This window comes from Neoarius graeffei, chromosome 2 (genome assembly GCF_027579695.1).
Source record: "Neoarius graeffei isolate fNeoGra1 chromosome 2, fNeoGra1.pri, whole genome shotgun sequence".
Taxonomy (NCBI): Eukaryota; Metazoa; Chordata; class Actinopteri; order Siluriformes; family Ariidae; genus Neoarius; species Neoarius graeffei.
The window spans coordinates 64,410,160-64,536,318 of NC_083570.1; the positions used below are offsets into that span (position 1 = coordinate 64,410,160).

General features: G+C 43.5%; 6 protein-coding genes across 21 annotated transcripts in view; 3 read left to right on the forward strand and 3 right to left on the reverse strand.

The window, feature by feature from the left end:
- The window catches only part of srpk2 (SRSF protein kinase 2), a 139,224-nt gene extending 107,903 nt beyond the window's left edge, over nucleotides 1-31,321 (reverse strand). For all 5 annotated transcript variants that reach the window (XR_009654076.1, XR_009654075.1, XM_060914656.1 and 2 more), the window contains exons 1-2: nucleotides 31,252-31,321; nucleotides 31,004-31,070 (exon numbers count right to left, since the gene is read on the reverse strand). Coding sequence is in view for 3 of the 5 variants with exons in the window: in XM_060914656.1 (XP_060770639.1) it covers nucleotides 31,004-31,070; nucleotides 31,252-31,267 (83 nt within the window). In the remaining 2 variants the exon portion in view is untranslated. The remainder of the gene's footprint in view (nucleotides 1-31,003; nucleotides 31,071-31,251) is intronic.
- Nucleotides 31,322-36,445: 5,124 nt separating this feature from the next.
- pus7 (pseudouridine synthase 7) lies at nucleotides 36,446-72,534 on the forward strand. 6 transcript variants are annotated; one of them, XM_060914661.1, is made up of 18 exons: nucleotides 36,446-36,525; nucleotides 38,361-38,680; nucleotides 40,566-40,688; nucleotides 41,852-42,181; nucleotides 42,501-42,585; nucleotides 43,978-44,091; nucleotides 50,399-50,543; nucleotides 53,515-53,626; nucleotides 55,897-55,974; nucleotides 56,197-56,325; nucleotides 58,457-58,582; nucleotides 58,746-58,807; nucleotides 58,999-59,159; nucleotides 62,387-62,513; nucleotides 70,412-70,513; nucleotides 70,706-70,835; nucleotides 71,004-71,095; nucleotides 72,073-72,534. In XM_060914661.1, the coding sequence occupies exons 4-18, from the start codon at nucleotides 41,865-41,867 to the stop codon at nucleotides 72,207-72,209; spliced, it is 1,917 nt and encodes a 638-aa protein (XP_060770644.1). In that variant the 5' UTR covers nucleotides 36,446-36,525; nucleotides 38,361-38,680; nucleotides 40,566-40,688; nucleotides 41,852-41,864; the 3' UTR covers nucleotides 72,210-72,534. The 6 variants fall into 6 exon arrangements, with proteins under 6 accessions (XP_060770644.1, XP_060770645.1, XP_060770640.1 ...); XM_060914662.1 differs by lacking the exon at nucleotides 40,566-40,688; XM_060914657.1 differs by lacking the exon at nucleotides 38,361-38,680 and having other exon boundaries at nucleotides 36,451-36,525.
- A 9,163-nt stretch (nucleotides 72,535-81,697) lies between these two features.
- Nucleotides 81,698-94,382, forward strand: cd151 (CD151 molecule). Of its 3 annotated transcripts, XM_060908838.1 has the most exons (10): nucleotides 81,698-81,800; nucleotides 84,762-84,846; nucleotides 85,135-85,326; nucleotides 86,365-86,439; nucleotides 86,608-86,646; nucleotides 87,593-87,613; nucleotides 87,763-87,867; nucleotides 90,678-90,833; nucleotides 93,245-93,331; nucleotides 93,423-94,382. In XM_060908838.1, the coding sequence occupies exons 2-10, from the start codon at nucleotides 84,763-84,765 to the stop codon at nucleotides 93,480-93,482; spliced, it is 819 nt and encodes a 272-aa protein (XP_060764821.1). In that variant the 5' UTR covers nucleotides 81,698-81,800; nucleotide 84,762; the 3' UTR covers nucleotides 93,483-94,382. The 3 variants fall into 3 exon arrangements, with proteins under 3 accessions (XP_060764821.1, XP_060764831.1, XP_060764837.1); XM_060908848.1 differs by lacking the exon at nucleotides 86,608-86,646; XM_060908854.1 differs by lacking the exons at nucleotides 86,608-86,646; nucleotides 87,593-87,613.
- Nucleotides 94,383-97,408: 3,026 nt separating this feature from the next.
- On the forward strand, nucleotides 97,409-99,776 carry gatd1 (glutamine amidotransferase class 1 domain containing 1). Its single transcript, XM_060914668.1, has 7 exons — nucleotides 97,409-97,671; nucleotides 97,752-97,828; nucleotides 97,929-98,034; nucleotides 98,308-98,415; nucleotides 98,552-98,643; nucleotides 98,743-98,836; nucleotides 98,944-99,776. Exons 1-7 carry the CDS (start codon nucleotides 97,623-97,625, stop codon nucleotides 99,057-99,059), a joined length of 642 nt encoding a protein of 213 aa, XP_060770651.1. The 5' UTR covers nucleotides 97,409-97,622; the 3' UTR covers nucleotides 99,060-99,776.
- A 66-nt stretch (nucleotides 99,777-99,842) lies between these two features.
- Nucleotides 99,843-121,575, reverse strand: chid1 (chitinase domain containing 1). Of its 4 annotated transcripts, none has more exons than XM_060914664.1 (13): nucleotides 121,468-121,575; nucleotides 120,767-120,890; nucleotides 105,962-106,111; nucleotides 105,489-105,621; nucleotides 104,860-104,904; nucleotides 104,604-104,710; nucleotides 102,270-102,331; nucleotides 102,005-102,097; nucleotides 101,720-101,821; nucleotides 101,208-101,360; nucleotides 101,037-101,117; nucleotides 100,134-100,173; nucleotides 99,843-100,047 (listed from the first exon to the last, which is right to left on the reverse strand). In XM_060914664.1, the coding sequence occupies exons 2-13, from the start codon at nucleotides 120,872-120,874 to the stop codon at nucleotides 99,949-99,951; spliced, it is 1,173 nt and encodes a 390-aa protein (XP_060770647.1). In that variant the 5' UTR covers nucleotides 120,875-120,890; nucleotides 121,468-121,575; the 3' UTR covers nucleotides 99,843-99,948. The 4 variants fall into 4 exon arrangements, with proteins under 4 accessions (XP_060770647.1, XP_060770648.1, XP_060770649.1 ...); XM_060914665.1 differs by having other exon boundaries at nucleotides 120,767-120,893; nucleotides 121,468-121,574; XM_060914666.1 differs by lacking the exon at nucleotides 121,468-121,575 and adding an exon at nucleotides 121,167-121,259 and having other exon boundaries at nucleotides 120,767-120,893.
- Nucleotides 121,576-124,839: 3,264 nt separating this feature from the next.
- Nucleotides 124,840-126,159, reverse strand: part of LOC132881784 (NACHT, LRR and PYD domains-containing protein 12-like) — a 19,124-nt gene continuing 17,804 nt past the window's right edge. For both annotated transcript variants that reach the window (XM_060914670.1, XM_060914669.1), the window contains exon 21: nucleotides 124,840-126,159. This exon is cut by the window's right edge and continues 136 nt beyond it. The gene's annotated coding sequence lies outside the window, so the exon portion shown is untranslated.

Sequence of the window (126,159 nt, forward strand, 5' to 3'; positions counted from 1 at the left end):
TCATCACCTTTTCTTTATTTATTGTTTGTAGTTTTACCCTTGTATTCAAGTCATGAAACAAGTCAGTCACTTGTTGCTTGCAGCCTACATATACAGGAAGGGACAGAGCAGGCTATACTTCCTTAGGAGGCTGCGGTCCTTTAACATCTGCAGGAAACTCCTGTGGATGTTCTATCAGTCTGTGGTCGCCAGTGTCCTGTTTTACACCGTGGTGTGCTGGGGGGGGCAGCGCATCCAAGAAGGACACATCCAGGCTGGACAAACTGATCAGGCGGGCCGGCTCTGTCGTCGGCATGAAGCTGGACTCTCTGGTGACGGTGGCAGAGAAGAGGTCTATGGGCAAACTATTGAACATCATGGACAATGCCAGTCACCCTCTGCACACCGTCATCAGCAACCAGAGGAGCCTGTTCAGTGACAGAATGCTCCTTCCCAAGTGCAGGACGAACAGACTCAAAAACTCCTTTGTCCCTCACGCCATCAGACTGTACAACTCCTCTCTGGGGGGGAGGAGGGGGTAACAGGAGGACAGAGGATGGGAAGGAGCAGTAGCCTAGCCTAACAATAAGCAATACCGGACAATGTGCAATATAAAGTGCAATATCTCTCCTGCCGCCGCCCCCCCTTTTTTTCCCCTCCCCCTTCCTCTCTTCCCCATATCTTATTCTTTTTATATTTGTATATGTAAATACTTAATTTATTTTAATTTATCTAGAAGTTTTCTCTCTTTTATCTGTTTATTTGTAATGATGCTGCTGGAATCTTAATTTCCCTGAGGGAACCCGCCCAAAGGGATCAATAAAGTTTTCTCTAATCTAATCTAATCTAATCTAATCTAATCTAATCTAATCTAATCTAATCACGTAAATATAATCTTTGCTAGCTAGGCGCCTGATGTGCATATCAGATTCTGACACTGCTCACACTACACAACGTTCAATTATATTTCCAAAAAAATCTAACATTCTGAATCATTTGCCCTTTTCACACTGTGCAATTAACACACAATTTACCATCCAATTCACGTATGATTTACCATCCAATTTAAAAAATACTAACACTGACAAAATTATATCTAAAAAATCAAATCATATCTAAATTGTGCCAAAACTGTACTGTACAGGCCAGAACAAAACCCCTCAATATGTCATTAAAACATGTCTTGAAGCCTGTCAAGCTGTTGGCAACCCTGAAAGGCATTACCAGACATTCACTGTGCCCTGTAAGTCTTCTATTTATCACATTCACTGGGGCTTGCAGGTGGAACTGCTCCCAAAAGGCTCCCAAGATTGCAGTCATCCAACTCTTTTAAATGCAGCTCTGAGCAGATCCTTCCATAATTATTTTTTCCCCACACAATCCAAACACAACTGGTGACGTATCCTTCCTGTATTCTCCTTCCAAATGCTAAAGTTCCTCTAAAGATAAGGGTCATGAAGATTGGGTCAGTGGTTTATGGGCTAGTGGGGTGTTTATGGGATCTGCTTGTTGTGCTTCTCTGTGCTGCTATAGGTGAACAATTCTAGAATTATTCTTCATGTAAAACCCCTTAATCCAGATTAGAGAGGATATCTTTTAATCTTCTAATAAACTGTAACCTACCTCCTCATTCCATTAGTTCTCTACAGTGAGACCCCTGCTGCTTACTTGATGATCTAAGGGCCTAGAATCAGCGAAGGCCAAGTATGTCAGGTCTATATAAAAATGGATTTTTTGTGGACTAGCCAGTGTTTCCCCTAAGTTTACTGCCCGGGCGGTTACTGGCTGAGGGGTTGTGCTAGATGAGGATGGTCACCTGCAGGACCCCTCTCCACGGCTCCTATTACAGAGCATTTGGACGTGAACAAACAGTTAAAAGTAGACGGCCTTTCGATTTCATAAAATCGGTGAAATTTAGTTCCCTCTGCAATTCGGTCACTGTGATATATGTTTATTTCTGTAATATCTAAAAATATCAGGCCATTCTGTGGCTGGGAAGTTATTTAATTTGAGGGGATTTCCTAGCAAATAATGTGCATGAAATCGCTTGCTTCGCGCAGTCAAGCAGACAGAGGAAGTCCGTGTGCGCATGCGCAGGTTTACCTTAGTAGTCGTCTTCTTCTTCTTCATCTTTTGGGTTTTACGGCAGCCGGCATCCACAGTGTTGCATTACTGCCATCTACGGGTTTACCTTGACCGTGCACTGACAGTTACATCATTCTGTCGCTAAACGAGCAGTTGATCACACCGAGGTGCTCCCTGACCGCCGATATTTATTAGTTTGGTCCTGCAAGTACTTTCATGAATGAAAGTGTTATACTGTAGTGATTTAGAGATTAAAATGGCATATGAGCCATTTATTGTTCTAACTGATTTATAATTCTAGTTAGAAAGTCAGACAGCTTATTTCTTCTTTCTATAATTTGTTTTCACTCACCTCTCCACTGCCTGTCACTACTCTGATTTATGTGTTGAGTGAAGAACTACAGGAGTAGACTGACTGTGCTCGTTTGAAAGAATATATAAAAAATAAGCCATTTTCTAAGGCTAGCTAATTTGAAGATGTTTACAAAGCAATATCATATTCCAACATGATCTCACTATGAATATTCGTAACATAACGTTAGCTAACTTAATATAGAGTGTGTCTGAAGACATCACTCACTCTATAAAAAAAAGTCGTATGTCCTCCATCTTTTGCCGCTTGGGGGGTTCTAACATTGCTAACTATTGCTTGAATCGAATTGCTTGAATCGTTTTTGAGTGCACAAGAGGAGAGCAAAGTGGATGGGAAACCAGCAGCTTGAGCAGTGGATGTTTCTGCATGGTCCTAGGACCTACACCCTCTCCTTTTTTTGAGCAGGCGCTCTTACCACATGGTCCTAGTGTCTGCACTCCTGGGGTTTTTTTTGGTTTTTTTGGGGGGGGACCTTAAAATAAGTGTGTGTGTGGGGAGGGCCCCCCTAATATAATGGTAGGGGAAACACTGCTATCTCATAACACTGGAAGATAGAGAGATGCTTTAAACCAAGGCTTTTCAAAGTGTGGGGCGCGCCTCCCCTAGGGGGCGCCAGAGTTCTTCAGGGGGGGCGCAACGTGAGGAAAAATAAACCAGAATAAGTTACTATTGCGGACATTCAGCGAACTTCAGCTAGCCTTTGCCAGAGACAAAATGGATCGATTTTTAGTACCTAAAGCTACAGTGAGTGAGGAGACAGAGTCTGGGCCAAGTAAAAAAAGAAGGAAGTATGACCACGATTATTTAAAGTTTGGATTTTCATGGACTGGATCTGAAGATGCTCCACTGCCACAGTGTGTTGTCTGCCAAGAGGTGCTAGCTAACGATGCTATGAGATGTTTAAAATGTGTAAAAAAGATGTTTTAAAAAAAGCACAGATGTTTAAAATGTGTAAAAAAAAAAAAGATGTTTTAAAAAAAGCACAGATGTTTAAAATGTGTAAAAAAGATGTTTTAAAAAAAGCACAGATGTTTAAAATGTGTAAAACAAGATGTTTTAAAAAAAGCACAGATGTTTAAAGTGTGTAAAAAAGATGTTTTAAAAAGCACAGATGTTTAAAATGTGTAAACAAAAGATGTTTTTAAAAAAAGCACAGATGTTTAAAATGTGTAAAAAAAAGATGTTTTAAAAAAAGCACAGATGTTTAAAATGTGTAAAAAAGATGTTTTAAAAAAGCACAGATGTTTAAAATGTGTAAAACAAGATGTTTTAAAAAAAGCACAGATGTTTAAAATGTGTAAAAAAGATGTTTTAAAAAGCACAGATGTTTAAAATGTGTAAAAAAAGATGTTTTAAAAAGCACAGATGTTTAAAATGTGTAAACAAAAGATGTTTTTTAAAAAAGCACAGATGTTTAAAATGTGTAAAACAAGATGTTTTAAAAAAAGCACAGATGTTTAAAATGTGTAAAAAAGATGTTTTAAAAAGCACAGATGTTTAAAATGTGTAAACAAAAGATGTTTTTTAAAAAAGCACAGATGTTTAAAATGTGTAAAACAAGATGTTTTAAAAAAAGCACAGATGTTTAAAATGTGTAAAAAAGATGTTTTAAAAAGCACAGATGTTTAAAATGTGTAAACAAAAGATGTTTTTTAAAAAAGCACAGATGTTTAAAATGTGTAAAAAAAGATGTTTTAAAAAAAGCACAGATGTTTAAAATGTGTAAAAAAAGATGTTTTAAAAAGCACAAATGTTTAAAATGTGTAAAAAAGAGGTTTTAAAAAAAGGACAGATGTTTAAAATGTGTAAAAAAAAAGATGTTTTAAAAAAAGCACAGATGTTTAAAATGTGTAAAAGAAAAAAATAATGTGTACAACAACCATTTTTTTTAAATACGAATGGAACATTAAGTATAGCAACAACAAAAATTGTGTGTGTGTGTGTGTGTGGGGGGGGCGCTGTTGTTTATTTGCTCTCTGAGGGGGGGCTCACTCTCCCACACTTTGAAAACCCCTGCTTTAAACAATTTTGCTGCGCCTTGAGGAGAGTACCTTGTTGGCTCAGCGTGACTAAAAAAATCAGAACATAGGGTTAATGTGTTACATCACCATACTGAAATCACTGGATTATCATACTGAAAAAAATAACAGCTGTCGCTTCTGGTCCTCTCATCTGCAACCCAGTTCTTAACCCAGCGCGCGCGCGCGCACACACACACACACACACACACACACACACACCAGACACAACATAAAAGTAAACTGAACATCAAAACCCTTCCGTGCAGCCAGAGCAGAGCTTCACAGTGGCACTCACACAATACTCTTTATACAGAAATGATGACTGCATGAACAAAAAAGTAGAGAATACAGACATACCGTGCTGTCACACACTTTCAGTGCTGTCAAATGTGAATTCTTACATACTGTAATTCTCATATATCATGGAGGAATCAGCATCCAATGAGAGATGCATTCATTTGTTTTACTAAGTCAACCTCTGGACACCATCGCATATAGTGCATTAGCAAGCATTTAGCATTAGAAAGTCTCAGGTGACTTCAGTATGTGTCTTGTGTCTTTCCCTCAGCTAAAAAAAAAAAAATACACAATCTCTCCCTCTCTCTCTCTCTCTCTCTCCATAATTGCACCACACCCACTACAGATGTCTTTCATGCATGAATGTGTTTTTGTGTGTTTTAGGGAACTAAAAGGTTTCTCTGTTCTTCCTCTGATGTTTTGTTGTGGTTGTAGGATTTGAGGAACCACAATGTCTAGTAGGGAGTGGTGAATCTGTGTCATATTTATGTCATTTATAGACAGCACTGCACCACAACGGACACATGCACACATACGCACAATAGATGGAAGGATAAATGGTTAAGATCAAACAGTCACTGTCTGCCTGCAGAGAGACAAGCTATTTGCTTGTTAAGTCAAAGGTACACATGCTCTTCACAATGTACCCGAGAGCCCTGACATGGCTGAAGTATTTTCAAACCCATAATTCACTCCAAAGACCTCGGCACTGTTGAGACTTCTGAAGCCTGTGACCCTGTGACTCATCTGAATAAATATCAAGAAATTCAAGTGTGTGTGTTGTGATGTTTTTTATTTTTAATTTAATTTACATTCTCAAAAGATTCATACGTTTAAAGCCTTTTTTAATTCTTAAAACCATTCATCATATTCAGAAGGATTCCAAAGCAAAGACAACAAGTCAAGATTCCGATTTAGATGGAAGCACAAGCGATAATTTAATACTATTGCTTGATAGCATTACTTAGTCATCCCTAGACACCCTTACATCTTTCATAGCCTTGCCTGAAATAAAAAAAAAATTCCTCTACCTGCCAATGTGACAATAATATAGTGCAGGGGTTTTTAAATTGTGAGAAAGTGAGCCTCCCCTCAGAGAAAACCAGCTGAACACGATTACGGAAGAGAGTGTTTGATTCTCATGACCTAACAGTGTCAACTACAATCAGTGTGTATAATCAGTGCCTGATGCCTGTTCCAATGTATGGTAGCGAGATGCGGACTTTATATCAACGTGAGGTTAAGTAGCTTCGTACAATACAGCAGCGCCATCTACGTCTTATCTTAAAGATTAAATGGGATAATTTCGTCAGCAAAAGATGTGCTGAAGAGGGTGGGGGTCGACGACATCGAATTGCAGTTAGTGAAAAGTCACGTACGATGGTTTGGTCATGTCTGTCGAATGAAGGATGGCAGACCAGCAAAGGAACTCTTACATGGCGAACAGGCTCATGGTTCTCAACCGATAGGACGTCCTAAACTTCACTTTAAAGACACTTGTAAGAATGCTTTAAAGAGCAGCCGCTTCTTAGACGTATGGCAAACTTGGGTGGAAAACAGACAAAAATGGAAGATGCTAATAAGTTTAGTGTGCAACTCCTACAACTTGAAGAAAATCGCAGAGTACGAGAAACACAAGGAAAGGAGAAGAGAGAAGAAGAATACTGTATATTCTTATTCTAACGGGTATACTGTGTCTTACCCGTTTTCGGGCTCAGGCATCAATATTTTTGAAGGCAATTTCATTCTGAAGGCCTTAGCATAGGTTAAAAAACCCAAACATCTTACATTTAGCCAAACTTATGCTTAAATTGTAGGTCACCCTTACCTAAAAATATTTCATCCAGTTGCAATACAATCAGCCTAGAGTTCAGTAACTAAATTGAAAGCAGACTGCATTAATACATCGCTCTTGCACCATCAATACAAATTCCACAACAGCGGCCCCAATCAATATGATTCTCCTGAACGAAATCATTCAGACTTGAAGATTTCTTCTGCTGTAGTGCGAGCTGGCAGAGAATGACAAAACAAAAACTCCTTGTGGACACTGAGCGCTTTAACATAGCACACGTACACCATCAGCTGAGCACAGTTAGCGACGTCTGTCAATTCGTCCAGCTGAATAGAGAAGAAAGGGCTGTCACAAATACCATCCAGCACCTGTTCCTTCACATCAGACACCATGTCTGAGATGCAGCGCTGGACAGTATTGTCAGACATTGGGATCGCATTTAGCTTGGCAGCAGCAGCTTCTCCTATCATTGCCAAACACATATCTTTAGCAGCAGGAAGGAGGAACGTTTCACCAATGTTGTGGGGTTTACTTGCCTTAGCTATGTGTATCGCCACACGATATGATGCTTTGGCTGCTTTAACATTTACAGTGCTTAATGTCTCGGTTACTTTGTTCTGTGAACGGAGTTCCTTTAGCTTTCTATCAAAAAACTCCCGTGGCTTGGCTACCAAACTTGGGTGTTTGGTCTCAACATGATGCCGGAGTTTACATGGTCTCATACTGTCATTAGCTAGAACATCTTTGCAAATAACACACTGAGGCAGTGGAGTATCATCTGGGCCAGTACGTGAAAATCCAAACTTTAAAGGAGAACTGAAGGCAAATTTTTTATTATCAAAATTCTATTTCTTATTTTATTAAATATAGGAATGCATTTTTGATAGCTATTTTGTCACTGCTATAGCAAGTTATGAGTGTTTGAAATATGCTATGTCAAAGCAGTGGCCGTAAATGAGATTCGTTGAGACCTGTGTGAGACATCGTAGGACGGAAGTAAAACGTACAGCGGAAATCAAAGTGACCAACATCTGCTAACGTTATCAAAAGACGCGCGCGCCCTCTTTCGAATGCTGATGTAATCAAGCTGGAAGTTTTGTTTGTTCTGATAGCAATCAGGAAAGTTTGAAAAAAGTAGGCAGTAATAGTCATTTAAACTCGTTTTTGTGCAATATTTCGTTTGAAAAACAGTTTTTAAAATGGCAGCACTGGCACCTGGCTGACACGTCACGTTTCAAAGTCTCCCACAAGTCTCGTGAAGATTGCGCGGATAAGCGACGCCTGCCATAGACCAAACAAACTAAATTCAACATGGCTCAAAACCGAATAGGCCAATAAGTATAATATTTAATTGCAATTAGTTGCCAATACAAGTCAAGATATAAGGTTACTAAAACCGAAAACGTAATTGAATAACACGTTAATTAAAAAATAAAGCAAGTTTAAAAATGACTCCAGTCCTCCTTTAAATAATAATTGTCATACTTCCTCCGTTTCCTGCTTGCACCAGACTCTTTTTGCTCTCTCAGTTTAGGTATTACACAGTTATCCACATCTCTATCCATGCATAGCTTGAGTTAGCTAACCAGATGTTTATTTTTTTTTTTCCCCTCATACTGCACCTCCCCTGAAGTTCTTTGGCACCCCCCAGGGTTGGCGCGCCTCACTTTTTGGAAACTGCCGATATACAGTGGCAGGGCTCGAAATTCGTGGTGGTCCGGTCGCCCGAGGAGACTTAATTTTTCATTTGGCGGGTAATTCCTGTCACTAGCCAGCCCGGCTGGCTAGTTGAAAATAAAAAATATATATGAAGCGAAGATTCAAACACACCGTCAACTAAAGCCGTCACATATTAAGCGCGTGCTGTGTCTGTGTTAATCGATGTGTTTATCCGCAGGACAGAAAATACCGAAGAATTCCGAATCATATCGTGTACGAGTCAGGCTGTCAGTTTTTTCACTACTGCGCATGCATGTAACGCATCTCGTTGAATATCGCGGTAATCACGTGTAGTATTGGACCAGGTGGGTGGAGCACAGAAGCACGGCAGGCCAGAACTGAGTTCTCAATGAACTATTTATTGCTAGCTTTTTAGCCTTTTATCACTTCCCAGCCGCGCGTGTGCACACGCACATGTGTTCTGGTTGGGAGAGACAGCTCCCTTTCTCTGATCTCCTCTCCTTTTAAAGGGCGCGGTGACTAGGGAAGATACGCAAACACAGGTTAATCCCCATCAGGTGCAATGATTCCACCACTTATCTTCCCTGACTCCGCCCTCCATTCACAGACCGACGCTTGGCCATGCCCCCGCTGCCACATCACGTTATCAAATTCAATAGATGTGGCCACATTATCGCCCATTTAAACACGTGTTTTTGTTGTTGTTTGCATCTACATCTGCCAAAGCTACGTTGCGATGTGGAATTTTCTGAAAGGTGTACAGAAACCGCCAGAGACGGGGACAAAGCGACCTCGGTCTGAAGAGGAGAAACGACAAAGGACTTATTAGCAAACGTGGGAGCAGGGTAGGCCTTGGCTGCGATATAATTTTTATGGAAAAATAAATTTTTTTCAAGTTGATTTATCTGTGAAGATACTCAGTCATCCAGGTACATAGTAATCTGTGGTTGGTAGAAGAGAGCAACTGGACTTGCTTGAAACGTCTTCAAGACTTTTCAAGCAAGTCCAGTTGCTCTCTTCTACCAACCACAGATTACTATGTACCTGGATGACTGAGTATCTTCACAGATATGTTTCTACTAGGGGTGTGCAAAAATATCGATACGGCGATATATCGCGATACTTTGTCTTCCGATTCAATATCGATACTCAAAATTTGAATATCGATATTTTTTCAAATAATAAAATCATGTTTCAGACGGGTTGTAAATCCAGTATGACTTCCGCACCTCCGCTCTGCGAGGTGTCGCTGTGCCGCTACCTCACTGCAAGGCACTCTTCGTCTTCTCTTTTTTCCCCGGCAGTTGCAGTGAGGTAAAAAAAACAGGCAAGCATGGCTGTTAACATAAACCTAGAGACGCCGCCGAACTTTAAGGCACATGTTTGGAGGCACTTTGGATTCCAAAGGAAAGGAGAAAAAAAAAACAGTGAGCTGGACAAAGAGAATGCACTTTGCAAAACCTGTTTCGCTCCAATTAAATTAAGATGCTCCAATTAAGATGCCCACTACACTTTTCAATGTGTTTCAGACAGTGTGTTGTTCCTGCAAAATAAGCACAAGTTAAATGTTCTCAGGTATATGTTCTCAAGTTTACAAAGAACAAATTGATATTAGTGTTAGCACTGAAATGTATGTGCAGTCTGCAGTGCAAGTTTTAAGTTTTCATAAAACCAATTTGATTCTGCTTGTTAAGCAGCACTGATGTGTCCATGCTTACAGAAAAGTTGATAATACTAGCACAGAAATGGGAATTTTCTGTATGTTGTAGTGAAGCAACTCTTGGTTTTGCCAGCAGTAGAATAGAGACAAATATATGTCTGGCAAGAGTGTGTAGTTATGTATGTGAAATGTAATTTTACAGTGGTCAATAAATTCTGATTTTCTTCAGTGACACAGATATCGTGATGTGGTTGAAATTTCTTGCAATATATCGATTATCGCAGAATCGCTGTACCGTGATATTATCGTTATCGTGGGCAAAATATCGCCATAGTTTCGTATCGTGAGGTATCTGGTGATACCCAGCCCTAGTTTCTACGCACTTTGGGATGAGATCCCTTCGACTGGTGCGGGAGTATGAGAGGACTTCCAGAAAACTGGCAGACATCTTAGCCAGAGAGGATGGTTCATTTTTGTCAACCTGGAACGACCATCACTGAACAGAGACAGACAGAACTGAGGATGCCTTTCGGATGAGAGGCAAAACGTCTTCAAGACTTTTCAAGCAAGTCCAGTTGCTCTCTTCTACCAACCACAGATTTCAAGTTGATTCCTAGTTGGGCGGCACGGTGGTGTAGTGGTTAGCGCTGTCACCTCACAGCAAGAAGGTCTGGGTTCGAGCCCCGTGGCCAGCGAAGGCCTTTCTGTGCGGAGTTTGCATGTTCTCCCCGTGTCCGCATGGGTTTCCTCCGGGTGCTCTGGTTTCCCCCACAGTCCAAAGACATGCAGGTTAGGTTAACTGGTGACTCTAAATTGACCGTAGGTGTGAATGGTTGTCTGTGTCTATGTGTCAGCCCTGTGATGTACTGGCGACTTGTCCAGGGTGTACCCCACCTTTCACCCGTAGTCAGCTGGGATAGGCTCCAGCTTGCCTGCGACCCTGTAGAACAGGATAAAGCGGCTAGAGATAATGAGATGAGATGATCCCTAGTCAATATGAAACTCCTAATGCTTTCTTTCTCATAAATGGTTAAATACAGAAAGCATGTTGGACATATTTTGGGTGCAGTGGCGGCTGGTAGTCTTTCAAACAGGGGAGGCTGGTTGGTTACGATATTTCCAGATTTTAAAAGAAAAAACACATCAATTTTACCCATACTCTTGCCTCTGATCTGGCTGATTGTTGGCAGGGTCACAAACTGTGAAATAACAGGTTATTTTGGCCCATTAGCCTACTGTACAATATACATGATGGTGGTGTTGGGGGGGAGGGGTATATTTTAACATTTTATATTTTAAAATTGTGGCATGTTGTTTAAAAATTGATCATTATTGAAAGCAGCTCTTTGTCAGGAACCTCAGCAGTAGAGCTGGGTGCCACACATTTCATTCAATGACACTTTCCCTATATTTTACTTATTTTGACTGAGAAATGTTTTATTGACAATTTTTGATAACCCTTCACTTTTAATCCAGGTCTGTAGTGTGAAATGTTCTCGGCTGTGTTTTTGTTTAAAAATGTTTTCCAAATTGTAGCTGTGTTTAATTCATATCCAGAAAAATATATATTCCAATATAATATACTCAGCATAAACATTTTAAATAGATTCTATATTTTTGGTCCATCCATGACATATTACTAAAGTAGCCTATTTACTGTTGTTGATGTGGGTCACTTGCTGTTAGCCAATTCACTTTCTCGTACCAGGAGAGCTGAAAGGAACGAGTATTATTCCCTACCTTTTTCACCAAGTCAATTTGAGGCATTGGTCTACCCTGCTCTTTAATTTTAATTTTTTCCTCGAAAGGAAGACTGGCAAATGGCTTCGCCAAAATTAAATCAGCAATGCTTGGCATCCGTGCGCAGCCTTCTTGCTAGCTGACTAGCCCCCTCAAGTTTAAGTTCAGTCACTCAAATAAACGACACTTCTGGAACTAAGATAGCAAACTTGACAACACTATATTTACACTTTATTTACAATGAAAATATATACAAACTAAAAAAGCTGGTAGAAACCGTATGTAATGAATGAAATCGAAATGTAAGCTGATCTCTTACAATACACCACAGCACTTGCGAATCCGCATGGGACTGAACTGAAATTCACCGCTGCCTGTCTATATTTGAAACGAGCTGTCAATCAAAGAAAATATCCGGCCGCTTTCACCAATCACCAGTCTCCTCGCGGAAACTGCCATGTCCCTCCCATGTGAGGCTCGGAGTCCGTGGGCGGGTGTTTTCGTAATATTCCCAATAACCGTCTTGCATTTTGAGATTGAAAAGCGTATAGCTCCCAAATGCCATTGAAGTCCACTGAGGCTGGGAGTCCGTGGGCGGGCGTTTTCGCAGTATTTGTCCAATAACCGTCTTGCATTTTGATATTGAAAAGCGCATAGCTCCCAAATGCCATTGAAGTGCACTGAGGCTGCGCTGCATCGCGCTGTCACGAGGGGGAAAAACTCACGCACACATTAAAGTTATAAGGGAATGATTTCGCACTGTAGTTGGGTTGAGCACATATATTTCTATGATTCTGGATCTGAAATAGCAATGTTATAAGGTCGGCTATAACATAAGCCTAGCGCAATTCATCCTACACGATGTTTGTCATTTTTAGAGGAGGCTGAGCCTCCCTCGTTGTCTTAGAGCAATCGCCCGTGATTGGGTGCTATGATGGTAAGTATATTTGTTTCCAGTACTCATACACCAAGTTGCCAAGTTTTCCAATATATTATTATTTGTTGATATTATATTATGGTGCTCTGTGTTGTTCTCATTTATGTATTTAATAACAGTATCAAAATACTCGGGTCTTGAAATAAATGCACATTAGTCATGAACAATGGTAACTACTCTCTTTTGCGTTACTTTTGACAGAAGTAAAATTCATACATGAACAAATTTTGGCTAGTTGATTTTCTGTTTGGCTAGTTACTTTGGAAGGTAACTAGTCTGGCTGGCTGGCGGAAAAAAAAAAGAATTTCGAGCCCTACAGTGGTGCTTGAAAGTTTGTGAACCCTTTAGAATTTTCTATATTTCTGCATAAATATGACATAAAACATCATCAGATTTTCACACAAGTCTTAAAGTAGAAAAAGAGAACCCAGTTAAACAAATGAGACAAAAATATTATACTTGGTCATTTATTTATTGAGGAAAATTATCCAATATTACACATCTGTGAGTGGCAAAAGTATGTGAACCTCTAGGATTAGCAGTTCATTTGAAGGTGAAATTAGAGTCAGGTGTTTTCAATCAATGGGATGGCAATCAGGTGTGAGTGGGCACCCTGTTTTATTTAAAGAACAGGGATCTATCAAAGTCTGAGCTTCAAAACACGTTTGTGGAAGTGTATCATGGCACGATCAAAGGAGATTCCTGAGGACCTCAGAAAAAGCGTTGTTGATGCTCATCAGGCTGGAAAAGGTTACAAAACCATCTCTAAAGAGTTTGGACTCCACCAATCCACAGTCAGACAGATTGTGTACAAATGGAGGAAATTCAAGACCATTGTTACCCTCCCCAGGAGTGGTCGACCAACAAAGATCATTCCAAGAGCAAGGCGTGTAATAGTCAGTGAGGTCACAAAGGACCCCAGGGTAACTTCTAAGCAACTGAAGGCCTCTCTCACATTGGCTAATGTTAATGTTCATTAGTCCACCATCCAGAGAACAGTGAACAACAATGGTCTGCATGGCAGGGTTGCAAGGAGAGACTGCTCTCCAAAAAGAACATTGCTGCTCGTCTGCAGTTTGCTAAAGATCACAAAGACAAGCCAGAAGGCTATTGGAAAAATGTTTTGTGGACTGATGAGACGAAAATAGAATATTTTGGTTTAAATGAGAAGTGTTATGTTTGGAGAAAGGAAAACACTGCATTCCAGCATAAGAACCTTATCCCATCTGTGAAACATGGTGGTGGTAGGATCATGGTTTGGGCCTGTTTTGCTGCATCCGGGCCAGGACGGCTTGCCATCATTGGTGGAACAATGAATTCTGAATGATACCAGCGAATTCTAAAGGAAAATGTCAGGACATCTGTCCATGAACTGAATCTTAAGAGAAGGTGGGTCATGCAGCAAGACAACGACCCTAAGCACACAAGTCGTTCTACCAAAGAATGGTTAAAGAAGAATAAAGTTAATGTTTTGAAATGGCCAAGTCAAAGTCCTGACCTTAATCCAATCGAAATGTTGTGGAAGGACCTGAAGCGAGCAGCTCATGTGAGGAAACCCACCAACATCCCAGAGTTGAAGCTGTTCTGTACAGAGTAATGGGCTAAAATTCCTCCAAGCCGGTCTGCAGGACTGATTAACAGTTACCGCAAATGTTTAGTTGCAGTTATTGCTGCACAAGGGGGTCACACCAGATACTGAAAGCAAAGGTTCACATACTTTTGCCACTTACAGATATGTAATATTGGATCATTTTCCTCAATAAATAAATGACCAAGTATAATATTTTTGTCTCATTTGTTTAACTGGGTTCTGTTTATCTGCTTTTAGGACTTGTGTGAAAATCTGATGATTTTAGGTCATATTTATGCAGAAATATAGAAAATTCTAAAGGGTTCACAAACTTTCAAGCACCACTGTAGTGTATGTGTAAGAAAAAAAACATGACAAGCAGAACATTATATTACAGGACAATAATCAACAAAGAAGCTGAATATTTTCCAAAACCAGCACATCCTGAAGTGTTTTATTCCTCCAATGATTACAATTTTTAATGCTGTGGAATGTCCACAAGACAAATTAGTTCCTGTTAAATAATCAAATGTTGTCTTCTTTTTGATTTCTGTTGAAATTAATAAGACAAAAATACAAAGCTTGTCGTGTTACCCAGAAACCAAAAGGAACAAAGCACGCTGTCCTGAAGACTCTCCTGTGAAGGAATACTCACTGTCTGTTACAAAACGCTAACACCGGAGACTTCTTCAATAAATGCTAAATAAAAATCTGCTCACATACCAACAATCACCGTTTTAAAATCTGTTTATATGGAACATCTGCCATACAAGTCCCTCTGTTGGCTGTTACTATAGAAATGATAATCTATAAGAATACGTGCTTTAATAAAAACCTCTGGTTCGACTCACAGCAGGACTACTGATAAAATATCTAAAAGATAAAAATAGACATTGGGAAAACACTCTCCATGTTGGGTTTATTTAACAGGTAGCTGTTGGATTCAATTCTCTTATGTTGACGAAAAGTTTGTTTTGTCAACAAAAGACAAAACGATGCAAGTCAATAAAAAGCTTATTTGATTCGATACGTGTCGATTCATAAACTTGACAGGTAACCTACATGCTCAATTAAAGTTACGCTTAAACATGTTACACAAATACGTGAGTTGACTTTGTCCAAAGTGATGGCTTTCTCAATGCCTGATTATGATTTTGCAGAAAAGTGAATTGTCATCAAGGAAAAATCTGTACTGAACAGGCCTTGGTGATACCACAGGAAATGGATCATTTGCGTCTCGTCATACAGACAGATGACATTAGGCCTCTGTTTCAGTCTCTGCTGACATCCATCACTGTCTGTGTGCATTTGAGTGAACACCATGAAGAAAGCCTTATTAATAACAAAATGTACAACTTTGAGTCATATGTCCTAGAAAGTAGAACTAAGTGATTAATGGAAATCACGAAGCAAAAAGAATCTAAAACATCAAGCAAAAAGGACAGAAATCTAGCCACTTTTAACTTTAACCAAATCATACTCAAATTTTTTGTTAAAAATAAAAGCCAGAGAACATTCTCTAAAACAGACTGTAGTGTTCCTGAGCTGAATCTTTGGAGTAGGAGTCAAAGCTGTCAGTTCATTCCATTCCATCCCATCATCTCCAGCCGCTTTATCCTGTTCTACAGGGTCGCAGGCAAGCTGGAGCCTATCCCAGCTGACTACGGGCGAAAGGCGGGGTACACCCTGGACAAGTCGCCAGGTCATCACAGGGCTGACACATAGACACAGACAACCATTCACACTCACATTCACACCTACGGTCAATTTAGAGTCACCAGTTAGCCTAACCTGCATGTCTTTGGACTGTGGGGGAAACCGGAGCACCCGGAGGAAACCCATGCGGACACGGGGAGAACATGCAAACTCCGCACAGAAAGGCCCTCGCCGGCCACAGGGCTCGAACCCAGACCTTCTTGCTGTGAGGCAACAGTGCTAACCACTACACCACTGTCAGTTCATATTTTAAATTTTTGGATGCATGCTCGGATACCTTACATGTCAGAGGTCATAAATTAGTCAAAAAAGTACCGTAGCAGAGGTGTTTTCATAAACATAAGTGAAGAAAAATGTGTCTGACTTCAGCGACTCCGGGTTTCTAAACATGAACTTGAGTGGCTTCTATAGTGGACCCTCAGTTACAGTTCTTCTATAATTGTCATATTTTTATATAAATGATTGAACTAAATACAGCTCAGGCCAAGTTTACATTAGACTGTATCTGTCTCGTTTTCTTCGCGGATGCGCTGTCCGTTTACATTAAACCGCCTGGAAACGGGAATCTGCCAGGGTCCACGTATTCAATCCAGATCGTGTCAACTCCGGTGCTGTGTAAACATTCAGAATACGCGGATACGCTGTGCTGAGCTCTAGCTGGCGTCGTCATTGGACAACGTCACTGTGACCATCCACCTTCCTGATTTGCTGGCGTTGGTCATGTGATGTGACTGCTGAAAAACGGCGCGGACTTCTGCCTTGTATCACCTTTCATTAAAGAGTATAAAAGTATGAAAATACTGCAAATACTGATGCAAATACTGCCCATTGTGTAGTTATGATTGTCTTTAGGCTTGCCATCCTTCCACTTGCAAGTGGTAAGTGATATGCGCTGGGATCACACACACAGCGGCTCAGTCCCGAATCACAGCTTGTGCACTTCACTCGCGTGCTCTGTGAGCTGCGCAGGGCCGGAGTGCGCACCCTCCAGAGGGCACTCGCTGTTCAGGGCGGAGTGATTTGGAGCGCAGGATGCCTGCGGAGCCGAGCGTATCCGTGTATTGGTGTTGCTGTGTGCACGCGAATCGTGTATTGGTGTTGCTGTGTGCACGCTAATCGTTTTAAAAACGTTAATCTGATGATCCGCTGATACGGTCTAATGTAAACATGGGCTCAGAGACTAGCTACAGGGTTGATGTTAGATCAGGTGGCGACAGGTTTTACATTCTTCCATAGATTTTTCATTTGATTTACCCTCTGTGATCAGATTAGTGAATTGGCAACATGGCTGGTTTTAAAGAAAAAAGTCAACAAGGAAGTATGCATATGTTCTCCCCACTTTATCTTCAAAACAATCACATTCTGCCAGAGTCCATGTGGTAGTCAAAAGTGATAACATGTAACACTATGAATCAAAACACAAACACCAGCATCTCTGTTAGCCAGAACGTAAGTAGATCTAGAAGTCAATCAAAAGTTAGGACCAATAGGTCTAGACTCTAGAAATAGATCTATAAAGAATCTAGTCACTAACATTAACATGTTAGACTAAATCTAATCTAACATTAATATCCCGGACTAATATTAATTAGTATAAATACGCAGGTGATTATAGAAAATCGCACGTGCTGATTGGTCAAGCAATTCGGACTATCTCTCAATAATCACCTCGAGCAACTTGGAAAAATGACAGTCAATCGCTTCGTCACCATAAGTGAGGACGAATTACAAATGAAAGAAAATGCTGTTTCTAAAAGCACTAAAGATGCTACGAAGTTTGGTCTAAAACTATTCAAAGGTAAGGTGGAATTGTGATTTATTTTATCTATTTCATGTTAGTTGGCAAAGATAAGTAACACAACCCTGTGCCACGCCGTTATTACATTTGCATGCCGCTTTTAAAGTTTGAAATAAATGAGTTTTTAACACAATTTTTAAAAATAATTACCTGTGTATTTATTTTTTTAACTTTGTTTATTGGGTTTTGCAGACGTATACAATTGTATTGAAACATTTACAAAGAGTTAAGTATACATTCTTTCTTTTTAGACAACAAAAAAAGGGGGAAAGAAAAAAAAAGCAAAAAAAAAAAAAGGGACAGGCACATCAGTCAATCACCTGTGTATTTATACTAAAACAATTATCCACCTCAGGCTCAATAAATATCGGGGAATAATAACCTCGACTTCGTCTTGGTTATTATTCCCCGTTATTCGTTTCACCTTTGGCAAATAATTGTTAATTATCGATTAATGCTATTAGTATTACTATTATTAGTAGCATTAACTAAGGCGGCATGGTGGTGTAGTGGTTAGCACTGTCGCCTCACAGCAAGAAGGTTCTGGGTTCGAGCCCAGTGGCCGACGAGGGTCTTTCTGTGTGGAGTTTGCATGTTCTCCCTGTGTCTGCGTGGGTTTCCTCCCACAGCCCAAAGACATGCGGATTAGGTTAATTGGCTACTCTAAATTGCCCATAGGTGTGTATGTGTACCTGCCACCAGATGAGGGTTTGGGTCCCTCTGGTGTGCTAAAATCACCCAAGAGAATTCAGTTAAGCTAGTTGATGGCATCCTGAATTGCCAACCCTCAACTATGAGGATGGTGGCAGACAGACAGTAGTATTAATTAATGGTAGACCGTCATGCAAATGTGCATGGATGAGAGTGACAGTACGAGGTGTACCAAGTGCGAACGTGTGCAGATGTAACATTATGAAGCATTGTATTAAATGGGTTAACAGAAGTTTCAGGTTTGCTTACTTCATTTTACAAAAGTTATCTGCCTTGCATAGTTGCCCAGTATGATAGGTGTCTTTGTCTATAGTGATGCATGCAAAACTGCCTGCAAGAATCATTGGTGCCCTGCCCTCTTGGAAAGCTAGCTGGAACGCTGATAACCATAAACTAATCATTAATGGTTACGATTATGATAAGGCAGCTGGGCCATAGAAGGTTCACGCTGCACGCTGCATGCTGCACGCTACACGCGTGTAAAGAAAAGTGGACAAACGTAGCATGACTTGCTCTGGGCCATAGAACGGCGTTCACGTTGCACGCTGCACACTTCACGCGTGAAGCGAGAAATGAACATGCACACTTTTTTCTAGGCGTGAAGATGGAAATTCCAGTCAATGCATGCGGTCACCGCCGCGCCAGCCAATCAGAACGGGTCTAGGAAGATAACTCTATGCTTTCAGGGGAAAACTTCAGAAAAAATATAATTGAATGGTATAATTGAAAAATAGTTCTTCATCGGGATTGTCAAGCAGATTATAGAATGTTCGGTGAAATTCACCACGGGTTTCTCTCAGAAGGAAGTGTTCTCGGCTCCAAATTCTGTTCCTTTTTCTCTTCCTCTGTCTCAGTAAAAGCAGAATGAGGCAATCGTCGTCATCCGAAGAGTCCATATTGTTGGTTACTCGGTCAAAGTAGAACAGACGCAACACGTGAACATCCAAGCATGAAGTTTAATGGCCCAGGGTCCGGTTCTTCACGTGAACGTGTAGCGTGTAGCGTGCAGCATGCAGCGTGAACCTTCTATGGCCCAGCTGCCTAAGGTAACGATTCTCGCCATTCAGTCATGTTAGTTGTTTATCTAAGCAAGAAATGTAATGAAACTGGTCTTTTATAAATTTTAGTTGAATACTTGTCATACACCATCAGCAGTCTCAGTCTCACAACAATGGCTCGTTCTGCGAGCTTAAAGGAACAGTCCACCGTACTTCCATAATGAAATATGCTCTTATCTGAATTGAGACGAGCTGCTCCGTACCTCTCCAAGCTTTGCGCGACCTCCCAGTCAGTCAGACGCAGTCAGACGCGCTGTCACTCCTGTTAGCAATGTAGCTAGGCTCAGCATGGCCAATGGTATTTTTTGGGGCTATAGTTAGATGTGACCAAACTCTTCCGCGTTTTTCCTGTTTACATAGGTTTATATGACCAGTGATATGAAACAAGTTCAGTTACACAAATTGAAACGTAGCGATTTTCTATGCTATGGAAAGTCCGCACTATAATGACAGGCGTACTAACACCTTCTGTGCGCTTCGGCAGCGCGTTGATACGGAGCTCAGATATCAATGCGCTGTCGAAGCGCGCAGAAGGTGTTAGTACGCCTGTCATTATAGTGCGGACTTCCCATAGCATAGAAAATCGCTATGTTTCAATTTGTGTAACTGAACTTGTTTCATATCACTGGTCATATAAACCTATGTAAACAGGAAAAACGCGGAAGAGTTTGGTCGCATCTAACTACAGCCCCAAAAAATACCATTGGCCATGCTGAGCCTAGCTACATTGCTAACAGGAGTGACAGCGCGTCTGACTGCGTCTGACTGACTGGGAGGTCGCACAAAGCTCGGACAGGTACGGAGCAGCTTGTCTCAATTCAGATAAGAGCATATTTCATTATGGAAGTACGGTGGACTGTTCCTTTAAAGTGCATATCCTGGACCAATTTAGTGTTTTTTTATATGAAAGTATGTCCCTGTACACACTCATCCAGAAGGGTAATTTTGCACAAGGCCATCTGTCTACAGCAGAAAAAAATAAAATAACAAAACACATCTGGAAAAATCCCAAGGGAGTCTGGAGCCAGATTCATGACGTCACGTGCGGATCCGCCAGCAGGCTGAGAGAGCTTGCATGGATTCAGTGCACAGCCTGTCGAGACCAAGTTTAGCAGCTAGCGATTTTGCATTGAAATATGGAATTGTCGCCTGAGCTTCTCAACCCATGGATTCATGTATCAATGCTCATCTATCTATTGTTACATAAATCATGTTTTTTCTAATTACTATTATGTATTTATATATTTCTTCATTTAGAAGAGTACTGGCTACTGTAGGAGAAAGATTTCATAAGCTACACACATGGAATCGGCTAAGCAGAGCTGTATATACATTTAATGTGTTTGACAGGTCCCAAGATCTCAAGCCCTGACACGCATATCCCTTGATAAATGTGAAGTAAGTGTATTATCGCCTAGCGCTTTCGTGTGTGTGTGTCAATAAATAACATTATCCGTGTACCACACAAACACAGGAACACCTAATTTAGAGTATAGTCTCTCTTATTTCTTACCCTGGCAACAGTCAACTTGTGAATCGCCGATTTTCTTGGTCTTTTTCTCGGTTCTGCTTGGTCCTCGGCTTTTTCCGGGTGCCTCGCATAAAGCGCTCCCATTTCTCTCTCATTGTCCGGTCTTTTGGAAAACGATAAGTACTAATCCCATCATGATTGGTGTTGCTACACCCTCCTACGATACATCTGTTAACCATTTTAATAATTATGTGATAACGTTGAAGAAATTTGCAGAAAACCACCAGGTCGTATTCTCATAAACAAACCAATGCTGACATGGGATTCAGAAGGATGCGTCCCGTGCGTGACGTCACGAAAATCAATGTTTGCCGGGAAATCCAAATGCCAAGTTTTTTCAGAGGCAGATGAATTCGCCTCAAATGGCTTGATTTCAACTGAATTTTTCTGGTATTGCACAAGGTAAAAAAATTGCACATAATGCAAAATGTGACAGATATTTGACTAAAGTTTAATATAAAATAAGAGAATTACATTGATCTTGCTCCTAAATATACCCAAGATGTGCACTTTAAGACTGCATGGGTAGATTTCTTTTCCCGCTCTGTCTGTGGAATAAGATGTGATGTAGTAATGTAGTAATTTGGGAAGTTAGAGCTCAGCACAACATCATTTTTTAGCTTTCCAATGAGGACTTCCAAGTTGAAAAGATGTTGTCTTTGTTTTTTCCTAGTCATAAGTCAGAAATTCTGAGTTATGAGCTGTAGCTGAATGCAACATAAATCTTTGCTGCTCCTACAACATTAAAAAGGCCAAAACAACAATCACTTTATCTCAATCACATAAAGTAGAAAAGTATTGAGATCATAAAAATATGCTATAATAACTACAACAATAATTATAATTATCACTGTATCACCAAGGCCTCTGCTATAGTATGTTCAGTTTTTTTTTTTTCAAAACAGAATAACATTAATTCATTTAGTTTGCTTAAATGATACAAGACGACACATTATGAGACAGCAGATAGTGTTCCTCTGAGTGTGTTATGCTGCCCTGTGTCGCAGCATGAGCAGCAGTTCTATAAGCTGTGGTTGGCTGGCTTCACGTGTCTCAAAGGAAGCACGTGTTTTCCCCAACCTCCCTGGCTGGCAGTTGCCACGTGATAAGGGAGAGGTAGGTAATGACTGGGAATTGGCAAGACCAAATTAGGGAGTAAACATGGGAAATAAATAAATAAATAAATAATATTATATAAAAGAGCCCACATGCAGTGACGATGCATGATCTGGTCAAAAGTATGTGGACACCTGACCACTCACATCCATACTGTATGTGCTTGTCAAATACCACTTTCCAGATTTAGGGCATATTCACCCTAAGACCAATTGCCTTGTATCACTCCCAAGAGCGACTGTACCCCTTCCCTACTCCCCTGCTAGACTGCACTCGCTCACACTGTGTTTTATGTTGTGGTCCCGAGTGTGTTTACTTCATCACAGTGCTGCTTTACTCACAGACTACAATTCGCATTCATCAATAAGGTTAGAAACAGACCCATTATTAACCCAACTATACTCCAATGAATAGAAAAGTGCACGCTTTATGCATTCAAGTTCCGTACAGTTAGCAATCACACTGTGCATGAGCCCAACTGAACCACACCGAAGCCCACCTGTTCCAAGCAATCTAACTGAACCATGCCCAAGTGGTTCAAACTGGACTTTGGGGATCAAACACACTTGGGTGCAGTACAGATCACCTGGCACGAATATACCCTATCTCCTCTCTTTGCTGTTATAATAACCAGAATTCTTCTGGGAAGGCTTTCGATTGATTGATTGATTGATTGATTGATTGATTGATTGATTGATTGATTGATTGATTGATTGATTGATTGATTCCGAACAGTAAATTAGATTTCCATTAGATTTTGAAGGCTGTGTGGATTTGCTCATTCAACCAGAATAGCATTAGTGAGGTCAGGCACTGATGTTGGGCGAGGAGGCCTGGGGTGAAGTTGGCATTCCAGTTCATCCCAAAGGTGTTCAGTGGGGTTGAGGTCAGGGCTTTGTGCAGGACACTCGAGTTCTTCTACACCAGACTTGGCAAACAATGCATTTATAGACGTTGTTTTGTCCATGCCATGCTGAAACAGGTTTGGACCCCTTAGTCCATTCATTCATTCTCTTTCCTGCTTATCTATTGTGGGTTGAGGTTATATTCCCAGCAAACATTGGGCGAGAGGCATGGTACATCCTTTCACCAGTCTACTGCAGGGCAAACACAAAAAGACAGACAGCCACTCACGGGTAATTTAGAGTAGCCAGTTAACTTAATCTGCATGTCTTTGAACTGTGGGAAGAAACCAGTGCACCACGCAGGCACAGGAAGAACATGCAAACTCCGCCCAGAAAGGTGCCGGTCAACTGGCAGGTTTGAACCCAGATCCTTATTGCTGTGATAATTTTGACCACTACACCACAATGCCACCCCAGCCAACAATTCACATGACCAATTTCTTGTCTCTCAGTGAAAACATTTCTCTTTTTTTTAATAACTCCAAACACTGTTTAATGAGACTAAACACTTGTGGGACTAGGTGATTGGAAGGACACTGGACAACCCAAAGGCATACAACTAATCCAAGAAATTTACTGGAGCCAATAATTAGATTATTTTGCAGCTTTCAACTGCATCATAACTATCCATCCATCCATTATCCATAACCACTTATCCTGTGCAGGGTCGCAGGCAAGCTGGAGCCTATCCCAGCTGACTATGGGCGAGAGGCAGGGTACACCCTGAACATGTCGCCATTTCATTGCAGGGCTGACACATAGAGACAAACAACCATTCACACTCACGGTCAATTCAGTGTCACCAATTAGCCTAACCTGCATGTTTTTGGACTGTGGGGGAAACTGGAGCACCCGGAGGAAACCCACGCAGACACGGGGAGAACATGCAAACTCCACACAGAAAGGCTGCCTTCGGCCACTGTGCTCGAACCCAAAACCTTCTTGCTGTAAGGCGACAATGCTAACCACTATGCCACCCCAGCCAACAATTCACATGACTAATTTCTTGTCTCTCAGTGAAAAAATGTCTCTATTTTTTATAACTCAAAACACTGTTTAATGAGAATAAACACTTGTGGGACTAGGCGATTGGAAGGACACTGGACAACCCAAAAGGCATACAATTAGTCCAAGAAATTTACTGGAGTCAATAATTACCTCACCTGGGATGGAGTCCACCAGGGGCTGAGGTATTGTTTTTGGTCATGTTTCTTTGTTTGTTTCTTTCTTTCTTTATTTGTAAACAGGATTATGGGAAAACGGCTTGATCAATCTTCATGAAACGTTCAGGACAGATGGGCATTGATCTCAAATAGAACCTTCAACCTTTTGAAGGTCATCTGGTCAAGGTCACGGTGACCAAAAAGGTTAAAAAAAAAAAAGCTCTGAGCTCAGACTGCAGGAGCGCTGCCTCGGAAAGACCACAAACACGCTGATTGGATCACTACCTGCCTCAATTGCATACGCTGCAAATGTCATTGGATGGTTTCTTGGTTCATTTACATACGCAAACGAAGGGGGTTTTGGCCACGCCCATTTTAAACCCCATTGATAAAAACTTCCCCGCAGTGTTGGTTTATTATTATAAATATAAATTATAAATTAATGGACTAGACTAAAGAAATCACTTTCAGACATGTTTATGCTTATTACAGAAGGAAAGTGCGTTCCAGGTGGCACGGTGGCGTAGTGGTTAGCGCTGTCGCCTCACAGCAAGAAGGTCCTGGGTTCCAGCCCCGGGGCCGGCGAGGGCCTTTCTGTGTGGAGTTTGCATGTTCTCCCCGTGTCCGCGTGGGTTTCCTCCGGGTGCTCCGGTTTCCCCCACAGTCCAAAGACATGCAGGTTAGGTTAACTGGTGACTCTAAATTGACCGTAGGTGTGAACGTGAGTGTGAATGGTTGTCTGCGTCTATGTGTCAGCCCTGTGATGACCTGGCGACCTGTCCAGGGTGTACCCCGCCTTTCGCCCGTAGTCAGCTGGGATAGGCTCCAGCTTGCCTGCGACCCTGTAGAAGGATAAAGCGGCTAGAGATGATGAGATGAGATGAAGTGCGTTCCACTGAGCTCTAGCGCCGGGCCATTTCTGGGAAATAAGAGTTTCGGTCATGGCGACAGTGTGTGTATGTCAGCCTCAGTTCAGAGGTTTCAGTTTCGAAAACTGTAAGAGGTAAGAGTAGAATTATATAAAGTATATAATTGGTATATTTTACACTTGGTATATTTTACTTCTATGATTTTTAAATTGTTTATTTTTGGATTACGCTTCATTTTTGTGGCTACTGCCTCATAGAGTAAATATATATGCTATTTTACTGTATGGACATGGTATCAGAAAACAATTTTATTTATAAGCAGTAGCCACATGTACCCATAGGTTACCTATTTTTTTCATGATATCTTCCTTCATATTCATCATAAGTGCTACCGGGTGAGGTTTGTTTTGCCTGGCAACACTTGTTACATTATTTTGCAGCTTTCAATTACATCATAACTAATTAGCATAAAATTGAGAAAATCTCAGCTCAAACATTGTGCTGTTGTCATGTTGCTGTCCCACACACCCTGCCTCAGTGTTGAAATATTACATAGGAAATGAACATCTGTCACTTAGCGATACTGAACCATGCATTCATACAGCGTTATGGAGATTATAATACATAGGGCCAAATTACTCAATTCTGATTGGTCAATCAAGGAGGGCTTTTTTCCTTAACACGGGGCCGTATTTCTGAAATGCTATTGGCTAGTTCGTTGCTTGGTTACGGTTAGCAATCAGCTTTTGTAAAGAAGTTCCAATAAAATTTTGTAAACCACTTTCAAAATCCTCATGCCGTGTCGCCGTGTCATGATGAAAGACGCTTTAGAAACTGATTCAAACGTGCAAGATAGTCTTGCGCCCTGATTGGTTCAGAAAACGTGAATGACAAATGTTGTGAACTTGAATGGCTTCCAAAGTATGAATTTGGCCCTATATATTATAAACAAGTAATTGTATGATTCCTCATAAAATTAAGGATCAATTTCACTCGTGACTTCAAAGTTTTGAATTTTCAAAACTTCGAAATCACTCGTGAAATTAATCCTTAATTTTACTCGGCCCCATACGATTACCTACAACCCCGATTCCAAAAAAGTTGGGACAAAGTACAAATTGTAAATAAAAACGGAATGCAATGATGTGGAAGTTTCAAAATTCCATATTTTATTCAGAATAGAACATAGATGACATATCAAATGTTTAAACTGAGAAAATGCATCATTTAAAGAGAAAAATTAGGTGATTTTAAATTTCATGACAACAACACATCTCAAAAAAGTTGGGACAAGGCCATGTTTACCACTATGAGACATCCCCTTTTCTCTTTACAACAGTCTGTAAACGTCTGGGGACTGAGGAGACAAGCTGCTCAAGTTTAGGGATAGGAATGTTAACCCATTCTTGTCTAATGTAGGATTCTAGTTGCTCAACTGTCTTAGGTCTTTTTTGTCGTATCTTCCGTTTTATGATGCGCCAAATGTTTTCTATGGGTGAAAGATCTGGACTGCAGGCTGGCCAGTTCAGTACCCGGACCCTTCTTCTATGCAGCCATGATGCTGTAATTGATGCAGTATGTGGTTTGGCATTGTCATGTTGGAAAATGCAAGGTCTTCCCTGAAAGAGACGTCGTCTGGTTGGGAGCATATGTTGCTCTAGAACCTGGATATACCTTTCAGCATTAATGGTGTCTTTCCAGATGTGTAAGCTGCCCATGCCACAAGCACTAATGCAACCCCATACCATCAGAGATGCAGGCTTCTGAACTGAGCGCTGATAACAACTTGGGTCGTCCTTCTCCTCTTTAGTCCGAATGACACGGCGTCCATGATTTCCATAAAGAACTTCAAATTTTGATTCGTCTGACCACAGAACAGTTTTCCACTTTGCCACAGTCTATTTTAAATGAGCCTTGGCCCAGAGAAGACGTCTGCGCTTCTGGATCATGTTTAGATACGGCTTCTTCTTTGAACTATAGAGTTTTAGCTGGCAACGGCGGATGGCACAGTGAATTGTGTTCACAGATAATGTTCTCTGGAAATATTCCTGAGCCCATTTTGTGATTTCCAGTACAGAAGCATGCCTGTATGTGATGCAGTGCCGTCTAAGGGCCTGAAGATCACGGGCACCTAATATGGTTTTCCGGCCTTGACCCTTACGCACAGAGATTCTTCCAGATTCTCTGAATCTTTTGATGATATTATGCACTGTAGATGATGATATGTTCAAACTCTTTGCAATTTTACATTGTCGAACTCCTTTCTGATATTGCTCCACTATTTGTCGGCGCAGAATTAGGACCAGCCTCTTATTGCCCCTGTCCCAACTTTTTTGAGATGTGTTGCTGTCATGAAATTTCAAATGAGCCAATATTTGGCATGAAATTTCAAAATGTCTCACTTTCGACATTTGATATGTTGTCTATGTTCTATTGTGAATACAATATCAGTTTTTGAGATTTGTAAATTACTGCATTCCATTTTTATTTACAATTTGTACTTTGTCCCAACTTTTTTGGAATCGGGGTTGTATACTAATCCCAGCAAAATACTGTAGATGCTAAGTGCTAACCACAGATGGAAAACTCTGTGCAGCATAGGTTGTATTTGCCTGCTATCTAAACTGCATCCACCTTATTCCTAGCTCCCATGACACTTTGCGTGAATCATGGGCATGACTTCTACTCTGTTAGACCACTAAACCAGAACCGGTGTTTGTGAACATGAGCAAAATAACAAACAGATATGTAAGAACAAAGCCTGTCAGCCATGAAACGTAACAGTGTTGTAATATCTCCGCCTTCTACAGTTGATGGATGAGAGGATGACATGAAAACATGGCTTCAGATAACATACAGTAACATGTAGCTACTTTATCCAGTCTATTGTGATGGACTGTGAGGTGATAAAAATATTAAAAGCTCCAAAGCGTATCAATATCTTCAAAGCAAAAAGGTTGGACGTGTTTTGTTAAAGGAGGTGGGAAACTATCTTGTTTACTTGAAAGCTGATATTGAACCAAGTCAGAGTCATAAAATTTCACATCCACCTTGCCTGGGTTTTAGGTTCCATGTTCGGAGAAATACAAACATCCAGGACCTCCTGTGTAGCAGGACCAGGCTGGCCTTGCAGCCATGCAGCTGCAGTAGTATGGAAGGTAACTAGCTTACGTAGTTCTTTTTGAAACCATTGCCGTTTGTCAGTGCTATTTGTAATCACAGTTACAGTTGCTGAGTGCAGCTTATAACTGACATTTTTTAAATGTACGTTGCTGTGCAAAAGTCTTAGGCACATGTAAAGAAATGCTGTAGAAAAAAATGGCTTAAAAATAATGAAATGGGGGCGTTGTGGCTCAGGTGAATAAGGCGTCATACCATAAATCTGGGGACCCGGGTTCGAGTCTGACCTGAGGTCATTTCCTGATCCCTCCCCGTTTCTCTCTCTCTCCTGCTCATTTCCTGTCTCTACACTGTCCTATCCAATAAAGGTGAAAAAAGCCCCAAAAAATTATTTAAATAAATAATGAAATGAAAAGTTTCAACATTAAAAAAAATATATATAAACAGCAGTAAGCTATAATAAATGAAAAAAAAAATTATTTGGTGTGAGACGACCCTTTGCTTTAAAAAAAATAGTAGCCTCAGGTACAATGAGTGCAGTTTTATAAGGAAATGAGCTGGAGGTTTTATTGAGCATCTTACAAAACCAGCCACAGTTCTTCTGGACACTCTGACTGACACACTCGCTTCTTAATTTTGCAGTAAAACCCAGTAGCCTTCATTGTTTTCTTTTTTAATCTGAAAAGTGGTCTCTTATGTAATATGCTGCTCAGATACAAACTTTTTTTTTCCTGTAACATTTAATTTTGTGCTGGAAAACAAACGTTTGGACTCTAAAATGTTTTTGTACTGACTCGATAACGTACAAGTCCATCCATCCATTATCTGTAGCCGCTTATCCTGTTCTACAGGGTCACAGGCAAGCTGGAGCCTATCCCAGCTGACTATGGGCAAGAGGCAGGGTACACCCTGGACAAGTCACCCAGTCATCGCAGGGCTGACACATTGAGACAAACAACCATTCACGGTCAATTTAGAGCCACCAATTAACTTAATCTGCATGTCTTTGGACTGTGGGGGAAACCTAAGCACCCAGAGGAAACTCACACAGACATGGGGAGAACATGCAAACTCTGCACAGAAAGGCCCTCGCCGGCCACAGGGCTCGAACCCAGACTTTCTTGCTGCGAGTCGACAGTGCTAACCACTACACCACCGTGCCGCCCCCTAACATAGAAGTCATGAAACAGAAATCTGTAACAAAGTTTGTATGAAAAAAAAATAGGGTACCTAAGTTTTTGCACAGTACAGTCGTCTGAGAATGCAGTCAGACAGGGTAAGTAAGAGGAATGGAGGTACAAGGAAGAATATAGAGCAGAAAAAGGTGAAACATATTAATTTCAAGCGTCATAAATCCGACCACATTTAATCAGGCAGATCATGTAAATAAATTGTTCATAAGGTGGATATGCACCTCAGGATTGAGGAAAAAAAAACAGGTTGACTAATGGACAGGTCATGGCTGGCACAGTGGTGTAATGGTTAGCGCGGTCGCCTCACAACAAGAAGGTCCTGGGTTCAAGCCCGGCAGCCGGCGAGGGCCTTTCTGTGTGGAGTTTGCATGTTCTCCCTGTGTTTGCGTGGGTTTCCTCCCGTTTCCCCCACAGTTCAAAAGACATGCAGGTTAGGTTAATTGGTGGCTCTAAATTGACCGCAGGTGTGAATTTAGGTTGTTTCTGTCAGCCCTGTGATGACCTGGTGACTTGTCCAGGGTGTACCCCGCCTCTTGCCCATAGTCAGCTGGGATAGGCTCCAGCTTGCCTTCGACCCTGTAGAACAGGATAAGCGGCTACAGATAATGGAAGGATGGATGGACAGGTCATGGGGCGGCACGGTGGTGTAGTGGTTAGCACTGTCGCCTCACAGCAAGAAGGTTCGAGCCCAGCGGCCAGCGAGGGAGCTTCCTCCGTGTCCGCGTGGGTTTCCTCTGGGTGCTCCGGTTTCCCCTACAGTCCAAAGATGTGCAGGTTAGGCTAATTGGTGGCTCTAAATTGACCGTAGGTGTGAGTGTGAATGGTTGTCTGTGTCTATGTGTCAGCCCTGCGATGATCTGGTGACTTGTCCAGGGTGTACCCCGCCTTTCGCCCGTAGTCAACTGGGATAGGCTCCAGCTTGCCTGCGACCCTGTAGAACAGGATAAGCGGCTACAGACGATGGATGGATGGACAGGTCTGATCTTGGTTTCAGGAAAGCTGTATTCCAGCACATTCTGGAGCGAGAGTGGCAGGAAACAGGGAATCACCTAACGGCTGCACACTGACGTCACTCTCCTCCACAACGACCAATCTGAAGCAACAGGGAGCCGTTTATTCAGTGCACAACACGGACAGCACGCACCGTTTTTACACACGCGTTCTCCCTCTCTCTCACACACACACACACACACACAGAGCCGCTACGTCCTGAACCGCACACTGTCGTTCTGAACTGTTGTGCAGCACCGCACGCGGACACCCTGCCGGTTCGGGTAACGTGCACAGGTCTCGTGCACAGCTCACGTCCTGTCACGTCCTGTCACCCCTCCATGATGATCCCCAACCCCGTAGATCATCATACTCTATTATTCCAACGTAGCTGCACACACCTCCTGGCACAGTGACACGCTGGAGCTAATATATGAATGTAACAGTGATGTAAACACGGAGGAGATAAACAGACCCACAAACTGCCTCGGTTGCCATGAGCAACTTCCGACTCGCCGATTACTGCAGGCTGGAATAGTGAGAGCTGGAGAGAGAGTGTGTGTGTGTGTGTGTGTGTGTAGAGCCAGGGCTCCAACACTATCCATATTAACACCCCTGTGGTGTTTAGGGCGCGTGCATCACCAGCTACCGGACACACAAACACACCCGAACCGACCGCCGCCCCTCATTACTGACCTCCGGTGGTGAATCGTTTTGTCTTTCTTCCCTTTCGGTCTCCTTTTTCGAGCCTGGATAGCCATGACTGGAGCACAGGGTTCGGAGAGCAGAGGTTGGAGACAGGACCGGGGGTGGAGCGGGTCAGAACACAGAGGGAAACAACGCGATCAGCTCGCTGTCCGGTGGAAGCATCTTCCAACCGAAAGCTCATACACACACTCTCAATCAACATGAAGCTTCCATAAAAGCAATAAGGGTTTCTCTACCTTTCCTGGAGCTCATGATGCCCTCAGTGCGCGCCTTCCGGGCAGCGATGGCCCGCGTCTCTCTCCGGAGGAGGATGCGCGCTCCCGCAGTCGACCACACTCAGGGAGGCGCGCGCAGTGAGTCGTGATGTGTCGCTCAAGAACGAATCGACTCTTTGAACTGGAACGAGGCAAAACAAAACCGATAATACCGCGATAGACATTTTCCCACACCCTTCATCTGGGTCCGATAAAACTAATCCTGTTCATCACATGTAATGTGCATAGCCTGTTGATAAGCTCGTCAATAAACAGAAATTATCTTCAAATTCTTCTTATGAATACAGGAATGTATCAGTGCAGATACGTAGCGTCTCGCTGTTTTTGCAAGTCACACATCACATTATCTCTAGCCGCTTTATCCTTCTACAGGGTCGCAGGCAAGCTGGAGCCTATCCCAGCTGACTACGGGCGAAAGGCGGGGTACACCCTGGACAAGTCGCCAGGTCATCACAGGGCTGACACATAGACACAGACAACCATTCACACTCACATTCACACCTACGCTCAATTTAGAGTCACCAGTTAACCTAACCTGCATGTCTTTGGACTGTGGGGGAAACCGGAGCACCCGGAGGAAACCCACGCGGACACGGGGAGAACATGCAAACTCCACACAGAAGGGCCCTCGCCGGCCCCGGGGCTCGAACCCAGGACCTTCTTGCTGTGAGGCGACAGCGCTAACCACTACACCACCGTGCCGCCCCTGTTTTTGCAAGTATTTTACTAAATTGTATAAGAAGTACAGTTATTGTGTTAACCAGATGCTAGTTTAAGATTTGTTTTAATAACAGACAGACAAAAAAGAACGCACAATTTCTCTAACTTTGCCAGATATTTTTTAAAATATTGTGAATGAATCGTTTAGGAGCCGAAAGAGTCGGCTCTTATAATTCACTCAAAGGAGCCGGATTTCCCAACATTAGCGCGCGCAGGGAGCTTGATGGGCACGCGCGTTATCTGTATCCTGCTCCCGATAATGTAACGCTACAGACGGAAGCTCTCGCCGCACGTGAGCCTCATATAAACATGTAACATTTCATTATGTAGCTGTAGGCTGCATTTGAACCCTGTCGCTCATTCGTACACCTGCAGCTATATCCTATATCTTAATCTATATCCTATATCTTCATCCATCCGACCATATCATTAATAAACCACTGACTGGGGTGTTTGATATGTTGTATTGAACGGGCAGTAAAAGAGTCATTATCTAACTTATCTTACATGGAGAACACAACCAGTAAAAATGCTCAGTAACCTCAAAACAATTTGACTTTATCTAAATGAGATCTTTTTTTTTTTTTTGCTTGTTAATTTTTTCCATTAAATTCCCCAGAGTTGAGATTTAAAGTGTAGTTTGAATGTTTAGGGTGCATAGTGCCACAGCTCCACCTTCTGGAGAAAATATGTCATTGTACTTAAAAAAATACTTCATTAATTTTGAACATTATGGAAGGCCGTTTCCGTTACTATAATAATGAGAAGGTTTTTCAGAATTATGATTTAAGTTCTTCTAATAATCACTTAATATAATAATAATAATAATAATAATAATAATAATAATTTTCTCATTGTTATTAGTTTCTATCTCATATTTATGAGAGTTTACCTCATAATAATATCCTATCTAATAATTATGGTTTTCAGTTTCATAATGATGAGATCCTATCTCATAATAATGACTTCTGACTTACTATTTCATAATTAAGATTTAAGTTCTCATAATAATTATAAAAGTTCTCATTCTAAAATACTAAGTCATTATTATGACACAATAAGACATAATTTAGGCGGCACGGTGGTGTAGTGGTTAGCGCTGTCGCCTCACAGCAAGAAGGTCCGGGTTCAAGCCCCGTGGCCGGCGAGGGCCTTTCTGTGCGGAGTTTGTATGTTGTCCGCGTGGGTTTCCTCCGGGTGCTCCCACAGTCCAGCAGGTTAGGTTAACTGGTGACTCTAAATTGACCGTAGGTGTGAATGGTTGTCTGTGTCTATGTGTCAGCCCTGTGATGACCTGGCGACTTGTCCAGGGTGTACCCCGCCTCTCGCCCGTAGTCAGCTGGGATAGGCTCCAGCTTGCCTGCGACCCTGTAGAACAGGATAAAGCGGCTAGAGATGATGAGAAGATATAATTATGAGATACAAAGTCATAATTATGACATGCCTTATTACTGTGAAATACTATGTGATTTTTTTCTAAGAGGTGAAAAGGGGCTTTCATAGGACATCGTCTGTATGGTTTGGTGTTATGGGTCCAAAAGTTGTATTTCATTCATTCATTCATTCAAAATTACTTGCTAGAGATGACAATTAAAAAAAAAAAACTATCAAGACTATAATATTTCATATACTTGTTATAAGCTTAACTGACTGGTGATGTTTGAATGGGTTTAAATCGATGTTAGTGGAAAGTTCAAGAATAAAAGTCCTAGGGTTAGGGTTAGGAGAACCCTGATCCGCACCCTTGTAGGTACTGGGTTAGGAGGGCTGGGAGAACTCCAACATGATGGCGTTCAAATGTTTGCTTTTTTTTCTGTGTAAGTTTAGGGCCATTGTCTAGCTACATTACAGTAATAAAGACCTAAACATAATGAAATGGCGCAAATAAGCAAGTTAAAAGTGCACCATTTTTATACAGCTACAGTAGGCTTACTGTGCAAAAATCTTAGGCACCCTATTTTTTTCCCTTACAAAAATCTATACATTTGTTTTAGATGTCTATTTTATGACTTCTACATTATCGAGTCAGTACAAAAACATTTAGAATTCCCAACTTTTTTTCCAGCACAAAATTAAATGTTAAAGAAGAAAAAGTTTGTATCTCAGCAGCATATTAGCGGAGCTCCCGCGCGGGCCGGAGCACCATACCTAAGAAAAAATGGTAAACCCATCGAGTCGATTTTTTGTGGTTTGTCCGTGTAAGTGTACCACCACTCATACACACCGCCTAGTGGCCAGTGTTAGTAATTACAGTCATACACACCGCCTCGTGGCCAGTGTTAGTAATTACCATTGTGTAATTACGTGTACCAGTCATACACACCGCCTCGTGGCCAGTGTTAGTAATTACCATTGTGTAATTACGTGTACCAGTCATACACATCGCCTAGTGGCCAGTGTTAGTAATTACAGTCATACACACCGCCTCGTGGCCAGTGTTAGTAATTACAGTCATACACACCGCCTCGTGGCCAGTGTTAGTAATTACAGTCATACACACCGCCTAGTGGCCAGTATTAGTAATTACAGCCATACACACCGCCTCGTGGCCAGTGTTAGTAATTATCAGTCATACACACCGCGTATGGTGTAGTGGTTAGCACTGTCGCCTCACAGCAAGAAGGTCCAGGTTCGAGCCCCGTGGCCGGCGAGGGCCTTTCTGTGTGGAGTTTGCATGTTCTCCCCGTGTCCGCGTGGGTTTCCTCCGGGTGCTCCGGTTTCCCCCACAGTCCAAAGACATGTTGTCTGTGTCTATGTGTCAGCCCTGTGATGACCTGGCGACTTGTCCAGGGTGTACCCCGCTCCAGCTTGCCTGCGACCCTGTAGAAGGATAAAGTGGCTAGAGATGATGAGATGAGATGAGATGAATGAGATGAGACACACCGCCTAGTGGCCAGTGTTAGTAATTACCAGTCATACACACCGCCTAGTGGCCAGTGTTAGTAATTACCAGTCATACACACCGCCTAGTGGCCAGTGTTAGTAATTACCAGTCATACACACCGCCTAGTGGCCAGTGCTAGTAATTACCAGTCATACACACCGCCTAGTGGCCAGTGTTAGTAATTACCAGTCATACACACCACCTAGTGGCCAGTGTTAGTAATTACCAGTCATACACACCGCCTAGTGGCCAGTGCTAGTAATTACCAGTCATACACACCGCCTAGTGGCCAGTGTTAATAATTACCAGTCATACACACCGCCTAGTGGCCAGTGCTAGTAATTACCAGTCATACACACCGCCTAGTGGCCAGTGTTAGTAATTACCAGTCATACATACCGCCTAGTGGCCGGTGTTAGTAATTACCAGTCATACACACCGCCTAGTGGCCAGTGTTAGTAATTACCAGTCATACATACCGCCTAGTGGCCGGTGTTAGTAATTACCAGTCATACACACCGCCTAGTGGCCAGTGTTAGTAATTACCAGTCATACACACCGCCTAGTGGCCAGTGTTAGTAATTACCAGTCATACATACCGCCTAGTGGCCGGTGTTAGTAATTACCAGTCATACACACCGCCTAGTGGCCAGTGTTAGTAATTACCAGTCATACATACCGCCTAGTGGCCGGTGTTAGTAATTACCAGTCATACACACCGCCTAGTGGCCAGTGTTAGTAATTACCAGTCATACACACCGCCTAGTGGCCAGTGTTAGTAATTACCAGTCATACACACCGCCTAGTGGCCAGTGTTAGTAATTACCAGTCATACACACCGCCTAGTGGCCAGTGCTAGTAATTACCAGTCATACACACCGCCTAGTGGCCAGTGTTAGTAATTACCAGTCATACACATCACCTAGTGGCCAGTGTTAGTAATTACCAGTCATACACACCGCCTAGTGGCCAGTGTTAGTAATTACCAGTCATACACACCGCCTCGTGGCCAGTGCTAGCCAGTAAAGAAATACAATAAAAGAGACTGGCTACGATATGAGAAAATTCTACAACCCAGAAACAGATGGGAGCTCCGCTTTTAGGCAGTGCCTAAATCTATACATTACATAAGAGAGCACTTTTCAGATTAAAAAAGAAAACATAATGAAGGCTGTTGGGTTTTGGCGCAAAATCAAGAAGCGAGTGTGACAAAGTGTCCAGAAGAACTCAAGATGCTCAGTAAAACCTACAGCTCATTTCATTATAAAACAGCACTCATTGTACCTGAGACTCCTATTTATTTTTTCAAAGCAAAAGGTCGTCACACCAAATATTGACTGAAACATTTAATTTCATTATTTTTAAACCATTATTGGGCTACAGTATTTCTTTACATGTGCCTAAGACTTCTGCACAGTGCTGTATGTCTTCTATATAATAATAATAATAATAATAAAATACGAAGTGCATTTATATGGCTTGGAGACGCACGTTTGGGATTCAAACCAATGAAAGCCGAGAGGCGGGGCTTATCCGAGTAAACACTTCCGGGGTAGAGCGGACTGTAACACATGCTGCTTGCTTATGCTGAGGAAGGCGCTGCTGCGGTCAGTGAGACTTGTCTGGATCAGGTGAGCACGTTAGTATGAGCCAGCTTCTCTATAATACAGTTAGACATTTTGGATGTTAAATGCATAAAGGGCCAAAATGTAAAGGGCCAAGCTGTCATGCCTGAGGCACGGTGAGCTTGTTTCAGTTATGTTTGGCTTCTAAACACCAGACTAGCTGCTGGTGCACACATGCTAGCTGCAGACATCACTGTTCCTGCAATATCTACAAGGGTGCGGGTCAGGAGCAGTTTCACTGTGAAGTCATGTGTAATGAGAGAGAGATGGATAGATACTTTATTCATCCTGAAGGAAATTAAGGCATCCGGTATCTTATATGCACACAAATGAAAAACAAAAAACCCACCCCTCACAGAAGACAATTGTGAGATGATCACAGATTTTAAGCAGTACACATCGTGGAAGTGGTTCACTAGGATGCTGTGGTAGAATAGAATGTAAACAGCAATTGAAATTAACTATACAAATCCTGTAAACAAATACTAGAATTATAATTTTTTTAAAGGTGTACATAGGGGCTACTATAACCAGTAAAAGAAAAAAGACAGAGTGGTGGGAGCAGAGTGAGGCAGACTCGTGCCCAAAAGTCCATTTCGCCCTTCTCCTTCTGTGCTGAACTGAACAGCTGGATGGTCCTGGGGACAAAGGATCTCCTCAGCCTGTCTGTTGAGCAGAAGTTTTGCCACTAAACATGCTCCTCTGTCTGGTGAATGTACTCTACAGGGGTGGTGGTCGTTGTCCATTATTGACAGCAGCTTGTTCAGGGTCGTCTTCTCCTCTGCTGATGTCAGGGGCTCCAGTTCAGTGCCAACAACAGAGCCAGTCTTCCTCACCAGCCTGTCCAGTCGCCCAGTGTGTCTCTTTCTGTCTCCCCAGCACACCACAGCATAAAACAGGATACTGTCCATGACATGATTATGGAGTGGTTGACCTTTTTGTTTATACAAGACATGCATCACTAAAAGTTCTCCTCTATTTACCATTTAAATAACTTTCTGGTTGCTAGAGTTAGAAGAATGCATTCGAGTTAACTATGAAAAATGTATGGATGTAGGAATCCATAAGGACAGCACGGTGGTGTAGTGGTTAGCACTGTCACCTGACAGCAAGAAGGTTCTGGGTTCGAGCCCAGCGGACAGCGGGGGCCTTTCTTTGTGGAGTTTGCACGTTCTCCCCGTGTCTGCATGGGTTTCCTCCGGGTGCTCCGGTTTCCCCCACAGTCCAAAGACATGCGGTTAGGTTAATATGGGGCAGCCATGGCCTGAGGTTGGGCTGAAGTGCCCTTGAGCAAGGCACCTAACCCCTAACTGCTCCCCGGGCGCTGTAGTGCAGCAGCCCACTGCTCTGGGTATGTGTGTGTGCCCATTGCTCACTTGTGTGTGTTCGCTGCTTCAGATGAGTTAAATTTCACTGTGTACATGTGACAAATGAAGGCTTTGTCGCTTAAAAAGTGAAATGGAAGCTGGATATGTGCTAGTGATGCATTTGCAGATTGAGACTGCGTCCGGTTTTATCTGTGATTTTGTCTGTATTAAAGCTCATAGGCAACGGTTTTAATTTTATGCACATTTGAAACGTTATATGTTAAAAAACCCTCTGTAATTTTCTTCTGGTCCCAATAAGTATTGTTAATAAGTAATAATTAAAATAAGTTAGCGCGGATTGCGGCGAATTTCTGTTTAACTATTTTTGTCACCATTCGGCGCGTGACGTCATTTAAGCCAAACAAACCGCTTGAGTTGAGTCCACTTCTGTTTACTTACATTGCCGTTTGACTTGAGTGCAGACGTGCTTTCAGGAATTTCCAAAGAAAAACCCCATGCCTTATTGTTGTGCAGTGAACTGTAACAACGGGACCGGTTCAAAAAGAAGTTTTTACCTTTTTCCGAGAGAGGAGAAGAGGCAGAGAGAGTGGATTGGCTTTTTCTGGAAGAGGAGACAAGGCGGAGCGAGTGGGTTGGCTTTTTCCGAAAAAGGAGAAGAGGCAGAGCGAGTGGGTTGGCTTTTTCCGAAAAAGGAGAAGAGGCGGAGCGAGAGGGCTGGCTTTTTCCGAAAGAGGAGAAGAGGCGGAGAGAGTGGATTGTGTGCTTGAAACAAAATCAAGCAGTCAAAGAAGAAACTGACCAGCAACTCTCAAGCAAAAAGGAGAAGATTGGAGGTAAACATTTTTACTTTTGCTTGCAATTGACAAGTCAAAAATCCTGAGGGATCCTGTACAATCATTGTGGAAATGAGACAAATAATAATACATTTTATGTAAGGCGCCTTTCAGGGCACTCAAGGTCACCTCACAATACACATAAACGACAATTAAAAAAAGCAAAAAAGACACAACAATATAAATGCAATAAAATCAGAAATCAGCAGTAGTGGATGACAAGTTATAGTGAGTAGGCAAGTTTGAAAAGGTGGGTTTTTAAACGGGTTCCTGATGTCAGGGGGGAGGGAGTTCCAGAGGCGAGGGGCAGAGTGGCTGAAGGCTCTGGACCCCATGGTGGACAGACGGGCAGAGGGCACAGTGAGGCTGATGGAGGAGGCTGACCTGAGTGTCCAGGAGGGAGTGTTGATGTGAAGAAGGTCGGAGGGGCGAGGTTGTGGATGGCCTTGAAAGTGTGGAGCAGGATTTTAAAGTCTATGTGAAATTTGACAGGAAGCCAGTGGAGTTGTTGGAGAACAGGAGTGATATGATTGATGGATGGAGTTCTGGAGACAATATGAGCAGCTGAGTTCTGGACCAGTTGGAGCTTATGGATGGACTTGTGGGGGAGACCGAAGAGGAGGGAGTTACAGTAGTCTAGGCAGGATGTGACTAAAGTGTGGCCCAAGATGGCAGCACTATTGGAAGTAAGGGACGGAGAGAGGTGGTTAATATTGCGAAGATGGAAGTAGGCAGACCGGGTAACATTATTAATGTGGGTTTGGAATGACAAAGAGCTTTCAAGGACGACACCCAGGCTCCTAACCTGAGGGGAGGGGGAAACAGAGGCATTGTCGATGGGTATGGTGAATCTGGGAGTGTTAGTGAGAATGGATTTAGAACCAATGAGGAGGACCTCAGTTTTATCACTTTTGAGTTTGAGAAAGTTGGAGGAGAGCCAGGATTTGATTTCCTGTAAACAGACACAGAGAGAGAGGGGCGGGAAGGTGGAGATGGGTTTAGAAGAGAGTTAGAGCTGGGTGTCGTCCACGTAACAATGGAAATGGATGTTGTATTTACAGAAAATATGGCCAAGAGGAAGGAGATAGATGATAAATAGGATGGGACCAAGGACAGGGGTCAGTAGCGGTGCTTCCTTGGCATGTCACAAAGGGATATTTCCTCACTTAGAGTATAATATAGTATAAATGCCGCGGATGGCAGGCTAATGTGGCCTACCGGCGCACTGTCAAGTAATCGTTACCTATATCCGCTAGGGAGGGCGGTTTAATTATTCTTCAAAAGGGCTCTTGTTTAGTATTACGATGAAAGTAGGAATTTATCATAACTACCAGGATAAATCGTTTGGGCGCGAGTCTTGTTGAGGTCCGGGGTCACCGCGATCAGAGTCGGCCGAGTTGCTGTCCGATTCCGAGGCTGCACGGTCAAACCAGTGAGCCACGTTCACCGATTGCTTCACAACGGCCATAGGTTCATACATATATATGGTTTCACCTCTCGATATTCAATTTGGAGAGCTCCTACTTCAAAATCGCCATCGCTTTCAGACATTTTACACAACCTCTCACGACCAAAGCCCGTACATGTGTGCTCGGTTCGCAATAAACACAGAACTGTTCCCAGTCTGTTTGGCTTAAATGACGTCACGATGACGGTCCCCTGGCGGTGAAAGTGTGCATAAGTGAGATGTAAACAAACCTTCGGAAATTGGGCAAAACAGTATATTTTAACCGTTTTATTACATTTTAGGGTGCAAATTAAACACTAGGAAAATTGAATTCGCTTTTTGGGTCGTTCTTCTCGACAATAAAGTTGATATTCTATGTTTCACCTTGGACCATTGCCTATGACCTTTAAATGTCTACATTTCCTGCCCCCCCAACAGAACTGTCACTCTGTGTCCTCGTCCTTCAAGAGTGTGTTTTTTCTCTAACCTGTCAAAGAGTCATCAAAAATCTCATCATACACATAAGATTTTTCCTGCCCTCCAACAGTTTTCCTTCTGGGGGTGAGTAACCTGAATGAGTTTACTGTAGAAGCGTATTTTTTATATATGCGTGTGTGTATATAGACCCCTTTCACATGACGTCACCGCGCCGCGAGATTTTGTTAGGCGCCATATTGGAAGACCAAGTACATGCACTCACAATATAAAACAAAGTATGAGCGAGAGTAAAGTGACACGATGGATGATAATTCTGGTTATGTGAGTACATTACCAGTTGCAGAAAGGGCACGGTATGTGGAGAAACTGGCTGTGATTGATGGGTTTGACCCATATGTTAAAACTCGGGGCAAGGTAGAATGGAAACATAAGGAGGACCGGACACCAATTCTGCCATCTGTTTGCTACCCAGACATTGTAAACTATTTGTTGTTTACACCCAGTGCCTACACTCAGTGTTCGAACTATGCCGATATTTTCGGGGGAGTCCCTTTTTTCCCTTGGGGGGGTGCTTGCGCTTGTCTCGGAGCGCGGATCTCCAAACACATGAGAAGCCTCTCTTACGCACATATCACGCGGACTCCACACACGCATCGCGTCTGAAGTCATAACTCATCAGGGGAAATCGTGTCCGCATTGGCATGTTCAAAAAACAACCTCGCGTCAACAATGATACCACACGCAAGAAAAAAAAAACAGTCAGGCTACTCAACAACCAACCTGGCAGCAGCGAGCAAGCCCCAAACCATCCTAAATTATTATTATTATTAAATTGTAGAAGTCTGGGAGGCTTGCTCCTCATACAGTTTTCAACTTGGGGCCAATTTAGCATGTTTTAAATCTGAATTTCTTGTGTTTGCTTACCTCAAAGTGTCCGCAGATCATGCACAGACTTATCCATTATAGCCACAGTTTTTTGCCAAGTCTCACACAGGTTTCTTTCAAGTTTACTGTTGGGCCAATAAATCATAAATAAAACAGCTCAGATGTGTTTAAGTCGTTTGCCACTGCACTTTATTCTCATGGGTTCACATACCGCTGCCGTTATTATCCCCTTATCATGAGTTTGTTGGTCTTCCAATATGGCGCAGGGTCTGTTTACTTCCGGTTTCGGGTGACGTCAGTGAAAGGGGTCTATATATATATAATTTTTTTTCTCGTTATCACATTTTAACTACAGCGCCATGTAAGAATCCTATGAAAATTCTCTTCTTTCTTGCTCACAGCAGATTTGTGCCAATGGAGGACAAGGAGGCTTCGACGGAGCTGATTGATCTTGGGGAGAAGCGAGCGTGCCCTGAGGAGGATTCAGAACATATTGCTAAGAAAGCTCGACTTGAGGATGAAGCTAATGGCAGCCATGTCACCAAACAAACAGAGGAAGACAAAGAAGAGATGGAGGCAGAGGAGGGTGGAGAAGAGGAGTCTTTGGAGGATGACGATGGAGAAGGAGAGAGCTTTGCTGATATGATGAAACATGGTCTCAGTGAAGTGGATGTAGGAATCCATAAGTTTGTCAGTGATCATAAAGGGTTCTCTGGAATTTTGAAAGAGAGGTTGGTTTATTTGTTTGAGGTCATGCTGTATGTCAGCTCTCTCATATTCTGCATATGTTCACAGTATAGTTTGCTAGATAAGAAAAAATGATGCCGTCTGTTCTTGTCTGTGTAATTAGTGTAGTTTTAGATAATTAAAAATTTATGGAATTTTTTCCCCCAATATCCTGCCAAGTCCTGAATCTGCAGTCCAAGAAGTGATTCTGGTAGTGAATATTGCCCAGGACTGAGATGGCAACATTACTATAGAGAGATAGAAATGATGTAATAAATAAGTAGTGTTTGGAATAAACACACATTTTATTACCTGTCTTGTTAGGTACTCTGATTTTGTGGTTCATGAGATTAGCAAAGAAGGGAAGACCGTGTGGCTAGACGACCTCTCCATACCTGTAGAAGCAGAGGTGAGACACATGCCTGTACAGTATCAGAGTACTGGTTCAAAGTTTATTCAGGGCTGACCAAGAACTACAGTACTGTGCAAAAGTCTTAGACACCATATATATATATGTAGAAGTCATAGACTTATCGCAGGAAAATGGAGGCTGTGATAGTGAGGTGAGAAAGAGAGTGCAGGCAGGGTGGAGCAGTTGGAGAAGGATTTCGGGAGTCATTTGTGATAGGAAAGTCCCAGCAAAAGTGAAAGGTAAGATGTATAAGACAGTAGTGAGACCAGCTGTGATGTATGGATTGGAAACCGTACCCTTAACGAAGAGACAGGAGGCAAAGTTGGAGGTGGCGGAGTTGAGGATGTTAAGGTTTGCGATGGGAGGTTGGACAGGATAAGGAATGAGCACATCAGAGGGACAGCACATGTGGAGAGCTTGGGAATTAAGCTAAGAGAGATGAGACTGAGATGGAATGGGCACATCCTGAGAAGAGATGCAGAGCATGTTGGAAGGAGAATGTTGAGGATGGAGCTGCCAGGCAAACAAAAATGAGGAAGGCCAAAGAGGAGATACATGGATGTGGTGAGAGAGGACATGAAAGTGGCAGGTGTAGTAGAGAAGGATGCGGAAGACAGGGAGCAACGGAGACGAAAGATCCACTGTGGCGACCCCTAATCGGGAGCAGCCATATATTTTTTTTTTCGTACAAACTTTGTTATAGATTTCTATTTATGACTTCTACATTATCAAGTTATTTTAGAGTTCAAACGTTCATTTTCCAGCACAAACATAAATGTTACAGAAAAAAAAGTTTGTATCTGAGCAGCATATTACATAAGAGACCACTTTTCAGATTAAAAAAGAAAACATAATGAAGGCAACTAGGATTTGCTGCAAAATTAAGAACCGAGTGTGACAGTCAAACTGTCCAGAAGAACTGTGACTGGTTCTTCAAGAAGCTCAATAAAACCTACAGCTCATTTCTTTATAAAACTGCACTCACTGTACTTGAGACTACTTTTATTATTGTTGGTTTGTTTTTTTTTAAAGCAAAGGGTCGTCTCACACCAAATATTGACTTTGTTTCATTTGTTAGGGCTTACTGCTGTTTATATTATTTTTTTAATGTTGAAACATTTCATTTAGTTATTTTTAAGCCATTTTTTGTCTACAGCATTTCTTTACATGTGCCTAAAACTTTTGCACAGTACTGTATCTCAATTTAGTTATTACATGAGGTGTTTAAAAAAAAAACCCTCATACCTGATCTTGCATAGAGAGATTTGATATTCACGTAATATGTGACGTTTTCTCAGTCCCATTCAATTTCAGAAAATATACAGTATGTGTCTATTTGCAGTCTATTAAATAGCAAGTTGTCAGTATCTTATCTGCCTTCTGTTGTAGGAAGCGTGTTTAGAGACTGAGCCGGTGGAGTGTCAGGATCTGACAGAAGAGCAAAAACAACAGCTTGCTGATTTGCAGCTATTCAAAAACAAGGAAGGATCTGTGCTTATTGAGGTAACATGGATTGCACTTCTCCGTTTTATAAGATTGTTCTCTTATAGATCTGTCTAAATGTGAACTAATTGATAATCAGGTTAATACCACAGCACTGTTGAATTCTTGATTTTTAATTGGTCTGAAGGTTGCGTAATTGTCTGTAACAGCAGCTTTGGTTATAAGGCAAATCACAGATTTTCTATTAATGCACTAATTCTTAAGTGTTAAGGATGGAGAACATTGCATTGTGGTTTCTCAGTGATATTTCCATTGAATTAACTTCATGAGAAAGTATGGAAATGGTTGTTTGGAGATCTGTACATAAGTGAGAAGAAGAATTGGCATGGTTTATGGTCATTCTGCAGCATTACATGGCACTGCAGTATAAAAGAAAAAAGTATGATTTTTTTTATTCAATAAAAAATTGTAATAGTTGGCAAATAGTTCTGCTGTAAGAGCAATAAAACTCACACATTTCCATATTAAATATGAAGTGTTTTCAGGGAAATTAAATACATTTTCAGTGTTACATTTTTAAATACGGTATAAAATCTCAGTGGAATGTGTAACTGAGTTTTGTAGACAGCAGTGTTATAGTCGAGTCACTAAACCCCGAGTCAGAGTCCAGTCTCAAGTCCCCAGTGTTCAAGTCCAAGTCATGAAAGAAAATTTCGAGTCGAGTCCACTACTGATCCGAGTTGAGTCTCACACAAGCCCCACTATCAACAGTTCAAATAACATGAGAGAGGGTTAACACTCGCTAGTTCATCAGTCAGCAAGCCCCGCTATCAACATAGCAATGAACATAGTGTGTCACTCACTTCTCTGGGTGGAGTCTTGCCAAATGACGAGTGAAGTTCGAGGTTGTCCCTGTCGTCTCCTCGATAGTTCTTCTACATATGGAACACATAATGCATTTTTTTTCCCACTGCACGAGAAGTCTGTATAAGCAAAGCGGACAATCCTAGGGGCTTCTCTCCAGGCATTTTAGCACCATTAATGTTAGTTTGTTCCTGAACGTGAACAGGCGAATGTGCATTCTCTTGCGTGAAATTAGTATAAAAATGAATGTAGATATAAGGCGGCACAGTGGTGTAGTAGTTAGCGCTGTCGCCTCACAGCAAGAAGGTCCAAGTTCGAGCCCCGTGGCCGGCGAGGGCCTTTCTGTGCGGAGTTTGCATGTTCTCCCCATGTCCACGTGGGTTTCCTCCGGGTGCTCCGGTTTCCCCCACAGTCCAAAGACATGCAGGTTAGGTTAACTGGTGACTCTAAATTGACCGTAGGTGTGAATGTGAGTGTGAATGGTTGTCTGTGTCTGTGTCAGCCCTGTGATGACCTGGCGACTTGTCCAGGGTGTACCCTGCCTTTCGCCCGTAGTCAGCTGGGATAGGCTCCAGCTTGCCTCCGACCCTGTAGAACAGGATAAAGCGGCTAGAGATAATGAGATGAGACAAAAAATAAAGAAAAAAATCCAAGTCCTTGTTTCCAGTTTACAAGTCTGAATGCAGTTAATGCATGAGTCAGAGTCATTGGTGCTCAAGTCAAGTCACGAGTCCTTAAAATTAGGCCACGAGTCGGACTCAAGTCCGAGTCCTGGATTAGAGTACTACAAGCCTGGTAGACAGAATGAACAGCCCAGTGAGAGTGCTCAATTTTAGCTACAGTGGTACTTGAAAGTTTGTGAACATTTTAGCATTTTCTATATTTCTGCATAAATATGACCTAAAACATCATCAGATTTTCACACAAGTCCTAAAAGTAGATAAAGAGAACCTAGTTAAACAAATGAGACACAAAAATATTATACTTGGTCATTTATTTATTGAGAAAAATGATCCAATATTACATATCTGTGAGTGGCAAAAGTATGTGAACCTCTAGGATCAGCAGTTAATTTGAAGGTGAAATTCGAGTCAGGTGTTTTCAATCAGTGGGACGACAATCAGGTGTGAGTGGGCACCCTGTTTTATTTAAAGAACAGGGATCTATCAAAGTCTGATCTTCACAACACATGTTTGTGGACGTGTATCATGGCACGAACAAAGGAGATTTCTGAGGACCTCAGAAAAAGCGTTGTTGATGCTCATCAGGCTGGAAAAGGTTACAAAACCATCTCTAAAGAGTTTGGACTCCACCAATCCACAGTCAGACAGATTGTGTACAAATGGAGGAAATTCAAGACCATTGTTACCCTCCCCAGGAGTGGTCGACTGACAAAGATCACTCCAAGAGCAAGGCGTGTAATAGTTGTCGAGGTCACAAAGGACCCCAGGGTAACTTCTAAGCAACTGAAGGCCTCTCTCACATTGGCTAATGTTAATGTTCACGAGTCCACCACCAGGAGAACACTGAACAACAATGGTGTACATGGCAGGGTTGCAAGGAGAAAGCCACTGCTCTCCAAAAAGAACATTGCTGCTCGTCTGCAGTTTGCTAAAGATCACGTGGACAAGCCAGAAGGCTATTGGAAAAATGTTTTGTGGACGGATGAGACCAAAATAGAACTTTTTGGTTTAAATGACAAGCGTTATGTTTGGAGAAAAGAAAACGCTGCATTCCAGCATAAGGACCTTATCCCATCTGTCAGGGGCGCAGATAGGATTTTTGAACTGGGGGGGACTGAGCTGTCAGCAAATGATTCCATTTTGTGTGTGATATATATGTACACACACACTACCATTCAAAAGTTTGGGGTCACTTTGAAATGTCCTTATTTTTGAAAGAAAAGCACTGTTCTTTTCAATGAAGATCACTTTAAACTAATCAGAAATCCACTCTATACATTGCTAATGTGGTAAATGACTATTCTAGCTGCAAATGTCTGGTTTTTGGTGCAATATCTCCATAGGTGTATAGAGGCTCATTTCCAGCAACGCTCACTCCAGTGTTCTAATGGTACAATGTGTTTGCTCATTGCCTCAGAAGGCTAATGGATGATTAGAAAACCCTTGTACAATCATGTTAGCACAGCTGAAAACAGTTGAGCTCTTTAGAGAAGCTATAAAACTGACCTTCCTTTGAGCAGATTGAGTTTCTGGAGCATCACGTTTGTGGGGTCGATTAAATGCTCAAAATGGCCAGAAAAATGTCTTGACTATATTTTCTATTCATTTTACAACTTATGGTGGGAAATAAAAGTGTGACTTTTCATGGAAAACACAAAATTGTCTGGGTGACCCCAAACTTTTGAACGGTAGCGTGTATACATGTTATCACCTCCTCACTGCCATCACCAGGAACTACCTGCAGGCCAGGACAATGATAACATTTTAACATAGCCTATGGAAATCCAAAGTTTACACATTATCATCATGCACAGAAATTGCAAAACTGCAAAACTAGTTTTAAAACCGCTAAGTTCCAACTGTTAAACATAGCGAGAGGCTGGGCTACGTGTGTGTGTGTAAAGTGTAAACCAGTGCATCCTGACTTTCTAACTATGCCTGTGTGTTGCGTGAGCGGCAGTCAGTCAACAACTCTTCGCAAAGTTTCCTTATGAAACAATATGCTCGCTGAAATTATGGCAGGGAACGCCAGATTAAACATTAAAACTGCCTTCTGAGCACTGTATCTACAGGCTACCACCGAAAGAAGGAGGCTACCAGAAAGGCATCTCTACTCCGTACGATTTTACTTTCACTACGACATTACTTTGAACAGACTATCAAAAAATTGCAAGGTGATATGATAAAGTAAGGCACAGTTTACTTAGTCTTTTTTTTTTTTTTTGAAAAAACGATGCAATCGTTTTCTGCCTTTTGGCACCCTTCATCATGCCATGTTGGGGTCCTGAACTAGGAGAAGCTGTCCCCGATATGCCTGTCAAACTTGTTGTGGGTAACCATAGCAACCAAGCTCGAGCTCGCAACCTGTGCAGTCTGTGCAGTTGCAACTATGTATGTACTGCTGTGCACCTCAATAAACCGAATGGTAATTAGTCTTTTGATTTTTCCGTGAGGTTTGCCTTATGCAAAGAAAGACAGCATAGACGTTTTTTCCTCCCTATAAGTGGGGGGGACCGAACGAGGTGAATTTAAATCTGGGTGGGACGAATCCGTCCCCCCCCCCATCTGCGCCCGTGCCATCTGTGAAACATGGTGGTGGTAGTATCATGGTTTGGGCCTATTTTGCTGCATCTGGGCCAGGACGGCTTGCCATCATTGATGGAACAATAAATTCTGAATTATACCAGCGAATTCTAAAGGAAAATGTCAGGACATCTGTCCATGAACTGAATCTCAGGAGAAGGTGTGTCATGCAGCAAGACAACGACCCTAAGCACACAAGTCGTTCTACCAAAGAATGGTTAAAGAAGAATAAAGTTAATGTTTTGGAATGGCCAAGTCAAAGTCCTGACCTTAATCCAATGGAAATGTTGTGGAAGGACCTGAAGCGAGCAGTTCATGTGAGGAAACCCACCAACATCCCAGAGTTGAAGCTGTTCTGTATGGAGTAATGGGCTAAAATTCCTCCAAGCTGGTGTGCAGGACTGATCAACAGTTACCTGAAATGTTTAGTTGCAGTTATTGCTGCACAAGGGGGTCACACCAGATACTGAAAGCAAAGGTTCACATACTTTTGCCACTCACAGATATGTGATATTGGATCATTTTCTTCAATAAATATATGACCAAGTATAATATTTTTGTCTCATTTGTTTAACTGGGTTCTCTTTATCTACTTTTAGGACTTGTGTGAAAATCTGATGATGTTTTAGGTCATAGTTATGCAGAAATATAGAAAATTGTAAAGGGTTCATAAACTTTCAAGCACCACTGTAGGTTCTCTAGCAGCATAAAATTTCAGTGTCAACATTGCAAACAAAGCGCTCAAACTGTGTGCAAGACATTTTTTTTTAAATCAGATGTTCAGTCACTCTCTCTGCTATTAGTTTTATTTGCTTGCAGTATTTTTTTTTTTTAATCATTTTTTTCCAGTTCCCTTAAATTTAGTTTCATTTCTTCTTAACAACATGCAAGGTTTTGTTTTTGTTTTTTTTTGTTTGTTTGTTTTTAAGTTTTGGTTACTGACTCAGATTGATGAAGTGAACAGGACCACATCATCTGTAAAAACCAGAGACGTAATCCTGATGTCACCAAACCAGACACCTTCCTCCCCTTGGCTGCACCTAGAAATTCTGTCCATAAAAGTTATGAACAGAACTGGTGACAAAGGACAGCCCTGGCGGAGTCCAGCATGCACTGGGAACGAGTTCGACTTACTGCCGGCAATGCGAACCAAACTCCTGCTCCGGTCATACAGGGACCGAATGGCCTGCAGTAGTGGGCCCTGAACCCCATACTCCCGAAGCACCCCCTGGCTTCATTGATCTGTGACTTACAGCATGTGCTGGGACGGTTTGCAGCTGAGTGCGAAGCGGCTGGGATGAGGATCAGCACCTCCAAGTCCGTGGCCATGGTGCTCAGCTGGAAACAGGTGGAGTGCCTACTCCAGGTCAGGGGGGAGTTGCTACCTAAAGTGGAGGAGTTTAAGTATTTCGGGGTTTTGTTCACGAGTGAGGGTAAGGGGGAGCGGGAGTTGGACAGAATGATCGGGGCAGCATCAGCAGCGATGCGGACGCTAAACTGGTCTGTTGTGGTAAAGAGAGAGCTGAGCCAAAAGGCAAAGCTCTCAATTTACTGGTCCATCTACGTTCCCACTCTCATCTATGGTCATGAGCTATGGGTAGTGACTGAAAGAATGAGATCGCGGATACAAGCAGTAGAAATGAGTTTTCTCCGCAGGGTGGCTGGGCTCTCCCTTAGAGACAGGGTGAGAAGCTTGGTCATTCGGGGGAGACTCTGAATAGAACCGCTGCTCCTCCGCATCGAAAGGAGTCAGTTGAGGTGGTTCGGGTACCTTGTTAGGATGCCCCCTGGATGCCTCCCAAAGAAGGTTTTCTGGGCATGCCCCACCAGGAGGAGACCCAGGACACGCTGGAGAGATTACATCTCTCGGCTGGCCTGGGAATGCCTCGGTATTCCCCCGGAAGAGCTGGTGGAGGTGGCCGGGGAGAGGGAAGTCTGGGCTGCTCTGCTTAGGCTGCTACCCCCGCGACCCAGATCCGGATAAGCGGTAGAAGATGGCTGGATGGATGGTTACTGACTCAGGATGTAACCAACTGGATGTGATTTCACACATTATGAATAAAATGAGACAGAATTTTGGAAAGTATGCATAACTTGTCATTAATTTAACCTCACAAATTTGTAATGTGATTTAGTCATCTTGTGCTCATGACGTGTATAAAGTCATGTATTTAATTTAATTGTGATGTTAGTGTATCAGAAAGCATTCTTCATCTGTAATATGTTGATCCACACAGGTGGAAGGAGATTCCAAGGAGAGGCGTACTTTGCTTCACAAAGCAATCAAAGCCCTATACCCAGGATTAGAGACCAAAACTGAGGAAAGAGAGGGCAAGAGGTTCATAGTGGCGTATCACGCAGCTGGGAAAAAAGCACTGGCAGGTAATGAGCATTCACACTGAATGATGCACCAGTTATTCCCACTCAAATGAAAACAAAGGAAGCTGTATCTCTACATGTCATTATCTCACCTTTCTGCATGTGTAATTATTCATACCATGCCACAGTCTCTGTCCATCTTTCGACTTGCATGTTTCATTTAATGGAAGCAGATTTGGCATGTACAGGTGCACGGACACATGGTTGAGGCAGCTGTGCACATGTCTGAGAGAGGGTTAAATACACACTGCAGAGTCTGGAAAAAGAGTTATTACCCCCCGAGATATTAAAATGCTATTCGTGTATTAATCAGACGGCACGGTGGTGTAGTGGTTAGCGCTGTCGCCTCACAGCAAGAAGGTCCGGGTTCGAGCCCCATGGCCGACGAGGGCCTTTCCGTGCGGAGTTTGCATGTTCTCCCCGTGTCCACGTGGGTTTCCTCCGGGTGCTCCGGTTTCCCCCACAGTCCAAAGACATGCAGGTTAGGTTAACTGGTGACTCTAAATTGAGCGTAGGTGTGAATGTGAGTGTGAATGGTTGTCTGTGTCTATGTGTCAGCCCTGTGATGACCTGGCGACTTGTCCAGGGTGTACCCCGCCTTTCGCCCGTAGTCAGCTGGGATAGGCTCCAGCTTGCCTGCGACCCTGTAGAACAGGATAAAGCGGCTAGAGATAATGAGATAATGTATTAATCCTTGTAAAAGAGGCAACACTCTGTACAGGTTATAATAATGTAGTTAATTATTTGTTACTAATGGAACCTCCTATTTATGACTAAAATACATGAATAAAGCACAGTAAAATATTAGGTTAAATAGCTGAATGACTATGCGTGGTGAAATTTGATATTACATTTATGGCATGCAGCAGACGCTCTTATCCAGAGTGACGTACAACATACCCGGAGCAGTTGGGTTAGGTGCCTTGCTCAAGGGCACTTCAGCCATTCCTGCAGGTCCAGGGAATTGAACTGGCGGCCTTTCGGTCCCAAAGCTGCATCTCTAACCTTTAGACCATGGCGTCCCCATATTTTTCTAATAATCCGTTTTTGAAAGCTACAAACTTTCCCAAGCTGAATTATTTATTTCGTTTGCACTTATCTTAACAAGAAGTAACATTACAACCTTTAAAACTATAATTTCCCTGGAAAGTGAGAAAGAGAAAAATTATATTTAAAGATTTAATTTCACTTCCATTGAAAGACACCAACACACTGATTTGTTATGATAGGTTGGGGATAAAATTAGCTTATGTTTAAAGTCATTCAAATTCTGTAAAGCTGCTTTGCGACAATGTCTATTGTTAAAAGCGCTATAGAAATAAACTTGATTTGATTGTGCACTATATAAAAATATATGACCTTGAAAACTCTTTAGCTTAATACCTGCCTTTATTCACAGCCTACAGCTATGTTTGCAGCTGCATTTGTGAAACTGGCTTCTTTGAATATTAATGAAAATCATTTCTATGTTTTGAGGAAATGTACATATTTGTGTGTATTTATAAGTAGAGATGTCAGTATGGTGTCGTGGTATTTTTTTTGTTTGGTTTTTTTTCCCCTCTAATTATCAAAATTCGGCAGAATTCAGCCGCAGCATCATCGACAGACCAGAACGCATATAATCCAGAGTCTATCAGAATGAAAATAGCTGTGTGAGGGAATCCAACTGATGTGGATAAAACAATAAAATGACAGTAAACTTGGATATTAAATGGATACTCTATTGACAGGCGTTATGATGGACTGAAAACTAGCATAGACCAAAATGATGCGTTCAGCAGATATTCAGATGATCTAATGATATATAATATGTAAACCTAGAAGCTAGTAGATATTGGATCAGATACAGGTAGACCCCCAGAGCATCCTATACAGGATATAACATGGTGGTGCCCTCATGCACTTAAAGACATTTGAGATTCAGCCACTGATCCTGCTTGTGTTTTGGACTTTTTTAAATATTGTGTGGTAACGTTTGCACTAAAACTCCTCTGTATTTTTACTAAAGATTAAAATATTGTCGTGCTTGTGTTTGGGGCCGTGTACTTCCATTAAAGGAAGCTCGATGTGTCTCATGCTCATTAGTTCACTTGATCAAACGTGGTATGTTAACCTGAAATGAGAGCCGTCTGGTCTTGAGTAATATTTTGTGCCTTTCATAAGTTACCACTTACTAAACTCTAGAAAAAACCTCCTCCTACCTCCATGGGTTGAGTTACGTGATGGGAAAGCTACACTCGTACGTAGCTGGGATATAGACCCTTGGGTTCTTATTTCTTGCTGAGTCATGGTGAGTCGCACTGTTAGACAGCCTTACAAAGTGGCTTGCCAAACTATTTTGAGGGAAAAGCTTTGATTTTACTTTGAAATGAAAACCTTTTTAAACATAATAGTAGTTTTGTATAGAGAAAGAAACTACTCCCACGTGTATCGTTCTCTCCATTTGTAGTCTTTTTCGCATGTGTGGGTCTGATATAACAGACCATTTGCCTTTTGAACATGTGACGTGGTAAAGCCAGGTGGAGGGCTGTGTGGTTTATCCCATTTCCTGCTCAGGTCAGGACCCTGGCATACAGAATGGTCTGTTTTAGCACATCTCCTCCCTGCATGCACATCATGCCCTGTCTCTGGGTTCTCCACTTGGTCCCTGACCGATCTTAGTAACACTTTCTTGTCCTCCTAATGCTCCTCTTTATTGGGACAGAAGTTCGAACAGCTGCAGGTAAGAACCTCTCCTCCACTCAGCTCCATGAGAGGGGTTGGGGGAATCATGGGATTGTTTTGTTGGATTTTCATTTAGGACAAACACTGTCCAGGTGTACAAGGGATCGGTAATAAGTTTATACTGTTTTTTGGAGTTGTCCAGTAATTGAAATGAAACACTTTTTGACTTTTGGCTGTTAAAATGTAGTATTCGCACAAAGTTGTTGTTTTACCGTCTCACTCTTTTTGTCTGTTTGTCTCTTTATGGAAGCACCAAGAAAACACTCCTGGCCTAAGAACCGTGGTAGCTTCTGCCATTTTGTCCTTTATAAGGAGAATAAAGACACCATGGATGCCATCAACGTTCTCTCCAAATTTCTCAGGTGATTTATGGTTCTTGTACATAACAGTTTATTTTGGGAACAAATAAAACGTTTTTGGCTGTTAATTGCCTTTAACGTTTATTGTTCTTTTAGAAGATGCTATTCTTCACGCAAGTCCTGTCCTACTCCTTGTATTTGTGTATACATTATGTGTATTCAGTCCATCTTACAGAATCTGCATGCCAGTAAATTTACAGAAGTTAGCTAAGTGCATGGAACCAGTGGAGTAATATAAGAAGCAATTAACGTTTGGTGCTTTCAGTAGCTTGGCTCATATTGTCAGCACCATGATTGTCAGTGTAACTTGGCTGTTCATGTTAAAAGTAATTCACGCTCAGTCAGCATTGATAGCCGCATGCATCGAGGTGTTTTTCATTTAATTGTGTTACAAATCCTATGACATGTCAAAGAGACAGTTATTCGTTGAAGACACACAAAGTGAGAGCCTTTTTTCTCTGGCCAAAGGAGAGAGAAAATCAGTGACTGCCAATCAAACAGTCTCAAGTAACCGTTTTATTCATATAGGATATTACACGGTGGCTTGAAGTTATGAAGTTTATCTTCTCTTGTTGAAAAATATTTTCGCTCGTTCACTCGTGAACTAAAATATTTTTCAACAAGAGAAGATAAACTTCATATCTTTGTGCCACCATGGAATGTTCTTTTATATTATTTAGACACATCTACAAAAAAAGCAAGTTAATCAAAAGAATTTTAATTTTGAACTGGTTTGTCATTTTAATAACGTGTGTCTGATCAGCGGGAAAACATTGGGAGTGACGTCGTCGGAAAATATTTCACTCAGATAAGTGATGGATTTCCTGTGAAGAAAAATACAAGTTTTTCAACATGAGAAGATAAACTTCATATCTTCAAGCCAATGTGTGATTTTTCTTTTTTATTATATAGACCCATTCATAAACAAAAATTACCCAAATTTCTCAAAACGATTCATCGATTTCCTCACAAGTAACATATAGAGAAATGACACTCAGTGTCCCGGATGTGGTCAGTATTCAAGGCTGAGGTCACAGTATTTCACCATACAGACCGACCTTAAGCTGGTAAATAATATATTTATTTTTTTCTTTACCAAATTCTAACAGAAAATGAGAGCGCCTGAAAGGGAAAACCGAGCTGAGCCGCCATTTTGAATCCTCATTCACGGCTGTAATGCAAATTGCTTCCTCCTCGGTATACAAGTGCACTTCCATGGCAGGAAAAAACTACATTTTGCCGCCTATGTAGTCCCCTATTTATACAAAATTGAGTCATTCAGGATTCAGCCATGTTTTTGCTTGGCGTTAGCAAGTTAGAGGTTTTTAGCTTTCTCCTGAAATGTTTTCTTTTATTTCGTCTTCCTAAGGGTAGTAAAACTCGCTTTCGCTGTGAACACCGTCGTTATCGCTATCCATGCTGTAAAATTAATGCTATTCTCCTGAGAAATGTGAAAATAAATGTTGACAAAAATTGCTATTATGTTTGTTGTTGTGAACGAGTGAGTTGCCAGAGGTCCGTAACTGGGGTCCGTACTGTAGGATATGGACCCGCTCGCCAGCCAATCAGAGCGCAGGATTTGGACCGTGAAAAAAAATAAATTCATTTATTTTCATTTTTTTTTAAAATGGTGTTAAATCAATGTGAACTGGTTAAAAATCATGGAAAATGTTTTCATTTAGATTTTATTAGGAAGTCGAAGAGTGTACTTTTCTAGTTTAAAAGGCTCAGGATACATAATCATAATTAGTGATCTCAATGTAGTGTGGATATAAAAACACAAATCTGCCAATATAAATAAATGAGGAAAAAGGAAAACCACTTCCATAGGACCCTAATCAGGAGGTTTCTAAGGCATGCCAATTAACATCTGGATTGTGGTTAGTTTTGCAGCCTTGCATTCCACAATAATATAATATGAAACACACCTTAAAAATAATACAGGATCTGTCTGACCGTGTCGGAAAGGAAAGACATAATGACCTGATCTGAGAGAAGAGTCAAACGAGAGTTACCTCCTAGGAGTCCTACATCTCTGGAATTGCTGCAGAAGAGATGTTTGTAAAGTTTTTAGGGCAAAGGATGTGTGTTTTGAGTAGTCTGAAATTTAGAGAGCGTTTTAATTTTATTTTATTTCCTGCTGTTTGTTTTTGTACACTGTAATGTTTTTATTTTTAAGCAGTTGCAAACAGTGACATTTGGAAAAAAAATTCTCTATGCTCTGTGCAGACTCTCATATCCTGCATTTCTTTTGCTTTCTGATGTGTCCTCAGGGTTCGACCCAATGTTTTCTCCTACATGGGCACAAAAGACAAAAGAGCCATCACAGTGCAAGAGATTGCAGTGTTAAAGTGAGTGCAGTCTGCACATCCGACTCAGTGCCTGCATTGCACAGACGTTCCTGCTTAAAACCTTGTTTGTATAAAGTCTGGGGTTTTATTCTGTTTCATGTCTGTGGTTGTCCAAGCTGGTGTTTATTTTTTATCTTTTTTCCGAATTGTAGTTATAACTCATTCGCTATAATCGCGTGTGTGTACCTGTATTTTAGAAAGTTTATTATTGTTTCTTCTCAGAATCAGTGCAGAACGATTGGCTCACCTCAATAAGTGCCTGATGAACTTCAAACTGGGAAACTTCAGCTATAAAAAGCACCCTCTGAAACTGGGGGAGCTGCAGGGGAACCATTTCACAGTAGTGCTCAGGTCAGTGCACACTTACTTCACCACCGATATACAACAGTGTAGTATTTAACCTGGTACTATTTTTATTTATTTATTTATTTATTTATTTATTTATTTTTACTACTAGTATCTAAAATCGGGTCATGATTTATTAAAAACCTGCCTCAGTAAAAATACATGCGAACTTAACACCTGCAACAACTGTGCAAGGTGATTTACTGACCGGGACTATGGAGAATTGTGTCTTTCACAATAATAAAATAGCATGTCTTGTCTCTTGTGCATGTTTGCCTTTATCAGTATGCAGTTTAGGATGTTTTCTAACTAAAAGTGCAAAATCTAGGCATGTCAATGCAAAAATATTAATTTAGCATCCACAGGATGATTTACTGGGGCGGCACGGTGGTGTAGTGGTTAGCGCTGTCGCCTCACAGCAAGAAGGTCCTGGGTTCGAGCCCCGGGGCCGGCGAGGGCCTTTCTGTGCGGAGTTTGCATGTTCTCCCCGTGTCCGCGTGGGTTTCCTCCGGGTGCTCCGGTTTCCCCCACAGTCCAAAGACATGCAGGTTAGGTTAACTGGTGACTCTAAATTGACCGTAGGTGTGAATGTGAGTGTGAATGGTTGTCTGTGTCTATGTGTCAGCCCTGTGATGACCTGGCGACTTGTCCAGGGTGTACCCCGCCTTTCGCCCGTAGTCAGCTGGGATAGGCTCCAGCTTGCCTGCGACCCTGTAGAAGGATAAAGCGGCTAGAGATGATGAGATGAGATGAGGATGATTTACTATGCCCGAAAGCCACTTTCAGAAAAATTATAGCGTGTGCATCCAGAGAATATATTAAATTTGTGGAAGCCATTTCCTCCTGTTGAAGACAAGTTTATACCATTGACTAAGTATTAATAATGATGCAGTGAAGCTTTCGTAAAGGGTCCTAGGTTAATTTCTGAGCTTGACTTATTGTCTGTGTGGAGTTTTTTTCATGTTCTCCCCAAGTTCAAATGGGTTTCCTCTGGGTTCTCTGGTTTCCTCCCACCTGATAAAAATATGGCAGTAGGTGGACTAGCTAAGATAAATTGCCCTTAGGGGTGCGCGTGTGTGTGTGTGTGTGTATATGTGTGCGCATGCGCAGTACTCCGTGATGGACTGGCTTTCCATCCAGGGTGTATTACCACCTGTATTCGCACAGAGTTCCTAGGATAGGCTCCAGATCAACCGTGACCCTGAGGATAAAGTGATTACTGAAAGTTCGTGCGTTTTTTCATTCACTTTATTCTTTTAGGAGTCTCTTTGATATCTGAACTTGCTGCTGAGAACATTTAGCTCTCACACACGCACAAATTACATTGTGCATCCTCCCTGTACTTTGCACATGACATGATTCACACAATTATTCTTTGTAACTCACGCAAAACACACCCACTGTTTATGCAGGCACATTTATCCTTTTGTATACTCAAATTAGCATTGTTTTGGATCTTAGTAAATCATGCCTTTAGACTACAAACATAATCTAATTACGCAGAGCTTTGTGCATATTCATCTTGTGCATATTTAGCTGCAAGGCTTCTCAAATCCAACCCTAAGGACACCTTGCTGTACATGGTGTGAAATTTCCTCTCCTGCCAACACATAATTAATCAGTTATTTTTTTGGCTCTGAAGTAGAACTGAAGTTGAAAATGATTGTACAGTATTGCATTTTGTTGGTCTTGGTCTGGGTGACATGATGGTGCAGTGGTTAACACTGTTGCTTCATAGCAAGAAGGTTCTGGGGTCAAACCTGAAGGCTAGCTGTGGCCTTTCTGTGTGTTTACGTTCTCTCCGTGCCTGCATGGGTTTCCTCCTACAGTCTAAAGACATGCAGAATGGGTCAACTGGCTACTCTAAATTTCCCATAGATGTGAATGAGAGTGTGAATGGTTGTTCGTCTCTGTGTTAGCCCTGTGATGGACTGGCGACCTGCCCAGGGTGTACTCCACCTCTTACCTGAAGTTATCTGGGATTGGCTCCAGCTTCCCTGCAACCCTGATAGAGAAGCAGTGTAGATGATGGATGGATGGTATTGGTCTCAAGCCTTAGCCCCTACATTCAAACTGAATTTGAAGTAACACTGAGAAGCAGTACTGAGGTAATGGCTCCTGTTTTCTCTATTTGTAGGAACATCTCAGGCTCTGATGAACAGGTGGAACAAGCCATGACCTCACTCAGGGACACAGGTTTTATCAACTACTACGGCATGCAGCGCTTTGGCACCACAGCTGTTCCCACACACCAGGTTGGCAGGTAAAACACACCTGATTAGGCAACAGCACAGGCACAAGAATACTTAAAACACTTACTAATAACACATTCATCCGTACATACAGTCCCTGCATACCATTAATATACTGCAGTTTAGGTGTTTTGGGAGTCAGGTTGATTTTTAGTAAGACTTCTTTATTTCCAGGGCCATCCTGCAGAACAACTGGACTGAAGTGATGGACTTGATCCTCAAGCCACGGCCCGGGGGTGAGTGTTTTTCTCATTCTAGCTTTAGCACTGATTGTGTAAAGAGTCTATAGACAAGATTTCCTCAAGAACAGGAAATAATATTTTATTAATTAGTTTCTCTGTCTTGCTCCCTCTCTCTGACATCACCACTGTGTCACTTACTTTTTCTCTCGCTCTGTTATCCTTTTACACACACTGGCTGGTATTAGCGGAGAAGGGCTATCTGGTGAAGTGCAGAGAAGAATGGGCTCAGACACAGGATCCTGAAGCAGCTCTGAAGAAGCTGCCAGTGAAACGTTGTGTAGAGGGACAGCTCCTGAGAGGCCTGTTAAAGTATGGCAAAAACAACATCATTACAGCTTTCGGACTGGTGAGCACACACGCACTATATAATATATGCACTACGAAATATACACAGGCACACAGGGTTTGATTGTGGGCACTGGCAAGAAGTTCATACACACACAAAACATCCTCACAGTTGAGTTTACTAGAGTTGCTCCAGTGTTATGATGTTCCATCCATCCATTATTCGTAACCGCTTATCCAGTGCAGGGTCGCAGGCAAGCTGGAGCCTATCCCAGCTGACTACGGGCGAGAGGCGGGGTACACCCTGGACAAGTCGCCAGATCATCACAGGGCTGACACATAGAGACAAACAACCATTCACACTCACATTCACACCTACGGTCAGTTTAGAGCCACCAATTAGCCTAACCGCATGTCTTTGGACTGTGGGGGAAACCAGAGCACCCGGAAGAAACCCACGCGGACACGGGGAGAACATGCAAACTCCGCACAGAAAGGCCCTCGCCGGCCACGGGGCTCGAACCCAGAACCTTCTTGCTGTGAGGCGACAGCGCTAACCACTACACCACCGTGCCGCCCTTGTCATGATTTTGAATCTGGATAATGCACATTTGAGACATGAGGATAAAGTAAGAATTTAACAAATTAGCTGCTCAGAAAGTGCTTCTTGATGAAATGTGCAATATTTCGTACTTCTCTTGGAATTGTGTTTAGTTTGGTTTAATTTTAGTTAAATAAAAAATAATTTTAATTAATACTATTACAGACATTGTATTTTATTACTCTTTTTTTTTGTTTGTTTGTTTGTTTGTTTGTTGGTTTTACCTAAATTGAATTTTCTTTTATTTCTGTTTCATATACACTCACTTTATTAGGAACACTATACTAATATTAGGTTTGGCCTCACTTTCCTCGTAAAACAGCTTCAATACTTTGTCATGGATTCGACAGGATGTTGGAATCCTTCCTTTGAGATTCTCTTCCACACAATTCCTACAGAATTTTTTAGGTGCGCTTTCATCTCTGCTGTGACTCTCCTGTTAAACCACACAGCAGAAGTGATCTATTGGATTCAGATCCGGTGACTGGGAAGGCCACAGAAGAGCATTGTCATGTTCGTGAAACCAGCCTGAGACGACTTTTGCTTTGTGACATGGTGCATTATCATGCTGGAATTAGCCATTAGAAAATGTTAATTGTGGGCATGAAGGGATGCACACAATGGTCAGCAGCAATTCTCAAATAGGCTGTGACATTCATTACATTTAGCAGACGTACAACACACCCAGAGCAGCCTTGGGAGCAGTTGGGGGTTAGGTGCCTTGCTCAAGGCCACTTCAGCCAGTCCTGCTGGTCCAGGGAATTGAACCAGCGACCATTGGGTCCCAAAGCTACTTCTCTAACTATTAGACCATGGCTTCCCTGATGTTCCTCAAGCAATGATCGATTCTTTTCTTTCCCTTGTACTTTAACCCCTGTGATCTGTATTACATGTACAACCCCGATTCCAAAAAAGTTGGGACAAAGTGCAAATTGTAAATAAAAACGGAATGCAACGATGTGGAAGTTTCAAAATTCCATATTTTATTCAGAATAGAACATAGATGACATATCAAATGTTTAAACTGAGAAAATGTATCATTTAAAGAGAAAAATTAGGTGATTTTTAAATTTCATGACGACAACACATCTCAAAGTTGGGACAAGGCCATGTTTCCCACTGTGAGACATCCCCTTTTCTCTTTACAACAGTCTGTAAACGTCTGGGGACTGAGGAGACAAGTTGCTCAAGTTTAGGGATAGGAATGTTAACCCATTCTTGTCTAATGTAGGATTCTAGTTGCTCAACTGTCTTAGGTCTTTTTTGTCGTATCTTCCGTTTTATGATGCGCCAAATGTTTTCTATGGGTGAAAGATCTGGACTGCAGGCTGGCCAGTTCAGTACCCGGACCCTTCTTCTACGCAGCCATGATGCTGTAATTGATGCAGTATGTGGTTTGGCATTGTCATGTTGGAAAATGCAAGGTCTTCCCTGAAAGAGACGTCATCTGGATGGGAGCATATGTTGCTCTAGAACCTGGATATACCTTTCAGCATTGATGGTGTCTTTCCAGATGTGTAAGCTGCCCATGTCACACACACTAATGCAACCCCATACCATCAGAGATGCAGGCTTCTGAACTGAGCGCTGATAACAACTTGGGTCGTCCTTCTCCTCTTTAGTCCGAATGACACGGCGTCCCTGATTTCCATAAAGAACTTCAAATTTTGATTCGTCTGACCACAGAACAGTTTTTCACTTTGCCACAGTCCATTTTAAATGAGCCTTGGCCCAGAGAAGACGTCTGCGCTTCTGGATCATGTTTAGATACGGCTTCTTCTTTGAACTATAGAGTTTTAGCTGGCAACGGCGGATGGCACGGTGAATTGTGTTCACAGATAATGTTCTCTGGAAATATTCCTGAGCCCATTTTGTGATTTCCAGTACAGAAGCATGCCTGTATGTGATGCAGTGCCGTCTAAGGGCCCGAAGATCACGGGCACCCAGTATGGTTTTCCGGCCTTGACCCTTACGCACAGAGATTCTTCCAGATTCTCTGAATCTTTTGATGATGATATGCACTGTAGATGATGATATGTTCAAACTCTTTGCAATTTTACACTGTTGAACTCCTTTCTGATATTGCTCCACTATTTGTCGGCACAGAATTAGGGGGATTGGTGATCCTCTTCCCATCTTTACTTCTGAGAGCCGCTGCCACTCCAAGATGCTCTTTTTATACCCAGTCATGTTAATGACCTATTGCCAATTGACCTAATGAGTTGCAGTTTGGTCCTCCAGCTGTTCCTTTTTTGTACCTTTAACTTTTCCAGCCTCTTATTGCCCCTGTCCCAACTTTTTTGAGATGTGTTGCTGTCATGAAATTTCAAATGAGCCAATATTTGGCATGAAATTTCAAAATGTCTCACTTTCGACATTTGATATGTTGTCTGTGTTCTATTGTGAATACAATTTCAGTTTTTGAGATTTGTAAATTATTGCATTCTGTTTTTATTTACAATTTGTACTTTGTCCCAACTTTTTTGGAATCGGGGTTGTACATTCAACCAAGCACTTTATTAGGAACATTTGTACACTAACTCATTCATGCAATGTCTAATCAGCCAATCATGTGGCAGGAGTGCAAGACAGTGTTTCTAAAAAAAAGTCTATTATTAAACCCAGTATATCCTAATGTCATTTCACTAATTTTTTTTTCCCTCCCCTATTTATTTTCCCCCCATCAGATCCCTCGTAACAACAGGCTCATGTACATCCACAGCTATCAGAGCTTCGTGTGGAACACCATGGTCAGCAGGAGAGTGGAGGCCTATGGCCTTAAAGCTGTAGAAGGAGACCTAGTACTCAAAGGAGGTATGGTTCTTCAGTATAATTTAAGTGTATTGATGGATTTGTGGTGGTATCTTGTGATTTTTAAAGCTTTCTGCTCATGTACTGTAGGCTGGTTCTACAGTCACACTGATGAAATGTGCCATGCCATGGCGTATTCTTTGTAAATTCATATATCATACTAGTGTCTCAGCAGCCGATGCCTTGAGGTCTATAAATTGTTACTGGAAAAATAACACTGTGTTGAATGGACTATAGAGGTATAGTTGCAGTGGTTTCCATCACTTGACCGTCAGCAAGGACCTGCCGAATCTTTACAACTTGGCAACATTAGCTATTCAGAGCTCCGTTTTTGATCATTCACGATTCTGATTGGTCAGAACTTTCATAAAAGTAGTCCCAGCTGCAAGGCAAATTATATTAAGGTTTATATCAATACGCTCAAGTTTTATATTAACAGGGTGCTTGCGCAAGTCTTGAAAGTCTTAAAAAGTATGGAATTTTGACATGCTGTTTTCCAGACCGTGAAAAGTCTTGGATTTTGTGTGAAAGTCTTAATAAAGTATGGAGAAAAACAATCTCAAAGACACATAATATTGTGAAATAAGAAACAGGAAGGGTGTAAAAACTATGATTTCGCTAACCGGTCACGTACCCAGACAGCAACTTAGGTCTTGCCGACGTTGGGGCAACAGGCGCCGCTCGACATATGGTGCATCGGTGAGATGTATTATGGAGATCGGTAGTTAATTGGCAAGATATCGGGAAGATGTTGGCATTAGAATGGTGGCCAAATGGAGGAGTCGTGGCTCAGGTGGATAAGGCACCGTACCATAAATCCGGGGACCCGGGTTCGATTCCGACCCGGGTTCGATTCCGACCCGAAGTCATTTCCTGATCCCTCCCCATCTCTCTCTTCCGCTCATTTCCTGTCCTGTCTCTACACTGTCCTATCCAATAAAGGTGAAAAAAGACACCCCCCCCCCCCCCCCCCCCCCCCAAAAAAAGAATGGTGGCCAAACATGAGGCAACGTACACCTGACATAACTGTGACCTATGCAGCTCATGAGCCAACGTACACCCAACATAACTATGACCTATGCAGTGCGATCCCACTAGAGCGGGGAAAGCATTCGGACGCCTCGCTCTCCCATTGACTTAACACTGAAACAGCTGACTTTCACGGCATCGCTGAAAACAACGCAGCACGTTTGAAAATCAGCCCTTCCAAAGTTAAGTCAACGGGAGGGAGGCATCTGAATGCTCTTCTCCGCTCTAGTAGGATCCCACCGTTATATTAGGTCTTATTGATTTGTTTAGGCTGCATCAAAATCTAAAACCCTTGTATGTTTCACAAATGAAGAGACCGAAGGTTCAAAGTCAGAAACGTCATTTCATTTATTTTGATATAGGCAACATTACAAGGCAAGGCAAGTAAGAAGCCATCATTTTTCAGCACCTTAGCTTAGGCTACTTTTACAATGCTTGCGCAGCTCATCCATGATGTCCTGCAGCCACAACTTTGCTGTCATCTCAGCCTCAGTGGAATTAGGAAGGACTGAATTTCTTAACACAGCACCTAAATAAAAGAAATAAAGCAACAGGGGAAAATAAGACACAAATAATGTAACCTTTGACGTCTGTTGTGGTTATCATATAATCACTTCTACTATGAGAGAACAAACGTTTTATCATCTCAGCTGCTTAGCAAGTTAGCAGCTATGCTAACCACATAGCTTGAAGCCATAACTTACTTTTCACAACTTCTCGCTGTCATCTCAGACTGAATTTCTTAACACAGCACCTAAACAAAAGAAATAAAGCAACGGGGGGGAAATAAGACACAAACAATGTAACCACAACAGGTGTCAAAGGTTATCATATAATCACTTCTATGAGAGAACAAACGTTTTATCATCTTAGCGAGTTAGCGGCTATGCTAACCGCATAGCTTGAAACCTTAACTTACTGTTTCCAAAAAGTTAGCCTACACCGGATTGTGACTATGCATTCTACCAAATCAAATAACATATCACATCATATATCCTATCATAATTTTACACAAGCTGAACGTACCTGAACTTGTGCTTACACAGCCGGCTTGATGTGGTGTGGCAGCATCACTTACCTTAAGCTGACCGCACACTACACGATTTTGAAATCTTACGTTTTTAAAATCGGGACTACGCCACACACGAAGAGAATCTTGACCGATATTTTCTCTCTCCGACTGTAAACACGCTTGTATAAGATTCGAACGCACAACGGAACACCACACACTACACGACAATCATGCCCGATTGCTTCTCCCCGATTCTGACATTAGGCTACCAGTCATGGGCTGTAGGCTATCTCAGAGAGGCTATTCTCTCATAATTGTTTGAAAATATGCACCAAATATGCCACATTGCTTTGAACACCTTAACCTGGGATGCGCCATCACTTGGCTGTTAAATAGGTTTGTCCACAATCAAAATACCAAAATAGCCTACCTGTCACATAAATTCTGTTAACCATTTGCAGCGCCAACCGAGTTCACTTGTGAAACGGTTTTATTTTATTTGTTAAAATATATTTTCTAGAGGTTCATATAGGAGTGAATAGGTGGGAATGATGTGTTCAATCCAAACATAAACTCCACTTTCAGAGCCTAGCACGTTAAGTTCAGCAGTGGCCAACCGATTTTAAAACCCCACGGCTCCCCGCCATACATGGAGACGTTGTTGCTAAAGGGCAAAGAAAATGGGGATTAGAGAGTTTGTCCTCAGAGAAAATTTTGAGAATTCCTGCATTAAAATATTGTTTCGTGTCATTTCAGACGAGATGGTGTGGTACTGTTTGAATCAGAAAACACAACCCAACCTTGAATTGTCCCAGTGCCATCATCTAGTAGGCTAATTTTCCCTAATGCGTGCGTGCACAATGTTTTTTGGTAGGTCCATGGAGCGGAGGTCCATTTATGATTACCAATAGAGCAACGCCTGTATTTAGCCATAGTCTCATAAAAATGCTTTACTTCAAAAGCTTGAGAAACTACACAAATATGTAGTAGCCTAGGCAAGTCATCTTTGGCGCTCTTCACTCACCTTTGCCTAGACTGAACAATACCTTATTATTAATATTGTGGAAAAAAAAGTAATTTAGCCGATATTTTGCATGCAAATTTTCTTTGGGGAGAACCCCCAATCCCCCATTTGGTAGGATACATTTGTTCTTGCATCTCCACTTTAAAACTGCTTCCATCGCCGATGATCTATGCCTGATAAGTTTTTGTGTTTTTATGTGTTATCTTGCTAACACTTTCTGAAAGCAACAATTAGTTAAACATAAAAAGTCTATCTGCAACGTTTGTTCTCATAAGTTACAATCAAGTAGGCTAAGGTCTGAGATAGCCTAGAACACTGCCATACATAACATGAGGTTAAAATAAAATTCCTTGTGAAAGGAAAAGGCAGCTGGAAAAGCTGCTGCAAATTAAATCTAGGGAAGATATTTCCCTATCTTGAGGCGTTCGCAATATGGACATGTAGCCTGAAATAAGTGACTTCGCTGAATGGAAGGACAAGTGAACTTCTAAGGGTGAGTTACAGACAGCTTTCCTCTATGTAATCAAGTAGGCTAACGTTATTGTGGAGTCGAGTCAAGATAGCCTTACTGCAGCATCTGTCACTGCTTGATATACAGTATGAGGATAGCGATTGTGCCCACATTTCCTGTTGTGCGTTTGATAGCTACTATAGCTGCTATTTGCTTGTGTTGGTGCATGTTGATGAAACGTTTAGTAGTGTGCATAGGCTGTCCATGCTCACCATGGCTATACAGTCTACAAATTATTTCGCTGTTTGTTTACAAGCTGGTGATAAGCAGGCTATGTCAGATGTTTGAAAGGGGAAGTAAAGACACATTGGTTTAGTTGTTCTTTTGTTGAGCTGACGTGAAAGGGGGTTTACTGGTGGTGGGTGTTGGGGGGGCCGATGCGAGAAACTTGCACCTGGGCCCGGCTTCACCGTTACGCCACTGCCTGCGGGGCGCATAACTATGGAGATAAATTCCTCCGAATTTCTAGTTTTGTAGGCTAGGTGAATACCACAATAAATAAGCAAGCTCTGTAGCCTAGAAATCTAGACGTACCCTATATGTTATAGTCTGGCTTGTCAGGCTACAAGCTCTGCCCTCCTCGTCCAAATACATTTTTAAATAGGCAACTGACGAAATAACAATCAGGATAATAATAGCAGCTACCTGCAGGGCGCATATGGAGATAAATCCTCCGAATTTCTATAGTTGCTCATGCACTCGTTGCCTTCTTTCATTCTTTTGGGAGGAAAACATAACTATATTGTATAGGAATGCCTCAATGATCAGATCTGCCCTCCTTGCCAACAGTAGATTTTTAACTAGGCAACTGACAAAAAAAAAAAAACAATCAGGACTGTGAAAGTCATGATGTCTATTCTCATTATCGTGTTCTACAGTCAAAACAAACAACGAAGACGCATTTTATTTTAAATTAGGCTATTAAAGAACTAGAAAAGGTGTTTCACAGTGGTGCAAAAGTGTCCTGTGTGCCAGCTGCTCCGCAGAGACCTAGGCTACCTACTTTGTCATTTCAGTTCAAGCATGAATGAAATAGAACGACTCTTGCACTGACAGTGTTCTATGTCCAGCCTGAAGTATCAAACATGTTTGATACCCCCGATTTTACGATCGGGCACTTTTGGAACGGCTAGGATTCAATCTTAGAACACTCGGCCAGACAGGGCAATCGGTCCCAATTCTCGGCCCCGTCCAAGCTGCCATGGTAACGCCACCCCCGACTCTCGCAAGGGTCTGATCGGGACGAAAATCGTTACGATCATCCTGTAGTGTGGGGTGGCCATTGGACAGAATTTTCAATAAATGTCTCCAGCTTTCAGTGGAGGAAAAAAAAGAAGCTGGATCGGTAAAATGGTTCATCCCCATACTTCTGCCGATTTCAAACCCTCCTGATGGTTTACCCATCTAATACTGACAGGTTTTATTTGGCAGGCAGAGGGGGGGAAGCTGCCGATACGTTGCCGAGGTAGCCCTCCTATTACCAACATCGGTAAGACAGGGCGTGCTGTCTGGGTACAAATGTAGCCTACTGGAACGATATTGAATCCAAAGTTTGTGTAGCGTCTGGCCAGGCTGTTGCTCCTGCTGGCGAGTAGAGGCATAGCTAGCCCAGTGCGCAGCAGCCATTCTCTGTTGCAATGGGTCTTTGCGTCTTTTCAAATTTATGGCTGCAACATCCAAAGTTTAAGAATTGGGTTGCACCAGACCCCAAGACAAATACCAAAGCATTCTGCAAATATTGCATGAAATGTATCGACATTGCCAGTATGGGAGAGGCTGCCCTGGTGAGCCATCTCCAAAGCAAAAAACACTCAAGTCTGGCTGCCAGTGCATTGAGATCACCGCTGGCGTCCAGCTTTTTTCAGCCAACAACTGCTCCACGCTCCAGGTAAGAGAGTTCGTAAAATCTGTCACGTTATGTAGTCGAAATATCCAGAGCTCGTTTGATTATGGTTCTCTGGTGTAAAACGGTCTGACTAGCTGAACACGCTAAATGACTACGTTAGCTGTAACTTAGCTGTTAGCTGTCATTTAGCTTAACTGTTAACTTTATGGTAACATTTCAGTTCATTAGTAATACTGGTTTTGCAAATACAACAGTCTTGCTTAGTGACATAATCCTATCTTTTTGTCTCCCATATTTAATTTGTGAGGCTTGGTTTGATCAGAAATTCTTATTTTGAATTCACTAGAGAGGGTTAAGTAATCAGGGTCAGTGTGCAAAGAAGCTACCATTCACTCTGTCCCAGATTGTTACAATAAGTGATATCATTACAAACATTATGCGCTATTCCAGCACCATGGTATTGTAGAATTAATTAATTTTGGTGTGTCTTTTGGTGTGAAAAGCTAAGTCTGATTTAGCAGTGCAACCATATTGTGGTCTCTGGTGCCACAACTGGTACTATCTCAACCAATAAAGTAGGCAGTAGGCACGCAAGTGTAAAAGTACATAAAAGTCAAGGTCTTGGGAATAAAAATATCAGTTTTGAAAAAGTCTGGAATTTTGATTTGGAAAAAGAGCAAGCACCCTGATTAATATACTTGTTAATAGCAACAATTTTCTTTTCAAGTGGAGAGCATTTGCTGCAATTATTTTTAACAGTCTGTAATAAGTTATATTATAATGTAATTACATTATAACCTCCTTGTGTTATGTTAGTGTTTCCACTACAGTGTAAGTGCTGAATTGTCATATAAATGTTAACCTTTTTTAAAATCACCCTCTATAAACAGATTAAAAAATGTATGGCATTTTGTTCTTTAAAAAATATTGTTGACAAATTGCTGTGGCAGGAGAGAAATAAAACCCTTTGGGATGTGCCGTTATTGGAAAATAATCATCCCAATATTAATTATTTTCCTATAACATCACACCCCATCATGTTTTCCTTACATGAACACTCTGTTGTGTGCTGTGCTGTGTAGATTATAGCTAGGGAGATTTAAGCTATTATAATACAAATAGTGCTTATAATGTTTGCCTCATTCATTCGCAATAATTAACAGTTAATCCACAAAATCGAGTCGTACGTGAGGTGATGGCTGTCGAAGCGCGGACCACTGAGTTGGCTATAAGCCATGTACGATGAGATTGAGTGGAATAACTGTTTTATTCTATCCACATTCACTGGATTTTGAGAAACGGAGCATTTTTATTTTTTGCATATTCGATAAATAAAAACTTCATACAAAACGTCTGACAAAATCATTTCCGCTTAGAATGCAAACAAACCGGCGAAATGACAGCAATTTGTGAAAAATGCTTTAACCTCCTAGGGCTTAGAGGTCACATGCGTGGACAGCACTTTATGGAAATTTGGAACAAGAATCCACATATGTGGACATACTTTTTCTCTAAAAGTACATCTTATCAAAAGATGATGCTTAGTTTTTATTCTAATCAGGTTCTAATAAGCCCAAATAGCAAAGAGAAATAAAAAAATGCATGTAAAAAAACAGCTTGGGCCTTAGGAGGATAATAATAATTCTTGAAAAATAAGAGATACATTTTTACTATCAAATACTTTTATTCCATATTTTGCTGCTTTTTGGGGGGGGCTGTTTTCGAGTAGAGTTTTTATTTTGTCCTCGGTTGGTTCAGCAACGCGTTCCGCCATTTTGTTGTTGTTCTTCTTTAGGTTTGTTTTTTTTTTTTTGTTTGTTTGTTTGTTTGTTTGTTTTTTGGTAGTTGGCAAACCAACTTAAAGGTGCATTACCGCCACCGACTGGGCTGGAGTGTGAAACAGGAGATAGTGGCTGGGGGGGAAAAAACCCACAACGATATTCTTTTAGCTATTTCTCTTTCTTTTAAATACTTGATACCACCATTTTGTATTTCTCTACTCACTGTATATGAGCTGATAGCCTAGTAGTGGCGTAGCCAATCAGAGTGTGCGATTTCTCATATCCAGTGAATATGGATAAAATAATTTCTGTTATTCATCAGTTGTTTGATGGCAACTTTTTCTTGTAACATCAGCTTATTAATAATATTTTGGTAAAATTCGAAATTGATAGAAATTCTAGTTGAGGAATGGTTTACAAGTGTTTGTGTCAGTGTGAGGTTATATGTTTTGAGGTTATATGTTGTGAGGTTATATGTTGATTATAGTGTTATGTGTCATATGTGAGTTCCTCTAACAATAAGTGATAAAAAAAATGGTTGTTTTAAAAAAAAAAAAGTTGTTGGAAAAAAAAAAAAAAGATTTCCTAAAGAGTGTGAAAGCTGATAATTAATAAAACAATAAGAATTTTTTAAAAATATTTTTGATTGTTGGTGTTTTGATGATATTTGGTATAATTTTATTGCTTTTGTTTTACAGGCACTGCTCATGTCCTATCTGCAGAGGAAGCTGAGAAACACTCTATTCATGATATTGTGATGCCACTACCTGGATTTGATGTCATCTATCCCACACACACAGGTCAATCTGAACACACTTTCATATTTTCTTTTCCACTTTGCATAGTAATATTGTTTTTATACTACAGGATTTTTCAAAGTATCTTATTTTCGCTTAAGATTGTCTCCAATTCCTGTTTGGATTGATTTTGTAAATGCCTCAGGGTAATTAGTGTTTTTAAAACTCATCGGTCACTTGCATTCTGTGTGGCAGTGAGGACAGGCTACAGAGACATGCTGGCAGCCGATAATCTAGATATTGATAACATGAGGCATAAAGTACGAGATTATTCACTGGCAGGGGCCTACCGCCGCATCCTCATATGCCCTAATGATGTCAGCTGGTCAGTGGAATTTCATTTTATCTCCTTTTCTCCCCCCCCCCCCCCCCCCTTACTTTTTATGCCTGAAATTATGACATTGGAATGAGGTCAGCTTGTTGATGTCCCAGATTGGTTCAAATTGTTCTGTCTCTCTGTTCCTCTCCCTCTCTTTCTGATTATTTTTGAAAGGGAGCTGATTCATTATGATGACCCCAGAGTGCCTCTGGTCCACACGGATGTAGAGAAATTGGAAAACAAACCAGCACCAGTTTTTCTGACAGGTCGGTAATTTTAGTCCAGTTATGACAGGGGTGCCAACACTAATAGTTTAGCCCAAGCGTTTATGATACAGAAGGAGACACCTGAAGACTTTTCTAATGTGCGTTGTTTTTTGGGGGTTTTTTTTGTTTTGTTTGTTTGTTTGGGGTTTTTTTTATTACATGAATTCATAAGCCGTGGTCTTTTGAGCCGTAGTCTTGTAATAGAAAGCAAAGATATCAAAAATTCATAAATAAATAAAAATGACTTATTATTGAAAGCAGGGTAGGTAATTTTGGAGAAACCAGCAAAAGTAAGCTATATTTTTAAAGTATCCAACCAAAAAATCCAACCTCTTCCCTCCAAAACACATGAATGTGCACCGCCTGACTACTGCTGAAGGACAAGTCTGTGAGAGAAAGCATTGGGGGGGAGGAGTGTAATGTGTCATCGTCATATCCAACTACATCAGGTTTCATTTACATGCAAGAAAGTACTTAGCATTATCATAATGAATGTTAACAACGAACATGGATATTGCTAGTACTGACAGCTGTTGACTAGCTCGCTAGCTTTAGCAATATGTCTGCCTGTCTTTGTGGAAGTCTGCAGTCACACGCAATGAGTTCACAGGCAGAGTGCACACAGGTAGGCAGGTATTTCAAGCAATATAACAAAAATGTTTCTAAAATAAATTACCTACCCTGCTTTTAAGTAGTGCTTACACCAGACTTTTTGCCCACTGTTGCTTGGCGCATTTCTGAAAATCTTGTCAGTTGACAAACCCTAAGATTTTTGTGATGAAATTTTGTTTATTAGTTTCTGTCTGCTAGGATTTTCTTGTTGTTACATTGTTCGCAGTTCTAGTTGTATCATAAAATATGTAGCACCTTCCCTCAAGTTCTGAGGCCAGCAGCATATTCACTGTTCTTTGTGTGTGACTTTTTTTTTTTCCTTGTTGTTGTTCTTTTGCCTCTCTAACCTCATGCTGATGGTGTAGAGGGTAAATACAAGGCTCTGAAGATGGAATTCTCCCTCCCTCCATCTACCTACGCCACCATGGCCATCAGAGAAGTGCTAAAAATGGACACCAGCATCAAGAACCAGACGCAGCTCAACACTGTGTGGCTGAACTGAGAACCACCATCTGTCTGGACTTTTACTTTCCTCCAAGCTTTTGTTTTTAGTAACTCCAGTCAGAAATAAGCACACAATTGTTCCATATTTAATTTTAGTTTTTAACACGCTTAGAAAACAGTGTGTGTAAATCTTAAGTTTAATTGGCTTTTATTGCCTTTGTTTTTGATGAACGTGTGGAGAACTTTGTCAGATTGTTCTCTAGATGTATGGATGGGATAAATAAGTACTTTTTTTTTTTGTATTTACAAAATGACATTTTGCAAATATAATTAAATTGCCCACAGGGAATAAAAAAACATTAAAATCTTTTAAATCCCCCCAACTTTGGAATAACCTCATCACTAAACATCCCCATGTTCAGATCTTCATTTATACTGACAGAAGTGTGACTTATTTATGTTTTACTCACCACATTAAACCACAGCAAGGATTAAAAAACGGTAATTTATTATTTTTTTTTTAATTTGGAAGGGGGGCAAGGATGTGCCAGAGGCACTTTTACACTCACTTCTTCCAGCTTGTCCCACTTACACTGAGTGCAGAATTATTAGGTAAGTGAGTATTTTGACCACAACATCCTTTTAATGCATGTTGTCCCACTCCAAGCTGTTTAGGCTTGAAAGCCTACTACCAATTAAGTATATCAGGTGCTGTGCATCTGTGTAATGAGAGGGGGTGTGGTCTAATGACATCAACACCCTATATCAGGTGTGCATAATTATTAGGCAACCTCTTTTCCTCTGGCAAAATGGGTCAGAAGAGAGATCTGACAGACTTTGAAAAGTATAAAATTGTGAGATGTCTTGCAGACGGATGCAGCACTCTTGAAATTGTGAAGATGTTGAAACGTGATCACCGAACAATCAAGCGTTTCATTGCAAATAGTCAACAGGGTCGAAAGAAGCGTGTGGGGGAAAAAAAGGCGCAAAATAACTGCACATGATCTGCGGAAAATCAAGCGTGAAGCTAACAAGCAGCCATTAGCATCCACTTCTGCCATATTCCAGAGTTGCAACATTCCTGGAGTGTCAAAGAGTACAAGGTGTGCAATACTAAGGGACATGGCCAAGGTAAGAAAGGCTGAAAAACGACCACCACTGAGTAAGGCACACAAGATAAAACGTCAAGACTGGGCCAAGAAATATCTTAAGACTGATTTTTCTAAGGTGCTGTGGTCTGATGAGATGAAAGTGACTCTTGATGGGCCAGATGAATGGGCCTGTGGCTGGATCAGTAATGGGCATAGAGCTCCACTCCGACTCGGACGCCAGCAAGGTGGAGGTGGAGTACTGCTATGGGCTGGTATCATCAAAGACAAGCTTGTTGGACCTTTTCGAGTTGAGGATGGACTCAAACTCAACTCCCAGACCTACTGCCAGTTCCTGGAAGAAACCTTCAAGCAGTGGTATAGGAAAAAGTCAGCATCTTTCAAGAAGAACATGATTTTCATGCAGGATAACGCTCCATCTCATGCGTCCAAATACTCCACTGCGTGGCTAGCCAGTAAAGGTCTGAAAGGTGAAAAAAATAATGACATGGCCCCCTTGTTCACCTGACCTAAACCCCATAGAGAACCTGTGGTCCATTATAAAACGTGAGGTCTACAAAGAGGGAAAACAGTACACCTCTCTGAACAGCGTCTGGGAGGCCGTGGTTGCTGCTGCACACAATGTTGGTCGTGAACAGATAAAGAAATTGACAGAATCTATGGATGGAAGGCTTTTGAGTGTCCTCATGAAGAAGGGTGGCTATATTGGTCACTGATTTGTTTTTGTTTTGTGTTTGAATGTCATATGTTTATTTGCAAATCTGGAGTTGTCATATCAGTGTACCTGGTGAAAATAAATAAGTGAAATGGCTACATATTTGGTTTTTATTAAGTTGCCTAATAATTCTGCACAGTGAAAGTTACCTGAACACATACATATTCTCCTAAAATGGCCAAAACTAAAAACACCCCACTCTAACTTCCATACATATTCAGCTTTGATATTTATGAGTCTTTTTGTTTGATTGAGAACATAGTTGTTGTTCAATAATAAAACTAATCCTCAAAAATACAACTTGCCTAATAATTCTGCACTCCGTGTATGTGTGTGGGGTCACTGCCATTGATCCATATGTCATATTAATTGGAGCATAGTTTTACGCTGGATGCCCTTCCTGCTGCAACCCTTCCATTTCCACCCATCACTTGGGCGTTCCCCAGGGAACCATACTGGGTTCTGTTCTCTGTAATATCTGTGTTGAAGACTTAAACTCTACTCTTGAATGTAAATGTGCAAAGTATGCAGACGATACCACCATATACGAATATTGTTCTGTTAACCAGATTAATTCCTGTGCTTCTAGATTCAACAAAACTTTAGTTGGCCTCTCCACCTGGGCATCGGAGAACAACCTCTCCTTAAATCTGAAGAAAACTAAAACGATGCTATTTACAACTTCCCAAATGGCTAGTCACCACAATCTTAAGTCTTTAGATCCCAACCTCCTTCATATCAGTGGTTCTTCCATTCAACGTGAAACCAGTTACAGACTTTTTGGCATACAATTCAATGAGCACCTGAAATAGGATGATGCCATCAACACCATCACTTCTTCATTCTATGCTTCCTTAGCCTCCTTAAGAAAAATCAAACATCTTGTTCCTTTGAACTTAAAAAAGCAACTTGTACAAAGTTTAGTTATATCAAAAATCCAGTTTTGCAGTAACGTCACGTACCCCCTCACTAATGACCTGGAAAGGAAACTACAGAAGGTTCAGAACAGTGCTGCTGGATTTGTGCTGGAATAAATATGCTTCCGAAACCGATGTCCTTGGCATTGGCTGGCTCCTGATTAAAGAACTTGTGCAGATGAACATCTTGAGAAGTACTCACGAAGCTCTTCACAACCCCTTGTGGCCATTGTATCTACCACTGGATCGGCACAACTGCAACCTGAGATCAACAAAGGCTCCAAGTCATCTTGTACCCCTAGAAGCTGGAACATTTCAGGACTCTGCCACTCAGCTATTTAACAGTTTCCCTCCTACCGTAAGATCCACTATGTTACCTAAATCATTAATGAAAGAGCAATTGAAAGACTTAAAATCTAGGCTCTGCAATTTAAACTTAGATTGTGTGTGTATATATATCATATTTGTCAATTTTTTAGCTAAATTAATACATTATTAGTTGTGTGTTTTTAAATTAACAAATGAAGAGCCATGCTACTATGGAAATGCTGTTAAATAAAGTCATTTATTATTATTTCTGGGCTTGGGAAATGACCATTCACACTTATGGGCAATTTAGAATAGCCAGTTAACCTAACTGCATGTCTTTGGACTGGTGGAGAAACTAGAGCAGCTGGAGGAAACCCATGCAGACACAACAAATGCCACACAAGAAGGCTCCCGTCAGCTGCTGGGCTTGAACCCAGAACCTTCTTGCTGTGAGGTGACGGTGCTAACCACTACACCACTGCGCCGCCCACCATTTTTACACTATATGGCCAATAATATGTTGACAACTGACCCTCATACCCATGTGTGGGCCTTCCCTAAATTGTTGCCACAATGTTAGAAGCATACAATTTTCTAGAATGTCATTGTATGTTTTCCTCTGACTGGATTCAACATGCACGATTTCCATTCACTGGAACTAAGGGGTCCGAACATGTTCCAGCTTGACAATGCCCCTGTGCACAAAGTGAGCTCCATGAAGACATGGTGTGATAAGGTTGGACTGGAAGAAACCAAGCGTCCTGCACAGAGCCCTGACCTCAACCCCACCAAATACCTTTGGAATGAATTGAAATGCTAATTGTGCAGCAGGCCTCCTCGCCCAACACAAGTGCTCTTGTTGCTGAATGGACAAATCCCCAGAGCCACACTACAGAATCTAATGGAAATCCTTCCAAGAAGAGTGGAGGCTGTTGTAACAGTAAAGGGTTATGGAATGAGAACATATGGGTGATGGTCAGGTGTCCATATACTTTTGGCCATATTGTGAGCCTTTGTCCCATACAAGTGTTTACAAGGAAAATTATTGGCACCCATTGTAAAGATTAGTAAAAAAGTCTTTAAAAAATCCATGTGCTTTTGTTGAAAATTGATGAGGGATTTGTTTTTCTCTGAATAAATTTATTTCAATTAAATGTTGGATTTTTCTCATTTTTTCAGTGTGAGATGAAGCTGCTTCACCAAAAAGTGGATTTTCTCTAAGCCTTTTTACTAATCTTTACAAGGGGAGGCCAAGAATCGTGGAAGGCACTGTACATATTTTGTCAAGTATAGAGTTACTAAGGCTTATGGCTCAGTTTGATCCATCTTTGAACCCAGGTGCTGCAGCATCGACCATCTGTGCAATGCTCTGTGCAATGCTCTGTTCAAGCCGCCTTTAGTTTTCCTGCAGTCTATAAATAATCAGCCGATGTTTCATCATCACAGAATAAAAAGTTTAGCTGCTCCAATTAAAGAATCTCTATTTCAAAGGAAACTAGCAGTGGCTGAAGAGATGCAAGTATGTGCTTACATAACATTTTTGGCTACGAAATACATTTTACTAACACACAGGCATTTTACAGAACGGCTCTTGCCAGGTTAAAGCAATAATTCTGGGGAGAGCAGTGGATGCAGTGATTTTATTACAGATAAGGGAGTTCTTAGGCAAGATGTGAAGTGGAGTGCCTAAAACCCCCTTTTATCCATCTAAAACCATTGTACCCCACAGCTTTAAGTGTCTTTCTGCTTTTATAAAATGGCAACAAAAACATTGATAAATACATTTAATTTATTCTTAATTATATTCACAAGAAACAGTTCTTATACCATACAATGTAGTATTGTGTTTGGGTTGCTCAGCAACATAGCAGGCAAAGGTTAGACTAGTTCCTGTCCATAACAATTGCTTAAAGGGGCCCGCTCAAATCAAATCAAATCAAGTTTATTTGTACAGCGCTTTTAACAATAAACATTGTCGCAAAGCAGCTTTACAGAATTTGAACGACTTAAAACATGAGCTAATTTTATCCCTAATCTATCCCCAATGAGCAAGCCTGTGGCGACGGTGGCAAGGAAAAACTCCCTCAGACGACATGAGGAAGAAACCTCGAGAGGAACCAGACTCAAAAGGGAACCCATCCTCATTTGGGCAACAACAGACAGCCTGACTATAATATTAACAGTTTTAACAGGTATAACCCTCAACTGTCCTCATGGAGCCGTCCTTCACAGGAGTGGGGCGATAAAACTCCGACCAGACACAGGGCACCAGGATGGATCAAGCAGGTCCGAGGGGCAGAAGAGGCCAGCATCTCAATCCCAGGATCAACATGTAACTCAGAGGGACAGATTGGGGGGGGGGGGAGAGAAAGAAAACACGTTGAAAACACGCTCACCCTTCCCAGAATCCAGTTTGATGTTTTTGTTGAGAAACAGAACACCAAAAATATATGACCAAGTAGAATATTTTTGTCTCATTTGTTTAACTGGGTTCCCTTTATCTATTTTTAGGACTTGTGTGAAAATCTGATGATGTTTTAGGTCATATTTATGCAGAAATATAGAAAATTCTAAAGGGTTCACAAACTTTCAAGCACCACTGTATACACTGCCTGGCCAAAAAAAGGTTCCATTTGCAAATAAGCTAAATACTTACAGTTGTGGTCAGAAGTTTACATACAGACATAAACGTCTTCGTGGATATGAATCTCATGGCAATATTGGGCTTTCACTGATTTCTCTGAACTGTTCTTTTTCTGTGGCAAAATGATTGTCTTTAATGGGGGGGAGACGATGGTGGTGCACAAGTTTGAATTATTTTTTTCCCCCGAAACCAACACAGGGTCAAAAAATTACATACACACGCTTAGATTATTAATTCAGTTGTGCTGAAAGTTCCAAAATGTCTTTTAACTTGCCAAGGCCAAAGCTTCTTAACTTCCTGTTGGTAAACATGAATGACTACAGGTGGTAGCTTCTCTGTGTCAACATAAAAAGGGCTTGCTTGATAGCACTCATTGGACTGAACAATACACAAGAGAATGGGAAAGTCCAAGCAGCTCAGTGCAACTTGAGTTACCTGACACAAGAAATGTCTCTTGGTGCTATTTCTAAACAACTGCAGATTCTAACATCATCAGTTCAAACAATTGCACTTAAGTACTAGACTAGTTACTGGGAAGTGTAGAGACTTTGCCAATCCATTTTGCTGGAAGATGTCCCAAACAGTCATCCTTAACTGAGAGGAAAATGGTTCAGATGATAAAGCAACTCAAGGGAAAAAACTCATCATTTGGGATGTTCATGAGGTCCAGACTTCAGGATGTAAAGGATTTGCATCCAAGTATTAAAAATTATGCTTGTATTTATAATGGTTAGTGTCCAAGCCTGTGGAAATGGAGAAATGGTTAATACAATATTTTCTGTTGAATTTAACCCCTTGAATTAAAGCTGATTTCAGATCCATTGTGGTGGTGTACAGAAGTAAACTTACAAAAACTGTGTCCAAATATTTATGGACCTGACTGAACTCAGAAGCCACATGTACACGAGATGTACAAGTACATTGGTGCTTGAAAGTTTGTGAACCCTTTAGAATTGTCTATATTTCTGCATAAATATGACCTAAAACATCATCAGATTTTCACACAAGTCCTAAAAGTAGATAAAGAGAACCCCGTTAAACAAATGAGACAAAAATATTCTACTTGGTCATTTATTTATTGAGGAAAATGATCCAATATTACATATCTGTGAGTGGCAAAACTATGTGAACCTTTGCTTTCAGTATCTGGTGTGACCCCCTTGTGCAGCAATAACTGCAACTAAACATTTGCGGTAACTGTTGATCAGTCCTGCACACCGGCTTGGAGGAATTTTAGCCCATTCCTCCGTACAGAACAGCTTCAACTCTGGGATGTTGGTGGGTTTCCTCACATGAACTGCTCGCTTCAGGTCCTTTCACAACATTTCCATTGGATTAAGGTCAGGACTTTGACTTGGCCATTCCAAAACATTAAATTTATTCTTCTTTTACCATTCTTTGGTAGAACGACTTGTGTGCTTAGGGTTGTTGTCTTGCTGCATGACCCACCTTCTCTTGAGATTCAGTTCATGGACAGATGTCCTGACATTTTCCTTTAGAATTCTCTGGTATAATTCAGAATTAATTGTTCCATCAATGATGGCAAGCCGTCCTGGCCTAGATGCAGCAAAACAGGCCCAAACCATGATACTACCACCACCATGTTTCACAGATGGGATAAGATTCTTATGCTGGAATGCAGTGTTTTCCTTTCTCCAAACATAACGCTTCTCATTTAAACCAAAAAGTTCTATTTTGGTCTCATCTGTCCACAAAACATTTTTCCAATAGCCTTCTGACTTGTCCACGTGATCTTTAGCAAACTGCAGACAAGCAGAAATGTTCTTTTTGGAGAGCAGTGGCTTTCTCCTTGCAACCCTGCCATGCACACCACTGTTGTTCAGTGTTCTCCTGGTGGTGGACTCATTTACATTAACATTAGCCAATGTGAGAGAGGCCTTCAGTTGCTTAGAAGTTACCCTGGGGTCCTTTGTGACCTCGCTGACTATTACATGCTTTGCTCTTGGAGCGATCTTTGTTGGTCGACCACTTCTGGGGAGGGTAACAATGGTCTTGAATTTCCTCCATTTGTACACAATCTGTCTGACTGTGGACTGGTGGAGTCAAAACTCTTTAGAGATGGTTTTGTAATCTTTTCCTGCCTGATGAGCATCAACAACACTTTTTCTGAGGTCCTCAGAAATCTCCTTTGTTCGTGCCATGATACACTTCCACAAACGTGTTGTGAAGATCAGACTTTGATCGATCCCTGTTCTTTAAATAAAACAGGGTGCCCACTCACACCTGATTGTCATCCCACTGATTGAAAACACCTGACTCTAATTTCACCTTCAAATTAACTGCTAATCCTAGAGGTCCACATAGGCTACATTTACACTGCAGGCTGAAGTGACTCAAATCCGATCTTTTCGCCCATATGTGACCTGTATCCGATCTTTTATTGACAATATGAACGACACAGATCCGATTTTTTCAAATCCGACCCAGGCCGTTTGGATATGTGGTCCTAATTCCGATTCCTATCCGCTCTTTTCATATGCGACTTCAGTCTGAACCGCCAGGTCGCATTCATCCGACTTAAACGTCATCAACGTCACTATTCTGCGCTGAAGTAGGCGGCGGGTCTCTCAAAAAAAGTTACAACAACATGGCGCATAATCATGGGTGCAGATAGAGGGTGGGACTCGTCCCACCCAGATTTAAATTCACCTCGTTCGGTCCCCCCCACTTATAGGGAGGAAAAAACGTCTATGCTGTCTTTCTTTGCATAAGGCAAACCTCACGGAAAAATCAAAAGACTAATTACCATTCGGTTTATTGAGGTGCACAGCAGTGTATACATAGTTGCAACAACTCACATAAAACAAAACAAAGACTGATATTCGGTTGGTTGAGCTGCGCAGACTGCACAGGTTGTGAGCTCGAGCTTGGTTGCTATGGTAACCCACAACAAGTTTGACAGGCATATCGGGGTCGGGGTTGGTTTGCTGGCAGCTTTGTCCCCCCCAGTTTTTTGTCCCCCCCGGTTCAAAAAACGTATCTGCGCCCCTGCGCATGACGTCAATGCGAGGGACGCTTCGGGCTGTGAAGGTTCTGAATCTTCTCAATGGAAGGACGCAGAGGTTAGGGAGCTGATTTCCATTTGGGGGGATACAGCTATTCAAGCTAGATTGGATGGGTCATACCGCAACCGGGCGGTTTTACTTCCGTAAACACTGGCCATGCTCACTGCGTGTGACGTCGTCGTATCCTGCAATGCGCATGCGGAACACTTTTAGGTCGCTTTTCGTTCATACTGAGGATCACATACAAGTCGCATATATTTGTTAATGTGAACGACCTCACAAAAAAATCGGATTTCACAAAAAAATCGGAATTGAGCATTAAGCCTTGCAGTGTGAACGTAGCGATACTTTTGCCACTCACAGATATGTAATATTGGATCATTTTCCTCAAGAAATAAAGGACCAAGTATAATATTTCTGTCTCATTTGTTTAATTGGGTTCTCTTTATCTACTTTTAAGACTTGTGAGAAAATCTGATGATGTTTTAGGTCATATTTATGCAGAAATATAGACAATTCTAAAGGGTTCACAAACTTTCAAGCACCACTGTATGCACTCCTGTGACTGCCCTTCTGAGTCCAGTATAACAATCACATTAGGAGTGTAGACATGCTTATCACAGTCGCATTTATTTAACCGAAATAGAATATTGTTTAACAATATGAACAACTGGTTTCTTTTTAACGAGTTATTTTATGTTGAAGAAAAAAAAAAGTAATAGGTGAAATTTCCCTTTAATGCCCACCTCCAATACTTGGTTTGTGCGCGCCCCCGCCGCGCGTGTCCGCGCCCCCGAGTGTCCTCATGATAACCTCCCTCACTCTCTCTGACACACTAACAGCACTCTGCAAGTCTTCTATAGGAAAAGTAGTTTAGTTGTGAAGAAAGAGGTTCTTCGGTTTTAGTTTGGTGTTTATAGTTACAACAGGTAAGTGAATTTCTCTTCTGTTTTTATTTTAAATCAGTTAATTCTTTAATTTTTTTTTTTTAGAAATGACCTTGTGGAAGTCAGCTGAACATAGTTTGCTTAGGTGTTTTGTTTTCTACTGATCAGGTTTAATGTTTGTTTAAAAAAACATTATTGTTAAGAAGAAGAGTTGCTTTCTATAATCTAAACACTGGTTTATTCTCAGCTGTAGTTGTCAGACTCCAGGTGCCTGTTTATCAGTAATGAATTTTACACAGTGTGTGTGTGTGTGTGTGTTCTAGTGGGGTAATGTTTCATATTTGCATGGGTTAGGCATTAAACAAGGATTACCTTTCAGTTGTTGTTATTATTATGGTCACTTGCTCCTAGCTATTTTAGACCAGACAGCCTGGTGAGGGTTTAATGTTTAATTATGCTTCTCATGGAAATAGCAAATGGTTTGTTCTCATTCCCAAGCATCATTACAGCACAATACAGTCAAACCTTTGGACACACCTACTACTATTCATAGGTTTTCCTGTATTATACTGTTTTCTACGTTGTAGATTGACACTGAAGACATCAAACCTATCAAATAACATATGAAACCATCCATCCGTTATCTGTAGCCGCTTATCCTGTCCTACAGGGTTGCGGGCAAGCTGGAGCCTATCCCAGCTGACTACGGGCGAGAGGCGGGGTACACCCTGGACAAGTCACCAGGTTATCGCAGGGCTGACACATAGAGACAGACAACCATTCACACTCACACCTATGGTCAATTTAGAGCAACCCATTAGCTTAACCTGCATGTCTTTGGACTGTGGGGGAAACCCATACAGACACGGGGAGAACATGCAAACTCCACACAGAAAGGCCCTCGCCGGCCGCTGGGCTTGAACCCAGAACCTTCTTGCTGTGAGGCAACAGTGCTAACCACTACACCACCATGAAACATATGTGGTAAACAAAAAAAACCTAAATGTTTCATATATTAGATCCTTCAAAGTTGCACACTATTGGCATTATCTTAACCAGCTTCATGAGGGAGTCACCTGGAATGCGTTTCAATTAACAGGTGCCTCGTCAAAAGTTAATTAGTGCAATTTCTTGCCGTGTTGATGTGTTTGAGATCAATCATTAAAAAATAATAAAAATACAGTAAATGGCCCTATTCAACAACTGTAGTAATCCATATTATGTCAAGAACCATTCAAGTAAAGAGAAATGACATCCATCATTACTTTAAGACATGAAGTGACTTTTAATTAATAAAAAATAAAGTAATTGAATTAGGTGTGTCCAAACTTTTTTGTCTGACAGTAATAGGTTTTGGCTGTATTACTGTAATCAAAGCTATATATGCACTTTTTTAGCAAGTTTATTATAAACTTGCTAAGTGCATGTTTAATTTCTCATCAGTGTATCATTTCTAGTTCCAAGCAAATTAATTAACCTAAACTGCGAATTGGAGCCAATTTCATCCCCGAAGTTTGGGAGATGATCAGTGTCATTTCATATTGCTTTGCTTCTGTAATTGTAAAGTAAAACTGTAGATTATACTATATACCCCATTCATACTCAAACTGTTAAATAAAATATAGTTTTTCTTTAAACAATTAGCTTTTTCACATGATGCTGTAGTCTTTTAACTTTGAATATGTATGCGTGATGTATTAAACCAGGATAAGCATAGGTGTCAAATTGTGACGTGAGTCACTGTGGTCTAGTCTCTATAGGGACTGTTATAGGACTTACCTCATTTCTCACTGCAGGATAGTGTTACTCAGACTGTGACCAATATGTCCCTGAGTGCCAGATAGGGGCCACAGGGTAGTAAACATCTCTTTCCCACACACATACATTCTGCTATCAGGAAGCCAATATTGGAAGAATGACAGAACATTACCATTTCGTTATCTGTTCTGATAAACCATATTTGACTGTATTTTGGATTGATCATAGATTGCTGGCTTGTTAGTTGCTTTATGTATATACACTATGTACATGATGCACTATATAATTATGTAGGTCTTCTCAAAAATGTTGGTACAACTTATTTCCTTCATTGTAAGTAAGAGGATCAAACCTGTTCCAGCATGACAATGCCCCTGTACACAATGTGAGCTCCATGAAGATTGGTGTAGAAGAACCTGAGTGTCCTGTACAGGGCCCTGACCTCAACCCCACTGAACACTTGGGATGACTTTTATCGCAGACTATGCCCCAGACCTTCTCACTCAGCATGAATACCCAATCTCACTCATTCTCTTGTGGCTAAATGAGCACAACCCCCACAGCCACACTAAAAAAACTTTTCTAGAAATCTAGTGGAAAGCCTTCCCGGAAGAGTAGAGGTCATTATAACAGCAAGGGGGGACTACATCTAGAATGGGATGTTCATATGGGTGTGATTTAGCCAGGTGTCCACATACTTTTAGCCATATTGTGTATGTTGCCACTTGAACATCACTATAAAAATGGGATGTTTTTCAAATAGGATTCACTATTTTTAAGACAACATGATATCTATGATGTTTGACCTCTAGTCGCTGAAGTGATATTCACACCATGTTCTCTCATATGGTCTTGCACTGTCTGCATGCCTTTCATGGAGGTCTTCTTATACATAGATCTTCATTCGTGGTAAATGCTTTTTCTTACTTCTGAAGGCAGGACACTCTTGTTTCCTTAAGGATGTTTATGATATTTAGTGGTTCCAGCGTTCAACAATTACTTAAAACCTTTCTGTAATGGAGATCATCTGTTGTAGGGTTCTATTTTTAAGGGTTCTCAAGCAGGACAAACCAGAGTACCCTTAAAGTTGCTAAATAGGATATTTTTCTTAATGTAACATGGGTATTTGCAAAGGGAGACTGAAAATGTGTATACGGTAGTTCATGTCTCAGCACTGGTTAAATGTTTTGCAGATCTCATGGATGTTTAACATGTGTGCTTTGTGTTTTGATTGTGTTCTTCCAGGATGGTGGCCCCCCAGGAAGAGACAAACTCTTGTGGAACAGTATGCCTTAAATACCTGTTGTTCACCTTTAATCTGCTTTTCTGGGTCAGTTTTTTTTTTTTTTTTTTTTTAAATTGACTCAAATTATAGCTAGTTTGTTTTAAAAAAAAATCTTATTTCTGAACCTGTGAAAGTTTTATGGTCTAGTTGTAATTCCCTGGTACATCCCTGGAGTCCCATTCAGGATGTATTCCCATCTTATGCCTGGTGTTCCTTGGATAGACTCTGGTTCCATTGAGACCCTGAGCAAGATAAAGCAGTTACTGATGATAAATGAGTAAATGTTAACTACAGTATGTGTTCTAAGTGCTTTTAAACCTCTTTCTCTTCCAGTTGTCTGGGGGTTCTGTGATGGGAGTGGGAATCTGGACTCTAGTGGATAAGAGTGACTACGTTAGTCTGCTGTCGTCCAGTGCATATTCATTTGCTGCCTACGTCCTGATCGCAGCAGGAGCCGTTGTCCTACTCACTGGAATCCTTGGCTGCTGTGCCACCATTAAGGAGAGTAAAAGACTTCTGGCTGTGGTGAGTTAAAAACATCATGTAGTCATTTATGCTCATGTTGCATAAATGTTGCACCTAGCATTAAGCTGGGTGATTATTTTATTTTATTTTTTTAAAGGTGGCTCAAAGAGCATTTTTCCATTTAATTTAAGTCAGAGAGTGCGTGTTCACTGCTGAAACTTCTCTAGCCTGGGCAAACAGAGCCAATACTGTGAAATGAGTTTAAATCCTCATCAAACGCTAGGAACCTCAAGACTACTATGTACCGTGTGATATGCCATGTGAGAAGGCAGTTCAAACACAGGCCTTTGGCAAAACACAAAAGAACAGAACAAAAACCCTTCCTGCCCTAGATCCCCTCCAACCAAAACTGTTTTTGGAAAAATTTTAGTGTCTTTCCACAACACTCCCCTTGATGATGTCCAAAGAATTTGTAGGGAGGATTGGTCTTTTCATTTCAGATTAATATGTTGGTGAAAAGTGAATGTTTGTGTTTTACTTATTTAGCTGAAATCTGCAGGCTCTGGCAGAACAGTAAAGGCTACCGAATGCCTTTTTTATACTAACATCATCTGTCAGTGGCTTCTAATTGCATGACTATGAATGTTTTGTTATGAAACTGTCAACTGAGGTGATCTTAAATAAACTGGTGTGTATCTTTAAGACCCTTTTGGGAGACTGAGTCACAGCTGAGGAATGATGGGTATGAGGGAGGGGGGGATGCCAGGAATGAAGGGGAGAAGTGTGAATGAGTAAAAGTCTCCATACAGGAAGGGAGTTGTAGGAAGGTAGGGGTGTGTGTTTTTATGTGAACGTTTCCAGCCTTAGCCCATGTTGATGTTACACACGCATACACTTGTCTCCATCACAATTAAGAGTTCTTGGAACTGAATTTCATATATACTAGTTTTGTTGTGTATTTATTGCTATGTTGCCCATTACCTAGTTTGTAATTTGTCAGCATTTTAATTCTAAGTGTTTTATTTATTTTGTTTTAAACCCATTTATGTTATACTTTCTGGATTTGAGATTTTTATTTTTCTGAAATTTCTTTTGCAGTTTTTTCTTCTGCTGTTGTTCATATTCCTGCTAGAGATCACTGCTGGAATTTTGGCCTACTGGCATTATGAAGAGGTACAAGTGATTCATCCTTGTATTGTGTTTTAATTCTGTTTGATTTGATTCAGCATTTTCAGTTAGGAGTGTGTCTCTCTCCACCTGTGCTCACTTTCCCACGTGGCTGTACTTCATATTATTTTCTGTAAATTTTCTAAACTTTATCTGTCTTTGAAACTTCTAAAGATGCATCTTCTAGGCCATGGGTGCACACAGGTCTTGGAGGTCAGCACAGTTCAGTGATTTCATTGCTTGAACACTTTTTTTTTTAAACTGGGCTGAATCAGGTCTTAAAAAGCAGCCAAATTGTGCTAGACCTCAGACTTCCAGGACTGAAATAATTTGAAAACCACTGTTCTATATGCATGTAAATACTACCTCAGAATCCAGTTTGATTAACTCATCAATGCAGTGTTGGTCATGTCAGCAGTTCAGGAAGTATAATGCATGCTTCATGTTGCTGCAGTTTTATGGCGATTTGCCAGAATCAGTGATCGAGCACTGTTTCAGAATGATGTAATCACTCACATTAGATCAGTGGTTCTGTTGTTGAGTATAAACACATAACTGGGTTTTAAGAAGAGTGAGTCACCGGTGGTGGTTTCTTTTCCATCATGCCACAATTAAAAAAAATAAAATTGAGCATGGAAAATTGTTGTAGCTAGTTAAATATTCGCAAAGAAGTACTTTAGCTCAAGAAGTCTGGGTTTTGTCTTAACATCATTTTAACCCTCAAAGCACATTCATTAGTTTTATCACATTCATTTTGTAAAGGATTTAGGTTTTTGACACAAAGCACAAATGTGGGTTCAAAACCACTATGTTTGCGATGCCACTTTTGAGGTCTATTTTATAATATGTAAGCAATATTCTGATTTCGGTACACTGGGCCCATATCATTAGCATACAAAAGGTTTGAATTTTCAATGTCTAAGTATTAATATGATACATTATTGCTAAATATTAATAAGACACTTGTAGTGCAGCTTTAACAAGCCACATGATTTAATATACATTTTAACAGCACTCCCTTTTTAATGGAAACTTCAGTTGTGCATGCATGCTATGCAGCTGGATGTCTTAAATGTGTGTGTGCCTGCATGCCTTCTTTTGACTCTTTTCCCTTCTGTTTATAAACCCTCTCTTCCTCCTCTCCATATTCTTCATGCAGTGTTTTCCTTTCTGCTATAAGGTAAACTTCTCTCTCTCTGTATCACACTAGACTCATCCAGCAACACCTGGCTTCTCACATCTCCCTATATATATTTTAATAAATCTATCAAATATCAGCATTTTCAGTTTCTTATATTTGGCTTAGTGGCTTTGCTTATTTCTGTACAGCTGAGTGATAACCTGAAAACAGACCTGAAAGAGACCATGGTGCAGAAATACCAGCTGCCTGATCAGGAGCACATCACCAACGCTGTGGACAAACTCCAACAGGATGTAAGAGGTTTTTATATTCCACGTAAAGGGAATATAGTTTCATAGCATTGTGAAGAAAGGAAATACAGCCCCAATTGCAAAAAAAATTGGGACACTGTGTAAAACTTAACCTCCTAGGGCTTAGCGGTCACATGCATGGACAGCACTTTATGGAAATTCGGAACAAGAATCCACATATGTGGACATACTTTTTCTCTAAAAGTACATCTTATCAAAAGATGATGCTTAGTTTTTATTCTAATCGGGTTCTAATAAGCCCAAATAGCAAAGAGAAATAAAAAAATGCATGTAAAAAAAACATCTTGGGCCTTAGGAGGTTAAATAAAAACAGAATGCAATGATTTGCAAATTATGGAAACCCTATATTTCATTGACAATAGTACAAAGACAACATACAAATGTGGAAGTTGAGGAGACGTATATGAATTTGCCAGCAAAATGTTTCAAAAAAGTGTGGCATGTTTGCCATGGTGTTGCATCACCTCTACTTTTAACAACACTCTCTGTAAATGTTTGGAAACTGAGGAGACCAGTTGCTGAAGTTTTGAAAGAGAAATGTTGTCCCATTCTTGCCTGATATACAATTTCAGTTGCTCAACAGTTTGGGGTCTCCTTTGTCATATTTTGCGTCTTCATAATGCACCAAACATTTTCACTGGGAGACAGGTCTGGACTGCAGGCAGGCCAGTTTAACACCCGGACTCTTACTATGGAAATCTGCAGTTGTAATGCATGCAGAATGCAGTTTGGCATTGTCTTACTGAAATAAACAAGGCCTTTGCTGAAAAAGATTTCATCTCAATGGCAGCATGTTGCTCCAAAACCTGTATATATCATTCAGCATTAATGGTGACCTCCCAAACATACAAGCTACCCATGCCATGTGCACTAATGCACCCCATAGCATCACACATGCTGGTTTTTGAACTGTGCGCTGATAACAAGCTGGATGGCCCCTCTCCCCTTTAGCCTGGACGACGTGGTGTCCATGATTCCCAAAAAGAATTGCAAATTTCAAATTGCGATACTTTTTAATTCTTCCAACCTCTGCAATTTTTTCCACTTCACCTCAGTCCATTGTAAAAGAGCTCGGGCCCAGAGAACGTGGTGGTGTTTCTGGATATTGTTTATATATGATTTTAACTTGCATTTGTGGATGCAGTAATTAACTGTTTTCACAGACAATGGTTTTCAGAAGTGTTCCTGAGCCCATACAATGATTTTTCCACTACAGACACGTGTCTGCTTTTAATGCAGTGTTGCCTGAGAGCCTGAAGATCACAGGCATCCACTGTCAGTTTTCAGCCTTGTCTCTTGCATACAGAGATTTCTCCAGATTCTCTGAATCTTTTCATGATGTTATGTACAATAGATGTGATCCCCAAATTCTTTGCAATTTTACATTGAGGAACGTTATTCTTAAATTGTTGCACTGTTTGCCCACACAGTCTTTCACAGAGCGGTGAACCCCTCCCCATCTTTACTTCTGAGAGACTCAGCCTGTCTGGGATGCTCTTTTTATCCCCAATCATGTTCCTGACCTGTTGCTATTTTAAACTAGTGTGTGTGTGTGGGGGTGGGGGGGTTGTTTAAATTTCAGTCTTTGTTGCTCCTGTCCCAACATTTTGCTGCCACTAAATTCAAATGAGTATATATTTTTCAAAACCAATATAATTTCTCAGTTTCAACATTTGATATGTTGTCTTCGTACTATTTTCAGTGGATATAGGGTTTCCATGATTTTGTGAATTGTAGCATTCTGTTTTTATTTAGGGGAGAGCAGGGAGACTTGGGACAAGTTTTCAGCTTTTGTAGATTATGTGATTCTTTGCAGGTAGCGTCACATTCATATTGCCTTAGAGAGTATTTACTATACCCTCTTACCATACCATTAGTTTCTCAGCTTGTCACGTATATTGGCTTTTAGGCTTTACTTTTTATATAATTTTTTTTTGTGGGGAGACATTGAGGGAAGACTTGGGACATAGTGGGGAGACATGGAACAAAAATAAAATACTGAGGCCTACATGTTTTGATTTTTATTCATCAAACCTTGTAAGATCCAAACTGTATGAACACAATGCTGGTAAAGCAATAGAAAAATGTTAGTTTACCCAAAACCTGACGAGACAAAACAGTTCCGTTCTCAAGAAGGAATGAAATAAGCTTAATCCTCATACAGGAACACCCCCATATTTTAACAAACAATTTTAGATTTGTAAACCACAAGAAAATACCTGTAACGTGAACTGTCCCAACTTTCCCCATCTGGCAATTTTTTTTTTTTTTTTTTGGGGGGGGGACAAAAAAAACCCTTCTTAAATGGCCCCCCGAATTTAAGTTTAATAAATAATACTCATCTCATTATCTCTAGCCACTTTATCCTGTTCTACAGGGTCACAGGCAAGCTGGAGCCTATCCCAGCTGACTACGGGCGAAAGGCGGGGTACACCCTGGACAAGTTGCCAGGTCATCACAGGGCTAACATATAGACACAGACAACCATTCACCCCTACGGTCAATTTAGTCACCAGTTAACCTAACCTGCATGTCTTTGGACTGTGGGGGAAACCGGAGCACCCGGAGGAAACCCACGCGGACACGGGGAGAACATGCAAACTCCACACAGAAAGGCCCTCGCCGGCCCCGGGGCTCGAACCCAGGACCTTCTTGCTGTGAGGCGACAGCGCTAACCACTACACCACCGTGCCGCCTGCTTCAGATGATATCATATTAAAATTGTTTTTCAACAAATGTCAACACTCAGAATTATCCCTGTTTTCCCACTGCCTTTCTGTACTGTGGAACAGATGAAGTGCTGTGGCAGTAACAGCTCCACAGATTGGCAGGAGGGAGCCTGGATACAAACACTTGCTGACGGACGACTTGTACCTGACAGCTGCTGTAAGACCCCTACTCATCGCTGTGGAATGAGAGACCACCCATCCAATATCTACAAAGTAGAGGTGTGGCTTATACACCGCTTTCTTCAACAACAGGGTCAGATGTATGGAATAAAACACTTCAGGGTGTACCATTATAGGAAAGTAATCAGTGAAGGAGGGGATTTTCATATAACAGCGCACAGAGTATTTTATTCTTTTACATATTTGTTTATGAAAGATCTACACACTATATACATTTTTATCCATTTATAGTTACATTTAATGTTGTGGAACACCTGCAAAACAAGTTAGTTTCTATTAACACTTGCTTTACAATAGCTATAAATAGTTGTTCCCTGACCAGCCTATTCATCTGTTTATAGAAGATTATTCCACACCTTCTGACCGATCAGAATCAAGAATTCAACAGTACTGTGTTTTATAAACCTTGATGGCAGAAGAGTTCATGTTAAATATGGTTGGATGTTAGACCATAAGGTTCACTTATAGCAATGGCAGGTATATTGTGTGCGAAAATGAGATCTGTGCTGTAAGCAGGGACATTTTAAAGTTCTTAACTCAATAGCAGTATGTGCCAAAAATGTCCCAAATGTAATCCAACTTCTATCTATTTTTACATATTGCATCTATTGTTTAACAAGTCACTTATATCTGACTACATCAGTATCAAACTGACTTGGGTTTAGTCAATAAAATATCAGACTGTTGCATGTACAGTTATGGTCAGTTTACATACAGTTACATGAATGTCATCTTAGATGTGAATGTCATGGCAATATTTGGGGTTTCAATGATTTCTCTGAACTGTTCTTTTTCTTTGGCAGAATGATTGTACAGCATACATCTTAAAAAATAAAAAAAAACCTAGAATACGGTGCACAATTTTCTTTGGGTTTTCTGAAATCAACACAGGGTCAAAAGTTTACATACAGCACACCTAATATTTGGGTAAAATGTCTCTTCGCAAGATTCACCTTGACCAAACTTTTTTTTTTTTTTTTGTCTACCATGAACAAGCTTCTGGCAGAATTCTGGTTGGATATTTTGACTCTTCATGGTAGAATTGGTAGAGTTCAATTAAATATTTTTTTCTTGGCATGGACTCGACTAAAAGCATGGCCCATATATTTTCAATAGGGTTGAAGTCAGGACTTGTTTTAAGCTTAATGTTATCCTCCACAACCAGTTCTGATGCGTCTTTGGGTTCATTATCCTGTTGTGACTCCCAATCATGTTCAAGTTTCCAGTGGTTTGAGGTTATGCTGAAGAATTCTGAGGTAGTCCTCCATTATTCCATCCATTTTGTGCAATGAACCAGTTCCACTGGCAGCAAAACAGCCCCAGAGCATGATGATCCTGCCACCACCACCAGCTGGTACTGTGTCCCTCTGTACATGGTGGTCATTGTGGCCAAACAACTCAATCGTTGTCTCCTGTGACTATACAGCTTTCCTCCAGAAGGCTTTTTCGTTGTCCGTGTGGTTAGTTGCAAACTTTAAGCTAAAAGGTGTCAATTTTGGAGCAGGGGGTTATTTCTTGGATAGCAGCCTCTTAGTCCATGGTGATATAAAACTCACTGAACTATAGACAGTGATCCATCAGCTTCCAGTTCATGGCAGGGCTGTGCCATGGTGGTTCCTGGGTTGTTCCTGGCAATCCAGTTTGGGTTTTCTTGAAGCAAAGTGACTACACCTCCCAGTAACTTGCATACAATTGTTTGAACTGATCTTGGGATCTGCAGTTGTTTTAGAAATGGCTCTAAGGGACATTCCTGAGTTGTGTACATCTGCAATCCTCTTTCTCAGCTCTGCGCTGAGCTCCTTGGACTTTCCCATTTTACTGTGTGTTGGTCAATCCAATGAGTGCTGTAAACAAACCCTTTGTATGAAGGCACAGAGAAGCTACCAGCTGAAGTCAATCACTAACAGGAAGTTAAGAGACCTTGGCCTTGGCAAGATAAGAGACGTTTTTGGAAGTTTCAGCGCCTCTGAATTAATAATCTAAGTGAGTGTATGTATAATTTTGACCCTGTGTTGATTTCAGAACACCCCCCCCCCAAAAAAAAAGAAATTAAACTTGTGCACCAAATTCATGTTTTTTTTTCTATTAAAGAAATGTTGTACATCATTTCGCCATAGAAAATGAACAGTTCAAATAAATCATTGAAAGCCCAATATTGCCATGACATTCATGTCACTGTATGTAAACTTCTGATCACAACTGTACATGTAATCTCAACAAGAATGTAAAGGCTATGCTTTGTGTTTTCTACCTTGAATTGCTCTTTAAAATACAATACATACATTTTGGTGTTTTCTTTAAACTTCAAATTTGGCATAAATTGTATGAAGGCCCAGAGTAATTTTCCAGAGTTCTTTGGTGGTTTCAGGACTTACTGAGTAAATTTGAAGACAATTTCATGGGTTTGTAGATCTCTCATGTGTTGTGTATTGTCTCTCTCCCTCTCCCAGGGTGGTTGCATTTATAAACTAGAGAACTTTATTCTTGAGCACTTGCTGATATTAGGCGGTGTGGGTATTGGAATTGCATTCCTACAGGTAAGAAATCCCCTTTTCCCAATCATTTATGCTCTCTTGCTGCTTTTCATATACAGTATTCTAATTCTTTGTTTTTTGTTCTCTTTTGAAGATTTTTGGAATGCTCTTTACCTGCTGTCTGTATCAAAGTTTAAAAGAGGAGCCTTACTAAGACCTTGCATCTTGTACTTAAACACCAAAAATACATTCACAGTTCTCAAATATTTTATTTTTGCATTTATCTTCCTGTTGTGCTGCGATGCAGGGTAAATATTTTGTGCAAAGTGGTGGACAGCAGCCTGTAGCAATATATTTTGGCTGCAGGGCAGTCATTTCAAAAAGGAAACGCACGTGAATGAAAACGGTGTGTGGCCTATGATAAACAAATTTGATTTATTATAATAGTCCATCAAAGGCCTGTAACTTAACTGACTCAGCCTTGAAGTGCATGATGGTCACTGGATAAAGTGTAATGCCTGCAGCCAGCTTCATTATTTCATTACACATGCTGCATTAACTGTGTTTGGTCCCCATATCTCTGTTTTACTATAAAGATTACCTTGCTTAAAAACAAAATCCATCTTGGTCTGACCAGTTACCAGTGTGATCAGCTTGGCCTGTGTTTTTGAAAGCTAGTCAGACCAAGCTGAAGACCATCTTTGACAGGCAGAAGGGTTCCCCCGCTTCTTTATTACTTAACTAAATTAGTACGTGTGAGGTTTTCTAATTGTTGTCCTGTTTTTTTTTTTTTTTTTTTTTTCTTAAAAAAAAAAAAGTGCTGATGTATTAGTTGTGATAGTTTAGAGACTATTTCCATCTACCAGCATTTACCAAGCCTGACCAGCTCGGCCTGTGTTTTGGTGCCTGGTGGTCCGACCAGGATGAATTTTTCAGCAGGGTAGCTTTATTTGGAAAAAGTTCATGACATTCACATTGACTGAAGTGATGAGGCCTAAATATTAGGCTTCATTTAGGGTGTGTGTATATAAACCTTCCATTCAAGGACACTGCTTTGCACTGCTGCTTAAATATATTTAAAATGTATTTTTGAACTGACTTGTAAATTGTATAACAGAATAAACAGTTTTTTTTAAAAATTGTATCCTGTCAGTTTGGATGAAAGCTTTTTTTTAACATGAATAAATATAATATAAAATGTTTAATCTACATTATGAACTGCATGGTGTGTCATACAGTATTTGGAGTGACTTGAAAGTCCTCCAACCTGGAGAAGCGCTCCATCAGGTCAGCACATGTTTACCCTGCAGCGCCTCCTGGTGGCTCCGCCCCTTCGGACTACTACAAAAAGTGTCCAGTGTTTCACACGTGCAACGTCTTAATACGGTTTTAATAGTTCAATCCATCCAGTAGGAACACGTAAAGTGCGTTATTTAAGACACAATTTAGATCATTGGTGTCTCTCTCCCTTCTCTAATGGATATTTATAACTCCCGCCTCACCCACAAAGCCATCAGGATTGCAGGTGACCCCACCCACCCATCTCTCAGCCTCTTCAGCCTGCTGCCATCGGGGAGGAGACTGCAGAGTCTCTGGGCCAGAACCAGGCCCGGCGCCAGGAACAGTTTACTAAGGGGGCAATTAGAAATCGCAAGGGGGCAAATATTTTTCATATAGTGTGTAGTAGTGATGGCGGTCTGACAACGTGTTTCAAACAATTAACTGCGCCAACCACAAAACCACGGCCCCGAAGGTTGCTTTAGTCCGGGAAAATCATGTGACATATTACCAGGGCAGTTGCGCTTTATCAACCCCCGTGCCCACCTGTTACCCCTCCCCTCCAATTTTCTCACAGACACGCGTTACAACCGGAAAGATGCCAGACATAAAACAACACACACAAACCTACAGGCAAGTCCTTTACATTTAAAATACATACAGATAGCTCCGCGGCATGAAAACAAAACGTCAATGCAAGTCTAAGGTAACTGGCTCGGCGGCCAAAATCACAATTTAAAAAAATCAACAGACCCCGCGGCTGCACCAGTAATAGCCTTCCTGACTCGCACCGAGTCAACGCTAACCACTTAATCCGCGACCCCAGTTTAGGCGTGTAGGGGACTAAACACTCTGAAGTGATGAATTTTCACCCCCGCTGCATGGGGGGTGACGTCAACGACACATATTCTTACGCTATTTGCACAAAGCGGACCATATACACCAACATAAACGGAGATAAACTTAGCCTACAAAGAAAGAAAATGGATTCACAATATTGTGATTGAATTCGGTGGGGGAAAGACTATTCTCGTAAACTGACTGCATATTACAGGATATTGTAGAGACAGTGTACTTGTAAGTGTACATGTAAAACCCCCGCCTGCACGACCCCTCCCCTTGTGCTTATCACAGGTCTGTGTGTGCGCGGCTGTGTCAGCATTTCACACATACACCCACAATAACAATTAAGAAAACAATTAAGTTATCTGAGTCTCCGTTGAGGGGGCGGGGCTGTAGCCACGAGGGGGCTGTAGCTACGAGGGGGCTGTAGCTACGAGGGGGCAACGCCCCCTTTCGCCCCCCCACGGCGCCGGGCCTGGCCAGGCCAGAACCAGCAGGCTCAAGAACAGTTTCTTTCACCAGGCGGTCAGGAGGCTCAACTCCCTCCCCCCTTTGCCCCCCTTTCAGCATCTGACATGTCACTCTCACAGTTCCTCCTCCCCCAAACACACACACACACACACACATCTCATCGTTCATTAACACACTGAACTCGGGGACCGCACATCTCACTTTACCTCGCTCATTTGCATAGGCGGTCTTTCCATTGGGCAAAGTCGGGCAATTGCCCTGAGCCTCGTCCAATCAGGGGCCTCGTCGTCGCGTTACGGTATTCCTGTTTTCCTGCATGCTATACATCATCATTTACTATGTAATAATTCATTGTGATTATACATATTTTCCACTCGACATGAACCACATTGCTACGACAATAATAAAAGCGATAAAGCATGATTCACGTGTAATCCTACAGCTAGATTCACAAGCAAAGCCACCAGTATGTGACGTGATGTCACGCACAGCTATCCGGCTTCGCTCTTTCTCAGAGCCGCAGTGTCTGAAGTAACCTAGGCAACGACGCGAGCGGGCTGAAGACATGCACCAGCACCATCTAGCTCTAGCTGCAGAGCCCTCGTAAAATGTTTTGTTAAAGTAAAATCAGAATGAAACGATTTCTAAGTGGCAGTGAGAAAAGGAAGAGGAAAAAGGATAGCGAACAGTTTGTTGAAAAGCTACCGAAATTAACAACCTTCTTCCACACAAGTTCTTCCACCACCCATGAGACTGATAGATGGGCACACCGACAGCAGCGCACATAGACAGACAGACACACACACACACTCTCTCTCTCTCTCTCTCTCCCCCCCTCCTCTACTGACACACACACTCAGCTTATATTCAGTGATCTTTATTGGTTTTTTTTTTCAATCATTTCCATGTGTTCACAATAAATATTGTTCGTCAGTACGTATGATTCATCATCTCATTATTATTACAGATGTTGGGGTTGAGGGGGGCCTCCAAATTGTCCTTTGCCCAGAGCCTCAGATTTCCTAAACCCGCCCCTGCTCATTTGCACTATTCCGCACTACCTCACCTTAACAGCTGCTAGTTTGTTTACCTGCTATACCTCAAGTGCCCTTGACTGTTTGGTTATTTGAACCAATTTGTGTGTGTGTATATATATATATATATATATATATATATATATATATATATATATATATATATATATATGAGTGTTTAGTCTACGTCTAGTTCATATCTAGAGTGTTTATACTGTTTATATTGTCTGAGTGTTTAGTCTATGTTTTGTTCTTATCTAGTGTTTATACTGTTTATATTGTTTGAGTGTTTAGTCTATGTCTAGTTCCTAGAGTGTTTATACTGTTTTATACTGTTTGTTTTTTTTAAATTATTCTATTTTTATTTATTGCATTGCCTGTTTGCACCGTGGGTCAGAGAGGACTGAAATTTCATCTGTGCTGTATGTCGAGCATGTATAGCATATTTGACAATAAAGTTGACTTGACTTTTGCGTATGTAAGCGGAACTACAACTATGACTCCCAGTTTCTAGACGGAGCATTTAGTGGGCGAAACTAGCCTTGCAACTCTAAATATGTACTGTGAGCCTTTGAATAAAGCTTGCTGTGGTGTCTGAGCGCTTATCTTGGTTGATTTTAGCTTTGTTAACGTACTTTATAGACTGTCATCACTGCTGTTAGCTCTTAAGCCGTTAGCTTGTACGGTTTTTACAGCAGTGAGGACTGTGTGAGCGGAGTGTAAACAAAATGACATCCAAACCCACATGCCTTATAGTGGCCAGTGCAACGGCTCAAGGTAGGTCAGAGTTAATATTCTAGTGTTGAAGTGGTGTTTATTAAAGCGGAACTATAATGTCGGTGTGTTTCCACTGTTAGGGGTGTCGGCCCGGTCCTTCCAGCAGTGTTTCTCCCTCTGTAGTCCTGTGTTTAACCTGCAGACAGCTACACCAGGGGTGAGAATTCACTGCAGTACCGACAAATCCTGTAACTCCCACTGAATGGAGTTCATTCAGATATCAGTTCAGGGAAAATACTTTTATTTCTGTCTCACAGGGGAAAACCATTGACTTCGTTGGTGTTGATGAAAGCTCAGCTCGATGGGTTCAAGATTTCAGCGTTAAACCATACGCCACTCCTGCCAAACTGGAGTCTATTGATGGTCGAACTCACTTTGTGACATTGATTTTATGTTTTTATTCTATTCAGTGTACATTGATAAACTGCTAAAACAGTTAAATACTCCCCCACACTTCAGCATCCCCCCCATCACAATGCAGTCCATTTCAGTTCCAGGTTGTAACACTATAAAATGTGGACTAGTTCAAGGGGAGTGAATACTTAGGCAAGACATTGTCAATTATAATGCACTACTACAATATTCATCAAGCTTTTTCTGTATTGCACAAGCACTGATTTATGTCTTGTACTGCAGGTGCCCGCTACCAGGCTCTCCTGATCCCAGACTGCCCAGGAGCTTTGAAGGACCTTGCTCACAGTGGCTCACTGGCTCGCATCCTTACACACTTCATCTCTCAGAAGAGTAAGACATGCTGCTGTACAATACAAGCTTTATTAGTCATTGTTCATTAGTTAGTAATGAGTAGAGAAACTGGAATATGATGATTGGCCAGCTATTTAAGCGTCACTCATCACTGTGTGTGTTTTTGGTCTTTCAGAGCCTGTGTGCGCTGTAGGACAGGGAGTTTCTGCACTTTGCTGTGCCACAGAGGGACAGAAATGGATATTCAGTGGATACAGCCTGACTGGAGTAAGTCTTGGGATCCAACAAATGAGCTATTAGGACATAATGAGAAGAATTTCAGTCACTGCATCAAATCATTACACGTTTCCTTTTTCTTTCTCAAAGCCTTCTGTGTTTGAGCTGGTGCGCTCCCCAGATTTTGCCAACCTTCCTTTGATTGTGGAGGACTTTGTGAAAGACAATGGTGGATCTTACACAGGTGAGTTTGCAGGATCCATTTTACTTAAGTCTTGGTTAGTAAATGTCAATTTCTTAAAAGTAACTGTTTCAATATACTAACAGAACTAATGTTGATGTATGTTGCAGCCAGTCAAGAGGATGCACTGCATGTGGTCCTGGACCGCCACCTAGTGACTGGTCAGAATGTTCAGTCTACCACAGCTGCAGTTAACAACCTGATCCTGCTGTTTAACAGCAGGTAAAATCCCTTGCTTTTTCAGGTGGAAAGCAGTGTTGACCAATCCTTTTAATATTCCTGCTGTTGAAAGAAATTTGTCTTTTTATACACACACACAATCTTATCTACTTAAAGATGCTGGAGACATCCCAAAGAACTTTTGTGTAGTTCCGAATTTGCAAACTTAAATTTGCCTGAGAAATAACCTTAAAGCAATGCAGTGTTAGATTTGGCTTGGTGGTGTCCAGTATGAAGCAGTATAAATTACAGTATGCATTTATTATCTAACCACTTTTGTTTAAATATTGCAATAATTCACCAGTATCGTATACAGCATATGTGTGATAGTGGTGAATTATCAGTCCTTTGGCCCCAAAATATGATGATTGGAGGTAATGTATACATTTGCTTCTAGTATGAAATAACTCCATCCTGTAAAACAGTGGCAAAAGTATAAATAATTCTCTTTCCATTAAATAACCTCAGTTTTGGTAAAAGTGTTGCTGCATAGTGAAGAATGTCTGTTCCATGAAAGATCCTATCGCCATATTTCTGCAAAAATCACTGATAGTGTTGATGTGAATAGATGAAGACTGCTACTTCATATGATGTCTAATATTCTGAGCCCAAAACTTGATTGTGTCCTGCCTTTAGTTGAAAGGATGACAAAGATGTGGTTGCTACACTTGCACCAATGACAGTATTGTACATATCCCTGTAATTAAAGAATGTTAATAAAGCATGTATTGTCAATGATTTCTTATACAAAATTAACATTTTGTAACCATAAATTTCACTTTATCTAATATAATAAAAAATATTTTTATTGGCATGCTCAGCAGTGGCATTGTCATAATGTACCATATCCCATCAGTTTTTGGAAGAAGGAATTTGAGTGTGTGTCTCAGTCCGGTTCACAAAAGGTCATAGAAATAGTCCAAGCCTTGTCCAAGTTCCCACATAGAGAGTCCTGTACCCAGTTCAGTTGCCAGTGCAATTCGTAGCTGTAGAGACTAAGGAGAGAGAATAAGCATACATGTAACCGATCTTATGTTCTAACAGCATGTTATAATATTTGTTTTTAAACAGATTTTCTTACCTGCAGAGTTGGATAATAGACTTTATGCTTCATTGAACTTCTGAAATATAAAACAGCGACCAGTGTTACAGTACAGGTTAAGCAATTTCCTTAAGTATTTAGTTTTATAACATCAGTCTTACCATGTCCAAAATCACTCACTATATAGTGACCTCATTGGTAAAATGAAAACACTTTCAGACACTACTCCACCGCGCCATTATTTACGTCATTACTGTCGCACAACTAGAATGTGCTAGATCAGTCAACTGGTGGGTTTTCAAAATAATAAATCCATAATTATACTGAGCGTAGTTTCCACATTAATCAAAATACTTTGTCTGCTGCATACTTTCTTCTTTGCTGCTGCCTTTTATTAAATCAAATTTGAGGCTTTTGATTAATTCCTCACTCTGCATTCTTTTATTCTATTTTCTTACTATTTTTAATTGTACTTTAACATTCATTTATAATGTGTTTCTTCCTCCATCCATTCACCCCAACACCCTCCGCCAGTGTGACTGCAGTGCATGATGGTACATATTGCTTGGTTAGTGACCATCGGTTGTACACTACTTTTCATGATGCATTGTGGGATACTTTGAGTCCACTATAGAGTGTAATAATTCTCACTGTACATTCAGACAGCGCCACTATATAGTGAGTGATTTTGGACACAGGGTTAGTGTTTGACACAGCTGAATTAAAGTGGAAGCAAAAATAATTATTAAATAAGTTATTGTGCATGTCTTCCTGTAGCCATCAAACCCAAACCAGTGTTGGACCAGAAGAAAGAGGCTGAGATCTAATGACTAGAATGACATTTTAGCCTAAAAATCAGCCTCATTTCAAGAGAGAACTACAGGAGTAGTTGTGAGTCGATGAAATGGTCTCCTAGCGTGTTTGTATGTGCGTGTGTCTAACCTTTTGTAATTAAAATAGTGTTCTCCTGCATGCTCATCCCAAACAAGCTTTGGTTTGGTTTCCTTCAGAAGCTTGATGTACCTATAAAAGACAGAGAGAGGAATAAAGTGCATCTTACACACATACACTTTATTTATTATAATGTATTATAGCGTTCATGCTGAGCCATACCCATCCCCCAGCAGGGGCACAGCTCCCCCATTGATGGTGAAGTCAAGGCCGTACAGGTTGAGGCCCAGCAGGATCTTGTATCTCCACTGGCTCTGTGGTGCAATCTGCAGCACACAATCCCGCATCCAGGGCAGTGGAGAACTGGGGCCTGGTCTATTTGACACAAAATATAAACCCATGTTTAAGCATAGACTGCCTACTTACTAACCAAGTAACCAGTTTCACATAAAAAGGCATTTTTTTTGTTTTGTTTTTAAATAACATATGACCTTACCAGTAAGTCAGTAAGTGCAAGAGAACCTGTATAAATGTAGCTCTGTTAAAGCTGATACATATAAATAATTTAAGAATCTTACGTTATTCTTACTCCCCATTTCAATACCTCATAATTTGAACTTTTAGCAAAAGTCAGTGTTCTTTATAGAAAGAAAGAAAAGCACAAGCACTGATTGAAAAGGTCATAATGAATGTGCAAACACTCTGGAGAAATTATTCTGTATTGTGTGTCTAACCTGCCCGGACTGGAATAGTCGTAAGTCATCAAACTGAAAGCATCAACAACAGGAGCCAGTTTTTCAAAGTCTTCCCTTCCAAACATGCCTGGTTGGTTTGACCTGAATACAAATTAAAGGTATAGTTCCTTATGCATAGCACTTCATAGGTTTGGTTCTTGTTAGTATGCAAAAATCATACAGGATTTTTAAAATGGTTATTTCCTGTCATGTGCAGAAGCCAACATCATGGCAGTAAAAGGCAGGATTAGTAGCAGAGTGAGTGAGTATATGGTTATTACTTACCCAGGAATGATTGCAGGAGGGATGACAAGAATGCAGGTAAGCTTCCCAGCCTTCAGGTATTTGCACAGGTGTGTAACCAAGTGGATCAGCTCCCTGGATCACACAAAAGAGACAGAGTACACACTGTGCTTCTGCTAATGTCTTTAATAGAATGCTGACAATATAAATTAACACATTCATTCTTACAGATACAGGTATTTTGATTTTGCCTTCTCTGATGCGCACGTGCGCACACACCAAAAAAGAAAAAAAAAAAACCACTGACTTTCTCTTGTTTCCTCCCAGCTGACTCCACAGTTCCAGAGTATAGCCATCAAAACCTTCAGCCTAAAATGAAAACAAAAAGAAAAGGCAATCATTGTGAGACAAAACTACAGCATGAAGCACTGTACAAACCTCCAAACCACACTGCAAGTGCTGCACAAGGGCCATTCAAATTCATACAGGTCCTTTAAAAGAAAACTCCACGCTGAAATATATTTTATATGTTTATATTCAGATATCTGTGATGTGCTTAGTCATACTGGTTGATGATGTATGTGTCACTCCTGTGAAAAACGAGTGGTTTTGTGCTGCACTGACTCACATGAATCTTCAGCGATCTCAAACAAAGGATAACAGTCAAATTTAAAGCGAGACGGCCTTTTGATTTCATAAAATCAGTGAAATTGAGTTCCCTCTGAAATTTGGTCATTGTGATATATGTTTATTTCTGTAATATCTCACAAAATATCAGGCCATTCTGTGGCTGGAAAGTTATTTAATTTGAGGGGATTTCCAAGCAAATAATGTGCATGAAATCGCTCGCTTCACAGTCAAGCAGACAGAGGAAGTTGGTGTGCGCGTACGCAGGTTTACCTTTGACCGTGCACTGACAGTTACATCATTTTGTCGCTAAACGAACAGCTGATCACACCGAGGTGCTCGCTGACCGCCGATATTTATTAGTTTGGTCCTGCGTTTCCTTTCCTACACAACATAATGTCTTTTCTTCTCGATTTCTGTTACTGTATTCGGTCTTTCACGTTTCATTCGCACACTCACGCCCTCCATTTTTCTCTCCTGTTTCAAATTTGTATCCCGCAATGCCTTGCGCAAACGGGGAAAACCCACCACATGATGCATAACATAGTATCTTGAATTGGGTCATGGTGAAGCAGGAAAAAATAGCAGAGACTTTAGGGCCACACGGCCCTACATTCATTAATTGTTCCATTAAAAAAAAACCCTAATAAATCTGGAAGTCTGTGATTCGAATTCAGTAGCTTTCGGTCCACTAAACAAAAATAATTGGGTGTCAGGAAAAATCCTTTTTATGACCTACACTTGAAAAATCTGAAAGGCAGTACACCTTTAACTATAGAAACATGACTGTTTAAAAAAAAAAAAAACACCCAAGAGCTTCTTTTCTCAGGTCACTGTTTATGAGTGATGTCATAATAATGAGAAATCCAACACAGAAGTATTGGAGACAGCAAACGTTTGACTGCATTTCAGAAGGTTCAGGATGCTGTGCAGATATTTACGCATTTGCACTGAGTCACAGCAAAGACTCGGATCGGGTAGTTAGGGACCTATGAGATGACTAGCACAACGGAGGATAGTGGTATTAACATGAAATTTTAAGATTTTGGACCTTTTCTGTTTGAGCAGTGTTTACAGATGAGACAGCTGGACAAAAACATTAAAGTGCTGCTGCATCAGTCTCCGTAGGTACAGCTGAATTCCCATTGGTGCCATTATCAGCAAGTTGGCATGTACCAATATATCGTGTGACGTGATACAGATTTATGACCGTTTAAATCATGAAATTAAAAAAAAAAAAATTTTTAAAAGAACCGCAAGTAATATCAGTCTGCATGATCTCGTATTTTTTCTTGGCTGTAACTGCATTGTTTAGACAGCAGATGATGTTAACTGAAGGAATGAGCGTGCCGTCACTCTAGGCGGCAGTAACACAGCTCTAATGGCACAAAAACACACAAAAAACAAATCTAAAATGGGAAAGAGCTATTGTGTGATTGACTGTACAAATGACTGCTGAAAGCTAGAGAAAAGAGAAGCAAATAGAGGTAGCTGTTTTATGTTTAAGCTCACTACAACATTCACAAATGTTGATAAAAGGAAATTCTATGAAAGGCCTATTTGTTATTAACCTTTTTATTTTTAATAAAATGAATATCTTTGTTAATAGGCTAGTATATTTTACTCCAACCTTTACAAATGTTCATAAATATTGTTGATTATTTAAAAAATGAAAAATTATTTAATAACAGAATAAATATTTAAGTTGATTAAAAATAGGAAAATAAATGCTGCATTTTTTGATAATAAAATTTACATTTTTTCTCCAAAAAATATATCATGAATTGAATTGAATCATGAATTGAGTGAATTGTTACAGCAAGTAATGAAAATAGACCATGTCATCAATGAAAGAATTTAACTTTTAAAAAAACAAAACAAAACAGAATTTAATCATAAAATACATCTGCTGCACCACTGACGCTCACGTTGATTAGAAAAACTGATGCAAGTCAGGTAGATCTTTCCTTTAATTAATTAATCACAAACAACAAAGAAAGATGACATTCTGTACCTTTGCCATCTCAACGATTTCTCGACCAATCTCTTCGATCTCATCCTCACTGTCCAAGACACTCATGTAGTCCTGATAAGACCAGCCATCAAATAATAGCCGAGGTACTACAAAACAGTGGAAATGTAGGACAGTTTACAGACAAGTTCGTATCATATGTCACATCATTGGTTATGTTGATAGAAAAACAAAAGTCTAAGGAATTCCAAAAGTCATACAGACATTTTTTATGAAGCTACCAGTTAAAATTACTCACGTATTTTATTTTTTTTGTTTGATTTCTTCACAGCCTTGACCCAACCTGTTACAAGACATTGTTAATTCAGCATGGCAGAGTAACAGTATGCAAGGCTGGATGAGATTATATCCCTCATCAAAAAATTCCCATGCAGGGATTGGCCAAGGATGGCTCACGTGACATGAAATAGTTCCACCATTGATTAAGCAATGTATCTCATGACAAAAAAAAAGGACATGGTGCGAGTCAGTCATGGTATATCCTAGATATACCATGAACTCATGTCACAATTTCAAGCTTTACAGTCGACTTGAGTCACAGCTGTGGCTCTGCGAGTGTTTCTGTGTGTGTAAACCTACGCATCATGATCATGCCTAACGAGGCAGAGTTAGACCTCTAATATATTTTTTTCAGGTTTATTTCTAATTCTTTGTAGTCAACACCTTTAGTCTTGGAATTTTTTGATGAGGGATATATATATCAAATATACCATGCACTGGGAGGCACCAGGAATTATGGATTCTCTTCAGTGACTGGCATAGCCCCTCAGAAAATACTGTAGTACTATACGAGTCACTGAAGAGAATCCATCATTTCAACCGGAGCCTCTCAGTGCATGGTATGTTTGATTATTAAGATGCTCCTACCCTGGTCATTGTCATGCAGGCCAGCGATATGAAAGCTTTCTGGTCCTTTGCGTCTGAGCTGGAGCCACACCGGGGACACAGAGGTCAGCTTGGGCCCGAAAACCTTTGCAATGTCATACCCATGGGAGTTCCACTGAGAGAAACAAGAAAGAAAGAAAGAAAAAAAAAAACCTTACAGATCTGCACTGAGACGAGCTATAAAAGGTAACTAAAAAAATACAGCTGTAGCTTCATTAAACATTCAATCATTAGATAAATCGTAGGAAAGAAAACATTCAGTCACTCTTAGAAACATCTATATAGGACCAGTATGTTTAGATTCTTTTCCCTGTCCTTAAAAGACCTCACAGCTACAGGTTTATGGATTGTGCAGTATTAGCGTATTACTTTTTACACTGAGATGATCTTAGTAAAATCTTGGTTGAATAACATGTTCTCCATGTCAGATTATACAATGAAGACAGAAATGTTACCGGTGTGACGTAACCCAGCACTGCTCCCTGAAAGTAACGTGTTGATATGGCCTGAAGGCAAAATCTTTTCTCTTCTTTCACCACATCCCTCCACTGGGGAGCCGTCACTACCAAACCCCGCTTCTGTACCGGCTGCTCCGCGACAGCGGTCTATGACACAGAGCACACCGGGGTAAAGTTAGTTCATTCAACATTCATTTTACAATCCAAACCTATTAACACACTTCAACCATTTGAGTGGACGATGTTAAACCTACTGTGCAATAAAGACATTAATATCCCTCACACGCCACATTAGTCCTTGTGTTGCACAGTTGGTTTGACATCCTGAGGTCAACTGACCAGGGCAAATAATGGCTTAATTTTTTTTTTTATAACTTCTGAAAAAAAAATTGTACAAAAGGTTTATTTCAAAAACCTGCCTTGTGGCAAAATTCATTATAAAAATTTGCCCTGGGGTCTCTCTGGAGTGAGCCAACCAGCCAGCCCGGCTCACTCGGAGACAGCCGGCCGGCCTCACTCGGAGACAGCCGGCCGGCCTCACTCGGAGACAGCCGGCCGGCCTCACTCGGAGACAGCCGGCCGGCCTCACTCGGAGACAGCCGGCCGGCCTCACTCGGAGACAGCCGGCCGGCCTCACTCGGAGACAGCCGGCCGGCCTCACTCGGAGACAGCCGGCCGGCCTCACTCGGAGACAGCCGGCCGGCCTCACTCGGAGACAGCCGGCCGGCCAGCCGGCCTCACTCGGACACAGCCGGCCGGCCGGCCGGCCTCACTCGGACACAGCCTGCCGGCCGGCCGCACTCGGACACAGCCAGCCAGCCTGCCGGCCTCACTCGGAGACAGCCAGCCAGCCAGCCAGCCGGCCTCACTCGGAGACAGCCAGCCAGCCAGCCAGCCGGCCTCACTCGGAGACAGCCAGCCAGCCAGCCAGCCGGCCTCACTCGGAGACAGCCAGCCAGCCAGCCAGCCGGCCTCACTCGGAGACAGCCAGCCAGCCAGCCGGCCTCACTCGGAGACAGCCAGCCAGCCTCACTCAGAGAGAGACAGCCAGCCTCACTCAGAGAGAGAGAGACAGCCAGCCTCACTCAGAGAGACAGCCAGCCTCACTCAGAGAGACAGCCAGCCTCACTCAGAGACAGCCAGCCAGCCAGCCTCACTCAGAGAGAGAGAGCCAGCCAGCCAGCCTCACTCAGAGAGAGAGAGCCAGCCAGCCAGCCTCACTCAGAGAGAGAGAGACAGCCAGCCAGCCTCACTCAGAGAGAGAGAGACAGCCAGCCAGCCTCACTCAGAGAGAGAGAGACAGCCAGCCAGCCTCACTCAGAGAGAGAGAGACAGCCAGCCAGCCTCACTCAGAGAGAGAGAGACAGCCAGCCAGCCTCACTCAGAGAGAGAGAGAGAGAGAGAGACAGACAGACAGCCAGCCAGCCTCACTCAGAGAGAGACAGCCAGCCAGCCAGCCTCACTCAGAGAGAGACAGCCAGCCAGCCAGCTTCACTCAGAGAGAGACAGCCAGCCAGCCTCACTCAGAGAGAGACAGCCAGCCAGCCAGCCTCACTCAGAGAGAGACAGCCAGCCAACCAGGCAGCCAGCCTCACTCAGAGAGAGACAGCCAGCCAGCCAGCCTCACTCAGAGAGAGACAGCCAGCCAGCCAGCCTCACTCAGAGAGAGACAGCCAGCCAGCCAGCCTCACTCAGAGAGAGCCAGCCAGCCAGCCAGCCTCACTCAGAGAGAGCCAGCCAGCCAGCCAGCCTCACTCAGAGAGAGCCAGCCAGCCTCACTCAGAGAGAGCCAGCCAGCCTCACTCAGAGAGAGACAGCCAGCCAGCCTCACTCAGAGAGAGACAGCCAGCCAGCCTCACTCAGAGAGAGACAGCCAGCCAGCCTCACTCAGAGAGAGACAGCCAGCCAGCCTCACTCAGAGAGAGACAGCCAGCCAGCCTCACTCAGAGAGAGACAGCCAGCCAGCCTCACTCAGAGAGAGACAGCCAGCCAGCCTCACTCAGAGAGAAACAGCCAGCCAGCCTCACTCAGAGAGAGACAGCCAGCCAACCAGGCAGCCAGCCTCAGAGACAGCCAGCCAGCCTCACTCAGAGACAGCCAGCCTCACTCAGAGCCAGCCAGCCAGCCAGCCTCACTCAGAGCCAGCCAGCCAGCCAGCCAGCCTCACTCAGAGCCAGCCAGCCAGCCTCACTCAGAGACAGCCAGCCAGCCTCACTCAGAGACAGCCAGTCAGCCTCACTCAGAGACAGCCAGCCAGCCTCACTCAGAGACAGCCAGCCAGCCTCACTCAGAGACAGCCAGCCAGCCAGGCAGCCTCACTCAGAGCCAGCCAGCCAGCCAGCCAGCCTCACTCAGAGACAGCCAGCCAGCCTCACTCAGAGAGACAGCCAGCCTCACTCAGAGAGACAGCCAGCCTCACTCAGAGAGAGAGAGAGACAGCCAGCCAGCCAGCCTCACTCAGAGAGAGAGAGAGACAGCCAGCCAGCCTCACTCAGAGAGAGAGAGAGACAGCCAGCCAGCCTCACTCAGAGAGAGAGAGACAGCCAGCCAGCCTCACTCAGAGAGAGAGAGACAGCCAGCCAGCCTCACTCAGAGAGAGAGAGACAGCCAGCCAGCCTCACTCAGAGAGAGAGAGAGAGAGAGAGAGACAGACAGACAGCCAGCCAGCCTCACTCAGAGAGAGACAGCCAGCCAGCCAGCCTCACTCAGAGAGAGACAGCCAGCCAGCCAGCTTCACTCAGAGAGAGACAGCCAGCCAGCGTCACTCAGAGAGAGACAGCCAGCCAGCCTCACTCAGAGAGAGACAGCCAGCCAACCAGGCAGCCAGCCTCACTCAGAGAGAGACAGCCAGAAAACCAGCCAGCCAGCCTCACTCAGAGAGAGACAGCCAGCCAGCCAGCCTCACTCAGAGAGAGACAGCCAGCCAGCCAGCCTCACTCAGAGAGAGACAGCCAGCCAGCCAGCCTCACTCAGAGAGAGACAGCCAGCCAGCCAGCCTCACTCAGAGAGAGACAGCCAGCCAGCCAGCCTCACTCAGAGAGAGACAGCCAGCCTCACTCAGAGAGAGACAGCCAGCCTCACTCAGAGAGAGACAGCCAGCCTCACTCAGAGAGAGCCAGCCAGCCTCACTCAGAGAGAGCCAGCCAGCCTCACTCAGAGAGAGCCAGCCAGCCTCACTCAGAGAGAGCCAGCCAGCCTCACTCAGAGAGAGCCAGCCAGCCTCACTCAGAGACAGCCAGCCAGCCTCACTCAGAGAGAGACAGCCAGCCAGCCTCACTCAGAGAGAGACAGCCAGCCAGCCTCACTCAGAGAGAGACAGCCAGCCAGCCTCACTCAGAGAGAGACAGCCAGCCAGCCTCACTCAGAGAGAGACAGCCAGCCAGCCTCACTCAGAGAGAGACAGCCAGCCAGCCTCACTCAGAGAGAGACAGCCAGCCAGCCTCACTCAGAGAGAAACAGCCAGCCAGCCTCACTCAGAGAGAGACAGCCAGCCAACCAGGCAGCCAGCCTCAGAGACAGCCAGCCAGCCTCACTCAGAGACAGCCAGCCAGCCAGCCTCACTCAGAGCCAGCCAGCCAGCCAGCCAGCCTCACTCAGAGCCAGCCAGCCAGCCTCACTCAGAGCCAGCCAGCCAGCCTCACTCAGAGACAGCCAGCCAGCCTCACTCAGAGACAGCCAGCCAGCCTCACTCAGAGAGAGACAGCCAGCCAACCAGGCAGCCAGCCTCAGAGCCAGCCAGCCAGCCAGCCTCACTCAGAGCCAGCCAGCCTCACTCAGAGCCAGCCAGACTCACTCAGAGCCAGCCAGACTCACTCAGAGCCAGCCAGACTCACTCAGAGCCAGCCAGACTCACTCAGAGCCAGCCAGACTCACTCAGAGCCAGCCAGACTCACTCAGAGCCAGCCAGACTCACTCAGAGCCAGCCAGCCAGCCAGCCTCACTCAGAGCCAGCCAGCCAGCCAGCCTCACTCAGAGAGAGCCAGCCAGCCTCACTCAGAGAGAGCCAGCCAGCCTCACTCAGAGAGAGCCAGCCAGCCTCACTCAGAGAGAGCCAGCCAGCCTCACTCAGAGAGAGCCAGCCAGCCTCACTCAGAGAGAGCCAGCCAGCCTCACTCAGAGACAGCCAGCCAGCCTCACTCAGAGAGAGACAGCCAGCCAGCCTCACTCAGAGAGAGACAGCCAGCCAGCCTCACTCAGAGAGAGACAGCCAGCCAGCCTCACTCAGAGAGAGACAGCCAGCCAGCCTCACTCAGAGAGAGACAGCCAGCCAGCCTCACTCAGAGAGAGACAGCCAGCCAGCCTCACTCAGAGAGAGACAGCCAGCCAGCCTCACTCAGAGAGAAACAGCCAGCCAGCCTCACTCAGAGAGAGACAGCCAGCCAACCAGGCAGCCAGCCTCAGAGACAGCCAGCCAGCCTCACTCAGAGACAGCCAGCCAGCCAGCCTCACTCAGAGCCAGCCAGCCAGCCTCACTCAGAGACAGCCAGCCAGCCTCACTCAGAGACAGCCAGCCAGCCTCACTCAGAGCCAGCCAGCCAGCCTCACTCAGAGAGAGACAGCCAGCCAACCAGGCAGCCAGCCTCAGAGCCAGCCAGCCAGCCAGCCTCACTCAGAGCCAGCCAGCCTCACTCAGAGCCAGCCAGACTCACTCAGAGCCAGCCAGACTCACTCAGAGCCAGCCAGACTCACTCAGAGCCAGCCAGACTCACTCAGAGCCAGCCAGCCAGCCAGCCAGACTCACTCAGAGCCAGCCAGCCAGCCAGCCAGACTCACTCAGAGCCAGCCAGCCAGCCAGCCAGACTCACTCAGAGCCAGCCAGCCAGCCAGCCAGACTCACTCAGAGCCAGCCAGCCAGACTCACTCAGAGCCAGCCAGCCAGACTCACTCAGAGCCAGCCAGCCAGACTCACTCAGAGCCAGCCAGCCAGACTCACTCAGAGCCAGCCAGCCAGACTCACTCAGAGCCAGCCAGCCAGACTCACTCAGAGCCAGCCAGCCAGACTCACTCAGAGCCAGCCAGCCAGACTCACTCAGAGCCAGCCAGCCAGACTCACTCAGAGCCAGCCAGCCAGACTCACTCAGAGCCAGCCAGCCAGCCAGCCAGACTCACTCAGAGCCAGCCAGCCAGCCAGCCAGACTCACTCAGAGCCAGCCAGCCAGCCAGCCAGACTCACTCAGAGCCAGCCAGCCAGCCAGCCAGACTCACTCAGAGCCAGCCAGCCAGCCAGCCAGACTCACTCAGAGCCAGCCAGCCAGCCAGCCAGACTCACTCAGAGCCAGCCAGCCAGCCAGCCAGACTCACTCAGAGCCAGCCAGCCAGCCAGCCAGACTCACTCAGAGCCAGCCAGCCAGCCAGCCAGACTCACTCAGAGCCAGCCAGCCAGCCAGCCAGACTCACTCAGAGCCAGCCAGCCAGCCAGCCAGACTCACTCAGAGCCAGCCAGCCAGCCAGCCAGACTCACTCAGAGCCAGCCAGCCAGCCAGCCAGACTCACTCAGAGCCAGCCAGCCAGCCAGACTCACTCAGAGCCAGCCAGCCAGCCAGACTCACTCAGAGCCAGCCAGCCAGCCAGACTCACTCAGAGCCAGCCAGCCAGCCAGACTCACTCAGAGCCAGCCAGCCAGCCAGACTCACTCAGAGCCAGCCAGCCAGCCAGACTCACTCAGAGCCAGCCAGCCAGCCAGACTCACTCAGAGCCAGCCAGCCAGCCAGACTCACTCAGAGCCAGCCAGCCAGCCAGACTCACTCAGAGCCAGCCAGCCAGCCAGACTCACTCAGAGCCAGCCAGCCAGCCAGACTCACTCAGAGCCAGCCAGCCAGCCAGACTCACTCAGAGCCAGCCAGCCAGCCAGACTCACTCAGAGCCAGCCAGCCAGCCAGACTCACTCAGAGCCAGCCAGCCAGCCAGACTCACTCAGAGCCAGCCAGCCAGCCAGACTCACTCAGAGCCAGCCAGCCAGACTCACTCAGAGCCAGCCAGCCAGCCAGACTCACTCAGAGCCAGCCAGACAGCCAGACTCACTCAGAGACAGCCAGACAGCCAGACTCACTCAGAGACAGCCAGACAGCCAGACTCACTCAGAGACAGCCAGACTCACTCAGAGACAGCCAGCCAGACAGCCAGCCAGCCAGACTCACTCAGAGCCAGCCAGCCAGACAGCCAGCCAGCCAGACTCACTCAGAGCCAGCCAGCCAGCCAGACTCACTCAGAGACAGCCAGACTCACTCAGAGACAGCCAGCCAGACAGCCAGCCAGCCAGACTCACTCAGAGACAGCCAGCCAGACAGCCAGCCAGACTCACTCAGAGCCAGCCAGCCAGCCAGACTCACTCAGAGACAGCCAGACTCACTCAGAGCCAGCCAGCCAGACAGCCAGCCAGCCAGACTCACTCAGAGCCAGCCAGCCAGCCAGACTCACTCAGAGACAGCCAGACTCACTCAGAGACAGCCAGCCAGACAGCCAGCCAGCCAGACTCACTCAGAGACAGCCAGCCAGACAGCCAGCCAGCCAGACAGCCAGCCAGCCAGACAGCCAGCCAGCCAGACTCACTCAGAGCCAGCCAGACTCACTCAGAGCCAGCCAGACTCACTCAGAGCCAGCCAGACTCACTCAGAGCCAGCCAGACTCACTCAGAGCCAGCCAGACTCACTCAGAGCCAGCCAGCCAGCCAGACTCACTCAGAGCCAGCCAGCCAGCCAGACTCACTCAGAGCCAGCCAGCCAGCCAGACTCACTCAGAGCCAGCCAGCCAGCCAGACTCACTCAGAGCCAGCCAGCCAGCCAGACTCACTCAGAGCCAGCCAGCCAGCCAGACTCACTCAGAGCCAGCCAGCCAGCCAGACTCACTCAGAGCCAGCCAGCCAGCCAGACTCACTCAGAGCCAGCCAGCCAGCCAGACTCACTCAGAGCCAGCCAGCCAGCCAGACTCACTCAGAGCCAGCCAGCCAGCCAGACTCACTCAGAGCCAGCCAGCCAGCCAGACTCACTCAGAGCCAGCCAGCCAGCCAGACTCACTCAGAGCCAGCCAGCCAGCCAGACTCACTCAGAGCCAGCCAGCCAGCCAGACTCACTCAGAGCCAGCCAGCCAGCCAGACTCACTCAGAGCCAGCCAGCCAGCCAGACTCACTCAGAGCCAGCCAGCCAGACAGCCAGCCAGCCAGACTCACTCAGAGACAGCCAGCCAGCCAGACTCACTCAGAGACAGCCAGACTCACTCAGAGACAGCCAGCCAGACAGCCAGCCAGCCAGACTCACTCAGAGACAGCCAGCCAGACAGCCAGCCAGACTCACTCAGAGCCAGCCAGCCAGCCAGACTCACTCAGAGACAGCCAGACTCACTCAGAGCCAGCCAGCCAGACAGCCAGCCAGCCAGACTCACTCAGAGCCAGCCAGCCAGCCAGACTCACTCAGAGACAGCCAGACTCACTCAGAGACAGCCAGCCAGACAGCCAGCCAGCCAGACTCACTCAGAGACAGCCAGCCAGACAGCCAGCCAGCCAGACTCACTCAGAGCCAGCCAGACTCACTCAGAGCCAGCCAGCCAGCCAGCCAGCCAGCCAGCCAGACTCACTCAGAGCCAGCCAGCCAGCCAGACTCACTCAGAGCCAGCCAGCCAGCCAGACTCACTCAGAGCCAGCCAGCCAGCCAGACTCACTCAGAGCCAGCCAGCCAGCCAGACTCACTCAGAGCCAGCCAGCCAGCCAGACTCACTCAGAGCCAGCCAGCCAGCCAGACTCACTCAGAGCCAGCCAGCCAGCCAGACTCACTCAGAGCCAGCCAGCCAGCCAGACTCACTCAGAGCCAGCCAGCCAGCCAGCCTCACTCAGAGCCAGCCAGCCAGCCAGACTCACTCAGAGCCAGCCAGCCAGCCAGACTCACTCAGAGCCAGCCAGCCAGCCAGACTCACTCAGAGCCAGCCAGCCAGCCAGACTCACTCAGAGCCAGCCAGCCAGCCAGACTCACTCAGAGCCAGCCAGCCAGCCAGCCAGACTCACTCAGAGCCAGCCAGCCAGCCAGCCAGACTCACTCAGAGCCAGCCAGCCAGCCAGCCAGACTCACTCAGAGCCAGCCAGCCAGCCAGACTCACTCAGAGCCAGCCAGCCAGCCAGACTCACTCAGAGCCAGCCAGCCAGCCAGACTCACTCAGAGCCAGCCAGCCAGCCAGACTCACTCAGAGCCAGCCAGCCAGCCAGACTCACTCAGAGCCAGCCAGCCAGCCAGACTCACTCAGAGCCAGCCAGCCAGCCAGACTCACTCAGAGCCAGCCAGCCAGCCAGACTCACTCAGAGCCAGCCAGCCAGCCAGCCAGCCAGCCAGCCAGACTCACTCAGAGCCAGCCAGCCAGACTCACTCAGAGCCAGCCAGCCAGCCAGACTCACTCAGAGCCAGCCAGCCAGCCAGACTCACTCAGAGCCAGCCAGCCAGCCAGACTCACTCAGAGCCAGCCAGCCAGCCAGACTCACTCAGAGCCAGCCAGCCAGCCAGACTCACTCAGAGCCAGCCAGCCAGCCAGCCAGCCAGCCAGACTCACTCAGAGCCAGCCAGCCAGACTCACTCAGAGCCAGCCAGCCAGCCAGCCAGACTCACTCAGAGCCAGCCAGCCAGCCAGACTCACTCAGAGCCAGCCAGCCAGCCAGACTCACTCAGAGCCAGCCAGCCAGCCAGACTCACTCAGAGCCAGCCAGCCAGCCAGACTCACTCAGAGCCAGCCAGCCAGCCAGCCAGCCAGACTCACTCAGAGCCAGCCAGCCAGACTCACTCAGAGCCAGCCAGCCAGCCAGCCAGACTCACTCAGAGCCAGCCAGCCAGCCAGACTCACTCAGAGCCAGCCAGCCAGCCAGACTCACTCAGAGCCAGCCAGCCAGCCAGACTCACTCAGAGCCAGCCAGCCAGCCAGCCTCACTCAGAGCCAGCCAGCCAGCCAGCCAGCCAGCCAGACTCACTCAGAGCCAGCCAGCCAGACTCACTCAGAGCCAGCCAGCCAGCCAGCCAGACTCACTCAGAGCCAGCCAGCCAGCCAGACTCACTCAGAGCCAGCCAGCCAGCCAGACTCACTCAGAGCCAGCCAGCCAGCCAGACTCACTCAGAGCCAGCCAGCCAGCCAGACTCACTCAGAGCCAGCCAGCCAGCCAGCCAGCCAGCCAGACTCACTCAGAGCCAGCCAGCCAGCCAGCCAGCCAGCCAGCCAGACTCACTCAGAGCCAGCCAGCCAGACTCACTCAGAGCCAGCCAGCCAGCCAGCCAGCCAGCCAGCCAGACTCACTCAGAGCCAGCCAGCCAGCCAGCCTCACTCAGAGCCAGCCAGCCAGCCAGCCTCACTCAGAGCCAGCCAGCCAGCCAGCCAGACTCACTCAGAGCCAGCCAGCCAGCCAGCCAGACTCACTCAGAGCCAGCCAGCCAGCCAGCCAGACTCACTCAGAGCCAGCCAGCCAGCCAGCCAGACTCACTCAGAGCCAGCCACCCAGCCAGCCAGACTCACTCAGAGCCAGCCAGCCAGCCAGACTCACTCAGAGCCAGCCAGCCAGCCAGACTCACTCAGAGCCAGCCAGCCAGCCAGACTCACTCAGAGCCAGCCAGCCAGCCAGACTCACTCAGAGCCAGCCAGCCAGCCAGACTCACTCAGAGCCAGCCAGCCAGCCAGACTCACTCAGAGCCAGCCAGCCAGCCAGACTCACTCAGAGCCAGCCAGCCAGCCAGACTCACTCAGAGCCAGCCAGCCAGCCAGACTCACTCAGAGCCAGCCAGCCAGCCAGACTCACTCAGAGCCAGCCAGCCAGCCAGACTCACTCAGAGCCAGCCAGCCAGCCAGCCAGACTCACTCAGAGCCAGCCAGCCAGCCAGCCAGACTCACTCAGAGCCAGCCAGCCAGCCAGCCAGACTCACTCAGAGCCAGCCAGCCAGCCAGCCAGACTCACTCAGAGCCAGCCAGCCAGCCAGCCAGACTCACTCAGAGCCAGCCAGCCAGCCAGCCAGACTCACTCAGAGCCAGCCAGCCAGCCAGCCAGACTCACTCAGAGCCAGCCAGCCAGCCAGACTCACTCAGAGCCAGCCAGCCAGCCAGACTCACTCAGAGCCAGCCAGCCAGCCAGACTCACTCAGAGCCAGCCAGCCAGCCAGACTCACTCAGAGCCAGCCAGCCAGCCAGACTCACTCAGAGCCAGCCAGCCAGCCAGACTCACTCAGAGCCAGCCAGCCAGCCAGACTCACTCAGAGCCAGCCAGCCAGCCAGACTCACTCAGAGCCAGCCAGCCAGCCAGACTCACTCAGAGCCAGCCAGCCAGCCAGACTCACTCAGAGCCAGCCAGCCAGCCAGACTCACTCAGAGCCAGCCAGCCAGCCAGACTCACTCAGAGCCAGCCAGCCAGCCAGACTCACTCAGAGCCAGCCAGCCAGCCAGACTCACTCAGAGCCAGCCAGCCAGCCAGACTCACTCAGAGCCAGCCAGCCAGCCAGACTCACTCAGAGCCAGCCAGCCAGCCAGACTCACTCAGAGCCAGCCAGCCAGCCAGACTCACTCAGAGCCAGCCAGCCAGCCAGACTCACTCAGAGCCAGCCAGCCAGCCAGACTCACTCAGAGCCAGCCAGCCAGCCAGACTCACTCAGAGCCAGCCAGCCAGCCAGACTCACTCAGAGCCAGCCAGCCAGCCAGACTCACTCAGAGCCAGCCAGCCAGCCAGACTCACTCAGAGCCAGCCAGCCAGCCTCACTCAGAGCCAGCCAGCCAGCCAGCCAGACTCACTCAGAGCCAGCCAGCCAGCCAGCCAGACTCACTCAGAGCCAGCCAGCCAGCCAGCCAGACTCACTCAGAGCCAGCCAGCCAGCCAGACTCACTCAGAGCCAGCCAGCCAGCCAGCCAGACTCACTCAGAGCCAGCCAGCCAGCCAGCCAGACTCACTCAGAGCCAGCCAGCCAGCCAGCCAGACTCACTCAGAGCCAGCCAGCCAGCCAGACTCACTCAGAGCCAGCCAGCCAGCCAGACTCACTCAGAGCCAGCCAGCCAGCCAGACTCACTCAGAGCCAGCCAGCCAGCCAGACTCACTCAGAGCCAGCCAGCCAGCCAGACTCACTCAGAGCCAGCCAGCCAGCCAGACTCACTCAGAGCCAGCCAGCCAGCCAGACTCACTCAGAGCCAGCCAGCCAGCCAGACTCACTCAGAGCCAGCCAGCCAGCCAGACTCACTCAGAGCCAGCCAGCCAGCCAGACTCACTCAGAGCCAGCCAGCCAGCCAGACTCACTCAGAGCCAGCCAGCCAGCCAGACTCACTCAGAGCCAGCCAGCCAGCCAGACTCACTCAGAGCCAGCCAGCCAGCCAGACTCACTCAGAGCCAGCCAGCCAGCCAGACTCACTCAGAGCCAGCCAGCCAGCCAGACTCACTCAGAGCCAGCCAGCCAGCCAGACTCACTCAGAGCCAGCCAGCCAGCCAGACTCACTCAGAGACAGCCAGACAGCCAGACTCACTCAGAGACAGCCAGACTCACTCAGAGACAGCCAGCCAGACAGCCAGCCAGCCAGACTCACTCAGAGCCAGCCAGCCAGACAGCCAGCCAGCCAGACTCACTCAGAGCCAGCCAGACTCACTCAGAGACAGCCAGCCAGACAGCCAGCCAGCCAGACTCACTCAGAGCCAGCCAGCCAGCCAGACTCACTCAGAGACAGCCAGACTCACTCAGAGACAGCCAGCCAGACAGCCAGCCAGCCAGACTCACTCAGAGACAGCCAGCCAGACAGCCAGCCAGCCAGACTCACTCAGAGCCAGCCAGACTCACTCAGAGCCAGCCAGACTCACTCAGAGCCAGCCAGACTCACTCAGAGCCAGCCAGACTCACTCAGAGCCAGCCAGACTCACTCAGAGCCAGCCAGACTCACTCAGAGCCAGCCAGACTCACTCAGAGCCAGCCAGACTCACTCAGAGCCAGCCAGACTCACTCAGAGCCAGCCAGCCTCACTCAGAGCCAGCCAGCCTCACTCAGAGCCAGCCAGCCTCACTCAGAGCCAGCCAGCCTCACTCAGAGCCAGCCAGACTCACTCAGAGCCAGCCAGACTCACTCAGAGCCAGCCAGACTCACTCAGAGCCAGCCAGACTCACTCAGAGCCAGCCAGACTCACTCAGAGCCAGCCAGACTCACTCAGAGCCAGCCAGACTCACTCAGAGCCAGCCAGACTCACTCAGAGCCAGCCAGCCAGCCAGACTCACTCAGAGCCAGCCAGCCAGCCAGACTCACTCAGAGCCAGCCAGCCAGCCAGACTCACTCAGAGCCAGCCAGCCAGCCAGACTCACTCAGAGCCAGCCAGCCAGCCAGACTCACTCAGAGCCAGCCAGCCAGCCAGACTCACTCAGAGCCAGCCAGCCAGCCAGACTCACTCAGAGCCAGCCAGCCAGCCAGACTCACTCAGAGCCAGCCAGCCAGCCAGACTCACTCAGAGCCAGCCAGCCAGCCAGACTCACTCAGAGCCAGCCAGCCAGCCAGACTCACTCAGAGCCAGCCAGCCAGCCAGACTCACTCAGAGCCAGCCAGCCAGCCAGACTCACTCAGAGCCAGCCAGCCAGCCAGACTCACTCAGAGCCAGCCAGCCAGCCAGACTCACTCAGAGCCAGCCAGCCAGCCAGACTCACTCAGAGCCAGCCAGCCAGCCAGACTCACTCAGAGCCAGCCAGCCAGCCAGACTCACTCAGAGCCAGCCAGCCAGCCAGACTCACTCAGAGCCAGCCAGCCAGCCAGACTCACTCAGAGCCAGCCAGCCAGCCAGACTCACTCAGAGCCAGCCAGCCAGCCAGACTCACTCAGAGCCAGCCAGCCAGCCAGACTCACTCAGAGCCAGCCAGCCAGCCAGACTCACTCAGAGCCAGCCAGCCAGCCAGACTCACTCAGAGCCAGCCAGCCAGCCAGACTCACTCAGAGCCAGCCAGCCAGCCAGACTCACTCAGAGCCAGCCAGCCAGCCAGACTCACTCAGAGCCAGCCAGCCAGCCAGACTCACTCAGAGCCAGCCAGCCAGCCAGACTCACTCAGAGCCAGCCAGCCAGCCAGACTCACTCAGAGCCAGCCAGCCAGCCTCACTCAGAGCCAGCCAGCCAGCCAGACTCACTCAGAGCCAGCCAGCCAGCCAGACTCACTCAGAGCCAGCCAGCCAGCCAGACTCACTCAGAGCCAGCCAGCCAGCCAGACTCACTCAGAGCCAGCCAGCCAGCCAGACTCACTCAGAGCCAGCCAGCCAGCCAGACTCACTCAGAGCCAGCCAGCCAGCCAGACTCACTCAGAGCCAGCCAGCCAGCCAGACTCACTCAGAGCCAGCCAGCCAGCCAGCCAGCCTCACTCAGAGCCAGCCAGCCAGCCAGCCAGCCTCACTCAGAGCCAGCCAGCCAGCCAGCCAGCCTCACTCAGAGCCAGCCAGCCAGCCAGCCTCACTCAGAGCCAGCCAGCCAGCCAGACTCACTCAGAGCCAGCCAGCCAGCCAGACTCACTCAGAGCCAGCCAGCCAGCCAGACTCACTCAGAGCCAGCCAGCCAGCCAGACTCACTCAGAGCCAGCCAGCCAGCCAGACTCACTCAGAGCCAGCCAGCCAGCCAGACTCACTCAGAGCCAGCCAGCCAGCCAGACTCACTCAGAGCCAGCCAGCCAGCCAGACTCACTCAGAGCCAGCCAGCCAGCCAGACTCACTCAGAGCCAGCCAGCCAGCCAGACTCACTCAGAGCCAGCCAGCCAGCCAGACTCACTCAGAGCCAGCCAGCCAGCCAGACTCACTCAGAGCCAGCCAGCCAGCCAGACTCACTCAGAGCCAGCCAGCCAGCCAGACTCACTCAGAGCCAGCCAGCCAGCCAGACTCACTCAGAGCCAGCCAGCCAGCCAGACTCACTCAGAGCCAGCCAGCCAGCCAGACTCACTCAGAGCCAGCCAGCCAGCCAGACTCACTCAGAGCCAGCCAGCCAGCCAGACTCACTCAGAGCCAGCCAGCCAGCCAGACTCACTCAGAGCCAGCCAGCCAGCCAGACTCACTCAGAGCCAGCCAGCCAGCCAGACTCACTCAGAGCCAGCCAGCCAGCCAGACTCACTCAGAGCCAGCCAGCCAGCCAGACTCACTCAGAGCCAGCCAGCCAGCCAGCCAGACTCACTCAGAGCCAGCCAGCCAGCCAGCCAGACTCACTCAGAGCCAGCCAGCCAGCCAGCCAGACTCACTCAGAGCCAGCCAGCCAGCCAGCCAGACTCACTCAGAGCCAGCCAGCCAGCCAGCCAGACTCACTCAGAGCCAGCCAGCCAGCCAGCCAGACTCACTCAGAGCCAGCCAGCCAGCCAGCCAGACTCACTCAGAGCCAGCCAGCCAGCCAGCCAGACTCACTCAGAGCCAGCCAGCCAGCCAGACTCACTCAGAGCCAGCCAGCCAGCCAGCCAGACTCACTCAGAGCCAGCCAGCCAGCCAGCCAGACTCACTCAGAGCCAGCCAGCCAGCCTCACTCAGAGACAGCCAGCCAGCCAGACTCACTCAGAGACAGCCAGCCAGCCAGACTCACTCAGAGACAGCCAGCCAGCCAGACTCACTCAGAGACAGCCAGCCAGCCAGACTCACTCAGAGCCAGCCAGCCAGCCAGACTCACTCAGAGCCAGCCAGCCAGCCAGACTCACTCAGAGACAGCCAGCCAGCCAGCCTCACTCAGAGAGAGCCAGCCAGACTCACTCAGAGAGAGCCAGTCGGACAGACAGACAGACAGATTCAGAGTCGGACAGACAGACAGATTCAGAGTCAGAGAAAGTGAGTCTGTATCCATTTCTTTCGTCAAAAACAGACTCCTTGTTTCCAGTGCCCTTACCTCAGCTTCCTGCCCTTTGTTGAGTTTTATGCCATCTGTTTTTGAAAGCGTGCCTCTGATAACAGGGACTGAGGTAGAGATGTAGAGAAGCAGCAGAACAGCTCTCATTTCACTCTGTTCTTTTCTACTGGAAATAAATACATGTTTCAATGCTAGTACATGTTTTGCTGAAGCACAATAATGTAATACTTTCTCGTCATTTAGGTAACCAAACAATAGCAATTATCTTTATATTAATAAAACAGACTTTATGAATGGATTCAGCCACCTGCTGGAAGACTTAAACTCTTATAAGCATTTATTCATGAGCTTTTTAGTACATATTTAACATCAGCGTTACTATGCAGTCTGTTTTCACTAAGGAACACTTTAAAGTATAAAGTAAAATATATAAATGTACCAGTATTTTCATTAGCTTGAGCTACCTCTCCATTTTAATTACCCATTCTGACAGCTTCAGTTAGCAAGCTACAACATTTCCGGGGAAAAATGGCTGCATCCCAAATGGCGTTTACAAACCATAGTGTCACACCCTGTGTAGTTCACTTACATAAATAGTGGCGATGCATTTGGGATTATACCTTGGTGGTTAAGCAGGTAAAGCTTCCAAGGTACAGCTTTGACTTAGCTAACACTGACAACGGTTTTCTCTTGCAATATGCTGTAAAATTAAAATAATAATAATAACAGTCATTACTTACCTAAATGCGTATATGCTATGATTATTATTTAATTGTTCTGCGGAGTAAACAGTGTAACAGAGCAACTCCACTGGCTAATTCAACAGGGAGGTGACTGAGAGGCTTAATCCCGCCCCCCGAGAGTTCAGCCAATCAGATTCAGCCGTGTCATCAGAAACCTACCGGGTCAGTCTCAAACCGAACTTCATTCCTTCAAAGTGTGTGTGTGAGAGTGTGTGAAAGAGAGAGAGTTAAGTAAAAATAAAGAATCCCTTAGGAATATTTTTGAGAGCTAAGATGAGCTACTAACTATCAAGACATATCCAAGTTGTAGTTTACCAGAGCGGCAGCTACAATTATCGACACCTTAACAATCTTGTGGCCATTGCAAAAGTAGAAAAGACTTTCAATATTTAAATTGTGCATGAATAATTACTCAAACTTAGGGCGGCATGGTGGTGTAGTGGTTAACATTGTCGCCTCGCAGCAAGAAGGTTCTGGGTTCGAGCCCAGTGGCCGGCGAGGGCCTTTCTGTGTGGAGTTTGCATGTTCTCCCTATGTCTGTGTGGGTTTCCTCCAGGTGCTCCGGTTTCCCCCACAGTCCAAAGACATGCAATTAGGTTAATATGGGGCAGCCTTGGGCTAAAGTGCCCTTGAGCAAGGTACCTAACCCCCAACTGTTCCCTGGGCACTGTACTATGGCTGCCCACTGCTCTGGGGGTGCACGCGTGTGTTCACTGCTTCAGATGGGTTAAATGCAGAGGATGAATTTCACTGTGTGCTTGAGTGTGCATGTGACAAATAAAGGCTTCTTCTTCTTCTTAAACTTCCACTGGAAAAAAACCGAGTTGATTCCCGATTACTTAACGTGTCAGATCACGTGACACCATTCCACAAATATCGACACCCAGATGATTATTTATATAAAAAAAAAAAAATCGGTATGTGGTATTAAGTTAACAAAACAGCTTTTATTTAAAATTTGTTTTACATAGACTTATCCATCCATCCATCCATTGTCTGTAGCCGCTTATCCTGTTCTACAGGGTCGCAGGCAAGCTGGAGCCTATCCCAGCTGACTATAGGTGAGAGGCGGGGTACACCCTGGACAACCTGCATGTCTTTGGACTGTGGGGGAAACCGGAGCACCCGGAGGAAACCCACGCGGACACGGGGAGAACATGCAAACTCCACACAGAAAGGCCCTCGCCGGCTGCTGGGCTCGAACCCAGGACCTTCTTGCTATGAGGTGACAGTGCTAACCACTACACCACCATGCCGCCCCCTACATAACCTTATATTTAGTACAAAATATCTTTTATATAAATATATCGACGTCAGTGCTTACGTAAACGAAGAAGTAATTCTAATGTTTGTAAACAAATTAACTGATAATGTTTAACCTGTGTCAGAAAATCTTTTTGTTCCACTTTCTAAGTATTTTTGTATTAATTTTGTAGTTTACCAATAAATGTCAACAGGCAATTGACATTGTAACCACATGAAAATCCAGGTCAAAGGTCACGTCATTCCTCGACCCAAAATATAAAATGTCCACTGATATTGTAATATGTGGTAGATATTTAGAACAAACTGCAAAAAAAAAAAAATTTGAATGGAATAGAAAAATCTGAATATTTCAAGCATGTAATTTTTTTATATGCTGGGAATTTAATTCTGGTCTAATTCTATTTATTACAGTAGGATTCCAAATACTCTTAAGCATTCCATTCTGTTATGAATCAGAAAAAAAAATGTTATAAATCACAGCACTTTTATTTTTTAAAGTATTTCGTCTACTTCAACAATGTTACACAAAGCTTGATCCATAACAGTTGTAAATGTCACTTAATTCCACAGGGCGTTGATAATGGTGGACACCGATGAAAGTGATCACTATTATCGACACCTCACATGACTTCTCAAACACGCGTTTAGATACAAAATGGTGACTGTCAAATAAAAGAGTAAGAAACAAAGTAGGTTTCGACAAGGAGATCATGAAATATCGGTGAATTTGATGAGTAAAAACATGTCCATGATCTTTCCACCATGCTTACCTGCGATGATAACGTTCGGGTTTTCCTCAAATTGCTGATCGTGCTGAAAAAAAAAATTAATCCCAGGTAACGAGCTGTGTCATCAGACGACAAGCTCAAAGGACAAGGGGGGGGGGTCTTCCGTTTGATTAATTAACCAATAATAACTGTTGTAACTGAAACTCACCTTTGTAAAATTGCTTTTTGTTGGTAAATCTGAAAAGGTGTTATGGACAATTATGGACTGTCGATAATTGTAGCCGCCGCTCTAGTTTGTTCATTCCTTCTATGTGGTGATTTTGGACCTTAAAATTTTGTTAAAGCCTTTCTGGTGATGTTGCAACCACTTAACTAGAATATATATTAGGCTACATATATAGGATAGTACACAGTTACATGAAGATATGAAGTTTATCTTCAAGTAGTGAACATATTCACAAGTGAGCATGGTGAACAAGTGAAAATATTTTCAACATGAGAAGATAAACTTCATATCTTCGTGTCACCATGTAATGTTCTTTATATTATGTGGACACATCCACAAAAAATGTATAAGTTAATCAAAAGACTTTTAATTTTCAACCAGTTCACCATTTTGATGACATACATCCAGTCAGTGGGAAAACACTGGGGGTGACTTCATCGGAGTGAAATATCAGGAATTATTCCATCCACTTTCACTGCATATGAGCAATTGTGTGCTCTGATTGGCTACTCTATCAGCTCCTATACTGTGAGTAGAGAAAAACAAAATGGTGGAGTGTGTTGCTGAACCAACTGAGGATGAAATAAAAACTCTGCTTGAAAACAAAACCCCCCAAAATACAAAAAAGCAACAAGATATGCAGTAAAAGTATTTGATGGTAAGAACATATTTTTTTTCAAGAATTATTATTATAGCATTTTTAATTTTTCACAAATTTCTACCATCATTTTGCAGGTTTGTTTACATTCTAAGCAGAAATTATTTTGTTGGACGTTTTGTATAAATCTAAAGTCCTTCCCGCACCATATGGCGCATTAGGTGGTGCCAATCTCCGTTTCTGTAGCCCTCTGCCTCTCGCCTATTACATAGCTAGGGTTACGGTGGGAGGCTGGTCCTTTTGTATAAAGTTTTTATTTATCAAATTTGCAAAAAATAAAAATGCTCTGTTTCTCAAAATCCAGTGAATGTGGATATAATAAAACAATTATTCCACTCAATCTCATCGTACATGGCTTATATGGCTTATATGCTATCAGCTCATGTACAACTCGATTTCATGGAATAATTGTTAAATATGTCACTCAGATCCACGATGTATTTCATATGAAAAATGTGAGTTTTTCAACACGAGAAGACAAACTTCATATCTTCAAGCCAACGTATAATTTTCTTTTATTTTATAGACACATGCACAAACAAAAAGTACTCAAATTTATCAAAACAATTCATCGATTTCCTCACAAGTGACATATAGAGATTTATGTCACAGTTTTGAATCTCCATGTCCCGAATGTAGCTCGTATGAAAAATATGAGTCTCGTATTCCCCAGTAAAACACTCATGTCCATATAATATATTATTATATTTCCTTATGACCCTATGATATGGTTAACCTGAACACCTTGTAAATGTCAGAAGCTTTTAGTGTGGATTTTGATGGATGTTTTGGATCATTGTCCTGCTGGATCCAGCCACGACCCAGTCCTGAGGTAGACAGATTTTCATGTATAATTTCCTGATACTTTATGAGTCCATGATGCCATGTATACAAGGATCCTGAGGCATGTGTTCAACTCTGATAGTCCTGTACATACTAACAGAGTGTAAAATAATCTTTTGGACATGAATTGAATAAAATTTTGAACGCACGTTTGCCTCCACCAGTCCTTTACGTAGCTTGCATTATCACAGCTAAGGTTAGGGAATTTATTTAATGAGCATACAATCTGTCCTTCCATGGTTACACGACCCACCTGTTTCTGTACTTCCAGTCAGATATCATCCGGCTGGACTGTACAGGTACCTAATGCCCTCATAACCATTCACAGGGCCCTAGATAACATCCTCAGTCTGAGGAATCAAATGTCAGATGGACGTTCTTGAAAGGAACATCCTCAAATTGGTAGATATACAGTACCAGTCAAAAGTTTGGACACACCTTCTAATTCAGTGTTTTTTCTTTATTTTTATTAATTAAAAGTCACTTCATGTCTTAAAGTAATGATGGATGTCATTTCTCTTTACTTAGTTGAGCGGTTCTTGACATAATATGGATTACTACAGTTGTGGAATAGGGCCATTTACTGTATTATTATTATTTACTATTTGATCTCAAACACATTAAGAAGGCAAGAAATTGCACTAATTAACTTTTGACGAGGCACGCCTGTTAATTGAAAAGTATTCCAGGTGACTACCTTATGAAGCTGTTTAAGATAATGCCAATAGTGTGTAAAGCGTCATCAAAGTAAACGCTGGCTACTTTGAAGAATCTAAAATATGACATTTTTTTAAACACTTTTTTGTTTACCACATAATTCCATACATGGTCCATATGTTATTTTATAGTTTTGATGTCTTCAGTATTGTTCTACAATGTAGAAAATAGTCACAATACAGAAAAACCCTATGTGTGAGTAGGGGTGTCCAAACTTTTGACTGGTACTGTACATATAAAAAACAGATTCC

Bases quoted from the DNA above. Each gene is read 5' to 3' on its own strand.
- pus7 (XM_060914657.1), top strand. From the start codon at position 36,479: ATGCTGAGGAAGGCGCTGCTGCGGTCAGTGAGACTTGTCTGGATCAG. The intron at 58,808-58,998 runs GTGAGTGTTTTT...GGCTGGTATTAG, and splicing joins CCTCAAGCCACGGCCCGGGG to CGGAGAAGGGCTATCTGGTG. The intron at 70,836-71,003 runs GTCAGTGGAATT...TATTTTTGAAAG, and splicing joins TGCCCTAATGATGTCAGCTG to GGAGCTGATTCATTATGATG.
- cd151 (XM_060908838.1), top strand. From the start codon at position 84,763: ATGGTGGCCCCCCAGGAAGAGACAAACTCTTGTGGAACAGTATGCCTT. The intron at 87,614-87,762 runs GTAAACTTCTCT...ATTTCTGTACAG, and splicing joins GTTTTCCTTTCTGCTATAAG to CTGAGTGATAACCTGAAAAC. The intron at 90,834-93,244 runs GTGTGGCTTATA...TCCCTCTCCCAG, and splicing joins CCAATATCTACAAAGTAGAG to GGTGGTTGCATTTATAAACT.
- gatd1 (XM_060914668.1), top strand. From the start codon at position 97,623: ATGACATCCAAACCCACATGCCTTATAGTGGCCAGTGCAACGGCTCAA. The intron at 97,672-97,751 runs GTAGGTCAGAGT...TTCCACTGTTAG, and splicing joins GGCCAGTGCAACGGCTCAAG to GGGTGTCGGCCCGGTCCTTC. The intron at 98,644-98,742 runs GTAAGTCTTGGG...TCTTTCTCAAAG, and splicing joins GTGGATACAGCCTGACTGGA to CCTTCTGTGTTTGAGCTGGT.
- chid1 (XM_060914664.1), bottom strand. From the start codon at position 120,874: ATGAGAGCTGTTCTGCTGCTTCTCTACATCTCTACCTCAGTCCCTGTT. The intron at 101,822-102,004 runs GTAAGTAATAAC...ATTTGTATTCAG, and splicing joins CCTCCTGCAATCATTCCTGG to GTCAAACCAACCAGGCATGT. The intron at 101,361-101,719 runs GTTAGACACACA...TGTGTCAAATAG, and splicing joins GACTATTCCAGTCCGGGCAG to ACCAGGCCCCAGTTCTCCAC.